At 41.4% G+C, this 102,496-nt stretch overlaps 3 protein-coding genes across 7 annotated transcripts; 2 read left to right on the forward strand and 1 right to left on the reverse strand.

Moving 5' to 3' along the window:
- Positions 1–35,419: 35,419 nt before the first annotated feature.
- Positions 35,420–75,748, forward strand: nphs1 (NPHS1 adhesion molecule, nephrin). Of its 3 annotated transcripts, none has more exons than XM_084944865.1 (29): positions 35,420–35,505; positions 40,458–40,652; positions 43,957–44,079; positions 50,427–50,549; positions 51,222–51,303; positions 54,113–54,216; positions 56,050–56,171; positions 56,376–56,547; positions 57,793–57,950; positions 59,032–59,173; positions 63,594–63,718; positions 63,820–63,988; positions 64,170–64,299; positions 64,490–64,662; positions 65,378–65,518; positions 66,062–66,202; positions 67,851–67,972; positions 68,539–68,698; positions 68,808–68,964; positions 69,233–69,384; positions 71,900–72,011; positions 72,106–72,287; positions 72,395–72,445; positions 72,699–72,821; positions 73,339–73,390; positions 73,759–73,891; positions 74,702–74,780; positions 74,940–75,106; positions 75,230–75,748. In XM_084944865.1, the coding sequence occupies exons 1-29, from the start codon at positions 35,442–35,444 to the stop codon at positions 75,317–75,319; spliced, it is 3,744 nt and encodes a 1,247-aa protein (XP_084800991.1). In that variant the 5' UTR covers positions 35,420–35,441; the 3' UTR covers positions 75,320–75,748. The 3 variants fall into 3 exon arrangements, with proteins under 3 accessions (XP_084800991.1, XP_084800989.1, XP_084800990.1); XM_084944863.1 differs by lacking the exon at positions 35,420–35,505 and adding an exon at positions 37,956–38,273; XM_084944864.1 differs by lacking the exons at positions 35,420–35,505; positions 65,378–65,518; positions 66,062–66,202 and adding an exon at positions 37,956–38,273.
- Positions 75,749–80,990: 5,242 nt separating this feature from the next.
- fxyd5 (FXYD domain containing ion transport regulator 5) lies at positions 80,991–87,227 on the forward strand. The gene is made up of 10 exons (XM_084943828.1): positions 80,991–81,233; positions 82,585–82,630; positions 83,768–83,854; positions 83,996–84,124; positions 84,207–84,254; positions 84,644–84,688; positions 85,129–85,164; positions 85,250–85,324; positions 85,422–85,467; positions 87,037–87,227. Exons 1-10 carry the CDS (start codon positions 81,177–81,179, stop codon positions 87,059–87,061), a joined length of 594 nt encoding a protein of 197 aa, XP_084799954.1. The 5' UTR covers positions 80,991–81,176; the 3' UTR covers positions 87,062–87,227.
- A 3,246-nt stretch (positions 87,228–90,473) lies between these two features.
- Positions 90,474–101,499, reverse strand: LOC146377548 (uncharacterized). 3 transcript variants are annotated; one of them, XM_084943830.1, is made up of 8 exons: positions 101,415–101,499; positions 95,692–95,755; positions 95,210–95,257; positions 94,303–94,332; positions 93,467–93,532; positions 93,258–93,326; positions 93,005–93,047; positions 90,474–91,815 (listed from the first exon to the last, which is right to left on the reverse strand). In XM_084943830.1, exons 2-8 carry the CDS (start codon positions 95,744–95,746, stop codon positions 91,770–91,772), a joined length of 357 nt encoding a protein of 118 aa, XP_084799956.1. In that variant the 5' UTR covers positions 95,747–95,755; positions 101,415–101,499; the 3' UTR covers positions 90,474–91,769. The 3 variants fall into 3 exon arrangements, with proteins under 3 accessions (XP_084799956.1, XP_084799958.1, XP_084799957.1); XM_084943832.1 differs by lacking the exon at positions 101,415–101,499 and adding an exon at positions 100,150–101,408; XM_084943831.1 differs by lacking the exon at positions 101,415–101,499 and adding an exon at positions 99,029–100,109.
- Positions 101,500–102,496: the final 997 nt, after the last annotated feature.

Below are 102,496 nucleotides of genomic sequence, written 5' to 3' on the forward strand. Positions count from 1 at the left end.
TTTTTTCCCTGCTCCAATCATACAATAGTGCCTGCTGAGCTGGCAAGTCAGAATATCAAACAGCAAATGAAATTCCTGAGAGCCATCTGCACCAACACCAACTTGTAACATGAATTTTTCATCATTTGGTGTGGTAATATTACCTCATTAGAGTACTCAGGCAGCCATTCAATAAGCACGGTCATTCTCCCTGCCCAGACTGGATCAGCAGTATCAAAATGGCTCAGTTCATTCACCACCACCCCACACACAAATATCTTACGCTTAATGTACGTGCATTACACCAACGTATAGTGAAGATTGTGCGTGACATGGATCAGAAAGCAAATGGGACCATGTGCCCGATCAAATAGAGATATTCACAGTGCCTAGCTGCACATAAACACTCTCAATTTTTTCTCCATCTCTCTCATACACAGTCTTTCTATCTTTTTTCCATCTACTTGTCTGTCTCACCCTGTCAGTTTCACTCATTTTTCCACTACTGCGATCAAAAGGTATCAGGCACAGTGAGGAGTGTGTGTATGAACGTGTGTGTTTGTGTGTGTATATATGTGGGTTGTGATATACATACAAATATCCCAAGCAACTCTAAGAAAGTACAAGTCACTCCGATGTGTTATATTCATTACATCCCCGGCTCTCCACCCTTATGCTCACTTGTAACTCACTCACTGATGGAGTCGGGAGAAATCACTATTTTCAACCTGGCTGCTATTTATTTGTGGGATGAAAACATCACAGATTGGGACACTGCAGCATCTAGCAGGTGTTCAGCACACTTGGTAAGGAAGGACTAGCTAGTTATTTATTAATTTCTCTAGCTAGGAAAACATTTACATGTCTTTGCTGCTGTGTTTTCTTGTGTGTTGCAGCAGGAGTATGTTGCTGTCTGGATTTTTTTTTCTCTACTTGTCATTCAAGGTAGATTTTCTTTACTATTGCTATTTTTACAGCAGGTAGCCATAACAGTGGTAGAAGTGATAATATGATAATAGCAGCAAGAACACAGGTTTCAAAAATCACGTGTTGCAAGACTTTATTTTAGGGAGCGTGAGCAGCGTCCCTTGATAAGACTTATTAAGGAGTAATGGATTAGATGCATCTTTTTTTGGTGTAAGTGTGGTGACCTAAAGGAGGAGGGGGGAGCGGGGTGAAGTCCTAATGCTGTCCATTAAAGTAGGACAGTGGGTGATGCAGGATGCACAGAGCAGAGATTAAGTATCATTGTAGATGTTTGTGTGCGGGTGTGTGCGTCTGTGTGTGTGTGTGTGAGCAGACACATTTTGCATACCTTCATGCTGTGTTGGGAAGGTCACTTTTGAAATGTAAAAGATTGCAGATTAACTAAACAAAGGGGCACCTCCTGGTAAAGCACTATCACTTGATGGCATTGCACCAATATTTGTCCCAATGGCTTTGCTGACCTGTGTACTCCAGAAATATGGCAAAAGAAGACATGCATGCATGGGAAAAGATGCAAAACAAAGGCATGAATGCTATATTGTAATATAAACTTTTTCTTATACTGAAACAAAGCATTAGTTTGGATATTGCTCCTTTGTAGACACAGAAGTTTTGATTTGTCACACTTTAATAAGTAAACATTTTTTCAGTAATTTTTTCAGCCTCTGGTCTAAAGGTTGGCTGGTCGAGCAAATTCTCATTGGCTGAACAATCTGCAGTGTTTGTTTCATTAGGAGAAAAGTGCAAGTCATAAATAGTTTTTCAGGATGAATCCATTAGTTTTGTCACTGAGGGGACAGCGTACCTGCTTAAAAGGGGAGTATATCGTTACAGCTTTGATGTTGCACAACCCCGTGGAGAGTGCTAAATCTAACTTGCTAACATTTACATGTGCACTGCGTGAACTCTGACTCAGCTCCAAACTAATTAACACCACATCCTAAGAAGCTGTCAGTGTGGTTTTGTTAAAACGAATTGCCTAAAAGTAAACTTTGCAAACAGCAATTTTCACTGTAGGCCAACTTGGTTGCATTTAGATGTTTCTGCCAACTTTTATGTTTAAAGCTCAAAGATTTCGGAGTAAACATAACCGGACTGGCGTTGGGACTGTCCAACGCTCAAAAGGGTGAAATGCATGGTACCCCCTCCGGACAGGTTTCCAGTCCATTATAGACCTAATGATATCTTATTAATATGTAATTAATATTTATTTAAGTGCACCCAGAGACAGCTTTGATGCTTCACAATCTGAAAATAGCAGCAACTAAATGTGAAGCTTTCACTCTTAAACAAAAAAAGAAAATACTATATTCATATATCACGTGAATTATGAAATGTATTGCTCAGGATATGAGGTCTCTAAGCTTTAGTCCTTAACAGTTCTTATGCTGGGATCACCAGTGAAAACATTTCTATTTTAATAAATCATACTGAAAGAGGTAGGTGCTTGCTGGTTCACTTTGAGTCTGCTTCATTCCAAAATATATCATCATATTATCATAAAATATGGCACAGGTACTAGCTTTTGTGTTTATTCCTAACCATTTTATGCTAATACAGCTAGCAGTCAGACTGCACTCACTCCTTTAAATCACTGTGGTCGCCTCTCTTTTACTAAGTTAATCCAGTGTTTTTAATCATTAATACTTTATACTTAAGACTCGGCCCTCATCTCTCCTCCACTCGCACACTGAGCACCGGCTCCCCACAGGGCTGTGTGCTGAGCCCCCTCTTGTATTCTCTCTACACCCACGACTGCAGTTCGACCCACAACAACACTCTCATCATCAAGTTTGCTGATGACACCACGGTAGTCAGACTCATCTCGAAGGGAGACGAGGCAGAGTACAGAGAGGAAGTCCTGAAGCTGGCAGCATGGTGTTCAGAAAACAACCTGGCACTGAACACTAAGAAAACCAAAGAGCTCATTGTTGACTTCAGGAGACACAGCACCGACTTGGCCCCCCTCTACATCAACGGGGAGTGTGTGGAGAGGGTCCACACTTTCCGGTTCCTTGGTGTCCTCATCTCTGCTAACATCTCCTGGACAGGAAACATCTCAGCGGTCATCAAGAAGGCCCAACAGCGGCTGCACTTCCTGAGAGTCCTCAGGAAGTACAAGCTGAACTCCAACCTGCTGCTGACCTTCTACCGCTCGTCCATTGAGAGCCTGCTAACCTACTGCATCACGGTATGGTACGGCAGCTGCACCAAAGCAGATAGAGTGAGGCTTCAGAGTGTGGTCAAGACAGCACAAAAGATCATCGGCTGCCCTCTCCCCTCCCTGATGGACATTTATTCCTCCCGCTGCCTCACCAGAGCAGCAAACATTATCAAGGACAGCTCCCACCCTGGCTTCAACATGTTCAGCCTGCTTCCCTCAGGGAAGCGCTACAGGTGCATCAACACAAAAACCCACAGACTCAAAAACAGTTTCTTCCCCAAAGCGATAACCACCCTGAACTCACACATGCACAGATAACACAGCCCCCCACTTCCCACTTCCTCTATGGACCACCACTGTGCAATTCTATGTGCAACAACTCAACTGTATATACATAACACTATTTATACCAATTCCATGTGCAATAACTCAACTGTATATACATAACACTATTTATACCAATTCTATGTGCAATAACTCAACTGTATATACATAACACTATTTATACCAATTCCATGTGCAATAACTCAACTGTATATACATAACACTATTTATACCAATTCTATGTGCAATAACTCAACTGTATATACATAACACTATTTATACCAATTCTATGTGCAATAACTCAACTGTATATACATAACACTATTTATACCAATTCTATGTGCAATAACTCAACTGTATATACATAACACTATTTATACCAATTCCATGTGCAATAACTCAACTGTATATACATAACACTATTTATTACATATTACTTACGGCTTGTATATTGTACATTTTATATATATATATGTTTTTCCCTATGTTAATACTGTCCATATGTACATAGCGCTGCAGAACTGTAAACCCCCCCCCCCCCCAGCATGTTTACACTGAGTAGGAGATGCTCTGTATCTCATTGTACAACTGTATAGTGACAATAAAGGCATTCTATTCTATTCTATTCTATTCTATTCTAATTAATACATTATACTTTTTATATGTAAAAATTGTATATGTATCTTTGTATATGTAAGTGTTTATCTCTGTAAATGTTTAAATGTGCCATTTGTGGTTAGTATAACTGTGAAAATCTTGCAAAAATGTTTTGGAATGTTTGTTAACTGATAATAATATCAATAAAGAAGGTATGTGTTGGCTATCAGTGTCACCAATCAAAGTTACTTTGTATACATTTTTAGTACTATGAAAGCATCTTATCTTTCACCAGCCATAGTGCCCTAAACATCCACAGATGTCAAAAGGAATAGATAAGAGTATGTCAAACTGATATCACCCGTATCAGTAAAGCCTTTTTTTTTCCAGGGCAACCAAGTTAAGGATTTGGCAAAGAAGTCCACCTCAATCTGTTCCAGTGATATAAGTGTATATATGTTTCAACAGGTCTTAATCCACATTACACGGATTTAACATGAGATAAACAGGGATTTGAGAAGATCAGCGTCTGCTCAGAAGAAAAAAAATCTCTCTTTTCCTCTTTTTGTCATCCTTATATCAAGTGCAGTTCAGTTCGGTATGCGTGTGTTTAGGGGATGAGGGTGTGTGTGTGTGTGTGAAGCAGCAGACTTCTTTTCATAATCTTTTTTGCATGTTCATGTCAAATTTATTGTGGTAACAAGTCCCACATCTTTCTTCTCCCATAAGCCCTAAATCCTTTATCACTGTTGTTGTCATGTATGCTTAGCGCAGTGATGTTTCTTGCCCACCTCCCCACCCCCCGCCCACATTGTGTTTGCTGTTGTAATCATCTTATTTACAGGTTATGGTCCCATAAAAACCGCCTCTCATGATCTCAGTCACAAGAATTCACTATGATGAGGCATGATGTTCATGATGCAATCAGGAAAAACTCCCTGACTAACCTGTTTTTGGAACAGCTCCTCTGGCTGCCTTTGTGTCTGGTGGAGCCTGGTGCATGCTGCCATGTCTGACTTCCCCCGACCTTCATCATACGCAACCCTACAGCACGCTGCACAGCTTCTGCTTGCCTCATGCTAAGAATCAAATCTGGCACAAGGCCGCTTAGTAACAAGAGGCTTCTGCTCGGTATGGCTTTATGTTAAGAAAGGAAATTAGGCTACGATCTGAGCATACAGCGACCCAATAAAACTACCCCCTTTTATCTTCACCACATCAGATTCAACCTGATGAGAGCAGCTCTCGGAAGAAGCGTTTTTTTTTTTTTTTTTTCTAGCAGCAACCTTTGCAGAGTTTTATTTTCCCGGGATATCATGTTTTGAGTTTCAGCGAGGAAGACAGAAAAATGACGGGTTGTATAATGAAGCCTTCCTAAAAATCCACTAATACTAAATATTTGACAGGGAATAACATTTGATACAGTACACGTTTCGTGCCTATGAAGAGTGACGGTTTTTGGCCCGAGAACGTAAACATCACAGTAACTCCACAAACAAAAGGAAAATCTACAGTAAATCACAGAAAGAAAATGGGAAGATTTGTTTGAGGGTAGAAATGCGCTCAGGAACCATGCCTGCCTGCGTCTTGGCCTCTGTCAACCTTATTGCTTTGGTGCTGTTTCCCGGCCCCTCTCCCTGCTCCAATATGATAAGATTTACTGGCATGTCCAAATGAGTAATCTTGTTTATTCACTGTAGCTGTTTGGATCCCAGCATCACCAGGAGAATTAAAGCCTCTGAATCTCAGCAGGAGGTCAAGCATTAAAAAAAGAAAAAGAAAAAAAGGGAAATGTACTTTTGTGTCTCTGTCCTAACTCTGTGTTGGTGTTCATTAGTATTGTAACAGCTGATATTATTTTCACTGGAGCTTACTCTCTTCACTGTTGTTTGCCTCACTCTGTATGTCTTTCTCTCACTTGAGCCCTTCAGCTCTGCATGCACCTGTGTACGTGGATGCATATAAGCATGGGTGTGTTTGGAAGAGTGAGACGTCTGGGTTCAAATGCAAAAAGAGCTCACAAAGGATCTAGCAAGCAAAGTTTTTTAATGATCTGCTAGAAAAGTCCAATTCTATTTGGGCCAATGGTGCTCAGAGGCAGTGGAGCTGATAACCCCGTGGGTTAAGTAGGGGGGTGTGGCCTGTCACGTGAGCATGCTCTCTCTCTGGAAGAGATCTTCAATTATAAGAGCCTTGCAATCCGTTTGCATTCCCCCCAAACAACCCTTCACCTTATTCAGATAAGCCCACGCCGTTACCACTTGGTTTTATGAGTGGAATACGCGCAGAGAGTTGATCTCTTGCTATTTTTTGCCAGTACAAATCCTCTATGCAGATCTTTCTTTTAATCTGTGTTACTTTACGGATACTGCCCTGCTTTCACCCTTTAGGAGGTTAAGATCAGCCCATAACTCAGCCCATCACTGACAAAATGTTGTGAAATGTGTCGGGCTTAAATCTATGATACAATTTCACCATCCGTCCATGAGGGCAGCGCGAAAACAATCCCGTGCGAGCAGATGTAATCTTGGGATTCGGATAGGAGCGGTACGCAGTAACTGCAACACGAGCACAACCACAGCCCTGACACGGCAACGTGCACATCACGGTGCGCTTCGGTCCTCCTGGGTCCGACAATCTCACCATCAGCGAAGCGGTTTGCTCACCAAATCAATTCAGCAGCAAGGAAGAAACGAAGCACATGGACAAGACATCTTGGGTGACAGAGAGCTTTTATTTGCTCTGTTTCTCACTTTCACTTCCTAATAGATAGGACATCAGGATACCCGCAGGGAATTTTTTCAAAGTGTCTGTGTGAGTGGGGGCTGATGGGTGGGCATGGGGATGCAGCTTGTAAGGGATTGCATCAGCCACAGTGCTGAATGTGGATTCCTGGATTTCACTCACGTATTGTGGGGCCATTGAAAGGAAACAGGTGGCAGAGTACAGCAGGGGCGATGGACGGGATTGGGGGGGGCTATTGTAATTAATACTGCAGATGCTGCTCTCTGCATTGCATCTGGGCAGCACTCTCATTTTCAGAAATCTCCAATTCTCGCCAAATCCCTACAGTCCTTCAGAATCCTATAAAATCTCCCTGCCATTCCTCTACTTCCCCTCCCTTCTGGACCATCACCGCATCACTCCTGCACCATGTGGCTTGTCCCAAACCATTATTTCTTCTCCATTTGACACATCACTTTATCTCCTCCCCTTGTTTTTGCTTTTTTTTTGGGGGGGGGGGATATGTTTAACCCACCTCCTCACCTTCGGTAAGGTCTTTCAATCCTTCAGCCCTCACCCTCTCCCCCCCAGCCCTCACCATCTTTGCAGAGTTCAGCAGACCAGTGGCACGTGTTTTCGCGGCCACAGTGGTAGGAAGCCCAGTCTCCTCTGATTACAGTGTGCTCAGGATTAGAGGGAATGTGCTCTGACATATTCAGTCTGGTATTATGGTAATATCCCTTGACGCTACTTCACAGGAACACCACAGCCAGGCCAGGACACAGCTTCATTCCGAACAGCATGCAGAGCACCAGGTGGAATATGGCATCAAAACTGGCTAAATAGGACTACAAGGGCTTTAGTTCTGAGGCAGAGGAAAAAATGCACTAAGTTCCTATGGATTAAAGTGAAAGTGTTAGAAGCTTTTAAATAAAACATAGGGCAATTTAGAGGGCCAGGGAAATAACCAAAATGATATACTGTATGCAATATCATCATCTGCTCTATTCCACTCCACTGTCATTTTGTGGAACGGCAACATGCAATACATTCTGGAGAGAAAAGCAGACATATTTTGATTTGCATTCATTCACACATCAAGGGCACATTAAAATAAGGGCAAAGAATTCAACAATCTTCTACTTTTTTCTCCCCTCTTATCTCACTCAGCTTGGCAAGCACTGTGCCAATGGAGCACTGGGAGAGAAAAAAGCATCTTTGCATAAAATAGCAAGCAGGCGAAATCTAAAACAGTTGGTGAGGAACTCTAAATAATCACGCTGCTTTTGGAGATGAATGCATTAGCATAACTTAGTCCCAGTGAAGTAATCACTCGTCTCAGGGTGAGAAGATCCCCTCCAGGCTCATCTCACTCCTGCTGCTTCTATCCCCCTGAGTTCAGCCTCCGCAGAATGACTGACCCCCTGAGACTGAGGAGTAGATAGGACACGTGGCAGAGAGGAACAAGTTCAAGACCCCTTCTGGGTTTGCAACAAAGTGCCTTCAGCAAGTGATAAGATTATATGCAAAAAGGGGATAACTCCATTACAAAGCATAATTTGGTCTGTCTTTATCCCCATATCTCTGTAGGAGTGACCACATGCACTGATCACACATTGAGTACACAAATGAAGCTTTGACTATGTCAGCAGGTAACAGAGAATCAAGAGAAAAACAAAGCAGCATCAAACTAGGAGCCCTAGAAATACTTCATATCGAAGCTAAACGCATGCTTCTTTTTGTGATTGTACATGAGGACCTGACAGTAACAGCAATCTTTTTTATGTGATGAAGTGTAGTTAAAAACAAATATGCAACATATATAGCAACTTATTCCAGTGTTATTAATATTATTTTTGTAATTTTCTAAGACAAAACCGTTTCTCAAAACAGGGAGGAAGACGGGACAAAATCAGAGATTTGCGATTTGTGTCTTTGAGGTTAAGTAAAAGACTGCACTAATCCCATGATTACTCAAATTCAAGTTCATCTGATTCTGATTTTCAATTGTCATTCTCCCCAAGAAGATTTTTCTGCCCAGCAATAATGATAACATTACGTTATCTACGTTTTCAAAATCTATCCGTAGAAACCATTTTCAATATTCAACCGGGAGTGCATGTTGTGCAGCAGTGTTTATCTGGGCGGTACATAGCAAAATAACATCCCCATAAATGCCTGGACCCAGGGTTTCCCAGCAGATCACTGGCTTTAAATGCGATCATAAAAGTTACACAGTTCACCTTTCAATTATTCACAGTGTATGGATATAGATGCCAGCTAAAGATTGTTACTTCAGCTTGCGGCTCAATTTAAAACAAAATAAGATTGAAAGGGTTAATGTTAGCAAACATCACCTGCACAGGCTCACTCACAAATTACACACTAGTGTCAATAGGTGAGTGACCAAATGATTTGAAGCACTTGAGGCTCTGGCGCACAAACTGCTCTGCCCCTGCTGATTGGTGGTATGCATAGCAGCTGCAACACCTAACAGCACCTAACACGAAGTGGTAATCTCCATACAATTAGCAAAACAGCAAGAAATTAATTACACAAATTAGCAAAGGGAAGGCAGAGGGTCAGCAGCAGCAAGCAGACATTAAATCAAGATACGTGATGTTTGGTGAAGTTCCCTTTCCTTTCAAGTATAGATTATCCAGATTAGTTTGTCATGACACTGCTTTTGTTTCCTGTTTGGACATTTTGTTGCTGGTACTCACCATTAGCTCCTGTCTGCTTCTGCTAGCAAATGACTCATACACTAAAATCCACTTGCAGCATCATTAGCAAGCCCAGGTACACAAGCGAACCCTCATCTTGTTTCATTTAAACAACGCTGCCAATTTCCATTTCAATGGGGGATGACAGTGACTGCAAATATTTCCGTACTAGTTAAGTCTCTTATTAAAAAATGTCATTTTCACTTTCATGGACCTCAGTGAGGATGCTAATGGATTTTGACTGACCAGAGGGGGCGTTGTTTTCATTTCTTTGAATGGCTGAAGAAGAATACACGACCACCACAAGGGAATACTAAGCTGTTTGATGTCTGAGAGGAAAACCTTGAAATATTTTTCATTAAAAACCACAGTCAGTGCTATTTTGGATAGTGAGGAGACCTGGCTTGTTTTGGAGTTTATTAGACGCCTCTGCCTCAAAGTTTGTTTGCACCTGGAAAAGCTCATTGCAGTAAGAAAGGAATGAATGCTATTAAGTTGGGATAGTATGTATGCAATGATAATCTATATATGCTTCACCCAATAGAGGCTCATTGTTCTGTAAAACATGAGTTCACAGAAAAATCTGTTTGTATTATGTATAATGGTAAGTACACTGCTCTGACTAGCACAGAACTCTTCATGCAAGATAGCCTCGCTTTGGCTTTTATTGAAGTTAACCATTTGTTCTCTTTGTGCCTTAGAAAATGATCATGTTTACTGCTTTAAGTAGCATTAATCATTATATATATATGATATCTCTGTCTTGTTCACTGATCACCACATCTGTATAATCTAAACTCAGGCAGATTAAGTATTTTTCTTACCACATGCAAAAACTAATAATCATCACTGTACTGCATTAAATAGACTGTGTGTGTAAGGTCTGAATTTAATTAATTGGGAGTCACTGCTGAGTGTGTTTTTAAACCTTCTTTCATTTTCTAGGGGTCAAAAAAATCACCAAAACAGCTTTGAATAACAGATCCAGATACATAAGTGGGACTTCCACCTACAAAATAGGCTTTTATGGGTATTTTATGTATTTATTTTTTAATGAACTCTTGGCGCGTGTCTTTTTGAATATAGTGACACAGTTCCTCTTTTTTAAAGATATCCCACAGATGATGTTTTTGACATTTCTGCCATCTGTAGTGAGATAAACAGTTGGCAGAAAGTAGTTTTCAAACTGTTCACAATGACATCTCTAAAAACTTGGCTTTTTTTTTTTCTCAAAGGAAAAGCTGCTGTTGAGATTTTCAAATTTCCTTCATGCTTTCAGTACTCTAAACCCACAACTAGCTCTGAGGACACTACACTGGCATGATCTGTGCAAATATGGGATGAGACAAAGTTATGAGAACTGTGTCTGTATGCCTCCATGTTTATGTGGGTAATGGTAACAAAGGGTATTCCCACAGAAGTTGCCTTTAATTAGATTCCAATGATTCAGACTGAGGCTAAAAGTGAATATTTCCATCAGAGCGCTGGTCATAGGGAATACAAAGCTCATTCACTAGCGAACACTGGGAGCCTTTTGTATTTCAGTGCACATTAGCATAGTGTTCTTGAAGTTTTATGCAGTGGAACATATACGTATTTCATACAATGCTGACACTTACATCATCAAGTTGCATGACTTACTTTGGCATATTGTGATCTAAAGTCTCTTCTTTCTTTCTCTTTTGTGAGCTGTATATGCTAAATAATCCATAGGGGAAAAATACTGCATCTTTACAATACATCTGACAGTACGGTGCTTTCATGCTTATCTTTTTTTTCCCCACATAACACCATTCATTGCTTTCTTACTTCTATTTCCTTTCTTTTATTTGCTGATAGGCCTGCCTGTTGACACCCCTCATACAGAATCAGATTGTGTTTGAACAGCTTTTGAACAAAAACAGAAAAGTGGTTTTGACTTTCTGACGGTTTTCAATTTTCACAGGGTTTATCAGGGTGGAGATCTCCTACGCCGACTGATTGGTGAATCCAAGGTCCAGAGCAACCCTTAAAACTGCACATGCGTGCAGTAACATGGATGCACAAGGACTTGCGCATACTTTAAGATAAGCGATTTAAAAGAATCTGCTCAAAAGATATGTTGCTGGGCAATTTTTTTTGGTGCTGAAATGGAAAACAAAAGCTGTGCACAATCCCTGGCCATGTTTTTCAGTTTTCACTGCTAAGCTCGTTGGCATTGTCACTAGTCTGTCTCTTGATGGTTTGGCCATCAAGAGACAGACAAATATACGTATGTGTTTGTGTGTGTATTTTTCTGATCTGAAGTCTTGCTTGTTATCATGTCCGTGCATTGATGGCGTGCATGAATTCAATGGCAAATATGGTTTGGATGGGAACGTGTTGGCTTACTGACTTCCTGGCAAAATCAAAATGAGATGGAAAATGCAGCCAAGGATGGAAGTTGGGGATGAATGGACAATGAGAAGATGATAAAGGGTTTACTTAAAAGCAGCCAATTCTGTAAACCGTCAGATTTTTGCAGGTGTCATTGTTTAATCCAATCACTTTATGTGACTGCCATTCACTAACATATCACTGTGTCCTCTCGCTCTGTGTGTTTATGCCTGTGTGTTTCTCTGCTCCATCGTCTCTGTTTCCTCCAGCCTGAGTAAATGTCAGAGCAATCTGCTGCTCTTCCCAGACCACGCTGTGGGAGACAGACCAACCTCATCGCCGTGGCAACCCTCTGTTCTGGCTCAAAGAAAGAGGCTAGGGTGGAAGAAGAAAGGAACTTTTATGCCTCTGAACCCCCACTAGTTTCCTCATCCCCCCTTGTCCTTGTGCATTGTAGCCTAGGCCTGAACCATGTGGCCAAGCTCCCAGGCTTCACTGTGCGACAAGAGAGGAGGAAGAGAGGCTGCAATTACTAAGCAGGTGATCAAAAAAAAAAAAGTTAAATATGACATTATCAAAATATTGGTAGGGCGTCATCGCTATAGGTGCTTCATACATTTATTGAAGAAACTGAAAAAATATGTTCTGTAATAAATGTAAAGAACAGAAAGGACCAAATCCTGGCAAAGACATGTAACAAATAAAGTAAAGAAAACTTCACTAGAATTACTAGCAAGGCAAAGAAATGGCACTATTAGATTTCCCAAAATGCCTACTTAGCTTGGAGCCATTGTATTTGGTTTCAATTTATACCAGCGGGAGGCTGCCGGATACCTTTCGTCTCTGGTAATGGCTTCCCCCCCCAAACCGACTTGTCAACTCTAACAAGAAGTGCACCTTAAGGGATTTCAGTGGTCATAAGAAGTAGTGCTAGGAGCCTGGCCAAAGACTGTCACTCATATCCAGAATAAAGACTATTTTTTTGTGACAGCACAGTTGGTTGTGGCACAAAGTTGAGTTGCTGAAATGACAGCGTTTAGCTATTACCTACCCCGAGAGAGATGGAGGAGACTTTTGGAGAAATTAAAGCTGAGAGAGGGATAAGGGGTGTGGCAGAGGCATCCGATGTGAGGGAGCATCTGGTTGCAGGTGAAGGACCATATTTAACACTGGCAGAAGCCCAGTATTGTGTTTCCAGTGGATCCACATCTCTGGCTGTAAATTTGCCCTTTTCCTTGTGTAAATCTGTTCATTCTGTCCCTACAGTGTAAATCTCTTTCCATCTTTTACCCACTATTTTTTTTAACTTCTTGGGCTACCAACAGGCAAACACACACACACCTATGTCACTGTCTTATCAGTACCTCCCTCTCTTATTCTTGTATCAAAAGCAACTGGAAAGAATGCCTTTGATAAATAGACAAACTCGCTTTTGTGCCTTCACAAAACCTATTTCATTTCACCTACACCGACAAGAGAGCGGTCTGTTACATCATATTTAGACAGTGTATACAGAGAAGAAAGGCAGCCATTACTCTATTTCACCCTTGCAACCTTAAGAGCTAAACTTGATCACATATTTTTTCAGTGCATGTGTGCTTATATAGCTTATAAACCACCACAAGGCTACAGGCAGTAATATGAGCATAAAGGACCACACAAATGTAAAAATTCATGTTTGTTTCGTCAGTAAGGGGCTGTTATGCCAGTAGTTACACATATGTGATTGCGTTTCCCCTTATTAGAACTAATATGCTGTGTGCGTGTGCATGGAGGAGAGGGGAGGGGAGAGAATTACCATGCGAGGTACCCTACCTTTCGTGATCTTGATCATGAGAAAGTTTTTGAAGGTGTGTGTGCATGCATGCATTTTTGGAAGCACATGTGCGCCGCGTCTGTGTGGGCTCTGCGTATGCATAATAGTGTTTTCTGCTCGGCTGGCCATGCCAGTGTGCTCCTCTGTTCAGGTTGCACATGACCCTGACTCCATTGGGAGGCCTGTCTTTCATGTCCCCTGTTCAGTTCTGCCTCAAAATCTGGGTCAAAGGATAAAAGAATAATCCTTACTCGCCATGACACTAACACACACTGACACCCACAGCCCTTTATGAAAAATGACTTCCTGAAGATTCAAATGGTAACAAGATGCCATTGTGGAGGACACTGAAGTGGGCAACTTTTTAAATACAGCTTATGTAGCAGCAAACACATTGTCCTAAATCTAGATCCTGTCACCTTTCCCTGTTATCAACGGTTATTCACTGCACCATTTACTCATCCAGTCCCTCCCCGTGTAGCGTCTCCCTTGGTTTATTTCAGTGCATCTCAAAGCCGACCTTGCATGGACAATATGAGAAGTCAGCAGAAAGTCAATTAAGAATGTTGTGGCTCAGTATGTCCTGGCATCTCTTTGTCTGGCCATTTCTCTCTTACAGTCTTTCTTCCTCTGCCTCTTGTAGACTTTTACTCTCTCCCTCACTAAGCCTCTCCAACAATGCTGATCCTCTGGACCGGCTTCAACCCACAGAGGAGGATGGAGCCATGCTGGGGCATTTGTGCGTGTCAATGTGTGTGCAGGCATTCATGTGTGGTTGTATATATGTGTGTGCGTGTGTGTGTGGCAGTTTCGGAAGATGGTCCTTGCCAAAAGAACACAGTAAGCATCTGAAGTCCCATGTGTTTCCAAGCCGTTGCTGTCATTGAGGTCTTTTCTTTCTCCGGAAAAAAAAAAAGACAGAGGGGAAGCAGGGAGTTGTTCTTGCACTGAGACCTCTGGTCTCTCTCTAACTTCAGTCCTGTGGGTCTCAGGCTTGGAACAGGACAGTGTGTGTGTGTGTGGATGATGTTAAGACCTACTGCCTGTCATAGATAAAGGCTGAAGACCTCCTAGTAGCACTGGGAGACAACCATCTGGGAGCACCACTTGCAGTGCATTATATCCATGCAACCCCCTACCGCGCACCCCTGTACTCACACAAAAACAGCATCCTTAGAAGTCCACGCTGAGTAAAGGAGAGCCCTGTCAGATTGATGGAGAAGTCCATTTGGCACACTTTTTTGTCTCCAACCACTATTTAAAAAATTGCTGAGCACAGACACCTCCCCACCCGACTCCTTCACTTCCAGCAGCCTGGGCATTCTTTCTACATCACCTCCTTGTCTTTATATCCTGCACAGCTCCCTGCTAATAGAAAAGGGGGGTGTAACTTATGTGTCATTGTGTGAACAGTCATCAGTGCCTGGCAGGGGTCTGTAATGACAAAAAGGTGTTTTTCTCTGCCAGCCAGCATGTTACAGTAGACAGGAGAAATTGAAGGCCACTTTGTGTCCTGGTTAATGTGCTAGTACATGTGTATCAGTGTGAGCATCCAAATTGCTCTATTTCAGCTTCAACACCTTTCGAATTTTTAACATCCCGGTCCACAGTTCTTCCAGCAGTATGCAGCTCCTTGGCTTGCTTTTCTGTGCAACCGGTAGCTCTACTGAAAAAAACAAGGTTTTATTCTTCTTTGTGCACCACCATGTGCTGTTCTTTTTATTTATAATGACCCGGACTGTGCAGATATGTAAATTCCAAGAAAAAGACTCTCTGTAGTGCACTCAAGCTTGATTATTTAAACAGCAGCAAATTATCAACAAAGAATTGTCTCCACACAATCCTAAAGAGACTGTTCCCTCATTCAAATCATGAATATCTCTTGCATCCCTACAGTGTTACCCAAAACCACCCATGCAGGCAATATTATTAGATTAAATTCTTCTTATGATTAAGGAGGTAAATAAGCAACTTGGCACTGATAGGAACGCTCTCGTATACTGTGACATCTGGCACAATTCTGTGTTTTAAGCTGAAAAATGTCTCCAATCACGTAGGTTTTTAATACGCATATGTTGTTTACATGGGAAAATTGTCTGTAGCTGTAAAACCGTTCCAAATTCTTTAGATTGTCTACTGTATTGCTAGTTTCTCTCATTTATTGTTTCTTCTGCAAACAAAAGTAATGCATTGGATTTACCTGGCACACATCAACTTTCAGTGTCATTTCCTAGTGTACTTGTGAGTAACCCTCACAATGAAAAGAGCCTAGCAGCTTGCCTATTAACAATGGCAGCACAGAAAAAGGCCACAAACAGCATGATGTGCATGCTAGTGAAGCATAAGTATGCTGAGGGTGGACAGCGCATGGAGGTATGACTCTATATTTATTTTGTTTCCTTTCCAATGATTCAGGTGCTGATCTTCTATCTTCACCAGCAGAACCATGAGGAGTGAGACACAGAGCCGCCCTGGGAAATTACCCTGTCGACAGACGGCTCATTGAGACTTTGTTAGTGCAGCCACCCAACCTAGTGCCTCTTCAGCTTGATCGAACAGAGCAGCTCTCCATGACAGAGTAAACAAAGCATGATCACATGGATGATCAGGAAAAGAGGGTTTTTCTCATGCGATTAAATCGCTGCCAAACTTTGATTTGTGTGTTCATGTATGTTATTTGCACGCCAGTTAACTGGTAGAAATCTTATGTGGAAAGTGCATGCCTTCCTTTTTTGTTTTGCTTTTAATTAAGCATATTCGATCTGAATGGTGCATTGTGAGGCTGTTTCACACATGAACATGTATAATATTCTACATTTAGTTGTTTGGGTGTTTATAAACTGCAAATGTTTGTGGGTTTTTAAATATATACATATGTGTGTGTGTGTGTGTGTGTGTGTGTGTGTGTGTGTGTGTGTGTGTGTGTGTGTGTGTGTGTGTGTTTGTGTGTGCGCGCACACTTTTCTGTCTGCCTGCTGGTCTGTATGCGTTTCTTTGGCAGCAAAGAATGTCTGTGTTGAGGAGACAGAAGAAGCAGAGAAGAGGTATAAGTCTGAGACTGCAAGTAAACAACCTGCAGTAGCTACAGTAAGTGTCAGTGTTCCTTCCCCTGCTTCCCTGCCTTCCTCCTTTACTTTTCATTCCTGTGCTTAAACAAACACACACAGCTATTGTGCTGCCAAGTTGCCGAAGAACTTGCTCAGCAAACTTCATTGTGCCTCTGCTTAGCTTTTTGTGCCTAAATTGATAATTGAATTGATTATCGCCATGTAATCAATTAGGGTGTTCATCCCCAGCTCTGAATCAAACAGTTAATTGGCTTGTGCCACAGAGAGCCTGAGACGGAAATCAGGCTGGTGCAGGAGGGACTGTTGGATTACTACAGATGGGCTCCCGGACCTATTTGCATTGTGTCTAACTTTAAGTCTTTGATTGCCTTCTGGTTCGGAAATTGCCTGGGTGTGTGAAGCACACAGGTTGATATTGGACCTCGGTGACAAATCCTGCCTGTTTTAGAGAAGCAGGTAGGAATATAAATATATAGAGAGCGCAAACACAGCTGGTTATCTCTTTGCTTTGATCACAATCTTTCAGACAGATGCATGCATCTTCCATTAAACATCCTTTGTTACTTTTTACCCAATGTCCGGAAAAATTCTTTGCCACCTGCAGTCAGCACTGCTTTGTCTGAACACACAGAGAGAGCAAAGCATTTCAAGTCCAAACAACCCTGCCGTATTGATCCACCCCACACCTTATTCCATTTTGTCCTCTAAAACATGCCTTTTCACTCAGTTGACTTCTATTCAAAGCCATCCAGAGAGACCTGTGTCAATGGGGAAGCTTGACTTCATTCCATAGCTCTGGAAGCCCCCTGGGGACCAAGCATAGGCTGCTAGACCATGACAGGCAGGGGGCTAATAGGCCGGATAGGATTGGATAAAAGAAGAGAGGGGGGTTGTTGCAAAAAAAAGTTTTAAGACCAGGACACCGCCATCTGCTTTTGTGGTGATGAGCATCAAAGCCTGAAGGAGCTCTGTTGGGTCCCTCTTTCATAGGGCCGTCCTACATATGGGCTTCATATTTCACCAGGACAGACAGTCAGCAAGGCCCATTGGGCCACAGCCGAGGCCACTATTCTGTCTCCCTGCATGGTTTCCAGCCTTTGAGAAGAGCAGCAAGATTACTTTTATTTCTCCAGAGAAATGTGGCTAATAAATGACCAGGCCTGACCCAGAGGATTTGGGCCCACAACCCCTCCTTACTAAATGGAGGTAAAGAAGAAGAAGGGCTCTGTGGATATGTTCCTGTTGAGGAAAAAATGTTCGAGAAATGGGTCAACGCATGGCTCAAACGACATGCTCCCAGGGTGATTAATTATTAAAGTGACTAATACTACATTTGCCTGGCAGCACTATGGGCTTCGGTCGGCATTGGTGGTACCCTAACAATAATCAGCCCTGCTGCATCTTTTATATCCATCAGCCACTCTTCGTTCCCCCCTGTCTCTCTGACTTCCCCTTAATCTTTCTTATTTTGCCCTTACAGATTTCTGTCTTCCTCTCCTCTTTCTCCCACTTGACAAACACAGACCTCATTATCTAATAATGCCTTTTCACTCATTATCTCAGTCCCGCCTTTCCTCTTCTTTCAGCCCCTTCTCTTGTTTCCCCACTGACGTTATCTCACATCCTCTATATCTATAAGAAAGATTGGCAGAAAAGTGTACAGCTCGATGAGAAACATGGAGGCCAGACAAATATCAGCGCTGACGGAAACCAGCCACTCTTCACTAACTGCACTTCTCCTTCGCCTTTTGCTAGACTTTGCCTGCCTCAAGGTAGCATATGGCATTCTCTCAGACTGCTGGACTTGTTGGCCTCCCACACAACAGTCTGCATCCATCTCCGCCTCACTCACAGCTCCTTTATGGGCTCTCCAACAGTTATTTTCTCCCATATCCCTTTCCCCTGATACTGTGCGGAGAGCCCCATCCCACCACATTCTATTTCACACAGCCACACTTCAGTGAGGTTCACTGCAGAGATGGCTCAGGTCTGGCAGTTGGTGAGAGGAGGGTGGTCGACTCTGGAAGACACAGTCATTAGTTAAATATTAGCCAGACTGTGCTCTATTCCCCTAACATCCAGGGGAAGGGTATAAGAGTCATACCCTTCCAAAACAATAGGCCATAGGGGGATGGCTCTGTGCCCTCATGCTTAGATATACAGTACAAAGACCTCCCTTTCCCCTAAACCCATACAGATGATGCCCTTTTTCTTAAATTTTATATAAAAGGTACAGTGTGATAGTGTCAAAAAGCTAAAAGCAAAAAGAAGAACAACAGCAATAAGGCCCACAAATGCAGGAAGGGAACGTGACCAGACATATTAGTTCTGTGTGCTATGCCTTCAGATGCATCAATCCTGAGGTGAGGATAAAAAAGTTAGGTCTCACAGTCAAGTTGAACAGATGGTTGCACATTGTGAAAGTTGTGTAAGCACTTATTTACTGCACTTTTAAATCATGGCTGGGGGATATTGGAAGCGAAAGCAGTCATTTACTGTTCGATAAAAATCACAGTCTAGGACCCCAACACACGAGTTTCTAGCATGGAGCTGTGGCATCTTTGAATTACTGTCGAGTCGCTGTGATATGTTTCTGATTTGAAGACTATAAGGCACAGCACCACCTTGGAAGATGACCAGTGTAAATGGGAATTTAAAAAAAAAAGGATGTTGTCTATTGTTTGCCTCTGGATATGAAGATAATTCAATCCATTTTTATTTATATAGCACCAAATCACAACAACTGTCGCCTCAAGCTTAATCAACTTATTTGGTGATCATAATGACAACTCTGTGGACAATGGTCAGAGTTCTAGATCATGGTAGGAGTGATGGTTTGTCTATGTTTTTCACTCAGTGTGTGTGTGAGTGTGTGTGCGTCCAAGGCATGGTGTACCATGTGCGTGGGAGCCACAAGGCTCACACATGCAGTGCACAGGATTCACGCTGTTTGTGTGGTGAAGGGTGTATGGAATTCATGCTGTGAGACTCAGAGATCATCTCTGCTCTGCCCAGGAAGCCTCTGGTCAGACAACAGATATCTCAGCACACTCCTTCTCTTCTCTTTTTGTTCTGCTTCCTTCTCCTATGCCTACTTTTCCTCTGCTGTCTTCAGGTTAGATGTATACACAGCATTCTGCATATGAAAGCACTGTTAAATAAACCACAGTTATAAAGCAGAGAATTACACATCCAACATTACAATTTGCCTTTGTGAAATAAGTTACAAGGCCTATAGCTGTAAGATTTAGCTTTTTTTTATACTTGTATTTACTTCTTTTTGCTCAGCTAAGCAGTCATCTCGTGTTTTTTTGACAAAGAAAGGAGGTTAAGGAGAAATATTTGAGCTGGTAAATCATATACATTGGTCACATACACCTCAGATACTAAATAAGCAACATATTTATACCTTAAAGACTAAATGACCCATAATAGATAATCTGTGAAATTGTTTTTCTGCATCCATATGTTCCCAGCCTTGCTCTTTGTCTTTCTATAGAATCCCCAGCAGAGCAAACTGGGCAGGTGTGAGCAATTAGTCAAATTCAGTAAAGTACTCGTCTGCTTTCTGGCCTTTTCTCTCCTGGGTCCCAGACAAGGTTCACTGGGTGGGCAAAAGTGCAATTAGTTCAATTTGGTAGCCTTGATTCATCTAACAGCAGCCCATAGTGCACACTCTCACAGCAGTAAAACACTGCATATACCTGACTTTGATGCAGAAGTTCAGGACATTTGAAGTTACTGCAATTACAGCAAGATTTCTCTAATATATTCAAGCTGCAGAGTGACAGAGACCTGACGTCGACACGCAATTCTTGATTTTCTGCTGCTGAACTGAACTCTCTGTCGACTTAAAGGAAACTGTTGTACCAGGGCTGCCGTTGGCTATTTTTACACTAGCAGGCGTCACAACTCTAAATGGGAATCTCTTGTTGTGTTGTTGCAGGTAACACTGAAGATCTTGTGTTCATTTGTAGTCATTTTCAAGTGAAAAATTACTCTTAAGTCTTTTGAGAAGAAACTCCTAAAAACTGATTCAACTCAAGATTAAGACGCAGATCAGCTAACTGTCAGTCACTTCTGTCAATCAACAGTCATGTGACAGACAGACAAGTCTTTTATAAAATTTCACAGTAATTTCCCAGATGACCACCAGAGCACATACAAGAGGCCTATTGAATAAAAAAAATGACTGAAGGGTTTATACCTGTCATCAGTGCTGGACATTAACTCCAGCAGACTCTCTGGCTTGTGGCTGTATCCACAGCCACAAGCCAGAGAGTCTGCTGCTTTCGTTGCCTAAAGGTTTAAACAAAACCCCCAAAGCTGACTCTAAAAAACTGTAGCATAAAAAGCATCAAATTGTGGTTTTAAAGCTGCTGCACCACGTCTTAGTTGACTGCAGTCATCCCACTCTAACTGCCCAATTTTGTCCACGAACTTCCCCCAAATATTGCTTTGTGAGGTTTAAAATTTTCAAATAATTATGTGGTCAGAGTTAATTAAACTTACTGGGGCCTGCATTTTATACTCATAAGGCCTCCATGATTACACAAGTTGAAATATTTAGTTTCTTTTGTAGCCTGCATTATTCCAAGCCTGCAAAGAATTAAGAATATAGCATAGTTACCACATTCACAGTAAATGAGGTTCAAGTCTCGTCCATATGGCATGTATTTGCCATGCCGACCCAGTAGCATTGCTGCACACACATGTGCATATCCTTTTAATCAATTAATCTTTGGATTTCATGGGAGTGTCAGCTGGTAGCACTCAGGATCCCATCCAGCTTTTCTGTCATATCCACAGGCAGCTCACACTAAATTTCCCTTCCTGCCCCCAACATCCCCTGACACCCAGTTTTTTGTTTTTTTTTTCTCAAGCGCATGTGTCTGCGCAATATGTAGATTTGAGGGGGAGAAAAACCCCCAACCATAAATGTTGCACAGATTAAGCAGAGTAAGCTGAATACATCTAATATATGTAGTTGGTATTATTTATGGTAGCAGCATATGAAAAATCTGCATATTTTTTTTAAGTGTGGTCCCTTAAAATGCATATGCTTTAACTTCTCTGTAGATGAACGCTAACCACCCACCCAGCACGCCCGCTCTAACCACCTTGTGAGCTCAGGAATGCATAGACACGTTCAGCCCATAATGTTCTTACCGTTTGCACTGTTTATGCAGCCTGCACTCATTTAAATAACCTTGATTATTTTACTTTAGAGCTTGTGTGCATGTGTGTGCATGTGTGTGCAAATGGGTGCATGTGTTTGCGTGTGAGGGAGAAGAGAGATAGAGGCAGGTTACGTAGGTAATGTAGAGGTTCTTGGCATTTTTAATTTCTCCCGATTATGGCAGTATGTGCAGCCTGGCTTGTTTGTTATTATATCATAATGCATGTTTATTTTAATAAGGATTTTAATGAATGGAACCATTAGAGTGTTGAGTTCAGGAATGTGCAGGCGGAACAGCATTGATTGCCCATTCAGGTTTTCCACCCTGTTTTCTTAAAGTTGGGTGGGTTGCAAAGTCTTGGAGGGGTCTCAGCATTGATTCGCATTATAATTAGAAAAATCCAGCCATCTATCCATGGTTTGTTTTTGTGTTTATTTATTTTTTTTAAAATATATGTTTGGCAAAGGAAGGAAGCATTGCATGTCCGTGCTTGTTATTCTTTTTGAAAAACTTCACAGCGCTGTGCTTCAGCAGTTCACAGCAGCATAGAAAAAGCATTAATCAAAAGTTATTCAGTCTAGAAACTGTTTATCTTTGGTCCATTTCCAGCCTCAACAAAATTCACATTGCTTGCTTCTGAGCTGACAAGATGCACTCAGAAATGGGGAGAATAAGGGCTTATAAATTGCATGTTATATATTACACATTCCTTAATGGATATTCAATGTACATTTAAAATAAGACCAGACTTAGTTGTTTAAAGGGATTGCAAACAGTCTTCACTGCAGCTTTAATCAGCCCATTCTCTTTTGTCTTTGCTAGTTTTCCCACAGTTTTGCAATTAAGCAAGAATTTCTTTTGAAGTTGATTGCCCCCTTCTCTCTCATTGCTTTTGTCTGTGGTTGTTTAAATGAGAGCACAGTGACCTGGCATACCACCCTGCATTGTGCCTGCTGAGTTTATACCACTGCTATAGAGCATAAACAAAGACTGTTTAATTAGGTGCCTGCACTTTATTAGTCCTTAACTCATACTTAACACACACACATATAGACATACACACACACTAGCATCCCCCCTGAATAGACTCTACACAATCTGTGTTCTAGTCTTTACTTATTTAATAATAAGGCTCTTGCTTGGCTTGAACAAAGAATGCAATGATGACCAGCTTGTGTGTGTGTGCACGCAGTTGTGTTTGTGTCATTACGTATACCTTTTTGGATGCTGATGAGGCAGAAGAGCTTGTTAAGAAAAATGTTTTCTTGGCCAGAAATCAGCAAAGCTTTGCTTAATGGCCCTGCGGGATAACAAAGAAGTGGCAATGTGAAACATCTAAAATATTATATTAGGGCAAGCAGCAAATCCAGGCACATGTGTGGATGTCTCGTGTCTTAACTATTTTCTTTTCTATAACCTAGCACCATCCTTTGTCCCTTTGACAACTTTGCCCCAGTAGACTCTTTAGGCTAGTTACTATGGAGACGCACCCTCAAGTGGCACGGGAGTAGTGCAGGTCAGGGGAGGTCAAGCTGAGGGACTGTTTTGGCCAACGGAACACGCTTCATTAGGCCTTTTGGCTTGGGGTTCATTAAAGCTGCAGGAGAGGACATTTCTGGAGACTCTATTAACCAAGAAGTTGGCCTGACATGCTGTCAGGCCAACAGATTTCAAACATCTTGTGTTAAACCAGCGTGCCCCTCCATCCCACCCCCAGCAAACAACCACAAAGGCGCAAGTGCATGAAGACACAATGCATACTTGCACACAGACATAAACAAATGTACTCTTCGTATACACGTGCACAGACGCACGTGCACATGCACGTGCACGTGCACAGCTCTCACGACTCCCCATGTCTTCTGTGGCACTGATGTCACAGTCTGTCCCAAACCTTCCCTCCCACAATAGCGCCCATCTGTTGGCCCATTCAACTTTCCTTGGGGGTCCTCTGGGGGGTTGTGAGTCTGTAGGTGGAGGGAACCACAGTCACTGCTCCTGTCAGATCAAAATAGATCGTCAGAAGGAGGACAGTATAGCAAGTGATGGAATGTTTTGGCAGTAAGAAAACAGATTTTGTGAGGGTTGTATTGGAGATTTGGGTGTGGTGATGGGTTAGATAATTAGGGCATAGTGACTCACAACAACTTGGAAGCTGCATAGGTAGAAACTAAGTCATAGATGTCTAAAGAGTAATAAAAAAAAAACACACTCTGTAAGCCACAAGCAGTCCATATTATGTTATTATGAAACAGCAGCTTGAGCACATTGCAGGTACTGTGGCTGAAATGACTATGTGAATCCTATCAGATTGAACCACATGACATAAGTGAATCAGAACACTTTGCTTAAATCAAAATGCAAGGTATGGCACTTCAGAGAGCGGCTGTCAGATCAGTGCCTTTAGCTGTCTGCTGTATAAGCAGGTATAACTGGATTATCCTTGTGTTTCAGTTGGCAAGCCTTATCATGTACGCTCTATGGTTGGTCAGTTCAAACTGGGCTGATTACAGTTTGCAGAGAAGAGGTTTAGCCTCGTTTGGAGCTCTGATATGTTAATTAAAGTGGATTTTCTGAAAATGGGACGGGCAGGATTGCAAACTCCACCTCAACAAAGCCATAAACCCATCTGTTGGCAGAGGTGTAGTTGGGCCTGATTTTGTGTGTGTGTGTGTGTGTGTGTGTGTGTGTGTGTGTGTGTGTGTGTGTCCTTAATGTCTAGGGGGTTTTGTACTTCAATCTCTGTGAGAACCAGTTTGAGCCTTTCAGAATGAGGACACATTTCTGAAGAGAGGTCATTTGAATCCGAGATCAGTTTTGCATGAGGAAAGTTTAAATATGGGTATATGGGTCCCCAAAATGAATGGCTCTCAAAATGATACCATGATATATGTATATAAAACCAGGACTGCTAAATAAAATACTGGAGTGTGTGCATCGGTCAGATGGTCACACATTGCTAGCTGCAAATTTGTTCAAAGCTAATTGCAAGCAAAAAGGGAGAAGCAACCCATGTGAGAAGACTTCTAACGTTGCAAGTGCAGTGGCCAGATTGCACCAGTCCTACCATTTCCACAGCAAAACTAGTGGTGACCTGTTGATTGACTTTAGGTAGTTAGCTAATATTGGCTCACTTTGCCTTTGACACTAGATCATTTCTGTTTATTGGCCCAACCAGACTGAAAATACAAAGAATTGTCTGTGCCTTTGTACACTTTAATCCTGGCAGGAGTGTAAGGGTAGGAATTCTCCACATGATATCAGTTAACTTTGCCAAAGAGGAACTCTGGCAGGGACTCTGGCTGTTTTTGCTGACTGAAATGCAGCAGCTGCTGTCACACATGCCCAAAATTTGCTGTTTGTTTACATTTTTTCTTTTTTCTTTTCAATGACGATCTAAATATTTGTGGCTTGAATCCGATGGGAAATTTACAAGCCCGAGCTACAGTTCTACTAAATGTTGCCTAACATTTTGGAACTGTAGTTTTGTCCTCTAGGTCTCTGTGCCAATCATGAGACTGAAAACTATGAATCATCTCCTCTGCTGGATCAGCTACAGTAAATGTTGGCTCAATTTTTGTAATGGTTAAAGTCAATAAAAATGACACCAGCAGCTGGCTAACCTGCAGGGAGAATCATTTGTTAGATATTTTGTAAATCGTGGTTAATTGAGGCTGTTCGGGGCTGCATTAAATCTCACTGAATTCAAACTGAGTATACAGAATAATAGGAAGACCTTTTATTACAGTCACTCCAGTTATACAAAAATCCCATTTTTCTGAGGTAAAAATTGAAAAATCCTCACCTCTGTGGTACTACTAATGCTGTAAAGGTAAGGTAGGGAGGACCTAAGCTCACTGTGGTTACAGCTATTGTGGTAAGCATTAGAAGAAGAATCCAGTTTGTGGTATTTCTTTCATGGAGCACTCAGAAATACAAAGATGGTTGTGGGTGGCATGCATTGCGTATGTGGGTGTATTTATTAACAGCAGAATATAAATAATGGAGCACAAGGGTTTTGTTATTAAAGTGCCATTTAATAGCTTAATAGCTCTTGTTAAAGGCTTTCTTTGAATCCATTCAATATTGTTTCTTTCCATGCCTTGTTTTTGCCCCCATTTTTAGCTTGCCCAGATTTAGCTCCATTTCATCCTCTAATCCTTCTGTTTTGTTAGTGACACTAGGAGAACAGCCTGGGCTGTGTGGCTCAGCCCTCCCCGTCAAAGCCTATAACATCTCTTACCAGGATCAGGTTATTGCCTGAGCTCTGTGTATCTTTATATTGAATTGCTTCTGATAGGAGGTTCCCGTGTCGATTTGTGCATTTGCGCGTGTGCGTGTGACTGCCTTCGTGTGCATATGCGTCTGTGTACATTGACTGTACATAATTCAGGTGGCTCCACACAAGTCAATGAGACGCACACGAGTGAATACAACAATTGTCTTTTCTGACCTCAAATTTCAATATTATCCCTTGGTGTCTCTTTCACCCTCCCACTGCCATTTTAGCTGCTTTGCTCTCTATGCGTCCATCACCACAGTGAGATGATAGATGGGGCATTGGAGACGGTGAATGTTAAAGTTTGTGAGCCGTGGACAGAAAGCTCGGCATGAATATCAGTGGCACGGAGTAAGTGCCGGGAATTGGATGAGCCAGAGCAAGAGAGGCGTCAGCACTTTCCCTCCCATGCATTTTCACTCAGCCAGATTGAGTCTTATTATCTGACCCTTCTCTTCTTCCCTCAGTGACCTAATAATATTGTTTCAGCGATCCTGTCCAGCCTCTGACCTCATGACTTCACACAGGAATCTGTTAGATGAAGAGCTCCACTTCTCCAAAGGTGCCTAGTGGTTTTTAGCTTTCTGCTTCTTCACCGGCTGCTCGTGTAATGTAATATATAAAGCACCACTGCAGCAACATGGTGGTATCTATTTCAATTTTCCATCTAAAAGTTATTGCAATTGAATTCCTATAATATAAATGCATTTTAGTCAGACTGAGATTTTATCTTATATACGCCTACTCCCTCTTGCTCTGTAAGCATCCTCCTAGAAAAAGCACTGTATAACATCTCATCAATTAGGCCTCTTTGATTGGTCAACAGTGTCTGTTGTTTGTTATTACCAGTGGAATCAAAGTCACAACGTCTGGGAGTTAGCATGGTTATGCTGGAGCTTGTTAGGCAGCTGAGGTAAATGGAGGAGATTTGGGAATTAATCCCTTCCCAATCTGGACACTGCAGCTGGTATTCTCAAGCCTCTCCATCCATCCCATCACATACACGCACATTTGAACATACACACATGCCGAGCTCTGAACTCCATATCAGTGCCAACATGAATAGGGACACAGGGATGGGGATTGAGGGAGGGCAGCAAAGAGTGTACTGGTGTGTTTAATTGGGTTTTTCCAAATCTGTCTTAACCCTGATACATGTCCGTCCACATGCTCTAGCATTGCTTGGTATACAGGTTCACCAAAGCACAGCAACTTGAGAGAGAAAGCTTTGCAAACATGCCAGCAGGGAGACAAGGTTCATGTCTCTATTCAGATGTCGTCATAAAAGACTTCTGGAGAAAGTGCTGCTGAAGGGGATTAAGCAACTATCGCTGTCAGACTTTTGAAAGTCCTCTTATCTCTGTTTGCTACTGCTGTTTTAGTGATGCCTATAATTGTCATTTCTGGTTTGTGGAGTGCATGCTCTCAGTCTGCTATTGCCTGTTAAATCTCCTTCCTGTGGTCGACTAGGAGCCAGATTGGCCGGGGGGGGGATGTTGACCTTGTCTGCAGATTTAGAACACAGAATCATGGCAGCTGTACTGTGGCAGGCAACAGAAGCTGGGCCTACAATCAGATCATCAGGTCAGAAAGTTGTAGTTAATGCAGAGTGTGAATGTAGAACCGTCCAACTCAGTGAAAAAAAGACAACTTGGGGGCCTTTTTTGTCAGATTCCTCAGAAGTCTTGAAGAGTTATTGAAGCCTCTCTTTATTTAATTAACCGCTTCTCTTGAACGCTGGACACTGAACTGGTTAAAACCTCTTACTGGTGGGGATCACACTGTGAGCATTTAATCTGTTACCCACTGGCTCCATGTTGCATATTCATTTTGTAATAAACCATTAAAACATGTTGTCTTTATAGTAACAAGAGACAGAATTTGAGCAGCCACCACCACACAAATGCTACACACGCCTAACGGGCAGCACAAAATCTCCAACACACTAAAATATCACATGCAGCCAGACACCTACTTTGCCGTCTCTGAATCAATCTCCTGGACATGACCCTATCTTTCCTTTTTCCACATATTGTGTTGCTTTTCACCGTAGTTCTTATTGCTTTCTTTGATTAATCTTCCTCCTAGCTTTCCCTGACGCACTGGTCTGAGTCAGTAGACTTCCTGTTGGTTTTCAAAACAACTCTTCATGTCAGCCTTCCTTCCGCCCATCTCCCCCCTTCCTCTGCACCTCTCTAGTCTTCTATTCATCACTCCACAGCCCATTTTACAGTATCTTTCGGCCTCCTTCCTCCATCCGTTTCTCCCGCTCCATTACCTTGCTCGTTCATGTCCCCTTCATCTCCCCCTCTGCCTGTCCAACTCCCTGACATGAATTCTTTTTGCCCCCTTACTGTATTTCCCTTCTCTTCCTTGCATTCCCCTCCTCTTACCATTCATCTTCAGGTCCTCTGTCCATCTCCCTCCCTCCCTTCCTTACCTCTGTCAGGCCCCAGCTCCCTCCCTCCCCTTTCTTCGTCTGGCAGTAGAGCTGCTCCAGTCTTGCTGACAGTGCTGTTTGTGTGAACTGAGTTCTGAGCTTCACAGCCCCCTCGCCTCCCGTTGCTCCCCCGCCTCCTCACCACCCTCTCCACCTCACACTCCACCTCCTCCGCTCCTTTTCCTCCTGCCTCCCACCTAACAGACCCCTCCAGGCGGGGGAATTAACCTTCTAGCCCTGGGCTGCTGGGCTTAATGACTGTCTGTGGGGCCAGCATCAAATACACAAGCCAGCTGCTAACATCTGGGCCACACACACACACGCGTGCACACACACCCACCTCCATGACCTACACACAAACACAGAGACATATGCAGTACACATAGCATACTGTGCAGCATAACATAAGGCTACGGTTGCCAAATTTATAGAACACTCTTTCTGTATTATGTGCTGCCATGTATGTGGAAGTCTTTGCACTGTTCTCAATGACAGTGGTTGGATTGTCATCACTGCATGACTGACCCATGCTGCAATAACAAATGCAGCTGTGCAAGTGCTTCTGTGGTTATACTGAGCAAATAGCTGGTACATGCATTCACAGCACATGTATGGACTATCAGCAGATCAAATGAAAAATACATGCACATGGAAAATCAACATGACCTTCAAGTTGCCTTACTAGAAGAGCTTTCAGTATGTTCCACTGAGCAAATGGTGGTGTTCTCCAGCGACCATTCAGTTGGAAGTATATAATTGACAAAAGGAGTGGGTGGGGGTGAAGGGGCAAGAGTCAGAAAAAAAATCAAAAGTAAAAATAAAATAAAGAAAAAAAATCTGTGTTTAAAGTGAGTTCTGCAGCCCCTGTCTTTCTCCACTTCTGCAATAGAGCAGATCAGCCTGGGAGTATTGAATACAGGAAATACAGCCGTGTGGATAGTCTCTATTCCATTCATTATGTATGAGCATAAATGTTACAAACTAGCAGTTGTAAAGACATCCATGTTGCATCTGGATCTTTGAGGGTTGCTCTGCTCCTTTCAACCCATGCACACTGTAATGCTAAATAATGGGAACCATGAACGCTCCAGAGAAAAGCAGAGCAAAAAAGAAGCTACATCCATGCGCCTCAGATTTCTGGCTGACTGCAGCTTTATCAAGCTGTTATAACTTTACCGCTTTTATTCATTCAATAAACCAGAGGTCCTTCAACATTACAAGTGGTCAGTTATCATTGTGGAGCTTTAAACATAGAAAAATGTTAGAACTGCTAAGCCAGCTGTAACCTTGTTATTGTTTTTCTGACATTTATTTCACGGCTGACTTGACCCCCTTCGAAGCACCTCCATCAACACTTCTCATACACAACTCCCTTCATTCTTCACTCCGCACTATTGCTTCTCTCCCTCTCTTTATCTGTTTGCCTCTGTCTTAGACTAAGGAGTGAGAGACGGGGGAGTCCCATTGGCATTCTTTAACATCTCCTAGGCTCACTTGTGTTCAGAGAGTCATCTGTAGATCAGGAAGACAAAAAGACGCTCCTGAGCCTTTGCGTCACTCAACAGGTAAGCACGGCTCCCTTTCTCTCATGCAAATTCGCACACCTATTCAAAAGGTTCTTGGCTTTTTTAAGAAGGAGGTACGCCCTCTCTGTGTGTCTGTGTGCTTGCCTCATTTTTTTTCTGTGTACCCTAGGCAGGCAGATGTGCCTGAGTTGGTGAGGGTTGAAAGGAGGCTTTGCCTCTCTGTCTCTCAACTTTTTCCTGGGAAGAGCAGGTGTGTCAGTTTGTGTAACGAAGTCAGTGTAATCCAGTAAACTTGAACACTTTGAGCCAAAGGGACCAGAAACAAAGCAAGTGTTTACTTGAGTGCTTTGAAATTGGACTGGGCGTGTGTATTGGCCAAGCTGATATGATTTAGCTTGTCTGCTCTAATCAGACTGCTTAGAAAATGCCATGTTTAAATGAGAAATCGAGGATTTAGATGTAATTAGATTCTGTTGATAATCTAATCCACATCTTTTAGAAGCCCTCTTTATCAGCAACTCAGAGCTGAAGCAGTAATAGTTCACAAGACAGCCTCTATAAGCTACAGTAATTGTACCCACAGGCAATTGGTGAGATTGGTAAGAGTTTAGGTTGGCATTAAGATGTATGACCACATCTGAAATGGATGGCTGCATGGAGGTTGAAACTTCATTTTCTGCGCATTGACTGATTTCATGGGGTTTTATGTTAAATTGGTCTAGGATTGAGTGTATTGAGTCGTTTGATGATGTTATGAAAGATGCCATTAAAAATCTACCTGTCGGGGTCACGCTGAATAGTTCAGCTACTTCTAATGTCCTTGCGGGGAGAGTGGCAGCGTTGTCTCTAAAAGCGAATCAAATTTCAAATCAAACTTTCTAATTTGCATTTGTAAGAAGCTAGAGAAGAACAAGGTCAAAAAGAGAAAAAACACCGAACCAATTGAGTGCTGCAGTAGTAAAATATGTCTCTTTCTTATAGTCTAAGACAAATTAAATTGCCATTCAGTCTGGTATTTATCTAATGCCACATTTTGAATGACACGTTACAGTTATTCTGCAAATGCTACACCGTTGCACTTTTTTTTTTGCATACAAAGGAAATCAACATGTATCATTTAATGAGCATTCTTGCGGCTGGCTGTATTTTTAAGGCAATTAAGGTGGTTGTTTGACTAGGTAATGGGAATGTGGGGAGGTCAGCCAGGCTGTGTCTGCTTTCATTAAGAATCCCAATGAAAATGGTGACTCACGAGGCCAACAGCAACCGCTCTGTGCTGCACAAACATTTCTCCTCCTCACAGGAAATGGTTGATGTTTGAGGCCTAAATCCCAACGGTAGAGATGAGATTTTGGCATTTCTAATTGTATGATGACAAATGAACGAAATCCAGCGCTTATCGGGAGATGGAAAATGCTAAATTGCCATTCACGTGAAGACAAAATCTTAAGAAGAAGCTGGGAAATTATCGTCTTTTTGTTTACCTATACGAGGCAGAGATAAAGAGAAGAAGGGCATTTTTAACCTCAGAAAGATTTTCTATTAATTGAAGAGGGAAATAATTGCCCTTGTGTGTTCAAAGAGTATACTTGGGGCTCTGAAATACACTAATGTTTTGAGAGCGAAAAAATAATTAAGTGTGAGTTAATTCTTATCAAAGCCTGTTGGAGTGCAACTAATCGACTCAGGGAAGATGCGTCAAAAAGCTATTGCCTCCAATTCATTTTGTCTGTTCAGATGAGAAAATGTTTAGTTTTCAATTAAGTAAATCACTATTATTTGTTCCACTCCTGCAGCAGATACATTGAAGTGATTACATACTGATTTAAAATCCACAGAGCTCTCTTCCAGGTCAAATAACTCAAGTCTGTATCCACAATATTGAATGCTATTGGCTTGGAACCACAGCACTGCCTATGCCATTAATTTCTAAAATGTTCTTTTGTCACCATTCACAACAGGAGCATGCCACGATGCAGAAAGTGGACCACATTTCTATACTCATTTATCTGGAGAAAATATCCAAATGCACACTCTAATTGACATACAAATTGACTATCTTAATGGACTGTGCCATTAAGTCCGTTGTAAATGTTGAGGTATGTACTCTTACCTCAACATTTACAACAACTCATATGGAGATTTTCTGACTCACAGCAATATTCAAAAGTCCTGAGCTAACCCTCATGACCCCCATTGAGAACGTTATGTTTGCTGTAACATTTGTGTCTGTGTCATTCTCTCTATGAAGTCAAAAAGTCTTGAATGAATCCTGATCAAATCCATTAAAATGTAGCTTACATCTACCAAGGTCTTCAAGGTCAACTTAATGGTTTATTGGTCAAAAACTGACAGAAAGCCTTAGAAACTATGATTTTTGCAAGTTTCTGCATATTCAACATATACAGTCAATATATATGAAAAGTATTCCCTTGAGCTCTCCTTCAAGGTCAGTAGATTGATCTGAAGGTAATTAAAATAAAGATGCTATTTAAACCTGTGTTTCTTACTACCATTGTTTGTATTGACAGCATATAGGTATATAGGGATTCTTATATGGGGCATCTAAATATCCCTTTACTTTGGATCTTTGACCTTTTCCTCGGGGTCAAATAAGGTCAAACTTTCATAAAATGTATTTTATCTTTAAATGTATGTTTAAAAGCCTTCGTTTTTATTGGCAGCATTTTGGAAATGATACGCTGGTATATGAGGAGTCTAAATATCACATTATAGTTTGGATCCAAATATCATGTTGTTTTTGACCTCTGATCTCTCTCTTACTTTTCACATCTGCCCTTATTTCCAAAATGCATGATATCCTTAAAGAAAGCATTGTCAAGACAAAGAGAATGAGGTTGCTAGTTAGTTAGTATTTTACTCTTGTAAAATATAAAATAAGCTCAAGTTTTTTGATGTCCATTTATTTATAAATCTATGTCCACTATCATTATCATTACCTACTTCTACATAATGTCTGTGTAATCAGGGTAAACATGCTACCCTTATCGCAGTTGTACTGCCCTACAAATTTCTTATGTTTAAAAAGAAAACTAAATCAACATATACAACATGCAACACAATTCCATTAAAAGTAAATACTGCTCAGAGAGTGAGTTGCCTTGGTGGATATTTGCTTTCTCTGAGTGTTTCTTGTTTCTTTATACTTTTCTAGGAAATGGAAAATATGTGCAGAGATTTTTTGAAATTGAAATATGTATAAATACAAATGGAATTACAACATATAAAGCAAAAACAGAGGTTATATCATTCTAACAAGACTGAAAGTCAACATTTGGTAGGGCCGCCTTTGTATGTCCATCTTTAACACATCTTTTAGTCTGATTTCTTTTCGTCTCCAGAAATAATTCTTCAGACTTAATGAAGGGCATTCAAAGCTCTTCTTTAGATGTTGGCTACCTTTTGTTCCACTCTGTGTAGTTTTTCCAATCCAGATATGCTTTTACTGCATTTTCAGTGTGTTTGTGGGATCACTGTCAATGCTGAAAAATGAAGCTGTTGCCAATCATATTTTTTCCCGATGGTATTGTATAGTGGATCAAAATCTGATGGCACTTTTCTGTGTTCATAATTCCATAATTTTTGACAAAATCCCCAACAGCATTGGCTTGTCTTAAGCATTGACAGAGCCTCCACCATGTTTTACAGATAGCTATAAACACTCACTCCGGACCTTTTTTGTATATATCGATAAAATTTTAAACTAGAAATTTAATTTGGATTCATTGAAATCATTTGGATTCATCATTTCATCAGGCCTGTTGACACTGATTTTTAGTCCAGTTCTTGTGTAATCTGGCATACCTCTTTCTTCCAGTTTAATTACTAAGAACGGCTTCTTGGGAGCCACCCGTCCATTCAGGCCATTTCTGATGAGACTTCAGTGCACAGTAAACGGATTAATGAAAGGGCCAGATATACCTTACCTATTTCTTAGGTCAGGTCTTTCCGATATCTTAAGGCCTTGACCTTAAGATACAATTCGTTGTTTTTGGTTTTTGGTTCCGATTTTTTGCACCTACAGTACTTTAGTTTTTGTCCTCCAACGCTCCATTTTCTTCAAATTTTTAGGGATAACCTCCACACCATGCCAAGACATGCCAAGTTTTTGGCTCATAGTCTACTGGGAATCACCTTGTTGGTGCAAAAATAAAGTTCTATGCCTGTGTTATCTTTAGCATTTGTCATAGTTTCAACTAAACAAATGTGAACAAATTTTGCAACAGGCACCAGGACTGGACTGACAATAAGCAAAAAAGTAGCCAACGTCCAGAGAGAAACAGCTTCAAAAAGCCTGGAGGACTGTTGCCGAAGACCACCTTAAAAATTACAAGAATGTCTGGCTCCTTGCAAGAAATAAAGAAATAAGGGGTCTTTTAAGATTTTTTTTACAGTACTGTATCAACCATTTTATGCAAAAAGCTATGGAGAGTTTACTTTATACGGTAAGGCAGCTGCTATGCTATATAAATCAAGTGATAGTGGTTTAATTTAATATAAATTTAATACAAATTCTAAATTTATATTAGTGAAATTTAGATCACTACTAAGGACATTTTTGTTCCATTTTTTTGTGCGTCCCATGTATACACTGGTTTCCACAGGCTAAGTTTAAAAATCGGCTCTCGGAGGCTGATAGAAAGGTCCTTTATCTTCCATTCTTTGCTCCCAAAGCTGATTCTTTAAGAAAAGCCAGGAGAAATGCTGCAGAGACCACAGAGGTCTTTAGTGCAACTAATCACAAATATGTGTATGGCCTTAAGGGAATTGTGCACACTTTCATACTCATCACAAGACTAACTCTAGCTCAACGAAAATGTTCCTCTGCATTTTCTCATTTGAAACACACTGCAAAGAGTGTATCCTCAAGAAAAAGTTTTTCACCATTAAACGCCATTAAAATTTGAACCAGACTCTCAGATGCTTTTAAATGCCTTAAGCTCCACTTTAATGGAACTATGAATGATTCATTGATTAACTGAATGATCAATTGGAAGTCTGCAGAGATAGAGTTGTAAACATGTGCTGGGCTGTTACAAAACAATGATATGTTAAAAAATACTTTGTCAGCAAATCAAATCATGTCGACACATAAACACTCACAAAATATGACAAAATATGGAAAGAAAAATAATCCTTCCCATCTTGTCTTTCTAACCTAATGTCTGCCTGTAGTGGATGTGTATATGTCATTTGTGATTTTTTTTTTTTTTAAATGGTTGTTCCAGGGTTGTTGAAGGTCAGGTGTCAGCGGTGAAATGGACTTCTTGTCAGCCTGGATTGTGTCTGCTGCAGTCCTACCCTTTCTCTGTTTTATCTTGGGTAAGAGAATCAAATGTCACCGTGGAGTTATTACAGTAACTGTGGCCTTTCCAAGTCCCTTCCCTGTTCTGGCTAGTCAACAGAGCACTGTTCCCAGTGCTCTGTTGACTAGCCAGAGCACTTTTTTGAAGTCTTAATTTTCACTGAAACAGAATAACGTCGGTGATACATTCAGGTCACCTTCTCAACCTGCCTCAAATAGGAGTGTACAGTAAGTAAAGCACTGTACAACCTTAATCTCATGGTGATCTCTTCACCTTACACGTTGAAAATCTTGCCTTAATTGCCATGTTTTCTGCAGCAATAATTGATTTACTGTGGGTCTTATATAGTGCTGTAAGAAGGTATTTGGCTTTTTTCTGATTTCTTATTGTTTTCCATATCTATCATACTTCCATATTTCAGATAATCAAACAAATTTCCATGTTAGACAAATTCAAACTGCAGTTTTTAATTGAAGATTTCATTTATTACAGGAAAAAAAGCCATCCATAGCTACATGGGTGTATGTGAAAACTAACTGATTATTAAATCATGAATTAACTGCAATTAACCACATTTTTTAGAAAGCTGAGTTCAGTTTTAATAGCCACCCCCAGACCTGATTACTGTCAGACCTGCTGAATCCAGAAATTATTTAAACAGATCCTGTCTGTCAAAGTGAAGTTTAAAAATCTCAAAGAGCAAGACAACTTGCTGCGACCTTAAGAAAATGATGAGAAACAAACTCACTGACATCAATCGGTTTGGAAAGGGTTTCAAAGGCATTTTTAAGGCTTTGGGACTCCAGCAAACTACGGTTTGGAGCTATTATCCACAAATCAAGAAAACCTGGAACAGTAGTGAAACTCTACTAAAATTACTCCCAGAGTGCACGGACGAGTCATCCAGAAGGTCACAAAAGAACCCAGAACGGCATCTAAGGAACTGCAGATCACATTTGCCTCAGTTAAGGTCAGAGTTCATGATTCAGCAACAAGAAAGAGACTGAACAAAAATGGCATCCAGAGCAGGGTGAAAACCACTGCTGACCAAAAAGAACACAAATGCTTGTCTCATATTTGCCCAAAAAATATCTTGATGATCCCCCAGACTTGTGAAATCACCATTTAAAAACTGCATTTTGTATCGGCTTGTCTTTTTAATATTAAAATCTGAAAAATGTAAGTGTGAGAAATATGCAAGAACTAGATTGCATTTCTCCTTTGAGGATCATCATCATGGTTTATAGTAAGGTAAGGTCTCCTATAGGTGCATAGGACTTACTCTTAAAATTTCCACTGTCTCTTCGGTTTGCCTAATCAAGTAGAACATCATTGGTTAAATCTTTTCCCTGATTTTGGCTGATGGACAATTTATATTACAACCAGTTTGCCACCAGATTTATTCAGGGCATAAAGGAAACTTATTCACAGGGAATTAGTTCTTCATCCAGAGTAATGTTATGTTATTATTGACTAAATTGTAATTTGGCTTGTAACTTTGCTTAGGTGGGAGTTGTTTAAGATTTTTGTTCCATTGTCACAATTCTTTTAAACTGTCAGCTTTTTTGTCATCAAATACTTTATAAAGAAAGTAAATAACACTAAGTGAAAGTCACATCATGTTTCCATGGTGACAAATGACTTCCAGTTCATGGAATTTACCAAACACAATTAAAGAACAGAGATACATGAGGTCATCTGTCACCTAAACAAGAAATATTGTTGCTCTTTAACAGCAAAGAATAACTTTAACTTACAACATTAAAATAAGTATGGAAATGTGGGTTAAAAGTCAAATTGCACACTTGCAAACATCTATGTGGCAAAGTGGATGAGCAGTTGGACTCTTCAGTTGTCTCATACTGTAAGTATGAATGTTTTACACATTAAGCACATTATTCTCTACATATGTTTATTTGCTCTGATTTGCTATTGCCAAAGTAACATTGCTTTACTTATTATACCTAGGTTTGTTTGTGTAACCATTATGTTGCAGTCAAACTCAAACATTCAGCAGATTAAAGCAAACAGTTAATCACATGTTGCGTTATATTTTATTATGTCGCAGATTTAACTTATTTATATTCTTCCATTGTTTCTTTGTTCTGAGTATCCATGTAGGTCAGGTGTGGGAAAGCTCCCCCCAAATCCCTCCAGCATTTCCTGACTTTTAAAGTGCTGATGATGTCATGTCTGACATCACCAGGTTAATCCAAGAAGAGGGGAGTTTTTTGCACAGGCATGTTTCCTTTTGTTAGTTTATAGGATTATGAAGTGATTTGTCCTAATAGTTTTCTTATATGGAGCATTTAGCTGTGTAAATGAGTTAAACAGGAGAGGAGTGAGCTTTATGTGATTCTCAGCCATTTGTTGAGTTGTAGATTTCTCACCTTAAACTAGTGGTACTGGCTACACTAACAGAAGGGGAATTGACAGGTGAGGTGTGTTGCTTAGTCCGTGTGCTCTTTGTTTCCTGTTATGAGTTAATTTATTTGGGAGAATTTTGTTTTAAGTTTCACAAATAATGGGGGTGATTGTAAAAAAACTGCTCATCTCTGGGAACCCAAAATGCCTTCTGAGTCTGGTTACCTACCGCCTTCCTTGATACTCGAGCCAGACTATTTCACAAGCAAAATATTTCCCTCAAGAAGAGGAGAAGGTGGAGGTGAAGAACAAAACAAAGCATAAATACCTGACTCTATCAGAATACCAAAAACACGACTGCACGTGAATACAAACGTTATTCCACATCTGCCGAAGGGGTGGATGGACAAATGCTGGCTGGTGAGAACTGTTTTTACAGCTGTTTTGCAACAGAATGTCAAAAAAAACCTGAACTGAACTCTTACCTTCAGGCACCAGGACGTCACGTGTTGGTGTTTTGGATGCTAGTTTATCACCTGATGCTAGCTAGTTTGGTTAGCAAGCTAAATTCATAAATTGTATAGACATACATATAGTGTTAAGCAAGAGATGAATAAAATACTAGAATTTTACTCACCATTGCAGAAGCAGAAACTAGCGCTGTGCCATACTACAGCTCATAATATTGGTCACATAATCCATTAAAAATGCTCCAAAAAGCACCACCAGCAGACATAAACAGTGAAGAGTTACGTGAAATAGTGGATGAAGCCAAAAAGATAACCGGTCTGCTTCACCTACCTGTATCAGGACACCTGTCAATCAATCCAGGTGGATGCATTAGCAAAATAATAATAATAATAATAATGAAACCTAGCCATAGGTGCTAAAACCTTTTGTGTGTATGTGTGTTTATTTATTTATACCAGGGTGTAAACGATATTTTTAAAGATGTAAATTTGGACATTTTTAAAGTAGCGAGCATCATGTGGCACAAGAAGCATTGGGGTAATTTTTTAGCTCTGGAGATTGCCCCTTGGATAATGACCGCTGCTAATAAGTCACCATACTGCCCCTTAATTTCCCCTATGGGTATATATAAATGTCATTTATAAAAAAATTTAAAAAGCCACAACAAACATGCTTGCTGTTGTTGAGGTATTAACCTCTTGGGCTTTGGTGATAAAACTCTTGTTTATGTGTGACATGCTAAGGTGCAATATCAAGTCCACAAGAAGAAGATTTAACCCATCTCTGTAACGCCACAGAAACATCCAAAGTTTGCTAAGTTTAGCTAACACTACTCACTTTAAGTAGGTTAAAGCCTTAGTGGTTTGGAGATAGAGCAGGTCATCCATGCCAAAGTGTCCTTGATACAGACCACAAAAACTGCCCCCAAAGTGTCTGTGGTGTGTATGTGTCTGTGATGGATAAAGAGCTGCACCTATATTGTAAAAGAGCAGTATGCAAATATTACTGTAAAGCTCTATGTATGGTCCATAAAACTGGTTTAACTTAACGATTATAAATTCAGCTCACTTTAGGACATGGAAATGAAATTGTATTGCTGCATTTTGATATTTCTATTTCTCAGTAAAATCCATTGTGGAAGTATTTTAGTAGGCACTGTAGATCATTATTGACTATTCATTTATGTAAACTGTATGCAAATTTGCTTCTGTGTTTGGCTGTTTGTATGCATCCTCTGTAATGGCCAATCTTGCCCTTCATATTTGACGTGAGGTGACTGGTTCAGCCTTGATCTGAGAGCTCTGCCTCTCACTCATGTTGTCAGATGCAACAGAGCATGCACTTCACAAACAACTTGGCCATTGCTTCAATGAAGGTCAAGATTTAAACAGCCCAATAGAATCAGGTTCTCTGTGGGGCATTGTTTAAACAGACTTACGCTCAGATATTAAACGCTAATTGGAGTATGCACTTGCATTTGGCTTTTTGAACTGAATTTATTCATAAACTATTGTGTGTAATACTCATATAATCTTAGCCCCAGTGTAAAAGCCTGGTGGGTGGTCTACTTTAACGTAACCTTCCTGACTCAAGTGCACTGCGCCATAGGCTGTCACCTCAGAGCTTGGCTGAAGGATGGTGAACACCAACTATGACAAACAAGGGGGATTAAAGTGATAATCATTACTCTTCCCAGGAGGAATTAGCTAGTGGGACATCGACATTGAGGAAAAACCACAGGTGAACAAGGTCTCTGGTGCCCCATGTTTTTTTCCTCTTCCCAATACCCTATCTGCATGGCCGAGGGGGGATTTAATTTGCAGTAATTACTTTATTGACTCATTTTCAGGGCCGTATCACTGCAGTTTCCCATCAATAAAACATATGCCAAGATGAATAATGTGGCCAGGCACAATGGGATGCCTTCTCAAACAAAAAGACCACAGGACTGCTCTCCTGTGGTGCATGTTTTTGTCATGCTCCTTCTGCTCATTTTATTTCCTTCATCACACTCCTCACACATACTCAGCTCTTATTCTTTTCCATCTCTTTTCATGAAATCCCAACATATCCCTTTCATGTTTCCTTTCCAATGCGCCTGCTTGTCCTTTTTTTTTTTTTTAATGTTTCCAGGCACACGGGCCCAGCAGGCCTTTAGGACTGAGCCCAAGAATCTAACTGTGCGGATGGGAGCCACAGCTGTGTTGAGGTGTGAGGTGTTGCGAGCCTCGGGGACTGTGCAGTGGGCCAAAGATGGCTTCCTCCTGGGACCTGAGAGAAGCCTGCCAGGCTTTCCACGCTACAGCATGATTGGAAACCCCGAGAGAGGTAAGCCGGGATACTCACGGAATATGGTCTATGGCCTATTGAGCTTTGATGGACCTATTAAAACTAAATAAACATGTATAATAACAGAACCTCAAGAGATGCCAAAATTAGTAAACCTAAACAACTAAAAAATGAAACCATCAGAGAACTGTGTGTTATTTGCGTAAAGGGCACTTTAACATATGATTTCCCAAAGATAGTAGCACAATTTGAATCCCATGTACTTCTTTGTTTTGTTGTGACTTATAGTTTATATGGTTTAATTATGAAATGCTGCTGTCATGTCAAGATGCCCCCAGCGGTACGACTTCAAGGGGGCTTCTCTAAAAGTAAATGAGATGAGGTTGTTGTTGTTATGGCTTCGATGCTCCAATAAGCATGGCTGTTACAGGAACCTTATGGCTATTATAAAGGGGTATCATCTGGGGTGAGGTGAGGTGATTGTCAACAGCCTCTCGCACAACCCCCTTATCCTGTCACTCGCACATGAAGATTAAAAAAAAAGAAATTAAAGCAACAGAGTGCCAGATGATCTGTGAAATGTGGCAGAGAATATAGTGTGTTGCAGAATCTGCACCACAGTCTATAAAAAGTAATAGCCAATTAGAAGGCAATCCTGAGTAAGAGAAGAGCATCTGTTCCTGATCAGCCCACAACTCGACAAGCTGCACTTCACTGTTGCACAGTGTGGGAGACCACCAGTGACACATAAACACTAAGGGATGCAATGATGCACATTCTCGTGTGCGCCCTTATTCATGGCTTGAGTTTACACAAATACATTCAGAGGAGTAAAATATTTCTCTGTTGTTTAACTGTTAGTGAGAAAATTATTCATTACAATAGACACAGGGTTAGAAAATCTTGCCACCTTTTATATCCACAACAATGAAAAAAGAAGTACACAATGAATGTAAGGACCACAAACACACACAAGCTGTCAAACACTCATAGGCTCAGTCATAAATAAAATACCCATCAGTGCAGGTACCCTTTTCCAGGAAATGAAACTGCAGACTGATGTATGCAATCACTTTACACTGCACAGAACTAGCAAAATCATTTAAGATGACACTTGACTGCACTTTATACGCCACCAGTTTTCACTGATTGTCATCAGTGATGTTTATTGATGCTTAAAAAGACTGAAATCACATATTCACGCAAAGAAGAGAGGCCGGCGTTGATTTCAGCATGCACTTATAGTAAATTTAGCACCCTTAGTTTCCCAGAGCTGAAGCAGTAATGTAAATGTGTACTGACATGAGCCTAGATCCAGGATTTCAGCCATTTATGTGCACCAACTCTCAGTGTAAAGACAGAACCTTAAAGATAAAACAGCTTTTTTAAGGCACCAAAGCATTAGGTTTGTCTTTCTCATTTTGTATTCAAAGAATGGCTCACGAGCAACAACACAACTCTAGAAAATAGCATGCAGCCAGCCAATCAGGTAAAATGTTAATAATGAACGTCACATGTAGAGAGAAGTGAATCAGATTTTATCTTATCTGATATCAGCAAGCATCATAAACTGATAAATCATAGTCACACATAGAGATTAATTGAGGCTCTTACTGGGGCTTTTTGAGATATGTTGCTGTTATCTTGTTATACAGTATCAAATCCATCCATCCATCGCTCCCTCCATCTATCCATTTTTTTTTTATCCAACTCAGGGGCACAGAAAGGCTGGAGCTTGCCTCAGCTGTCAAACGGGAAAAAGAGGGGGTACATCCTCGACAGGTGGCCAGTTCATCACAGGGTTTACATCAAGAGACAGACAGCCACACATGCTAATATCGATACCTCAGGCTTATTTAGAATCACCAGCCCCAACCTAACAAGCATTCCTTTGGACTGTGGGAGGATGCCGCAGCACCCGGAGAAAAGCCATCAGGCACAGGGAGAGGATGCAAACTCATAAAAAGGCCAGTCAGCCAACAGGTTCTTGCCAGGAACCTTCTTGATGTCAGGCAACAGTGCCTGGCTAAATGATGAAAAAGGTTGTTTACATGAACATCAACAATTTCCCCTACTCTTTCCCTCTCCCTGGGGACTGACCTTTCCCACTTATGTAATAGTATGTGTTTTAAAGTTTCTGGGCTGATGCACAGATTCATATTTGCAGAAGGGAAGGCATTTTCCACTGCAGGCATAATATCTATGTAGATGTACTGTATCCAAAAATTTCAAAGGCCCTAGATGAAATAGATACAGAGTAATGGGCAAATAACCAATTCTCATTGCAGCCTCTGCCAGTCTCTACAACTTGATTGGACTATTTGTGAGTAATTTCAGGAAAGAGGAATATGATTAATAACTCCAATGTCTCTTTCTTTTTGCACTCAATGATAACTTAGATGTGAAAATTGCTTCTGGTTGGTGTTAATTATCTTGCCAACGTACTTGACACATGTATTTGTAGGCCTGTGTGGTTGTCAGACTAAGATACTATTTTCCACATATTAGTAGGCTGTGAGCCATCAGGAGCTGGAAAACCAACGTTGAACATCATCTAATCCCCACAGGTTATGGCAATGCATCAAACAAATCAAGCCCTGTTGGCATGCCACACTATCAGAAGAGAGATGCAGAGTGAGGGATTCTGCCTGGCATCAATTAATAGACATTTTATTCAGTCTGCGTTGTGAATTTGGGATTGGATTTCATTTACCACACTGGAAATTCATTCTGAAACAAAATGCTGTGAGTATAAACAACCACTAGCATGTCAATGGAAATGCCTGCAGCTGGAGATTCTCACCAAGTGAAATGTTTATATTTTACAGAAATAAGAAAACTGGCTGTTTATAGTCAAATCAAACACGAATGTCAGCAGTGGAGTATATTATCGTACTGAACTGATGCGCAGGACTGCCATTTAGATTTCTAAGCTGCCGTTGCTCAAGTGGTGGTTTGATCCCTGGACCCTCCACGCACCAAAGTGTCCTTGTGCAAGACAAAACCTCAGATCTACTAGTTACAGCTGCTTTGCATGAGCGTCTGTAATTGGGTAAATGAGAAGATATTGCAAAGCATTTGGTAGAACTAAAATTAGGTGCTCTCTACATTAAACCCATTGTCAGTTTCTCTTTGATTGTTAATTTTGGCATTATGTAAATTTAAAAAAAAAGGCCTCTAAAAATGCTAAATGCTTGTCAATATATAAATACTATAAATGTTAGAACCTCCTAAGTTATACTCAGTAGAAGGGGACCCATAGGAAAATGAACCCATTCTTTTTGTAATTATCTACATATGTAGCATCTCTCCAACACAGTTCATCTCTCCATCTCTGTTCCAGGCCAGTATCATCTTCAGATTGAAGATGCTCAACTGGAAGATGACACCCAATATGAATGTGAAGTGACCTCATCCGAGTCCAGCAGTGGAATCATTTCCAGGCTGGCCTGGCTCAACGTACGAAGTAAGGGGGGGAAAACAAAAGGTTGTGGAGTCTAATAATAATCATGTTTTCTTTTTTCTTTTTTTCCCCGAGTAACAAAATGCATGTAAGAAGGCACAGTGAGCATCCTCAGTACTCCAGTAACATTTGTGACCTCTTGACCAGTAATCAGCATACAAAGAGCTGTTAAATATTCATTTCTATTGATAAAGAGCTTTTATTTGTGTAAGATAAGGCAATTGCATTTGAAGGACAGTTTCAAGTTACTTTGCCCTTGGTACGGCGTGTTTACTGTAGCAGTTTTATTCAATAATACACTGATCAACCACAGCATTAAAAGTACCACCAGGTGAAGTGACTCATATTGATCATCTCGTTAAAATTAAATGTTTTGATGGAAAACCTTGGGTCCTCACATTAATGAGACTGTTACTTAGAGATATAACAATTACCCAGCATTGCTGCCAACCAAGAACACAAAGGTAGTCCTGAATGGCCGTAGCCTCCCTCAGCAGAACAGTGTGCACTCCACCACATTGATCAGGAATGGCTCGAGGAACCTGACAATGGTAATGACCCAGCCTCCAGGGGTTCAGAGCTTTTTTTATTAGCACAAGGGGGATCTAGACAATAATAAGTAGGTTGTTTCAGTGTTGTGCTCACAATTCTACAAACTTTTCAAACAGTATTCAAGTACTATGCCACCTTTACATGTTCCAGAAGGGTCCGTGGCTTTAACTAGCAGCTGGAAAATATAAAGAGCAGCCTGGCTTCTCTAGCAAGCCTCAAGGCGATTCATGTCTCTTCCTTGCGCAGGAATACATTTTAACAGAAGTGATTGAAAAGTTCCTTCTCAGACATGGAATGGAATAGATGTTATTGTGCAACTACATTAGACCACCTGTAGTCACTCTATAACAACCGGTGTTTCTCTCTCCCTAACCCTTTTGCTTGTGGGAGCAAGCCCATATGTGGTAAGGAAAGGACTCTAAAAGAACCTTTCTTCTCCAGGCGCACTTCATTTACTTACATCCCCCTCCCTATTCTCTCCCCCGCACAATTTCACCCTCTCTCTTGGCTCGCAGGCTTTCTCTTTGGTGACCATGGACACTGAGGATGGGGGTTTGGATAGGAGGGGCGGTTGTGGCGATTGTAGAGTCCTCGCTCTCTTCTGGGAAGAGCGCAGCTTTTTCTGACATCAATAGGCTGGCGCGAGAAATGGCGGGTAGTGTTGTACTTGAATGGCAGTATTCTACACTGCTGCAGTTTAATATCCTACGGCAAGCCTACACCTGCAGCCACAGCAGGCTTGACTCCCACATTCATTACCTCTGAGATGCTTCTTGCATGTGTGCCCACTTATACAAAATCAAAACTCTCGCTTTCTGCTTTGTCAAAACAATGAAAATATGTGTTATACCAACCAGTGTGTTGCATCAGGGATGGCTGGTAGTAGTATTAGTACTGGCATTTACCCATGACAGACTCTTTCATAATGTTCCTGACATGCTCACATACGAGTCCACATGCTGCACATCTCAGCAGGTGTTTTTATTCAGTGTCCTGGGCTCACGTCCCAGCTGTTGACTGTTTAACATGGACATTTGTAGATGAGCTGTCGCAAAGGGCAATCAGTGAAGTGACTGACTTAAAAAGCTCTCTGCAGCCTTGGTCTTAAAGGGTTATTTGTTCCAGCCCAGCAGTTCAAGTGATTCAAAATACGTGACTAATCTGGGGCTTGATAATGAGCTGATGAATTCAATCTCCCGTTAGTGCTGAACTGGGACTGGAAACTGTGTATCCCCTTTGAAGAGCACCGTCTCTGATGAGTTTCCGATGGACTTCTCTATCACTGAACTACGGCTCCCAAGGCCCCGCACCCCTGGCCAGTCAACCATGGCCATATCCTATCAAGCTCTGCATCAAATCAAAACACTATAAAGTCTTTATGAGGAGATACAGTAGGGGAGAGGGGAGGAATTTGAAAACAAAACAGATTGGTGGTTGTATAATTGGATTCTTGGGTTAGGGAGAGTGATATTATGACTGGCTAATTCAAGATGGATCACCACAGGCAGTAAATAGCAGGGATAAAGGCAAAAATGTCAATAAGCCCCATCCATGGGCTAACAAAGAGATGTTTTCAAGACATTTCCATTGGTGCAACCTAACTCCTGTGTGTTTTTTGCTTCCCTGCGGAGCTTAGATAGGGGATTACTGCAACAGGCAGATCAAGTGGCAGTGAGTAATCCATGACAATAACAACCTCTACCCTCTCTGCTGAAGCCCCCTCCTCTGCTAAAACTTACCCCGCACTGTGCCCGTCACATACCTGACACATCCTGTGTCTCGGTTTATACCATTAGCCTTAGCATTTAATCCTATTAATGAACAACTCTCTCCCTCACCACAGTGCACGCCTGTACAGATGCCTCCTGCAAATGTTCAAAACTGTTTTTGATGTGTTCTGGTTTTAGACTGTTACTCATTCATTTGGCATAGTGTGTCACCGAGATATTTGTGTGTGTGTGTGTGTGTGTGTGCGCGTGCCCATGTGTGTAAGCTTATTATCAGCGTTGGTTGGAGGTTAGAGGACATTTTAGGAACCAGGGCTATAGCGAGGTTTTTTTCGGTAGCTAATGAGTTTAGCACTTGAAGAGTATATAATGAGCCTTCATTTTATGATTCCCTGTTATGAATAATGGAACAACTTATAAATGGGGGCACAAGCAACGTAGAACATGGTGACTTTATTCATCTTTGTTCATGAAAAGTTCTGACAGTTGCCCAAGATATAACCTCATCAGAGGATGGGGTGTTATACACTGGTGCCATGCTTTAATTCTGACAGCGCCACTTTAATGTTACAGTAGGTTCTTTCTGAAAAGGGGAAGTTCGGCTTAATAGCAACATGAGCGGTTCCTTGTTAATTTATTTAGAATCCATCACAAAGGTGCATTTACAATTGAGCCTAAATCTGTTTTTAATGTTGCGCGTGTGTGATGCACTTGCTGTAAATGGGAGTTTGGGAGATGGATGCTGACAGATGCAGTTATGACATGTTTTGGCTGGAGCGGTGCTCGTGCAGATGAGAGGTGATGGAGGTAGAGCTTTTTGTCCTAAACACCTGTTCCACTTCTCCCTCTGAATGCAGACAGAGAAAATGGAAAGCTGTTTCAGTGGTTTGCAACGTCACGGATTACATATCAAATAAATACCATGTTCATATTGTGTATGAATAGCCAAATGTATGTGTTTCTCTGCACATACAATACTGTGTAAATCGTAATTTCTTTATATTTTGCTTGAAAATGGAAACTATATAACATAGATGGAAATATAGCATATAAGCAACATATAGCATAAGGCCTACACGAATAGTTCTCCGACCTTCTTTAAGGACATTCAAAGCTCTTCTTTGGATGTTGACTGCCTTTTTTTTCTGATCTCTGTTAACATGATCCCACACGGCTTCAATAATGTTGAGGTCCCTCCTCTGGGGAGGCCAATCCATGAATAACAGTGTTTAATTATATGTTTTTCTATCCAGTGAAAGTGTTTAGGATCAATATGGGCTGAAAAATGAAACTGCTGTCAATCACATGCTTTCCATTGTATTGTATGGTGGATCAAAATTTAATGGTACATTTCTGTGTTCATTAAACTAAATGGAAACAAATTATGTGTTTTTGTGACAGGCTGCTAGTATCAAATACCTAAAGATGCAAAGTTGTCTGTTATATGTAAAAGCAACACTTGTTAATTACTTCAGTTAGGTTCCTTTTGAATAATTCACTGGTCAGTGTTAAGTAGCTTCCTCTGAAAATGGTCAGGTACAAGCGACTGAACTGAAAATGAGTTTAAAAATAGCCAGTGTCCAAAGAAAACCTTTGAAAGCCATTCAGAAATCCTGGAGAACTATTGCTCAAGACAAAAAAGCAAATTGAAAGCAAAATAAAGAGAAATGAGGGGGTGGCTCAAGACTTTCGCACAGTACAATATAGAAGGAAAAAAAACATTCTTGCACACATACTGTGAAAATATGGTTTTCGACAAGATTTATCATCCAAAGATGAAACTGATGAGTTGTGTCTTTCTGGTGTTAAGAAGTCAGAGCTCCATTATTATCTATCCTATTCAGCATAAGCTTTTTAGAGACTTTCTATCCTCTGGGCCTTTTCCAATATCTTTCGGAGAATCAGGTTAGTATCACATGTTAGACCATGCAGACACTGGTGCCTGTTTTTAGAGTGAAATGAGATGAATGTAGCTTGTCTGCACATTCACTCGCCTGTGTCGGAGTGTTTGTGCGTGCAAATCTGCATTCACTGTAGACTTGAGTTTATCTTTGGGTGCTTGTGTGCAATGGAGAAAAGAGAGCATGTGCATCTGTATGTGAATGAGAAAGAAGGATAGGTGCAAAGAGCTGCTTATGCATATTGATGTGTGTCTGCTAATCTGGTTCTTATCTGCTTTATCCATTCATCCGTCCGTATTTGTCTAATAAATCGAATATTTCAGCTCAGCGTTTCACATCTGAACTGCAGGATCAAGTCCTTGCCTATCTGTGTTCATATATGTACCTTAACAAGAGAAACAGAAGCAGAAAAGCAGACGGAAAGAGGAAGGATTTAAAAAAATCCCACTTAGAAGTATACAAAGAAAGGGCAGAAAGAGTTAATTAAGAAAACAGCATGGTTGCTGTCTGTTCTTTGCTCTGAGTGCGTGTCTAGTAATTGAGCCGGATGTGTGTTTTATTGTTGTCCACATGTTCTATCGCAATTGTACAAATGTGCATTGGTGCAGGTTTAGCTTGACTGGGCTTATTCCCTCACATGGCTTTTCTGAGGGGATGTGATGGATGGCGGCTGTAAGTCCCAGTCCAAGCTGGAACACACCTTCCTCTGCACTTCTGCAGTTTAACTGCAGTGGTCAAGAAAGATAGTGTGGGTGGAGGGAGGTGGGCTCGGGCTGCTAGAGGGGGATGATGGAGTGAACGAGAGATAAGAGGAACAGGCCAGCATGAGCGAGCGAGGAAAAAATTAGATACCTGCCTGCCTCATTTGTGAACATATCATTATTCTTATTTTAGGATTTGTTAGGCTGCCAGACACCCCTCGAGCACAACAAGTGATGCGCCTGTGTGAATTGTGTGGGCCTGAGTAGATTGAGAGTACAGGGGCTGTCAATAGATGCATGGCCCAGTCATCTTCTCTGGGAAGAGGGAGGGGAAAACAAACAAATGCATCTCATTATTGCTGTGCGCGCCTCTGCAGTGCTCTGGGTAACCCATCACAGTCCACACAGATTCAATTGCTTCTTTTAAATCAGTTTGAAGCTGCAGCCACATCTCATCTGTCTGAATAGCAGACTAGAGCGAAGAGGTGACTCTGCACACAGCAACAGCTCCTCCTAGTGGCCACGAGTCAACTGGACGTAGAGGTAGATGTTGAATGGCTGGCTGGTTTGGTTGCTTGTGGTCCAGCTGTTGAGCCATACATTGGCAGTGGGGTTTATCTCTGGACTGAGTGGCAGCTATCTCCCTGCTCCGCCTAATCCTCCACAGCCCGTCTTATAGTCACATTTCATTCTTGCAGTATCTCTTTTCTCCTCTGCCAGTCTTTCATCTCCCTTTACAGCCACATCTCCTTCCTGTACTTACCAACTCTCTATTCTGTCTGTTAACTCAGGCAGCCTTTGCACTTGATCTCTGATGAAAGAAAACAACCTTCACAGTAACCATAGTTTCTAATTCTACAAGCTCACCCACACACTAAAAGCCAGCACAATAGATGGCCAGTTATCTGTAGGCTAGTGCGTGCTTAATTTAACTGATGCTCTTGGTAAGGAGGGGCTAACAGATCTGCAAAGAATCTCTTTCATAATTAGTTGGTGACAGATTTCTCAATTTACTGCCCAAATTTTTTCGGTCCCTTGTGTTAAAAGCTATGTGTTTTTTCCTTTTTTTTTCCTGGAATCTCTATTTATGGTCAGATAAAAGGATTGTAGAGAACAGTGGAGAAGTGAAGACTGCTTTGATCAGTCCAGAAAGCACATATTTAGCTTGGGGGTGATCTGAGTGGAGAAGTGTTTGGTGTTTGCTATGATAGATTAGCACTGGATTGGTTTCATCACCGTTTCATCTTTATATTCTCTTCTTGTCCACAATTTGTATTCAAACGCAGCCGAACATCAAACCTAAATCATTCAAAAACTGACAGTGTGACACTCCAGTCAGTCCCAGATATTACAATCCTATTATCATATCACTGCATAAAGCTTAGAGCAATGGCTAGAAATCAGCGTAATCTATAGTTTTTTAGGTGCTGATGTTAAGTTGGAAACTTGAGCTGTTTTCTCTCTTTCAGTCCCTCCGTCCAAGCCGTACTTTGACATGGACATGTCAACACCTTGGGAAGCCGGGAAGAAGTACACCGTCACCTGCGTTGCCCCTGACGCAAAGCCTTTGGCAGAAATCACACTTTATAAAGGTGAGTCATGCTTTGTGCTCCATTAGATTTTTATCTTGATGGTCAGGCTGACAAGCTGGAAGGAAGGGCCAGCCGCCTTTTTGATATTCTACAGTCTGCCATGCGTATAGGCCTCAACCTGAATATTTTAACAAGAAAACACAGAATAAAATTCGAGTCCACTAAAGGCTTCTTGTTTTGTTCTTAGTTTTGTTTTGGTTTTTTTAAATTGCAGAGTTGAAAGGAGGAGACTCTGTGTGGGAGGAAATAGCCTGAACATTTGAATTTCCAGATGTTTGTTTCACAGTTTCATGTAGAGTCAATTTATTGCAGGTTCCTTGTTGTTTACAAAAGCATCTACGATATTGCCATCGCTTTGTTTTTACCTCTTCTTCTTCTGTCACACCTATTACTCTGTATCGTGCTGAAACCGAGCGAGAGATGTTCCCTTTGTTCCAGCGGTGTGAATTTGTCTGCGGGGTTGTGCTGTAGGTCTAACATATAATTTCATAGTTTCATATTTTTAGACCACGTACGCATGATTTCTGCATGACAGTCGCGCACACATATGCACCATAGTCCAGTATTTGCAATTCTGCATGAGAATAACACTGGTGTTTGTGTTTCGCATGAACAAATTTACACACAGTATTCTTCCTTTTTTGTGCGCCTTCCCCCCATTGTGTCTTTTAGATGGAGTTGAGCTGACAGGTGCAGAGTCTTTCTCCACGTCTGGCTCAAAGGATAAGCTTCTGAACGCGCATGCTGAAGTAACGTATGTGTTCAGCTGCCTGCCAGACTCATTCTCCTCACCAACCTGCTCAATCTCCCCAAGTCTGTCTATGTTTCTTGTTTCCCTTGTTTTCACCGTGCTCTTATTCTCGCCTTCTGTCTTAGTGAGTACAATGAATTTCTGCACACACACAAACTGCTTCTTGGCACTGTGGAGTTGAATTAGCTTCTGTCAAATGCACAAAATTACATTCCAGCAGTGAGACAAATCCAGTCCTTGCTGGTTCGCCTGGTGCCCATACATTAAGCGGGGCCATAGATTACTTTAATCCTGCATATCTCCTCTATGTCAAAGATAATAACCTCTTGTCATATCTTCAGATAACATTGGTACTGAGGAGCTGCGATGTTGTTTAACTCTCAAGCAGAGAAGCCGAGGTCTTAAGCAATATTGATGCTTCTTCCACATATTCACACTGAGCATACACAGCAGTGGGCAATATGTGATGGTTACAGTTGTCACTGAACTGTAGTTTGATATAGAAGACGTAAACAGAGAGAGTAAACTAGACTCAGAATAAATTCACTGTGTTTCTAAGTACATTGCAAAGTGCTTTGCTTTTATTCCCATGGCTCCTGACAACACACACAGCCTAAAACAGAGTTGGGGTACTTACATATTAGCTTAAACCATCTGTTTTTTTGTTTTATTTAACACATCTAATATTCCACTACATTTATCATTTAACCAGTTACAGATACTGGTTATCTTATTTTGCAAATAACTGTTAAAATTATCCTTTTTTTCCACAAAACTCAAAGACTAGAGAAAAATAACAACACATTTCTGCCAGAACTTTGTGTTTTTCCTACCCCATTATTCACCTCATGACTTCTAAGATTTATGCTTTTACTGGTGTTCACAGTACACTCACAGACAAAGACAGGCACTTTATCATTGCAACTATTAAAATCAAATTATACGGAAAGAAAAAAGAAAGCTAAACCAGCTGCTCAGTGAGCAATTTGTACGCGTATGTAACAGATTTGTCACTCGGTGAAAAAATCTTTGCAAAAGTGTTTTCTACTTTGATTCTCTTCTGAAATTGTGTGAGTTTGTGAAGAGAATTGTGCCTCGTAAAAATGTGTCATTAGTGAGGGTTGTAAAGTCTTCAACTTATGCTAAAGGATAGAGAGGATACTGAGCTTTACTCACCAGAAATTATGAGACAGGTACTGCTGAATTAAAGGTGAGAAGGGAGGTTTTATATTGCTGTGTTCGTGTTTCTGCCTACATCATTATCATCAGTGTTTGCCCTGCAAACATCATTGCAAGTCAGCAATCATTCTGAGATATCGTAGATTGCAACGAGTGTAAATATACCTCAAAATTAAGCGGGAGAAGTTGCGAAACAATATTGATGCATTGATGTAAATAGCAAATTAGTTTATGCTTTTATTTACACCCATCTTTGTTGGGTACACCTTGCTACTAATGGGTTGGATCCATTTTTCCCCTCAGAACTTTGTGGTACAGATGCCACAAGGTGCTAGAAACCTTCCTCTGAGACTTTGGTCCATAGTGGCGTGATAGCATCACAGTTGCTGCAGATTTGTTGTCTGATCTGGATGTTCCACATATGCCAAAGGTGCTCCATCTGATTGAAATCTGATGACTGTGGAGGCCATTTGAGTGCACTGAACTCACTGTCCAATGTTCAAGAATCCAATTTAAGATTATTTGAGAATATCCTGCTGGTAGCAGCCATCAGAAGATGGGTACACTGTGGTCATAAAAGGATGGACATGCAACAAAACTGAGAAAGGCGATGTTGTTTAAACAATGTTTAGTTGGTATTAAAGAATCCAAATTCTGCCAAGAAAATATCCCCGCCTGAGCTGTTGCTACAAGGCAGCATGGATTCATGCTTTTATGCTTTTTCCACAAAATTCTGGCCCTAACATCTGAGTGTCACAGCAGAAATTGAGACTCATCAGATCTAAATTCTCTCTTTTGCAATTCTGTTGAGCCTTTGTGAAGTGTTGCATGTTAAGAGATGCTCTTCTGCATTGCTTGGTTGTAACAATGGATTTTTTGAGCTACTGTTGCCTTCCTAGCAGCTTGAAGCAGTCTGGCCATTCTCTGACCTCTGACATCAACAAGTCATTTTCACTCAGAGAATTGCCGCCTCGCTGGATATTGTCTCGTTTTTGGACATTCTCTGGAAACCCTAGAGATGGCTGTGTGGGGAAAATCCAAGCAGATAAGCAGTTTCTGAAATACTCAAACCAGCCCATCTGGCACCAACAAACATGCCACATTCACTTAAATGAACTTTCATCCCCATTCTGATGCTTGTTTTGAACTTCAGCATTTCATCTGGGCCATGGCTACATGGCTAAATGCAATGAGTTGCTGCTATGTGATTGGCTGGTTAGACATTTGTGTTAGCAAGCAGCTGCACAGCTGTACCTAAAAAAAGTGGCCTTCAGTGCTGTTTGTCATTTGCACCTTCCCTAAAACCTGGTCTCCTGACTCGGAGTCAGATACAAGTCATGTGTCTAACTCATTCCTCATGGATAAATATATTACATGATACTTGTCACTTTGTTTATCTCACCAGACTTCCTAAAGCCTAAAAACATCCCCAGATCCTTGCAACCCTTGAAAAGGCATTTGATTGTGACCTTACACTGGACTGTATTTACATCGATGTGTCAATTTTTTTTTTTTTTATGAAATGCATTTGAATATCTTTTGGGATGATGGGATTTTTTTTTTTTACAGCTTTATATCTTTCAGTAATAGTTTGTTATTGTCATTTCTTCTGTCCTTCTGTTACCTCTTAAAGGGTCACTGCTCTGAGTTCTGACAATGGGAGGGAGTTGGCCTGTCACGCCATGAACCCCACCCTCCTCAAGCCTGTGGAGACCACAATGGCTATGAATGTGTACTGTGAGTGTCTCAACCTGTCTTTAAACTGATGGCCAACACCCTCATTTTATATAAAACACACACACACACTCTACCACACAGGAACAGAACCCGAGGGGGGCCCTTGGGTATCTGGCATTGTGCACTCAGTCTGTGTTAGTGGCGCAAGGAAAAACATTTAAGCTGAAGGCAAAGTCACACATACTTCAAAACAACATTCAGCTGGGGCAACCTTGTGAACATCCAACTCTCAAGGCAGCCTGTGCTGGACAGAGGGAAGAGGTTGATGTGACCAAAGCAGTAAGCAGTTGTTTTCTACAGTTTTGGCTGTGGCTAATAAAGCAGCCTGCAATTAAATTTCTGTGGGTTTGGATGTGTTTAGTAATCTGGAATTATTTACACGCTTGGTTATTGCCCCAGCGTTAACCAAGGCACATAAACTAATTATTAGATGAATTACACGAGCAAGAATTGTGCTAGAGAATTTTTTTTTTTAACAATAATATATTTCTAATATGGAAAGCTCAGGACACCACATTTAATAATAATAAATCTTACAAAAGTAGCCCAGCAACTTTTGTGCTCATCAGCTCAAATTAAATTTAGAATCCACCGAGGAAGGAAACTAAGCCAGTTTCTGTTGCCTTTTCTTTCATGTTTTTATAAAAACCACGCAACATAATATAATAAATCCATTGCTGCACATGAAAGTTACCCGACACGCGGGATGTCTTTGCCATTGCGTTTGGCAAAGAAACAATGAAAGCTGTTGTTGCTGAATAAACAACCAGTGCTCTACTGCCGCTGTTGTTTACTACAGTGTGGGTTTGGTGTTTTCTACCCTGTTGATCAGCTGAAGTAATGGATTGTTGAGGCCTTAGAGTGTACCCACCTGCTTGTCCCGGGACTAAATCATGCTGTTGATTAAAGTGGAGGAGGGCTGCTGATACTTTCAGCAGTGAGTGTTCCCTCCAGCTCAGCTGCGGTATTATCCACAGGCTGACTACACACCTTAATGCTGTCCCTATGCTTTCCTTCTGCTCGTCAAATACGTTTCATTGCGATGTTGACCCTGTGCTAACTTTCATATGACAAATAAAACTGAAAACTGAAACACACTAGACACCATAGTTGCTGTTTTATCATTCACCAGTAACTGCGAGCGCTCCTCCCTTCCTCCCTGTCTCTCTTCTCTGCATTAAGCAGTATGGGCTCTCTGCTAAAGTGCTAATGTTGCAGAACTTGGGACCACCGCCGCAGTCTTACTCAGTATGCTAGCCCATCAAAGCCAGCGCGGTGGCCATTTTCAGCCAGCTAGATTGTTAGCAAGGTGGCAATTTGTCATGCTGGCCCAGGGTCTGCAGTCTGCTCTCTGAAACTGATTGCAGCAATAACAAAGGCCCATCCTCTTCTAATTTATTTTACTGCATATATTTTATTCGAGGAGGCTGTAATTTATTCATATTTCACGTTGCCTTATTACTGTTTGAACATCTGTTATTTTGCTTTATGGACTAGATCCAGCTCACTGCTCCCTTAATACTTAATGCTTTCATCAGATCCGGACCTCTTATCCCACAGTCATGCTGAATGACCAATTTATTGGCCCTGTCTCAACAAATAGGGATGCTTCCTGTTCAATTGCCAAGAGTCTTCTCATCGCACTGCAGTTTCTTTTTTTTCTTCTCTTTTTCTTTTTTTTTTTTTATACTGTCCTATTGGCCACACCATGGTTCTGTTTCTCTGAGTTACTACACCTCTTTTCTTCTCTCACCTCTTCCTCTTTTTCTCGTGCTCATCCTCTGTGCCATTTCTTCTTGTCACCCCCCCACCCCCATCCCCCTTTCTTGACAGTCGCACCTCAGCCTCCAGTTATTCTGGGTCTGGAGAGGAACGAAGTCAAAGCAGAAAGAACGCTTGTGTTGGAGTGTGTGTCATATGGTGGAAACCCCCTTGCCACTCTCCACTGGACCAAGGTAAATCTCCTGCGCCATCTGTTAAGGAAGCTTTGTAACACACTGTCACGCTGGCAAAATGAGCCATTCCTGTTAAAAAACTCGCAGCATAAGTATCCCATTCTTTGTAGCTTCTGTTCTTCGCTGCCTGCGCCATATGGGAGCTTGCAACTACTCAAACATTCTGTTGCCTTTTTGAGTTTCATGTGTTCATCCGTCTGTCAGAACGGAGAAGTTCTGTCTATGACTTGGGAGGAGGACGTTGTTGCTCAGAAGTCCAGCAGCATACTCAAACTGAAGATCACCCCCGCTGACAACCAGGCAGAGCTGTGCTGTGAAAGCTCCAATCCGGTGTCCCGATCTCCTCTTTCTGTCAGCCGCAAAATAACAGTTCTCTGTGAGTGAAAATAACTTTTAATACACTGCGCAGTGCTGGAACACACATGCACACTCTGGTAAAAAAACAAAGCCCAGACAGGACTGAGTGATTGCAGGTTATTAATAATATGGACACATTGCAGAGGAGTATAATACATCTTTCCTCCAAGCCCAATCTTTTTGCTGTCCCAGTAAATATTGTAAAGTTAATATCATTAATGAAACTAATGGTTTCTATGGCTGCAGCCCATATTTCCAATTGCCTCCAGATTAGTACCACTGTATGCTCTTTCGTAGCTGTTACATAAATTTAGCTGAATTGCTTCAACGCGCAGTCCTGAGGCACTAACGGCGACACTTTGAAACAGTAACGCCCATAGTTAAGAGATTATACTTTTCTCTCTGAATATAAAATGTTTGTTTCAGCAACAATAGAACAAATACGAAATTAATATTTATCAGCCTTGGTGCATTGAGTCTAACAATAGCCTGATTTTCACTACAGAGCCACACAATGTGGAGAGCTTTAAATGCTGTCTGATTGATGCACCGATTTTATGTAAATATGATTAGGAGCGGCCCTTCCGCTTGCTCGTGCTATGTAAATGTGGTTTAAATTGCACCAGCGCTCCTCCATTTACCAAAACCCCCAGCAGGCTGTGGTGCCATGCCCTCCCAGTCATCCATTCAGAGATGGTGAAAATGAACCGCTGACTGCCTGACAATGCTCTAGGCGCTGGCAGAAGCTGGAGGGCACGGAGCAAGACTCACTGGTGAAATATGAATATGCCTCCTTCACCATACAGCACCTGCAAGAATTTCAGCGGTCGATGTGTGTGTGTGTGGATTAGGCAGATGCATTCCACACGGTGTCACATGTGGAACAGACATAAATACACAAAAGATTTACATGCATGACCCCTCCTACTAGAAGCCTGCCAGCTCGGTCCCAAGGCTTTGTATTCCCCGGAAGGCTTTATACGACTGCATCACTTTGCCTGCAGCTATTGTACCCTGTCTACCCCTCTGGTTAAAACGAAGCAGACTTTAGAAACCACAATGAAAACCCCCAGAGAAAACAAGTTGCCACTCAAAGTGATTTTTTTCCCTCTCACCCTTGATACAGCTCTGTGTTTCACATCCAAAAATAGTTGCGCTGGCTCTGTGATCAGAATATGTAGCTGTTGAATGTACTATTCACGGGATGATATTTTCACTGACTTGTCTTTGTATGTTTTCCCATGCATGTGTGCGTGTACATCAGTTGAGCCTGCTGAGCTGACGCTGTCGGGTTCGTTAACAGCAATTGAGGGGCAAGAGTTGAATCTCAGCTGCTACACCACCTCCAGCAATCCCCCCGTCGACATCCGCTGGTGGCTGGGCTACAAGGAGCTCAACAACACTTCTGTTGCTATGGAGGAGGTGGGACTACATGGGACGCAATTTGCACAACACTGAAATTCATCCACGCAGTCCTATGACTAGTTAACATCCTGGTCGATTTAAACAGAATACTGAAAAAGGTTATGTTTGTGTATATGTATATGTATATATATATATATATATATATATATATATATGTATATATATATATTTTTTTATGAATAGATAGGCAAAAGGCATGGAAGCTAATGTACAAAAACATTTCCTTTCAGTCAAGCTTGCCTTCAGGGTATCAACAAAAAAACTATAAAAATGCCTCCTATTGCATTAAAAGAATCCTCAATATGCAATGTGACCTCATGTGAACCGTTATAGATGAAAGAAAACAGTATGACCATGAGCTGTCTCTGAATAGGCCTGCTGCAGCTTTGCAAATGAATCATCCGATTCCAAAAAGAGTATTCTGCTGCTCTTCTCCTCTTTTGTGTATGCTAATAAGATCAAAGTGAATAAAAGCTGACACAGAAGATGAGTATTATTAAACAAGCTCTTTATTCATCTGGTAGCAGCATTTTCATTTGATCTTACACAAGGCACTCAGTGTGCCGTATGTGAGCTTTAATGCATGCGACACAGTGTGAGGCGAATGAAGACTGACGCTCCTGTCCAGTGTCTTTGTTAGTCTTTCTGACTGTGGCTTTTACAGTAATTACCACAATAATAGCTTTAATAACCAGATGTGCTGCAAAGGCATGACCACTATCAGGCAGGTGCAAAATGACACTTGCTTCAATTTATAACAGTGTGCAAAGCCGGCGAGTCAGATGAATATACTTATTTATCACAGACCATGCACAACATCAGTCATTACAGTGGCTAATTTGCCATCTGTATTCGCCAAGGCAAACCAGCGAGGGTTGTTTTTCTCACAGACACCCCCCCCCCCCCCCCCCCCCCCAACACACACACACACACACACACACACACACACACACACACACACACACACACACACACACACACACACACACACACACGCTCAAACACATAAAACTAAGTAAGGATGCCAGACCAAGACTGTCTGTCCCCCAAAACTGTTATGTGTTCTTTGTGTCTGCAGGGAGACAACGGTGGGATGACAACCATGTCCAACATGACCCATCGGGTCTCCAGGGAGGAGCACGGGCTGAAGCTCACCTGTGAGGCTTTTAACAAGGGAACACATTTCTCCAAAACCCAGAGCGATGAACTCAGTGTCTACTGTAAGTGACTTTAAGTTTTCTAAGTAAGCGTGGTTTCTTGAATTCCTTTGATATTAGTGTACATAATTGCCACAAGAAAACTTCATGAAGAATAAAACTTTGATTCCAGCATTGTTCTGAAGGGTTAATGAAACTGTACAGTCCAGTAAACAAAACAATTTTCACAATAGCATTGTGCACCTAAACGTGTAGTGAGGGTGTGCTGGGAACATCTAGCAGAGGCCCCAGTCTGCGAAATCCTCAACGCACACCTCCGGCAGAGCTTCAACAGCATTCCGAGGGAGACTGGGGACATTGAGTCCGAATGGACCATGTTCAGCATCTCCATTGCAGCCCCAAGGTGGTTGGTGCCTGCCGTGGTGGTAATCCCCGAACCAAATGGTGGACACCAGAGGTGAAGGGAGCCACCAGGCTGAAGAAGGAGTCCTATCGGCCTTGGTTAGCCTGTGGGACTCTGGAGGCAGCTGCAAGGTATCGACAGGCCAAGAAGGCCAAGACAGGCCAAGACCTCAGAAGGTCTGCTAGATGATGTTAATGCAGCACTACGGACGATACCTACAGCCACGATTACCGACACTAACAAGCTGATCTACAATACGGCAGCAGTGATCAGTGAGATGGCTACAAGTTGAACAGCCACAAGGGGCAGTACCCTCCATGGAGAAGGAGGCTAGAGGCTAAGATCAAGGTAGCACAGAGGGAGGTTAGCCAACTATCGGAGTTGCAGAAAGGCGTGATGAGGAACGTGCCTAAGAAGTACAGGAAGCTGTCCATACCTGAGGCCTTGGAAACTGCCAAGCAACGACTCACAGCCTTGGCCAGCCGCTTGAGGAGGTACACCAGAGAGATAGAAGGCAAGAGAATAAACCAGCTGTTCTCCACAGAACCAGCCAAGGTGTACTTTCAGTGGCAGGGGAACAATATGAGAACAGCACCACCAAGGCTGGAGGCAGAACAATACTGGAAGAGCATATGGGAGAAGGACGCAACCCATAACGGCAATGCTCAGTGGCTAGTGGATCTGAGGGCAGACCACAGTGACCTCCAGTAACCATCACAGTGGCAGATATCCAAGAAAGGGTCTCCAGTATGAAGAGTTGGACAGCACCAGGCCCTGACATGGTTCACGCCTACTGGCTGAAGAAGCTGACTGCACTCCACGAGCGCCTGGCAGCACAAATGAACCAGCTGCTAGTTGACGAGAGACACCCGGAATGGCTAACCGAAGGCCGGACAGTCCTGATCCTAAAGGACCCCCAGAAGGGACCGGTCCCCTCCAACTACCGACCAATAACCTGCCTCAGCACCACGTGGAAGCGCCTGTCAGGCATCATATCGGCTAAGATGAACAGGCACATGGGTCAATACAAGAGTGGCGCACAGAAAGGGATGGGCAAGAATACCAGAGGTGCAAAACACCAGCTACTGGCAGACCAAGCAGTCAGCCGAGACTGCAGGACCAGACTGACCAACCTGTGCACTGCCTGGATTGATTACAAGAAGGCCTATGACTCAATGCCCCACACCTGGATCCTGGAATGCCTAGAACTATATAAGATCAACAGGACCATGAGAGCCTTCATCAGGAACTCAATAGGGACGTGGCGGACAATACTGGAGGCCAACCTCAAGCCCATAGTACAAGTCACCATCAAGTGCGGGATCTACCAAGGAGATGCTCTGTCCCCACTGTTGTTCTGCATATGCCATAACCCCCTCAGTGAGATAATTGACAAGACTGGCTACGGATACCGACTACGGAATGGAGCAGTTGTCAGCCACCTCCAGTACACGGATGACATCAAGCTGTATGCCAAGAGTGAACGAGACATCGATTCACTGATCCAAACCACCAGGATATACAGCAATGCCATCGGAATGTCGTTCGGGCTAGAGAAGTATAGTCGGATGGTAACAAAGAGAGGGAAGGTAGTCAGAACGGAGGGGATCAAACTACCAGAAGGCAACATTGCAGACATAGAGGACAGTTACAAGTACCTGGGGATCCCGCAGGCGAATGGGAACCATGAAGAGGCCGCTAGGAAAGCTGCAACCACCAAGTACCTGCGGAGGGTCAGGCAAGTCCTGAGAAGTCAGCTGAACGGTAAGAACAAGATCCGGGCTATCAACACCTACGCCCTGCCCGTGATCAGGTACCCTGCTGGGGTAATAGGCTGGCCAAAGGAGGAGATAGAAGCCACTGACATCAAGACAAGAAAGCTCCTTACCATGCATGGAGGGTTTCACCCCAAGTCCAGGGGTGAGGCTGTGAGGCCACAATCCAGGATGAGACAAGGAACATCCACGAATACATCACAAAGATGGCCCCAACTGACAGCGTGCTCAATGAATACCTCAGTTAGCAGAAACCCAAGAAAGTAGAGGAAGGCGAGGAAGCATCATGGAAGGACAGGCCCCTGCACGGTATGTACCACCGGCAGATAGAGGAGGTGGCTGATATCCAGAAATCCTACCAGTGGCTGGACAAAGCTGGACTGAAAGATAGCACAGAAGCACTAATCATGGCAGCACAGGAACAAGCACTGAGCACAAGATCCATAGAGGCTGGGGTCTAACACACCAGGCAGGACCCCAGGTGCAGGCTGTGTAAAGATGCTCCAGAGACAATCCAGCACATAACAGCAGGGTGTAAGATGCTAGCAGGCAAGGCATACATGGAACGCCATAACCAAGTGGCCGGCATAGTGTACAGGAACATCTGTGCTGAGTATAAGCTGGAAGTCCCGGGGTCAAAATGGGAGATGCCCCCAAGGGTGATGGAGAATGACCGAGCTAAGATCCTGTGGGACTTCCAGATACAGACGGACAAAATGGTGGTGGCTAACCAACCAGACATAGTGGTGGTAGACAAACATGAGAAGATGGCCGTAGTGATCGATGTAGCGGTTCTGAATGACAGCAACATCAGGAAGAAGGAACACGAGAAGCTCGAGAAATACCAAGGGCTCAAAGAAGAGCTCGAGAAGATGTGGACGGTGAAGGTGACGGTGGTCACAGTGGTAATCGGAGCACTAGGTGTGGTGTCTCTCCGCTTATTTGATGTTTTGTTGCACTGAAAATATGATCAGAAGGGTTTTTTTTCTTGTCTGTGCTGCTTTAGCTGACCTAGTTAGTAACAAGAATGTGATTAGGGTCTAATTACACTGGGTAAGTTAATCATAAACATATAAAGATATATTAGAGGTTAATATGAAAATCCACATCTTGACTTAATGAAGTTTCATAAATACTCATCAAGCATATGTAACAAACTAAACAGCAAAATATTTAAAGAGATATTTAAATTGCAAGTAAGCTTCCAAAGCCATACCTTATTGGTATATTATTGGTAACAATATGCCAATGGATCCTATAGATAGAAAAAACTGACATCGTTTACAGGTTTAATTGCAAAAAGAAGTCAGATGTTAAATAAACTTATATGGAATATCCTGATGCTCACCTATTATATCAGTAAAAACATTATTATAATAAATTCATGGTCTCAATTTCTCATTCCAAGTCTTATTGACATTTTGTTTATAAGATAAGTAAAATATAGGATAAGGCAGTATATGCTTTTGAGTGGGGCTACATTGTGATTGACACGCTGCAACCACGCCGTGTCCCCAGTTTCTCCTTTGTGATGTCTAGTTTGAGACAAAATTCTCAAACTAAGGTTTTAAAACAGGACTTCCATGAACAATGGGTGACAGCGTGGATCTTTTATATACAGTCTGCACAAGGTAATAAACCCAAGAAAAAGTAGAGTAGTTACAGTTATACATTAAATGTGTCTTTTTTTTATTTTCAGTTGAAAAAAACAGCCAACACATCCTTGGTATTAAATTAACCATTGCAAAGTACCTACTTACTGGAGGCCAGCCACCACTGACACACTTAAAGAGATTGCTCTGCAGACACTAATATGGAAGCCTAATATGGAAGCCTAATGTGTCTGGGGTTTTCAGGGATGCGTAGTGGACCAATCCACAGTGAGGGAAATGAAGGAGGGACACAATCTTTTGAGTGTCTATAATTAGCAGAAGTCTTTTCATTGCATTTTCTTGTATAATTTAATGTTATATTATTGTGTTTGCAATGATTTGAGGACAACTGTTTGTTTTTCCCAGGAGGGGGAAAACAAACAGCCAATTTCTGCCAATTGATTAGATAACAGAGTTTGGAGAAAAGCACCAGTGGGGGCCTATGATATTTCAGGAGGTTTACTGCCACCCTGTCCCACCCACAGTTCCAGGAAAAGTCTTTCGCAGAAATCTTTGAACTGATATTTGTATAATTGATATCAACTTCAGCTCTTTTAAAGAGACCAGTCCCTTAATACAATATGAAAAACAGGTCTACTTAACATATTAAAAAAAAACCAAAGGAACTGATCATAAAAAATTACAATCAACAGACCCCCCTCAAAAAGTCTGGATCAATGCTCCACCTGAAGATGTCCCCTTACGTTCTGGAAGCACGGTCCATATGGTCTGTTTCGCCACTGGGGGAAATCCGAAAGCAACTTTGGCTTGGTTCAAGGTGAGAATGCACTGCCGTAAGAGCATGCCTGACTGTATATTTGTGTCGTGGTGTTTGTCGAGCCTAAACACAGAGATCTACAATCTTTCTTTGTGATTTAGGATGGAACGGCAGTGACTGGTGCACTGCAGCAGACCTCGTTTGATATGGGTGTAGCTCGAGAACTGGTCGTGGTCCTGACAGCAAGTGACAACATGGCCAGCTACCGCTGTGACGCCACGAATAAAGCAAAGAAAACCATCTCTGCATACACCAAGCTCAGGGTTCACTGTGAGTAAGACTGGAGCTTTAAGACTTGAACTTTCTCCCAGTCTAACTTAGCCGAGAGAAAAGCATTATATCAGATAAATGAATTTCACAGCAGATTTGATTTGCTGCATTTTATATCCTTCATCTTGAAATAATCAATGAGTCAAAATTGAATTTTCGTGTTTACTCTGTGGTTCTCCAGTTACACCAGTAAGTATGAAGATCACAGCCCAACAAGAGGTACTTCGTCAGGGTGAGGCGCTAATCCTGGAGTGCCAGGCTGGAAGCAGCAGTCCGATGGCAAACGTCTCCTGGATCTTGGGCCCATTAAGGTTTGCCTAGTCAGTAGGCTAAAGGGGACATAACAGAAAAAGCTCTTATGTAAAATCACATCCCCAATTCACTGTCAGAATGAGTCTGAATGATTGATGTTTATCCTATTAAATGAGGAGAAACGATAACTGTTTGGTGCACTTGAAGTCCTTTATTAATTGGATTTACTGGTTGGCAATTGTGTCGTAGGTTGCAGGGAGTCGAGAAGGAACCCAGGGATGCTGAGTTTGGTGGCATTTCAGTGCACAGTTCTCTGTCTCTGAATCTGACTTCACAGCATCACAACCAGAAGGTCATCTGCCAGGCCTACAGCCATGTTTTGGCAGAGGGGACCAACACGTACTATAAGCTCAATGTGCTTTGTAAGTAGAAGGTGAATTGTTTGCTCACGTCTCTCTCTCTTTTTTCTCATTCTTTCCTGTCATTGACTGAGAGATTTGGGTTGCATCATTCTTAAATGATGCACAACGATGATCATTAATGACGTGGATCAAAAAGTGGTTTGCTGATGTGACTTTGCAGAATGTGTGTTCAATGTGTTCAATATAATTTTTTTTTGTTTACCGGAAACCTTTGTTGTGAGTTGTGGGTCTGTTGAGCTCTGTGGCAGTGTGTCCTAATTGTGCATTTGCTTTGCTGCATGGCCATGTTTGTCTTTGATGCCATTTCACAGGCAGCAGCCAGCCACTGTTTCAAAGCTTGGTGCTGTGTATGAGCATGAAGGAATGTCACTGTGTGTTTGTGCAGAGCTGCCGTTGGACAACAGTACTGTCACTCGTTGTTTTAATGCCTGTCCCTCTTCCTCCTGTGCTGCCTTACTCCCCCGTCCTCTAAGTGTGTGACGTTAGTAAGATTTGGAATTATTGGTGGGATGTCGAATTTCTACTTGTTTGACTCTCATTAGTGTCTCTTCGTGCTTTCACGTCCAACATGTTTTGTGTGTCTTTGTGCTCACTCTTGGTGTTTCTGTGGCACTGACTTTATATCCTTGCCACTGATCTATTTGCTTAGTATGAATCCAATTCACTGTAGCTGTATTTTATTTTATTTTATTTTTTTGTGCTGCTTGTCTGTCAGACCCACCAGAATTCAGCCCAGACCAGCCAACAGAGGTACAGGTGCTTGAGGATGACATGGCAGTCATCCCACTGCTGGTCTCAGCTAACCCAGAGGAGGTCTCCTGCATTTGGCTGCACCGCAGGGTGAAGCTGGTCAAAGGTGATCTAGGGTTGTGTGATGGCTCTATAAACCAGGTCCTAGTTGAGCTGAGCCAGCAAGTAAGCACTCAGCTCTGCCATTCAGGGTCTGAATAAAACATGGCAGGTTAGCCAACATGGGACCCTGCCAAATGTGATTCTCATTACTGCTCTAATGTATGCAGTCTAAATGAGGATTGCTGTCTCCCTGAATACAACACAACAGTTCTAAACCTGGCTTCTCCTCCTGGCCAGTGTCACCAGGGCCCTGCTGCACCCACTCTCTTTTTCTGTTAGCTCCATTATACAACAGCACTATAAAATGACTGTATTTTAAATGCAGAAATCCACCTATTACATTTTAAGCGCTGTGGAAAAGAAGGTGTCTCTCTCTCACAGTCTATTGTTGGCTTGATGTGAGAATCCGGCCAGGCCAATCAATAATGCAGAATTAGACGTCACTTAGAGACCAGTGGCCAGAGGACATTCAGTTGATGAGCATGTAATGAATACTTAATTTACCATTGCTTTTTGTGTGTGCGTGTGTCTGTGTGTGTTTTGGTAGAGGAAGATTACCGCTATCACTGGTTAGATGACCACTCACTGGAGATCAGGAATGTGTCAAGGAACGATGCCGGAGTTTACACCGTCAAGTGTGAAAACGATGAAGGCGCAAACGAAATCTCCATCACGCTGGACGTTCAGTGTAAGACCCTGCACACAGGAAATGGACGAGCTCGTGTGAATCTTTAGATTTGCACACACTTTCTGATGTTGTTCTGTTGCTCCTATACCTTTTGAAAGGGAGCAAACATTTTATAGAAGTTAATGAAAGTGCCCCAAGAAGCCAACTACAATGGCAAAGGAGATTTTTAAAAAATGATTGAGATGGTAACTCTTTATTGAATAGGTTTCCTTCTTTAAATAGAGAACCAGCAGAATTTCTCTTGCCTGTTTTGTAAATTGAATTTGAATCGGAACAGTATGACTGCTTTTGAACTTGACAGTGTGCATCCACACATGCTGACAACAACTCTGACTTCTAGTTCCTCCCCGCCAAACGTACCTCATTCATTAGACCTCCATGCAAGGCCATCCACCTCCACTGCTGCCCCAGGCCCAGCCTCAAGCTCTAGGCCCTCTGCCCCGATACTGATGATTTAATAATAGGAATGTGGAAAATGTAGGTCTGCCTGATTTACTAAAGCCCATGGTACATGCCTAATGGATTCTGCCATCTTGATCTGACTGGGCTTGACAGTTGTAGATATTCATTATGTATGGAGAACTGTAGTAGCTTTTATGTGTGGCGGTGTAAGCCACTTATTGGTGTCGTTCTTGGTTAGGAGACCAACATGGGTGGATTCCACAAACCCAGAGGTCTGTGTCTTGCTAGCGTTTCCCATCACTGTTCCTCGAGAGTGAACATAGGTTTAGACAAGTAGGCACTAATGGCTTTATTGTTGCAAGTACACGGCACCCATGGGATGTATGAAAAGCTTGTGAGGCAGAGGCGAACAAAGAAAAGAGGTGGAGTCATGCAGTGAGGAAGAAGATATAGCGTATATGTAGAATGAAGATATAGTGTATAAAAATGGCAAACTGGAGGGTCACCAGGTTACCCTACTCCTCTTGTTTGTTTCATCACTATCACACCTTCATAGGTCACATGACCAGATGTCTGTACAGACACATCTATAGGAAGAACAGATGCTCTTACTGTGTTTCTTCCTTTCTCTTTCTTGTTTTACTTATTTAGTTATTCCATTTGCTTAACTCATGTCCATATTTGATTTATTATTTTTTTTTTGTGTCCCCTTTTCCCTTTAGCCAATCACTTCCCTATTTATATGGTAGCCAGACTGCCTTTATGCTCTTTATTGTCTCGCTGTCAACTTTCCAATGAGTTTTTATTGTTTTGTGTGTGTGTATGACCTTTACCTGTTTCTGCCTTGTTGACAGAGCTTGTTTTAAGTAAGTGTGCTTCATTAGTATTTTTGGATTATTTTTTTTTCCTTTCTGATGCTTTTCTCTTGTTTTATTTTTTTGACTAATGACCATACAGAGAATGAACTCAAGCCTGATAGTTAAGTACTGGAGTTGAGACTTTGCTTGGTCTCCTCTGCGACCCCTGTGTTTTCAATTCTTGTTCTTGGTTATCACCTAAAGAAGTTAATGACATTGTATCCAAAGCACAGTGGCCAATTATAATGGGTTTATGAATATTTTCAAAGGCAAACTGGTGTAAGAGTAATTACAGCAATGCAGCAAGCCTGTTTAATGGTTTGCCAAATGATTTGTCCCTGGTTGACATTGCTCCTGCCGTAACCTTATCCCTTTTTTCTTACCCTCAGATGCTCCAAGTGTCAAAGCAGAGAAAGAGCCGGTGTTCGTGAACCTGGGGGAAACAGCAGATCTGATATGTGTGGCAGATGCGAACCCGATTATAGCTGGCATGTTCTCTTGGAAATGGCTGGTGAGAGCCACATATATAAAAAAACGTACACAGAAGCAGTCATCCCCTAAATGACCTTCCTTTTATCTGGCTTCCTTTCTTGCCATTTTTTTACTGGCCTTTGCAAATGCCCAGATGCACCATATTTCACTGGCTCTAACTATCCTTCCACCCCACCTCTTCCTGCTCCACGCTCAGCCCAAATCCAGAAAAATAGCTTTCATTACTGCTGCGTGACTAAAGGGCACATTCGTCAATGTGGCGTGGTCTCTGTATCTACCGATGCCGACCAGTCTTAACCCACCCCCTGGCAGTCGTGTGTGCGTGTCACTTTCAACCTGCATGGCCCCTCCTTCTCTCTTTTCCTGTGTCTCTCTAGCCTTTGGCATTATTCTTCTCTGTTCTCAGAGCTTGTTCCATTGAGTGCCCTTCCCATCCAGACCCCAGGCCCTGATGGTTTCCGGCTCAGCTCTTCCTCACAATCTACCTGTCTAGCTCTCATCCATCTAGACAGGTAGGGGAGGCAGATGTGTGCTGAGGGATAGCGGCTGTCGTCTTCTTATCCTGCCTCACTCTATCTTTGACAGGGAGAGGAGGAGGTGGAGATGGGCGAGGAAACCCAGGAAGACGAATCAGGCCTTCTGACCATCTATAATGTGACTCGGGCTCACGCTGGTAGTTACAAGTGCCTAGCCAATAATGGCATAGAACCCCCTGCCAGTGCACATATACGGTTGGTTGTGCAATGTGAGTTTTGTATTCGGTTTTCACTGTGAGAAGGCGATAAAACATTTCCATTTCCTCGCTGTGTGGTATCTGCAAGAATAATCTTCTATGCCCATCTTGTCATATATAGTTAAACCAGAGCTTCGTAAAGGTCCCCAATGGAGAAAGGTAGCAAGCAGAGGGGATGGCACTAGCACAGCTGAAATTGTGTGCCAGGCAGAGGGCGTTCCTCGTGTCGACTTCTCTTGGGAAAAAAGTGGTGTACTCATGGATTTTGAAAATCCCAGGTTGGAGAATTGAATATGTTAATTGTTTATGCTTGTGCTAAATTTGTATAATAAAAATAACTTCAAGTCAAATATTATATGCTACACTATTTTGCAATTTCTTCATATGTCATTGCTAAATCCAGATTTAGTGCTTTTGATATTTTTTACCTGTTCAACACTTTTTTGTGTCAAGCTGAGTAACATTAAAATGCAAAATGTGCTTCCGTATGCTAAGGATCTATTGTGTTTCTCTGGTTGTGTTTGTGTGCGTACGTTCATGCTACAGGTATGAGGAGATGATAATGAGGGAAGGCTCCTTTCACACCAGCACAGTTCGAGTGGTAAACGTGAGCGCAGTTTTGGACTACGCTGTCTTTAGCTGCACTGCACGCAACTCACTTGGGGAAGACAAGCTAGACATCCAGCTCATCAGCACAAGTACTGAATCGCTATTTTTGTTTCATGTGTGTGTGTAAGCCTATCTCTGTAGAGAGTTATAATAATGAATCTTTCAAAGAAATTAACAGTATGTAATTTTTATTGTAGTTTGATTTTAATGGAGAGAAATCCAGAAAAAAAAATTCATTACATAAAAAGTTAGAAATTGATTTGTATGCCACTGAGATACGTATTTGATCCCCGAGCAAAACATGGCTAGGTACTTGGTGGAGAAACCCTTACTGCCAAGCACTGCAATGATATGTTTCTTGTAGTTGATCACCAGGTTTGAACACACCTCAGGAGGGATTTGGGGCTGGTCTTCTTTACAGAAAATCTCTAAGTCCTTTAGGTTTCTTGGCTGCTGCTTGGCAACTCAAAGTTTCAGTTCCCTCCACAGATTTTCTTTCCATCTTCAGTCCACAGGAACCTCAATGCGATGAAGTCACCCTGGATCCTTAGGGGAAAAACAGCACTAAAGCAAAGGTTTCAACCTCTGTGGTTGACTGTAGGGATGCTGTTCTTTGGGTCGTAATAAGCATAATAAGTGTGTTACCAATGGTGTTCTTGGTGATTGTGGTCCCAACTGCCTTCAGATCTGACTTAGAGCAGCTAATGGTAAATGATCAAACTCAGTGGTTATGGCTCAACATGTAGGGATTATTCATATCATATACTTGGTAGTGGAGGGCTATTTTTTTCCCTTTATTTCTAATTTGGCAGCGTATCACAATGACTGAGTCTGAGTGCTGCCTTGTCCAAAGTCTATCAGCCGTTTTCAGCAAAATTACAATAGTCTGGGGGAGGCACTAGACATCTAGACTTCTGTAAAGTGAAGAGAGTTGTTGCTCCTGAGAAGCAGCACTTTAAGTAAACTTATTCCACTGCTTTATCTCTACCTTATCATTTAGCCCATAGCACTACTTTACTTCTTCCTCAGATAATGCTGCAGTGATATGCTTGAGTCTGCCAGCATGCTTAGAGGTTTCTACCTTCAAGCTACCAGTGTATCTGTGCACTACCACTATTATCAACACAGTCCAGCTTTGAGCAAAAGCCTACAGCCACAGTTGGACACATTTAATGTTTACTATAAAAACCATAAAATACAATCCAATATTGTTTTTTCCCCAGTCACTTTCTTTTCTTTTTCTTTTTTTTACAGCTGTGAATATTCATAATTTATCTGACGCAGTGATAATACATTTTATATGCTTCCTTATCATTGTAGAGCCTGAGAGGAGGAGAGCTTTTTTCCTCTTGTAGCATGGTGCTTTTTGGATTTGAAGGAGACGAGATCCAAATAAGGCTGACCTCTCTGCCCTGGAATCTTATGAGCAAAGCTGATAGCGGGAATTATTTACTTTGCAAACTGGGCTGAAGCCCGGAGCCATAGACGAGCAGAGCATCCTTCTTATGTTGCTACGCTACTATCTCTCCTCCTTTTCCCCTCCACTATCTCTCCCTCTGCCCCCCAAAAAACCAACCTCCTTTTTTTTTCTTTTTTCTACGCTCCAAATGCCAAATAATCCACTTTTGCTTTACTACCCTGACTGAAGTTATGCCCTGTGTCAGACTGAAGACCTGGATTGCTTACACTGACCTTTGTTCACAATACTGATAATAATCAAGAGGCTTCACTGCAGAACATTTTTGGATAAAATGGACAAATCAGCTAGTTTATGCTGAGAAAGACCAGCTAAAGCTAAATCCCATGTATACTCATCGCTTATACAACAAAGGGCAAGCAAGAGCAAATGAGGAGTGATGCAAAACTGCTGCTGTTGGGAAATATGAGGGTTTTTTAAGCCTTTTCGCTAAACTTTGACAAAGAATAAACTGTTGGAAAAAATAAACAAGCTTTTAAAGCTTTCCGACAAATTTTAACCACAATGATCATCTCTCTTCTGGTCTATTTACCGTCATTGGTTGTTCCCAGTTTTCTTGATTAAACATTCCAGACTAATATACCTGGAGTGGTGTGTCATGAGGGCACAGCTTGAAATTAAACTGCAAAAAAATAAAGCGAGCATTTTGTTCTGAGGTAAACAGTTATACACAGTATGGGTGCAGTATATCAGACAAAATGATTTTGTTCCTAACACAGCTGTATGACAAATGGAGAAAGTACCCCTAAGTGATTTTTCTTTCTATTTTCCTTTTGTCAAAAAACAAAAAAAATAATGGAAATGAAATAAAATTTAAAAAAAAAAACATTAGCTCTGAACTCATATTTATCATTTTGTCTGTTTTTCACAGCTCCATTAAAAAGAAGGCGGTACCAGTCTAATCCACAGTAGCTCTTCATGCCTGCGAATGGAATCACTCGACTATATAATGGCACACATCTCAGTTTCTTAGCACCTAAAGCCTTTTCAAACAGCCCCCTGTTGAGTGACGGTGTTCAGCTCTCTCACAAAAAATTGAGCGCACGCTTGCTTCTTCTTCCTTCTTCTTCCTTCTTTCTTTGTTTTTCTTCTTTTTTTTATTTTTCTGCTTTTTCTTTTACCCTCAGATCACCCAGATCCCCCTTCATCGTTTCGCCAAGTCAGTGTTGGCCATGACTCTGTCACTCTTGAATGGATACCCGGCTTCAATGGTGGTTTGCAACAGAGATTTCGCATCAGGTGAAAGAGCCAAGAAACGATGTCAGATGAACAAGGGTGGGGTTTTTTTCTGAGTCTCAAAGAATTGTACTTGACTAACTGTTTTGGTTGACAGGTACTGTTGGGATCAGTCTGTCAGTTTCCTGTATGTGGATGTCTTCCCTCCCAGTGAGACAACCTTTACTGTTACTGGTCTGCAGCCTGTCACCACTTACAACTTCTCTGTCAATGCCCTTAATGCAATAGGAGAGAGCGAATATGCTGACAACAATGCAGTACTGACCATCACCACTAAGGGTCAGTTTGGAGTAACCCCACTTTAGGGTTGAACAGCACAAGCACCTGATAGTCTGAGATCTAATTAACAAATGTGCATTTGCGGTCCTATTCTATTTTGTCTGTAGAGAGGCCAGATTCAGATGAGGACCCATCAGATATAGACCCAGCCTCACCAGGTAAGTCTTTTACGCAGCAGCTACCTTCATTTGGCTAAATCATGTTAATATATGCACCTCCAATGCTTTTAATGTTTGCTGTAAAAGTGTGGTTGTCATGGCACCCACCCATACTTTTTCCCCTCTGCTAGTTTTTAATCAATAAAGACAATTGAGTGAGTGGTCGGGCCTGTCTCAGTCAGTTTTTATCTTTGCAAATTTCCATATTACTTCCTCTGCACAGAGATAATATTTCTAATGTTTTGCAAACTAGGTGGAAGTGAACTGCCAGTCTATTTGACTGTGGTGTTGACAGCAGTATTAGGAGGCCTACTGGTGTTTAATTTGATTGGTTGCTTCTTTGGACTAAGGTGGAAAAAGAGGCAAGGTCAGACAGGTAAACATAATTATATTCCCATCAGTGGATGTTAAAGTGTTTCTTCCACGGCGCTCTGTCATCGCGTTGTTCTGATTCCTCACATACCTCCACAGCAATATCACTGAGCCACGATACTACTGTCAGCTTAGCCTCTCGCTCTCGCCTCATCTCTTTATGTGCCTTTTTTTTCTATTTGTCGACCCTGTCTCTTCTCCTCTTCCTCACTACATAGGCCTCCACCCTCCCCGCCACATTAATCCTTCAAAGCTGTCACCCCTGTGTTTCATATATATCTGTTATTTCATTTGCTATCTTTATGTCCGTCCTCTATCGCTTTTATTGTCTCTTCCCATTTCTTCTTCACTCTAACTGTCAAGGTCTCTCCTTCAAGAATTTTTTTCTCACCTGCCTTTTGGTTTTCACATAGATTTTTTTTCTTTTTCTTTTTTATTTACAGCTTACTCGTCATTTATTCACTCTCACTCTCGTCTTTTACATTTCTCTGATTATCTTTGCTTCTCTTTTGTGTCCCCAGCAGCGGGCAGCAGGGACAGTGTGTTGGATGGAAAGAAGAAAGAAGATGAGGGGTAAGTTCAGGCCCTGTCATAAGAAGTAATAAAAATACCAACCAAATCCACTCAAGTCTGAGCCCTCATCCACCCGCTCATCCGTGGACAAAAAAACTCCCCAGAAAACAGCCAGGCAGGCAAAAACAACAAGTCTCTCAATATCCCGTTTATATTAGTGTCAATAAACCCGCACCGCAACCCTGCAACAAATGGATACACATGCCACATAATGTATTGTTATTAAGAAGTTAATGTATGCAGGAAACAAGCTGCTGTGCGTGGTGAATGCTTTGTAACTCTGAATTGACACTGGGGACTAATTACTACAAGTTGCGGGGAAATAAATCGTGGGCTGGCAGATGACAAAGTGTGATTCCACCATGCAGGTCAAGTCAATCAACTGCGGGAAACTCCAACAAGTACGAGAGCAGAGAGATGATCAACGCGGCAGCCCAGCGCACGCTGCTCGTTGACTCTGGATCAGAAGCGGACAGCAATGTGTACGAGAGCTATGCGGAGGTGGGAACCGGAGAGAGGAGGCAAAGAGCAGAAAGTGAAAAGGGCAATTGAAAAATATGCGAAGACACAAAAAAGGTTGCGTAAACAGATGAAGGAAGGAAAGAGGTTATGCACAGGGTGAGGAATACTGGCAGGAGAGGAAGCGGAGAATTCAGCCATAACATGGGAAATTGATAGATAAGCTAATGAAACCTTTAGCAGTGCAGAGAGATGGAACAGAGATCGATACATCACAATTAGCATTCAAAATACATATCGATCTTGGAGAAATTATTATTTTGTACTTTAAAAAGGCCAACGGGGATTTGAACCTTGGAGAAAACTGTTTAGTGTAGTAAAAAGAAAACATAACACTGCTGTCAGAACAGGATGGATCTGCAAACACCTTACACTGATTTGCCTGTAAACATATTTAACATATAATGATAACTAGTTTTGAATAGAAGGTTTGGTGTGATTGGGCCAGATTTTCAGCCTGTTTGCAACATTTTTAAGATAAAAAACTGTCTCTGTTAGTGTGGGGATGCCAGAGACTTCTCCATTTGATAACAGGGATTACATACCCTTTGTCTTCACTTCCCATGTTTTCCTAAACAGGCAGGAATCCATGATGGGAATCTTCAAAATGTGTTGCGAGGTTATTTCTAGACAAAAGTGGCGACAGAAATAGGTTGAATCATTTCTTTAAAAAATTCACGGTAGCCTCCATCCCTCCATTGATGAGAAACATCTGGAATTGCTATTAAAGGGAAGTTATCGAAGGTCATGGCTGATGAGCTGATGCTATCGCTTCTGTCTCACATTCTGCAGGAATGTTCCCATTATTATTATCCCACCGGTGTCTACACGCCACATCTCAGCCCCCCCCCTGAGGAAACACGTGGACTTGGTAAGACGCAAACGTGGCTCAGAGCAGTAAGGCCAGTAAACACCTCACATCCTAAATATCATGCTACATTTAGAGTCTATATCTGACCTTGTTCTAATGCAGCACATTTACAGTATTTCCCAATTGTGTTTTTGCCATGCGTTCTATGTTCTCTACAAGATGTCATCCGTCGCCCCGTCGACTTCCATGGCCATTTGTATGAAGATGTGAGGGATGTGGGTATGTACCAGGACACAGCGGCTCCCTCTCGTCCTCCCCCTTCAGTTGTGTTTGAACACAAACTGAGTCAACAAAGGAACGAATGGAGATTGCCAACCTGCCCTCGGGTGTGTAAATAAACACACACCCTGTTATAAAATATCTTTGATTTGAACGTTATTTACTTGCGATAAAACCGTAAAACACACAATACATGTGTCACCTAACATACATCTAATGTGTCTCTGCAGGGTGCTGAGAGAACGAGGCAGTTCATGGCTGTTCACCAACCGCAGAGAGATTCTGATCTTCCCTTTGAGCTACGAGGAGAGTTAGTTTAGTAGTCGAACATATTCTATACGGTACAGCTTGTGAGTCAACCGTATCCATTCAATAGAGTATTGTAAAACAAATATTCACCACTGTGTGTTTTTCTGTTATCATCATTCTCTTTGAATTGTATCTCACCAGTCACCTTGAATGAAAAGGCAAAAACCGAGATGTGACATAATGCAAAATTTCAATTTTCAAGTGTTTTGACCTTTTTTTGTATATTTTGATCATTTGAAATTTTCCTCAAAAGATTGGTTTGACCCAATGTACTGACTGTTACAAAAAGCTGAACAAGCTTAAAGGAAGCTGGAAGAAAGGGAATGAATAGGTTGAGGGGGGGAAAGTACAAGAGCCTCAAGACCCACATGCAATCAAGGATGTCAAACCGATGCTATTGTACAAGCTTTTTCTATTAATAAAATTCTTCATCTCCTTTTTGAGCTTGTTTTCTTCCTTCCCTGAAATCATAGTCTATTCTCCTCTTCCACTCTTGCCCCTTTCACCTTTGCCCTGCTTCTTGGAGCCAAGTGCTGGTCACTACTCACGCTCCCCTCCCCCCCATCCATCGCTTTGGCCTGCAGGTAGACATGAGTCAGTGAGACATAAAAATGGACTGACACGGCTGTGCGCTGGGGCAGAAGCAGCACAGACTGACGGTGCCACCCGGGCAGACATCATCCTTTTGACCCATCCTACATCGACATTTTCCAACATGTATCCAGATGAGAACAGTGTGCCATCCCTCCTTTGTCTCCTACAAAGAGTTTCAGATCTCACAGTTAGTCTGTGGGAATCCCTACAATGGGATTGTAGTGAGGGGTATTTAGCACAGTTATGTCTTCGGGAGGTAAAGCCATATCTAGGGCCAGGCTCTAATCCTGTTTTCTCTGGGATTGAAGTTCGGCTCACAGCATCAGAGAGAGCGAGAGAGGGAGAAACCATGCAGGGAATTTGTCTTGCAGAGTCGCGGCGAGTGGGCAGTCAGGGAGCGATAGAGAGAGCAGAAGACAGGGTTAAGCTAAGCCGCTGCTGTGGCCACTGCTCCAAAATTCTTCTCTAGTTCAGAGAAAAGCAGTTCGCCGAAGGCTTTCACTCCACAGCCCATGCAATAGTTTTAATCTTTGTAGATCTTTTTCAAAACCCAAATGGCATTACACCAGACATTTAAAAAAAACAAAAAAACAAAAAAACAATGATGTTGACAATGAATTCTGATCAAATGTGTGAGATCTGATTGTAAAGGCAATTTAGAAAAAAAAACAAAAAACCTCTGCAAAAATGCAAGTCTCTCTGTGAGACTGTCCTTACATTGTAAAGCATAGCAGTGCTTTTAGCTAAATTCTTACATCAGCTTTCTTTAACTCTTTTATCAGAGTGGAGACAGTGTAGATGCTAATATTCAGCAGATGCAGTGTTTACTTCACCGTTTTAGTTTAGCCTGTAAGGAAGCTAATATTTAGTAATTGGCACCTGACACAAAGTACAGCTGAAGCTACGATTTTCAGATGCCTTTCATAGTATCGAGTAATGCATTTTGACCCATTCACAGTGCTTGGCCAATTAAGTGCTATTATTATCAACTGAGCCATGCTGCTGGCTCAAAGAAATAACATACAGATAGCTTTATATTAAAGAGTTATATGAAGAGTAATACTAGTAGCACTATTTTAAGAAGACGTTTAATAACTTGTGTGTCTATCTTTCTGAAAGTGCTTTCGGAACTAATCACTCATCAGCTTAATGTACTCATATTGGCATGTTGGCCTGACAAGAGCTTGGCTACATGAGTTGCCTGCAGTGCAAGTACAGGGTACTCTTTATTTATAGTAGTGCATGTAAGCTGTGAGGAGAACAGAAGCTCTTCAAAGTTTCAATAGATCTTTTAGATTCCACCCAATATGCACAAATAGTGACTGGGTTTTCTCACATCTCTATACAAATCCGTTATGCACACACCCTTCCAGCTTCCTCTTTCCCCTCCAAGTACGTTTCATCACATCAGCGTCACATAACTCTCTGCTACAGTCCAAAAATCATGGTTAGAAAGAATATGGTAAATATGGTAACTTGCTATCTTTTTTTTTATTAACATCATGTGGTCTACTCTTACTACCAAGTGCAAATTATTATTTCAGCAGAAATATTGACTTATATGAGGCTGGTACAATCCAGAATTTTGTCAAACCCACATATTTCTGTCTCCTTAGTGGGACGTGTGTGCCAGGAGATAAAACTAAATGTTTTACTATGATTCCTCAGTCACGCATGCTATTCTCCATCATGAACTGTTTGTCTCATTACTGAACGGTTGTTCAAGTTCCTGTCTGACTGCAGTTTTGTGCCAAAGCCTGTTCATAATGTATTGTTTTAGCTCAGGCAGGAACAGTAATCTGCTAAAATGAAGGCTTGACGGCTCAATATTGTATGTCAGCTTCTATTTTTCCTCATTGGCCTCGTGAACATTTGTGATGTGTTGTTTTCAGAGGATTCTCAAGAGAGCTCGAAAACGCAGGCTGTATGAGAGCACAATTAAGTCAAAAGAGGGGGGAAAAAATTAAGCGACTAATTACCTCATTGGTTTGGTTTAACATCTTCCTTACCACTCTCAGGTAAGTGTTTGGGGAGGGGAAAAAGGTAAGATTTAATAATTCCTCTTTATTGCTTTACCTAGTTGTGCTGCTAGCTGGGAGCAAACTCAAATTTAACTGTAATTTCTGCAAACTCTGTCAATGCTCTCATTATTCAGAAATCAAATCAAGAAATCAAATCAAAGCAACCACAGGTTTAACAAATTAGAACATGATTTCACTGGCAGCTATCATGACTCGCTTTGTGGCCCTGCTCTGCTGTTGTTAGGAAGAAGGATGTAATTTGCCCCAACATGTGAATGATAGACTACAACTGACTAAACAGAATATTAGATAATGGAATAATATTAGCAGGTAGAAAGACAATGAATTGTTAATGTTGACAAGGTGGGAACCAAAAGCCTGCTACCTGTAATGTATATACAGTACGGTTTTTATTATTCAATCTTTTGTGTGTGTGTTATTATTCTTAAATTACTGCACCGTTATAGCCAGTCTCTTCACTTAACAATGAGTGTGATCTGCATTTAGCTGATGGTAACATTTCAGTTTCCCTTAAAATCTAGGTCTACGTCTTATTTGTGTGGAAGTCTTCTGGGATAAATAAAGACAATGATAAGCATTATTATTATTTCAGTGACAGAGTCTGATATGAAATGTTTTAGGAACTTTATACTATTTTACATTTTCACATCCTGAAATCCCAGAATACAGCATCCATTTGACAGAGCCTGCTATTGTTGCCATCTTTAAACAAAAATATTGTCTCATTGTAGACTTTAGCAAATGAATACAGTAAACCTCTTCAAGGCTACTTCCCTAATAGTAGTAGCCTCTTTTCAGATAATAACAGGGCTTGGGTGGGCCTTCATGGTAGTAGACAGAAGGTTTAAATGACCAGTCAATTCTCATCATGTACTCGGCTTCCATTTATTCCCAAGTTAACCCTTAAACACTCTTCTGGTCAAATTTAAACAGTTTTGACATTTGACAGCAACAAAAATGTCCTAAATGTCATTCTTTTATCATGAAATTTGACACACAAACACACAAAGATGAAAATATTTAAAAAATTTTCTTTGGGTGCTATTAAAGTCTGAGGCTGCACAGAGTCAAATTTGAGGGTTTCAGATCCACCAGTGTGGGTCAAATCAAATAAAATGAAATTGGTGCTTTTAGGGAATTACAAAATAGAGAAGCTGTATCTCCCTTACATGCCTGTGTGTAATTTTTTCTGGGACAGTGGTGACAGAGTTCAAGGGGGAACTTGACATTATCACGAGAGCTGTCTGTGTTCCTACCACACCTGCCCAGGTTCCCACAGACACAGGCACCTGCTGGTCTTTGAAGGATCATGGGAGAATCTTGAAAGAGTAAAACAGCACAGGAGCGATGATGTGTGGTGCACAAAAAGAGCAGGAGTCATACGGAGGTCAATTTACTAAGTGAGATTTAATCTAATCTAATTGAGATTAAACTAACTCGTATGAAAATGTATATCAAAAGGAGGGTTGGGTGGGGATGGGATTAGGGAGGGGGTGGGGTCATAAGAATATAGATAGCATCTGTGCTGCCATTTCAGTGAGTGTGGGAAAGTCCCACATGCAAGGCTTTCTACCACTGGTTCCAAAGCACAGACTACTGCTTGGCTAGCAGTTAGTGTTTGTGAACAAACATGAACAACTACAACTGTGGAAATCTGCTAGCAACCAAAGCAATTACGAATTACTACGTTTTTGATGCAGCAATCAGTTTCACCCAGCAAGAGTCAGGAAGGAGTGACGTAGTTATGAAATACATGTTTTCCATTTGAGCGTGTTTAGTATGGCAGACAAATCTTGAGCAATGTGTGCATGTCATCAGGTTATAAACCTCAAAAGACAATTGTGAGCGAGTTCTTGGCTTGAGTCATACTTCGAAGGCGTGAAAATGTCAGCTGTATGTAAGGTTTAAGCAACAAAAAAGTGGATAACCAGACTGTGTCATCTTCTGTTGTTCCAGGGTCCAGTTGTAACACTCACCTGAACATTCTTGAGCATTTTACATCATCTCTGCCCAGCCCTATATTCACCATGCTGCAGTGCATTTTGTATTCTTAAATGGCATTCAGGTTTTCTGCAATTAGGCTCTTCTGATCTGCCAGCTATTAATCCATCATCAGTGAGCCTAACTGCTGCATCCTGGGAGCACCCCAGTTTTGGAGGAGCTCTGACTCATCTAGCCATCAAGTTGGCCCATTTTTCCTTGCTCACATCAGTTTCAAGAGCACTGTAATGATTCACCTGTCAGTGGTTGATTAGTGTAAATATTAACACTTCTTAAAAAAACAAAAAACAAAAAAAACATTTCACATTAAAATGTGAAAAGCTGTTCAAAATGCATCACCAGCACTCTGCACAAAGACTCTCCTCTGCAAGTCTCCTTGAATTGCAGGCTTTGTCTGCTGTAACAGTGTAGGTTTGTGCTTCTCAGTTTTGGTAAAGCTCTTAGGTCACAATCACAACCTTCATTTCTTCAGCCTTGAAGCAATAAAGCACGACAGACAAAAAGCAGTAATTCAAGAGTCTGGCAATTCCAATTCCTTAAAACTTCAGTACATCACAATAAATACGAAGGAAGCGGCTTTCTGTAGTGATATGTTCTGGGGTATGAGTATGAACGTTGGTTATAATCAGTGCAGTAATAAGTCTTTAAACTGCTATGTATAAATAACTCTTACAAAACATAAAGAAACTGTACACAGGGCAGCTTTTCTATATGCTTTAAAATATAGGGTTAAAATTCAAAGTGAATAATACACATTGCCGGCCTCTGGCCTTTATTTTGTTGCAATCTCATTGCGTTCAGGGACTGATAATTAATACAGCATGCAATGCATTTTTAAGTGAATGTAAACATGCCTGCAATCCCTTAATACAAGGTCACATTTCTTTGTTTTTGCAAGCCAGCGTCAGATGAGAGATGGAGAGAAAACAGGAAATAAATGTGAAGCAAGACGGTTAACTAGCCCGGATAGATACAGTAGGAAGAGAAGGCATACGGTGCTTTGATGAAGCAGAAGTACAAACTGAAAACTGGAAGCCAAAGAACACAGAGGAAGAGACTAAGAAAGAGTGCGTGAGAGAGAGAGAGAGAGAGAGAGAGAGAGAGACTGAAAGTCTGAAAATGAATTCAGACAAATGGGTGAGGAAGTAGTGGGTGATCACATGGGTGTGGTTGGATAGCCGTTTCTCCACTAGCCTTGCACACAAGTGACACACAGAGGAGAGCGCTGTGGATGATGAAGCTGCGGATACATCTCTGGACTCGGGCACCTCGCAGGATGGATACAAAGGTAAGCATAATAGCCTGGATGAAAGACTGAATATCCCAGGGCTGAAGGGTGTTTTGGTCTAACCCAAGTGAAAAGAGATTGATGGAGGATGACAGACAAATGGATGAACAGACAGACGGAGAGTGAGTGAGAGTGCAAGATGTGACAAACAGGCAGGCGGGTCAGGCTAGGGGAAGGGAAAGACGTCTGTACAGCCCAGGGGATACAGGCCTCATCTTGACATATGCTCTGGAGTGAAATGAAGATTGGCATGACCTGCTAATCTGAGCTGTCAGAGCTCATGACGGCCACAAATGCTCACCTGTCACACTGTTCCCAGCCCGGAGGATGAGCTGCCACCGGATAGGTCAAAGATCATGATTAATTTTTTTTTTCTTTTTTCACTGGGAGTGGATTCAAGCTAAGTCCCTGGCACAGACTTCCTTTAGCCTCCCTGCCTGCTTCTGTTGCTCATCGTTGGCAGGTGTTGCTATGAAATTATACATCACAATACACTTTTATTTCCTACTTCTGTTTTTTTTGTTTTGTTTTGTTTTTGTTTAAGCCGTGGGCAAAATATTGAGGGGGAGGAAGAAATAGCCACCATTTTCCACTGATGTGGAGGTTGCGGCTCGCCGGTACAAGGATTTGTATTATCATGAAAAGAGTCGTTTTGACATATGCTCCAATGCCATTTTTTAATTGGTGACAGCTAACAAAATATGATGAAGTTAGATCTATACAGCCACAAAGTTTAGCACAGACATACGTGGGAGGACTGTATCTATAATATGTGTCCTCGATCACTCACATTTGACAAAAAAAAGTGTCTTATAAAGTCTGACATTCAAAGTTAGAATTTGTTTTCTGCTATGCTGAATGAGGCGTGTGGGTGATGTTGCCGCGTGCTAAAGGAGGAAGAGGAAGCTGCCATGTGGCACGAACCCGACTGATTACAGCTTCCTGACTGGTAACTGAGCGGTGCACAATATGTTGGAGAGTTCCCAGGGCTAACAACTGTAAGATCATTACATGACTGCAGAGACACAGTACAAATCAGTAGCGTTTTTCTTAGTGCTAATGATCAGCCATTTGTCTGCATGCAGTATGAATGTGCTTGAATATTCTACAATACATGCACCAGAGGATGTAGTCAACGTGACACCAGTCGTTTTCAAAAGGGCCACCTGAGTTATCTGAGGCGCACTCAGTTACCTTCTACAGTAGATCGTAGAGGTCATTTCAATCCTGTAGCCACTGATTGTGTGAAAACTGCACAACAGTTTGTTCAGACAGTAGTTGAGAGCTGCATTCTCTGCATCACTGTTTCACAACATCTGCTGAAAACATGTTTTGTTTTTATTTCTTTCAGATGAATTTGGTTTACTTGAGCATTTTCCTGTTTATGATGTTAAGAGGTGAGTGCCAGAAAATCTGAAGACTTGGCTCACTGAAGTCAAGTGTGAACTTTTTGGGGGTTGAAAGAGACCTAATCACCTTGATTAGCTTTAGCAGGGTATCTGTGCAGTAAGCCTATGTTAGGATGCACATTGGCGTATTTGCAGGATTTTTTGAATGCAGTGTCACATGGGACCAAGAACCAGCCAGGGGAACTTTAGAAAGTTCTAAGAGAAAAAAATGACAAAGAAAATATCTAAAAAAAAAAAAAAAAAAATCAGTCCATTATAATGACTTTTATTGTCTGCTAAACTCTTGCACCTACAATCATGACATGGTTGCCAGTGCAACAATATGGTTCCCTCATTGAACCACAAAACTGTGATGGGATGGAGCTAAAAATACTGTGTGGCTTCTAACCTTTAGTACAGCTTATTCTGTTCAGTGGTGGTAATAAAGAACTATGTCTGCTTCATTACTTTTTAGGGTTCCCCTTAAAGTAAAGGAGTAAGCAGTGGAGCAAAGCATGTGAAGCTTATGGGGGGTGTTGCATTAACAAAACAAAACTATTTTTCTTGTCTTATTTTTTATCTGTTTAAAGATTAGGAAAAAAATAGCCTGCAACTTGGGGATTATCTTTTTAACAGTTACATCTAAGCAACACGTCCCATTCATGAAGGTGACAAATTTTAAAAGGATTGGTAAAATTTTAAAAAGTAGAGTGAGCTGTTAATCATTTCTATCTCAGTATATTTTCCCTCGTATGGCTTTATTTGTGTAGTGCTGGCAGCACTGGCCCAAGAAAGTAGAGGTTTTGTGGAACTTCGGCACTATTTGGAAGGTGCTGAGTGAGTAAACAGACAACAGCCTCTCTGTCCTGTGGTCTTGCACAACAATCCAGCTCTGTTGCACTCAGAGGTTGCCTCACAGGCCCACTCACAAGACTATTACTGTGACATACTCAGTGCATCTGCAGGCCTCGCTACTGTGCCTGGCCAGACACATTCTGAAATCTGGCCACATTGAGAAAATCACGGGCATTAACAACGCTGTGCTTTGTTCTTGATGTAAAGCGGACAGTACAGGAACCTTCAATGGAAAGTTTGCTTCTACTTTTCTTTAGTTTTTCACATGTGATCGTTTTTTTCCCCCAACAGTGTCAAGGGCCCAAACTCCTGCACCTGCAACTGCACCCACACCCACAGATGCAAAGCAGGCTGAATCGACATTTACAATAAACCCTGGTATCTATCTATCTATCTATCTATCTATCTATCTATCTATCTATCTATCTATCTATCTATCTATCTGTCTATCTGTCTGTCTGTCTGTCTGTCTGTCTGTCAATCCATCCATCTAATTCAGTTTCTTTCTGTGTGTAAAAGGAGAGGCAGTGGAAAAGAGAACAACTAGAGATATTAACAGCTCCCTGGAAACTATACCTGAAAAACCCACAAACCAGCAAGCAAACGTCTCCCTCAGTGTTACCACATCACGAATAGAGACTTCAGCAGGTAGTTTGTCTTGTGTGTGTCTAACCCCATTATTTCTCTTCTGCATGCTATTTTTCTCATCATACGTATTCATCCTCTTTAGCTTCAAGTACAAAAGCAACAAGTCAACCAAAGCTCACATCAACTTCAGGTATGAGTCTTTACCCTCTGCCTTGCCTAACCTATGTATGTTCAAACATCAAGAGTCAGTAGAGCCATTAAGTTTAGCTAGTAGACCACGCTAGCAAACTGTATCATCACCAGACACCGACAAAAATAGAGCGAGAGAGAGCACTTGAGGTAGAGAAAATGCTACATTCCGAAAAGCATAAATTTCCTTTGAGACTCATTCTACTGAAACATTTAGAAATTTAATTAGTTAAACATAAGACTGAATCTGGAGTTGGATGAGAGGTAACTGTAAGCTATGGAGTCAATATGTCCCCAAAATAAAAAAGTTTTAACTTGTAAATTATTACATATTCAGTAGAGATGAAAAAAAAAAGTCCAGTGTAGTAATTTTTTTCCCTTTTTTTCCAGCATCTGCAGTGAAAACCAACCCTTCTGCACCCGAGAAAACCATCGGTAAAAGGCACACTAAAGTTGTCTGGAGTAATGGGAAAATTTCCCCTATTCCTTAGTTACCCTAAATGCCACAGGCATCGTGGTTCTATTGTTATCTCATGGCAGACTGTGACAGTATCACAATTCCCCGTCTTCCAAACAAACCCACAGCGTAGTGATAGAACAGAGCACCTCACTTCCTCTCTTGCTAACAGATTAATGCTTGATTGTACCTTATGCAAGAAGAGATAAGATATTTGTGTCCTCATGCTGTGCCGGCTTACCATAGATAGGTTTTTGATACGCCATCAACAGCATGTCAGCAGAGCCAGTAGATCTCTCATGCCATCTCTGACAGCTGTTCCCCACTGAGCCTCTTTTTTTGTTCCTATAGATATTTCCTCTGTTCAACAGTCAACCTTAAGTCAATACTTTTTTTCTTCTTCTTTTACTCCATATAGAGTGGAAGTCAGAGTGGGACAAAGATTTCACCTATGGTAAGAAGCTTCTCTTTGATTGTGTTTGATTGTGTGTCGTTACTTGTTTTCTGTGGTTATTTTATTTGTTTTTTTATATACTTAGATTATAAGTCCCTGAGTTATGCTGGACTGGTCATTGCAGCAGTGCTGTTCGTCTTTGGCATATTGGTCATTACCTGTAAGTATCTGAAAATCTGAAAGCTATTTTTGTGCTTTGCAATTTCTTGTAATAGTCTATCAACTTCCTTACTCTTTTGCTTATGTTTGGACTGTAGGTGGAAAGTTCAATCGGCTGCCCAAATGTCGCAAGAGGTCAACAAAGTAAGTAATTACATTTGTAACTTTTGTTTTATCAGTACAAAATTCGTATACAGTTAAACATCAAAAAATGTCTGGCTATACGCTGATGTGAAAAAAAGAAAGTACACCCTCTAAAGTCTAAAGTTTTTCATTTCAGGATGTAATAATAAAAAAAATAATCTGGTCCTTGCCAGGTTCTAAAATAATTTAAATACAACCTGCAGAAGCAGTGTGTGAATTCAATAGCTTGTATAACCACCTTTAGCAGTAATAACTTGAAGTACTTGTTTGCTGCTCGACTTTGACGCTTTTCTTTTTCAGCCATGCTGTTGTAAATCCAGAGCTGTGTTTGGGATCATTGTCCTGTTGCATGGCCCAGTTTCATCAGTGTTAGTTATCAGACAGATGACCTCACAGATGTCTAGAATATTTTGGTTTACAGGGGAATTCATAGTAAACTCAGTCACTGAGTCAGTTCTGCAGACAAAGGAAATTCCAAGGTCCTTTGTCTGCAGAACAAGCTCAAATCATCACCACTCCACTACAGTGTTTGACATTTGGTATTGGATGTTTGTGATGAACATGATGTTGTGCATTACATCTCGATTTTATTTAGTCTTCTCTGTCTAAAGGAAGTTGTTCCAAAAGTCTTGTGGTTTGTTCAAATGCAGCTTTACAAATTTAAGCTATGCTAGAAGAGGTTTTCTCCGAGCAACCCTTTCAAAAAGGACATATTTGTTTAGTTTTTTTCTAATGGTACTGTAACATATAGCATGCTAACAGAGGCCTGTATTGTTTGAGGTGTAGCTTTTGGGTTTTTCGCAGTTTCTGTAAGCATTGCACAATCTGACCTTGTGGGGAATTTGCTTGTATATCCACTCCTGAGAAGATTGGCAGCTGTCCAAAATGTTTTCCACTTGTGAATAATCTTTATCGCCACAGAGTGATGGACAAATTGTTTGGAAATGGCTTTCCCAGATTGATGGGTAGCAACAATTGCTTCCCTGAGATCAATGCTGATGTCTTTCCTCCTTGGCATTGTGTTAACACACACCTGAATGCTCCAGCAAACTTCCAAAACTTCAGTTTTTATAGAAGTTCTAATACTGGCTGATCAGTTACGCAAGTATACTTGATTAGCAGCACCTGGTTGGTACTTAGCATCTTGATTCTTTTGGAAGCATTAAATGTGTACTTTATTTTTCTTCTTTTCCTGAGCCAAACCCTTGGAAGTAAGAGAAAATGCACTCTCTTTTTCACCTGACTCTATATCGGCCCATTGTGCATGAGGAGCATCTCTCCTTGTGCTGTTGGGTAAATGCATTTGGATGATTTAAATAGTTAATATCAGAGGCTACTTGATGATATATAGCAATGAGTCCACTTCAGACATAATAGCTTAACAGAATGCTGACTGAAATCTCTTTGATGATTAATAGATCAAAGGGATTATGATTAAGCTGTTTGTAGGGCAGAACTGCAACAGATCTTGTTTTTTTCCTCATATTTAGGTTTGATGAATATCATTGATTGCTGAAATAGTGTTTGATTCTTTAAGAGTAATGCCTCCCCCCCTTTTTTTTTGTCCAGGTCATACCGGGTAGCCCAAGGATAAGGAGAGAGCACGTATGAATTCAGTAACCAAAGAAAACAGCTGCAAGAAAACAACCAGGAATCCATCAATAGAAAAACACCTGACAGTCTGTGTGTGCGTGAATGTGGACTGACACACTGCTTAGTAACTGTCATAGAAAAACAATAAATAAACATGGAAATCATGATTCATGCTGACAAGTTAAAAAAGTGGAACCATCATCCGGTTCATCATGGTCAACTATTTCAATAGTTGGCAAGAAAAATTCCTTTAAAAAGTTAAGTGATTATTTATCCGGGACAATAATGAATAAATGAATCCCATTTTAATCAAACCTTCAGCCATGAAGCAGGCTGGTTTCTAATGACCTTTGCATCTTGTAACTAATGCCATAGCCACGGGCAGTGTCTCACAGCTCGGATTTATTATTAAAGGTTATGAGGAATAACCCCGCATCATCTCATATTTGACAATCTCGCACAGCCCTTTTCACTGTTCTGTGAGGATATAAAAATAAAAGTTAGCTCACTTCATCATAGCTCCCACACTCGGTTTACACTTTGAATCTTAACGAAAAAGGATGTTTAGTAAGAGTGTCTAAGCCTCTTAGTGGCTCTATGCTTGTAAGCGAGTAAAGCCCTAGATTAAACAACATCCATTGGCACATTATCTCTGTATCCATATGGCATCAAAATTATGCAAACAAGAAACTGGGAGAAGGCATACAGATTTCATAACACATTTATTAAAAAACAAACACAATCCAGAGCGCAGCATAGATACACAATATACAGTAGTATGTTGTAATCACCATCAGAAGAAAATCAAGGTGACTGCAGCTGTGCAAACAGATCCAATTCATAATATTCTGTCACCTACAGTTTTCCTGTGAGCTATCACACATGTACATATATTGTGAATAATTACTTAATTACATACTGAGAATCAGGTGTGATTGTTGGCACAAAATAAACACGAGTTTACCTTAAGAGAAAAGTGCATAAAAACATAAGTAACTTCTTAAAACATATAGGTCCTTCTCAAAAAATTTGCATATTGTGATAAAGTGCATTATTTTCTGTAATGTACTGATAAACATTAGACTTTCATATATTTTAGATTCATTACACACAACTGAAGTAGTTCAAGCCTTTTATTGTTTTAATATTGATGATTTTGGCATACAGCTCATGAAAACCCAAAATTTCTATCTCAGAAAATTAGCATATTTCATCCGACCAATAAAAGAAAAGTGTTTTTAATACAAAAAAAGTCAGCCTTCAAATAATTATGTTCAGTTATGCACTCAATACTTGGTCGGGAATCCTTTTGCAGAAATGACTGCTTCAATGCGGCGTGGCATGGAGGCAATCAGCCTGTGGCACTGCTGAGGTGTTATGGAGGCCCAGGATGCTTCGATGGCGGTATTAAGCTCATCCAGAGTGTTGGGTTTTGCGTCTGTCAACTTTCTCTTCACAATATCCCACAGATTCTCTATGGGGTTCAGGTCAGGAGAGTTGGCAGGCCAATTGAGCACAGTAAGACCATGGTCAGTAAACCATTTACCAGTGGTTTTGGCACTGTGAGCAGGTGCCAGGTTGTGCTGAAAAATGAAATCTTCATCTCCATAAAGCTTTTCAGCAGATGGAAGCATGAAGTGCTCCAAAATCTCCTGATAGCTAGCTGCATTGACCCTGCCCTTGATAAAACATAGTGGACCAACACCAGCAGCTGACATGGCACCCCAGACCATCACTGACTGTGGGTACTTGACACTGGACTTCAGGCATTTTGGCATTTCCCTCTCCCCAGTCTTCCTCCAGACTCTGGCACCTTGATTTCCGAATGACATGCAAAAGTTGCTTTCATCCGAAAAAAGTACTTTGGACCACTGAGCAACAGTCCAGTGCTGCTTCTCTGTAGCCCAGGTCAAGCGCTTCTGCCGCTGTTTCTGATTCAAAAGTGGCTTGACCTGGGGAATGCGGCACCTGTAGCCCATTTCCTGCACACGCCTGTACACGGTGGCTCTGGATGTTTCTACTCCAGACTCAGTCCACTGCTTCCGCAGGTCCCCCAAGGTCTGGAATCGGTCCTTCTCCACAATCTTCCTCAGGGTCCGGTCACCTCTTCTCATTGTGCAGCGTTTTCTGCCACACTTTTTCCTTCCCACAGACTTCCCACTGAGGTGCCTTGATACAGCACTCTGGGAACAACCTATTCGTTCAGAAATTTCTTTCTGTGTCTCCCTCTTGCTTGAGGGTGTCAATGATGGCCTTCTGGTCGGCAGTCTTACCCATGATTGCGGTTTTGAGTAATTAACCAGGCTGGGAGTTTTTAAAAGCCTCAGGAATCTTTTGCAGGTGTTTAGAGTTAATTCGTTGATTCAGATGATTAGGTTAATAGCTCGTTTAGAGAACCTTTCGATGATATGCTAAATTTTTGAGATAGGAATTTTGGGTTTTCATGAGCTGTATGCCAAAATCATCAATATTAAAACAATGAAAGGCTTGAACTACTTCAGTTGTGTGTAATGAATCCAAAATATATGAAAGTCTAATGTTTATCAGTACATTACAGGAAATAATGCACTTTATAACAATATGCTAATTTTTTGAGAAGGACCTGTAAAGTAGTTTTGTATGAAACTAAATAAAAAACAAAACATATATACATTTTACAAACTCCCACTATCAGTGGGCCCCACCCAGAATCATAATAAAATCTTTCTCCAAACATGAGATTGCTGTGTACATTTGTAAATACATGGATTATACTGTGTATCAGAAAGCAAGATTAAGTGCACAGTTTCGCTATGCTTTTAGCCTACAAAGATAAATATATCAGTAGTTAAAAAAACAGATATTAGCATAACCCTTTCCATTTACATCACTGAGATAGGAGAGAAAAAAAAAAAAAAAAAAAAAAAAAGCTCCACAGCAACATTTGCTTTACACAAATAGAGTCACAACAGTTAGCTGCTCAGTCTCGTAAAGCCTGAGCAGAATTTGTTTAAAAGGCACGCAGCGTGCTGGTGCTGAATAACTCTTTGGGTTTCCGCATGAGCCCGATTGCTTTCTACATCGGTTTTGGAAATGTGCTATGCTCGTCCTACAAAGTGAGAATCAGTAAATACTAAGGGACAGACTGACAGACAGAGAAGAGTGAAATGTTTGGTGCTGCAATTTTTTTTCCCTCAAATTGTCCTCTTTTTGAAATGCTGACAGATATTGAAGGCTTACAGGGGAATGCTACACTTTCAAGACATAACAATAGCGCAGGGCACAGTAAAAACAAAACGCACAAACAATAATCACATCTGGGTTACATCGAGTGGGAAGCATAGTTTGTTTGTTTGTTTTTTTTTAACGAAAGCACTTCAGCACACACACACCAATAGGGAGTGCACATCCTTGATAAGGACCTGATTGCATAGTTGTTTTTTTTTTTTTTTTTTGTTTTTTTTCGGGGGTTTGCTCTCGGGTCTGGATGGCAGCCAGGCCCGCTCCCCAGCGGCAAGACATATTGCAAGATTTAGTGGAAGAGAAAAGTGAGACGCTGCTTCGGCATATCCGCTATTTAACTCCATATAGTCATTCCCAGTGTTATTAATTCCATTATCAGTGCTCCTTCTGATGGCACAGACAGAAAGCTGACAAGGAAAACAGATTCCCTTTTGCCGACAAACAACCAGGGAAGCCGGCACCTTAGATTCTTGGATAGAAAGGGTTCCTGCACACAGCACGAAAAGGTTGATTTGCATAAAACCAGAGAAAACTGTGTGTTCTGTATGAATGAAACAAAGGCATTGTTGGCATTTTCCCAATCATCCTACTTTATTTAATTCTTGAGATTTTATCCTTCCCTCCCTCATAACGAGGTTCTCTGTAACAGTGTGGGAGGCATTAATCTAACTCTCCACAGCATTCAGAGAGCTATTTACAATCTAAAGTGAAAGCCTTTCAAGAAGAGGGGATTGGAAAACATCATCATTCATGGTGGTTGATTAATTTGTGGCAGTGCAGGAAGGTTTTAGCACTAGCCATTTCCACTTGTTTCAGGGGTATTTCCCCCCTCTCCTGTTGTAACTGGAAGTTAAGAAGACAGTGAACGGGTTTTTATCTTCCTATTTTGTTGCCTCCTGTCATTCCTAATGGGCCAGGAGGAGAAAATGTGACACAAGTGAATAGGAATGAACGTGAGGCTGGCTTAGGCTGGATTAGTGTGGTTTGTCTCACTCAACAACCATTTCACATAGACGGGTCTCTCAGAGTTACACTGCATAGTCGTTGGGAATAATTTCTTGTCTCAGGAATTAAAGGGGGAAAAAAAAAAAATCAGGGAGTTCTGGCTGTGCTAAATTATCCCTTTCAACAAAAGGAGCTTTAAGCCACATTCACTGGCTTTGATTTGGATTCCTCAAATAGAATCCAATTAGAAGGTTTGACTGTGTTCCAAAAGTCCCAGGCTAAATTATGTGTATGTACAGAACAAATGACTGGGACAAACACAAAAGTATACAAAAAACAAACAAACAAACAAAAAAACATACTGCATATGCTACGCATGTACAGGAGGTTATGTGGGAGGGAGGAATGAACTGAACATTCAGAAGCAGGCTGTTGTTCCAAGAAGTCTAGCTGTCCTAAGTCAAAGAGTAGGAGATAACATTTCCTGATGCATCGACCTCTCTTGCCTGTGTGTTATAGGGCTTGTAGCTGTAGACCAGGAACTAGACAGACCCTTTGTGGTCCTGTTCTATTGGCACAGAGTAGATCCTGAGGAGAGACATAGGAAGAGAGAGAGAAGAGACCACAGAAGGGGGTGAGGTGAAGCAGGTTAAAAGCAAAATTTCACCGTTAAAGGTATTTTTAGAAAACGTCTGGAGATGCACAAGAAGTGTCTCTGTGTGGCGGAGTTCAGGAAACGGCATGTCTGCTGAGTGCTACAGGGCTTTGACAGGTGCACAGTGACTGCATCACCTCAGAACACAGCTCATCCCCAGGTGGGACTTATAAACCTGGCAAGGCACTGTTGATCCAACAAGCCAGAGGTTGCTGTGTGATTAAGCCTCTTTTCAACAGAGCGATCAGTCAGCACCAAACACTGCCAGAGCTGACTGCAGCCCCAGGAGGCAGCCAGTAATCCTGCAGAGGAATTTAACCCTTGCACTTCGACTTGGGGATCCGCTCTGCGACAGCTGTTCGCTGCTGCTTTAAAGATCTTTGAAGCCCGATTTGACCTCTATGACCCCTGTGACCCAACCTGCACAACACGTTACATAACACCTCCAGGACAAAAGAAATTGATTACACTGCAAAATGTTCTCCAGCAGAGGAGGACAAAAAAAAACCCCAAAACAACAACAACAACAGAGAGAGTCTCTCAGTTTAACTGGTTTAGGCTGTTCTGCTGTCTGATTGCCGTTGGCCAACTGTTGTCATTGAGTCAGTCTCATGTTTACCCTGTTGCGTTATTTCTGACTAGAGGTGTCTACTTAGGCCTCAGCTCATGAGGTAAGCTTTTGAACAGGTTAAGTCCTGTCCCATTCGGTCATATAGACCCAGGGGCCCTGCCTTAAGGTTACTGTTTGATTGCTAAAAAGGTAAGGTGCGGTGTGTTCACTGGTGGTGGCGTAGGACTCAGACTGTGTTACTAATTGCTGTGCAAGTCCAGACAGGTTCAAATGGGTGGATGCAGCTTACAATTTTGTTTTTTCTCTAGTTTTCAAGCTGACGAGTTCGATTAAATGGGACAAATTGGCAAGGGAGTCAGAAAAGCTGTTACCCACCCGACTGGTTTTGTTACTCGGAGGCCGACTTAGGGTAAAGAAAAACATGAATTTTTAAAAATGCTGCCACAGTATGCACAACGGACATAAGGAGAATATGCATACGGTGTTTTTCTTGAGCACTGAAGTACATAAAAGATGCAAAGAAAATAGTCAGAAAATGGTCTAATTCTTACCCCTGCTCCTGCTGCTGCATCTTGCGCTTCACTATCAATATGGCTGCAAGTAAACGAAGAAAAAAAAGAAAGAAAACAAATAAGGTCAACGCTCCACAAGAGAAAAGTTCACATTTGTTTAAGAATTAAAAGCTTCACAAAGCACACAGAAACCATGCTGACTCCAGCCAAGCACCGGAGGGCTTTAAAGGAATATATTTGTCACCTGTGGAAATGCAAAAGGCTTTATTTCAAGGAAACATAGAGTACTTACTGACAACTGCTGCGACCGAAAGAGCCAACACCACCCCCGCTATAACTATGATAATCATGTAGCCCTCATCTGAAAGACCCAAAAAAAAAAAAAAAAAAAAAAAAAAGGAATCAGCACGTTGACATTATGAATCACTTGCAAATGTTGACATTTAAAATCATTTTCATACATTACTATATATAAATAATTACAATTCAGATACTTCTTACCACTGTTGCCCTCCACACCAGTGGTTTTGCCTGGCCCAGCATTTAGATTCAAATTGGTTGAAGCTTCTGGAAAGTTACAAATAGAAATGTCAAAATGTACACACACACACACACACACACACACACACACACACACACACACACACACACACACACACACACACACACACACACACACACACACACACACACACACACACACACACACACACACACACACACACACACACACACACACACACTTTCCTTCACAAATGAAATTTCCCTAATTTATCTGCACATTTTGACTCGTGTGCTGCTTGAGAAATTTAAATGCACTTTAAAGGAAATGAACAAAAGATTTAAGCCTATGTACACGTGTCTACAAGGAGAGGAAAAGAGAGTGCTTGGGGCTTCAAAAAGAATTGTAGCCATTTTCAGAAATGCTGCTTCTCCACTTGGCAGGCAGGCCGTTGTAAACAGATCTGTAAGTCTATCAAATGTCTATCAAAGCGAAGATGAGGAGTGACGGAAAAACGGATGGTGAGAGAATGAGAATGCCAGTGTTGATTAGCTGACCGACAGGATGACGGAGATGTTGACGTGTTCATTGGCCTTTCAGCACAATCCACAGGGCCGCCTCTACAGAGCTAATTGATTCTATTCAGGCCGTAATGGTTGAGGGGAGCTAAAAGCCAACTGGGGCCACAGCTTAGTGGAGTAGAACAACCTATATACTATACAGACTTACTGACAATAACAGAGGCCATAACCTTCATATACCGGTTTCTGTGCAGCTGTCAGTATAGTGCATGTGTATGAAATAGAGACTACACAGAGTAGGGCAACAAACTCACCACGTTCCACAAAATCCTCGTCATCCAGGTCTGCGGAAAAAAAAAAAAAAAAAGGGACAAATGAGACGTCTGTTCAGTCAGTGCAGAAATGCAGGTTCTCACTATGACCGCCTTCTTATATTAACAGTGTAAGAGTTCTTAAATTGTACAACAGTGAGGATACAGACAACACTTTGAATCTTTTAGCAACACTATTGATCGTGGTTGTGGTGGAGGTGGTGGTGATAAGGGGTGGGAATATAAAATCAGTTTGAGGCCAAGAGGAAAAAATGAAAACCATAAACAAGAATCAATATTGTACACAGGGAAGCTAAACCTTATGAGAACACTAAACAATAATAAGACTGCAAACAAGAACAACGCGGCCTTAAAAACAACTTCAACTGTGAGCAAATAATAAAACTCTAAATGAGGAAGAAGCGCTTTAAGTGGTAGCCACCATACAACAATTACAAGGAGTGGAGATAGATATGGAAAATTATAACCCACCATTACACACGGGGCTGATTTATACAGCTATATCATGTTTTTAATGATATTCTATTTCATATCATATTTCTATTTTACAAGGGGGGAATGAATAAATAAATCACTTGTTCCCTCTGACTACGCTTACCCGGAGTCAAAACAAGGATCAACACTTAGGCGACAACGACAGCACATGAAAAACACGTTGAAGCAGCTAAATGACTTCAGAATATTTAAGCCTAGTAATTCTTCTCAAAACACATTAATAGGCCATTCACCGTCATGCACGGGTGTGGTCGGCCTGCTGATCTGAGTGCTTAATTCTAAGTAAAATGAATTAATGTGTCAGACTGATTCCTAAAGTGACAGGCTGCAAAAAACAATTTGTTCCATAGGCGATGCAGTAAAAGTACTACTGGACAAAATATGGCTTACATACCATCAGCTGATCCTTCAAGTTCTGAAGAGTTACGAAATGCTTGCAGAGCTGAAACAGTGAGATACACATTTTCAAACATTTTATTATTCAAAACAGTTATTGGTGATATCAAAGGAGGCATTCAGGGTGTAGCACGCAGATGAAGACTCAGTCGGTTTAACTGCATACTTGTACTTCATGTACGTCACAGAGTCTCCTGTCACCTGTTCATTTATGACATCTTCCATATCAGAGAAAGCACAGCCATGGGCTTGCTGCTATAAACTTCACCGTGCATGTTTTTATTACTTATTATTGTTCAAGTGTGTCCAATAGGCAGAAAAAAAGAAAATCAACAGTGACTGCACGCATTAACCTTGTTGAGGATGACACAGACACATACACATATGCAGGTAGTTGAGGAAAACAGGAGCTGGCACAGGGATGCATAGACCCTGATTAGATGCTTATCACCTGAAAGAGTCAAAGATATGAGAACTTACCAGCAGCAGAAGCTGGCAGAAGTAGCAGCAGACATAGAAACAGCAATCGCATCATCTTCAAATGCTGCAGGGGAAAAGAAAAAAAAAGGACACGAAGTTAAAAATATCTGCTATTAATATTCAGTCACTGATATGTGTGAAATCTTGGTGTTTTTTGGTTAAGAGACTGAGTGAGATTGAAAGCTGAAGCGCTGTCTATTACTGGGGTCTTGCCTGGCATTCTGAGTGCTGCTAGTCAGTGGAAAACTACAAATTTTGAGGCAGGCAGTTCTTGTGCTACTTTAACAAGTTTTAAAGGCATGCGTGCATAACTAGATTGTAATCCTAGATGGGTGGTGTCAACAGGCGTTCCCCCCCCCATGATACCCAACAGAAGGAAGAAACAAACAAACAAAAAAACCCCAACGTTCTAACAATTCTGACACACTCAGCTAGCAACAAGTGCCTATTCAACATTTTCCAACCCTCATGCAAAGCCTTTGGACCAAGGCAAGAAAACAAGATTGAGCAAGAAAGGCGTCCAGGAAGAGGTTCACTGACAAAACAAAAAGGAAACTGTGGAGATACAGAAAATTATTTTACTGCTACAATACAACATTGCATTAATAATATATCCCACAGCCTTGATATTGCATTGGAGATGTTTATTAAAGCTATTGCCACCACGTTAACCTTTTTATTACAGATGCAGCTATAATTATTTTATACACATTGCATGTTTGTGCTCATTCAGTGTTGATGCTCAGTCTATCAAAGAAGGTTTTAAGCTTTGTGAAGCGCTATGTCTTCACAATCTATTGTGTAGGTGACTTGGAGCATAGAAGGATAAACAGCATACACGCTTACAACACACATATAATCCAGAAACCTGCCAGGCCAAAGGCCCGAAATTCATTTAGCTTCTAACTGCATTTCAGTTTGCTTAGTAACAGATGACAGAAGACCAGTTAAGAAAAGGACAAGCCCTTAGAGACCATATAGGCTTGAAATTTATTGCCATCTATGGAAGGTATTATAGAAAGAGGAACTTCTGTGTACCATTTACTGTAATCGATGTATTTGATCTGTAATTGACGCAAGAAGTGCATCCTGCCAAGCATTAGGTTACTATTGTCATCCTAATTGGAGGGGAAACAAATATGAGCTCAGTTTAATTTCATTTCCTTCTACCTTAATCTGGTCATTGACACCGAGTGACAAATACATTTTCCATGATGGTGTTCTTGTTTTTTTCGTATGGTACGTTGTTATTTTTGAGGAGGAGAAAAAAAAAAAAACATCCATGTCGGAACTTCCTCATGGCAGAGGGCCCAAAAACAAACGCCATCTCCATTCCCTTTTAAAACCATGTAGATGTGAAACGCAGGTGTTCTTGACGTGCCAAACAAAGCCCCAGCTGTGTCCAACACAAAGTGGATGCAGATATTTTTAAATGGAAAAACCATGAGAATGACCTTTCTCCCACTCAGTGTCCCGGATGTAGCCTTCATGGTGCGGTTCAGTCACTCAAAAATTGGCATGCGGTCAGGAACCAATAGTCATTTATGCAGCGTTTAATACTGTACACAGAAACACTGCAGTTCTCCCACTGACCTTTGTGTCACATGTTACACAGTTGGCGCCCCTTCATTGTTAGCCTTTCCCATTGTGTGCTTATTTCCTTAGCTGTGAGGGAAGAACTGAGGTGACCTGCATTGTGAAGGTGTAGATTATGAAACACTAAGGGGCGCCTACCCCAGCACTTAGTCACTTACTATATCCTACACTAGCACAATTTAAGGAAGTAGTCCACAATGATCTCTGATTAGTAGCACCAATTCCAAATATGGTAAATGAAAGTGAATAAGATGCAGGGGCAATAAGAAACGGGATTAGCAGACATCACTTCTTTATGCAATACGGTTTTGGACAGATTAATGAGAGATCTACCCAACACTTAATTCTGCCATGTATAATCTCATCTATAAATACTGTTATGCCAGTCGAAAACTGTAGTCTCTCATGCGAGACAAATATCTATAATGTAGGGCAGCATCATGAAGTATTTGGGCTGATTATATTGGAAAAGAGATGTTAATCACACAACTGATTTGAGCGGGAGTGTGCTGTGTGCAGGCCTCATAAACAGCTGAAGAAAATCTCCAAACGCAGCCAACCTAAAAAGCTGCAAATACAATCCCCTTCTGTGTATCCAATTTGCTTTTCAGAGTCGCACTGGGCAAAATAATAAGCTGATCCAATTTGGAAATATTTATCATCCCAGTCCACTGCTTCTCTATCAAAACAGCTCCTGAATAATATTTACCCCATTTTCCCCTCCTTTTTTCAAATTGGGTAATATATTCTTGCATATCTGAATTACAACTGAATTTGCTCTTTTACACCACACCCAATTTGCCACATATAATAACCAGGGGATAGCTTGTAAAGTGCATATGCCAGCTGCCGTCTGGCTACAGGCGCAAAGATCGTAGACAATAAATGAAGAAATCAACAAATCATCAAACTACAGTGCTGTGCTGCATGACAGGCATATACACTGTGCTGCTGATGCTGCAGGGGGAATATGTCTTGGTTTTGTTTCAGTTCCCCTAATGCAGTTTGACAGGATTAACCCCGAACATCATACCTGTCTAGCCACATTAGCAGACCTAAGAGCACCAAAAATCTTGTTTACCAGAGTTAATTTGGAACAAATGTTTCTGACTCCTTCCAACCCATCCAATTTCATCTGTAACAGCGAAACAGATGCACAAACAGAAGTTTAGTGCAAGTGCATAAACTTAACTGCAGTGGCGACCATCTCTTATCTGCTCGCACAGATAGCAGCCCTCTGCTCGTTACACTGTGCACCCTGACAAGGCTCTGATACGAACGATAACAATCAAAGTGGGCAAAAATATCAGAATTTCTTCCATGTAAAGTGTTAACAGGAAACCAAATACAAGAAAAACTGAACGATAGGACACAACTGCAACGAAAAAGGAAAAAAAAAAAAAACTTCACCATCATTCTGATAATGTGTCATAGCTTAAACCAACTTGGTATATGAGAGCGTGCGTGGAAGAGGAAAGGCACCAAGATTGTTCGTTATTCTTCGCCATTTATTTTCCCAAAAGTGGATGCTTATTCTGGTTCGGCGAAGACTGAAAATATTTTTATTGAAATGTTTACTCAGCTCTGCCAACGGTGCAGCAGCTGTTTATCTAAGTGAAGTTGATGCAGTTCCTTTTTCCCCCCCTCCCTTCTCTAGCATACTGCAGTCCCACTGGACCACAAACAAAGTGACAATGAAAGTAATGATAAAAGAAAAAGAATCACATAAAGCAAAACTCACAATAACTCAGTCGATTCCGTGCATACCAGTGAGAAATCCAGACAACAAGTATGACAACTACACAGCTATTTCCAATACAGTGTTAGACTGTGGGTGACTTCTTGAGCATCAGGTCGTACAGCTAAGAGCAAAACAACTAAGAGGATATGAGTGTGTGACTGGCTGTGGGGCTCCGCCGTCTTAGAGACTCATATCCTGTATTTGGCCTCCCTTTCTGCCTGTGTTTGTGTGCAAAAACATAAAACCGGGTAGCACCCAGTGGAATGAGCAGGTATAATTCCACAGCTGCACAAAAAAAATGTTTAAAAAAAATAATAAATAAAAAACAAAAAATGCAGCTGCATTTTAACCTTTGCTCTGACCAGGGCATCAACAACCTGAATAAGGACAAACAGTACACCGGGCACATACTCTTCAGCTTTACTTTTATCTGATGGAGACAGAGCTGTTGTTCTCTGTTTTGTTAACACTATCACAAGACCTATCCTGGTCACATCGAGGGTTTTCAAAATCAAACCTATCTGAAATGCATTGTCAGGAAACAAGCAACACAAAATCTCTCTCTTACTGTCTTTTTTTTTTTTTGTGAGCAAAAACTTTCTGCAAGATCAAGATTTGATACCTGTGCTCTACCTCTGACAAGCCCTGCAAGCAACCTGATTAAGAACAGTGGGGAAAAGACACTGTTATTTGTTTGCAGATTAATTTTTAAGACAAAAAACAGACTCACTCGCACTGGTATGAAAGCGGCACACAGAGAAAGTGAGGTAAGGGTTGCTGAGGTGTCCCAAGAAAGGAAAAAAGAAATCAAACTTTCTTTTTTTTGAAAAGCACCTGTTTCTTTATGGAAGAAGCCTGCTGATTTGAACTGATGATAAAATTACAGTACTGATGCTGACTCACTGCGTGATCAGCTACTGTTAAGAGTCAAGTATGTCTCAATCAACATCTAAAAAAATAAAAACAAAAACAAAAGAAATAATAATAATTAAAATGACAGGTATACAACAATCTACACGAACTTAGCAAAGATGATAAGACTGTGAAGCTGGCTGATTTCCTGTAGTATTTGAATACTAAAAATCGCACCTTGTGAAACGTTTAAAAATCCAGTGACCTACCAATGCCAGAGACAGACCATTTCAAAACACACACTCCGACTGTGGAATATGGAGGGTTTTTTGTAATAATATCCTTTTGTATCCCTTAAAGTGACGGACTCACGGCAGACGTCAACCGATCAGATGAGCAAATCGCGGGGGCCGAGTGTGTAACAGGAAATCCTTTTCTGCTGTGTAGGCCACGATCAGGGCAAGCTTCTTCTTTTCTCTCTCTGTCTCCCTGACCTACAAGGGGGATTCACTGTCAACTCATTTAGAGCTAAACTACTAGCTGAACACTTGGAGTTTTAGTTGGCGGAAAGCACCTTCGCCTCTCTTGTTCTTGTTCCTCAGAGTTGTCAAGAAGTGAGTTTCCTGAAAACGAGTGGGGGTTAAACGTAATGTGGCAAAGAAGAACTTGCCCCCGGTTTGGTAATGATGGTTTTGTTTAAACTGAAACTAAAAGCTGCAACGGGAGGGGAGCGAAAACAAAACACATACAGCACTTGTGATCAGACAGGTAGTTGGCTCGGAGTTATTCAGCCACTGATTACGACCACACGCGCGCGGCTGATTGACAGCCTCGCGCGCGCCACTGCAGCACAGGTGTGTTAGCTCAGCCTGAATCTAAGCTTTTCCTCGTCCAGTTGTATGTTGCATAAGCTTTATTGTTTTGTTTTTTAAAGGAAAATCGCTAATATCTCAATGTGTTTAAATGCACTTTATACTTTCGCACCAGTTGGCGCCACCTGGTTTGATCGTGCTCGGCTGTACTTAACAAACATTCAAAGGTCGCTTGCGCGAAAAGTTACAGTCTGCCTGTTGTTTTTATTTTTAGCAGGCTAGTGCTTCGTTTTCTTGAGGTTTAGCTTACAGTAGCTGTTTTGCTTACACTTCTGTTGCCTCCCTTGAGTCGTTTGTCTAGATTTGAATGACCAGTTCCCACAGAAATTAAAAAAAAATATATGTAAAGTAATATTTAAAAAAAAGAAAAGAAACTGAAGTCTTATTAACTGGTGTCCCGATGAGAACGCTTTGTTTTATACGCTTGACTTGTACTTTAAAAACAGAGCCACCACACTTATAAGCAGTTTGCATTTCTTACCATAATAATGCTAAAAATAATAATAGCAACAATTTGAGTTTCATTATGTTTCCCAGCTATTTGCAATAAAAAGGCATACAGTACAAAAGTATGCAGGGAGCTAACATGTAGGGAACAAATGTGCAGTTTCAGTAAGCAAAAGCAAAACTCATCTAGAATATTGGCTGCGAGGTGAACTTACATTTAAATGAGTTGTTCAGTTGTTTCGATACTCTGCTGGTATGTTGTTGCTCGCTCTCCAAGATCCTTGTTATCATGGAAACTGCCAGAGTGTGTGCACATTAATACAGGTGTAGTCAGCCAACAAACTTCGTCATTGGCTGCTGAGCTTGTGGAAATTTGACACCACTTATCTTATCTGTTCTACAACTTGACTTGCTATGCAGATTGTGAAACTTGCTCGGTGCTCCAAGTGAATAGGAGTACAGTGATCACATTAGTGCCAGTGTGTTGTTTGTGCTCATAAAATCATCTGCTGCTGTCAGGGTAGTTCATCTTTGTTTCTTAATCGTGTTATTGTTTCCTCCATGTGCATGTTTCCTGCAGCTGGGATGCAGGAGCATATTCAAATGTTTATTATTGAATCTAAAGTGTAATTCAATTTTATGTTCTCCTCTGCAGGCCTGTCAGAAGCCAGTAGCTATTGGTAGTGAGTTTTCTGTCCATTCTTCTCCCCTCATAATGACCCTGCAGCCTGCCATTGCCAAAGGGAATGACCAACAATGACTTCTACCACATTCCCAGTGTGACATTTCTCCGTGGCCTGTCACAGCCCTGTTAGCATTTTGTATCTGGACTGATTGCAACAACAGCTTACTTCGTGACGTGTCCTCCTGCAGGACTAACTATCCTATTAGAGCTCACTTTCCTAACTAGACTGCTGCCAGCTCAATGGTGATCACTAGCTCAGGTCTCACATTAGTGTCCTTAAACTGCTGGGATCGTGCAGATCTTTAATCCTGTCTCCCTTTATGACAGTGCTCTTCATGTTATTGCCTCTTTTTCTCATAGGTCAATACTGACTTTAGACAGTTGTCTAAAGTATGGCTTTTGTCCAGTGGCTGCAAAGAAACCAGGGAAGGTTTAATGGATCATGGATCATGACATGGATCACCTGCAGTTAATGTTCCAGATGAGCATGGGGAAGAATGTGATATGAAGTGACACAGAGCATACGGCCTTCACAAGAAGCATGTGGCCCACAAAAAAGAAAAAATGTGTGAATATTCAAAGATTGTCACCAGTGTTGGTCAAGTTACTTGA

The sequence above is a fragment of the Perissodus microlepis genome, chromosome 11, assembly GCF_051167445.1.
Source record: "Perissodus microlepis isolate ML-2025 ecotype Zambia chromosome 11, ASM5116744v1, whole genome shotgun sequence".
Taxonomy (NCBI): Eukaryota; Metazoa; Chordata; class Actinopteri; order Cichliformes; family Cichlidae; genus Perissodus; species Perissodus microlepis.

Bases quoted from the DNA above. Each gene is read 5' to 3' on its own strand.
- LOC146377548 (XM_084943830.1), bottom strand. From the start codon at position 95,746: ATGATGCGATTGCTGTTTCTATGTCTGCTGCTACTTCTGCCAGCTTCT. The intron at 95,258-95,691 runs GTAAGTTCTCAT...TCACTGTTTCAG, and splicing joins TCTGCCAGCTTCTGCTGCTG to CTCTGCAAGCATTTCGTAAC. The intron at 93,327-93,466 runs GTAAGAAGTATC...TGGGTCTTTCAG, and splicing joins TGGTGTGGAGGGCAACAGTG to ATGAGGGCTACATGATTATC.
- fxyd5 (XM_084943828.1), top strand. From the start codon at position 81,177: ATGATGAAGCTGCGGATACATCTCTGGACTCGGGCACCTCGCAGGATG. The intron at 84,255-84,643 runs GTATGAGTCTTT...CTTTTTTTCCAG, and splicing joins AAAGCTCACATCAACTTCAG to CATCTGCAGTGAAAACCAAC. The intron at 85,468-87,036 runs GTAAGTAATTAC...TTTTTTGTCCAG, and splicing joins TGTCGCAAGAGGTCAACAAA to GTCATACCGGGTAGCCCAAG.
- nphs1 (XM_084944865.1), top strand. From the start codon at position 35,442: ATGGACTTCTTGTCAGCCTGGATTGTGTCTGCTGCAGTCCTACCCTTT. The intron at 35,506-40,457 runs GTAAGAGAATCA...TAATGTTTCCAG, and splicing joins CTTTCTCTGTTTTATCTTGG to GCACACGGGCCCAGCAGGCC. The intron at 64,663-65,377 runs GTAAGTAGAAGG...CTTGTCTGTCAG, and splicing joins CTATAAGCTCAATGTGCTTT to ACCCACCAGAATTCAGCCCA.